At 51.5% G+C, this 138,153-nt stretch overlaps 6 protein-coding genes and 2 long non-coding RNA genes across 14 annotated transcripts; 4 read left to right on the top strand and 4 right to left on the bottom strand.

Annotated features, from left to right (window-relative positions):
- Positions 1-2,283: 2,283 nt before the first annotated feature.
- HROB (homologous recombination factor with OB-fold) lies at positions 2,284-11,843 on the bottom strand. The gene is made up of 8 exons (XM_040245186.1): positions 10,585-11,843; positions 9,255-9,338; positions 8,150-8,290; positions 7,421-7,529; positions 7,148-7,233; positions 6,683-6,808; positions 5,082-5,199; positions 2,284-2,921 (listed from the first exon to the last, which is right to left on the bottom strand). Exons 1-8 carry the CDS (start codon positions 11,332-11,334, stop codon positions 2,830-2,832), a joined length of 1,506 nt encoding a protein of 501 aa, XP_040101120.1. The 5' UTR covers positions 11,335-11,843; the 3' UTR covers positions 2,284-2,829.
- On the top strand, positions 11,830-14,683 carry LOC120867040. Its single transcript, XR_005721797.1, has 2 exons — positions 11,830-11,967; positions 14,550-14,683. It is a non-coding gene; the product is annotated as an uncharacterized LOC120867040 (long non-coding RNA).
- Positions 14,684-32,880: 18,197 nt separating this feature from the next.
- HDAC5 (histone deacetylase 5) lies at positions 32,881-71,377 on the top strand. Of its 6 annotated transcripts, none has more exons than XM_040245191.1 (27): positions 32,881-33,013; positions 38,722-38,931; positions 45,828-45,902; positions 57,583-57,839; positions 57,921-58,065; positions 58,180-58,294; positions 58,630-58,760; positions 58,891-59,037; positions 59,128-59,240; positions 59,539-59,670; positions 59,893-60,115; positions 61,347-61,558; positions 62,204-62,491; positions 63,249-63,414; positions 64,293-64,426; positions 64,977-65,097; positions 65,567-65,616; positions 65,758-65,865; positions 66,272-66,327; positions 66,462-66,549; positions 67,403-67,522; positions 67,780-67,877; positions 68,039-68,157; positions 68,842-68,975; positions 69,261-69,345; positions 69,488-69,653; positions 69,744-71,377. In XM_040245191.1, the coding sequence occupies exons 2-27, from the start codon at positions 38,736-38,738 to the stop codon at positions 69,781-69,783; spliced, it is 3,519 nt and encodes a 1,172-aa protein (XP_040101125.1). In that variant the 5' UTR covers positions 32,881-33,013; positions 38,722-38,735; the 3' UTR covers positions 69,784-71,377. The 6 variants fall into 6 exon arrangements, with proteins under 6 accessions (XP_040101125.1, XP_040101124.1, XP_040101126.1 ...); XM_040245190.1 differs by having other exon boundaries at positions 32,885-33,013; positions 57,580-57,839; XM_040245192.1 differs by having other exon boundaries at positions 32,888-33,013; positions 45,831-45,902; positions 57,580-57,839.
- On the bottom strand, positions 57,035-58,672 carry LOC120867043. The gene is made up of 2 exons (XR_005721798.1): positions 58,600-58,672; positions 57,035-58,550 (listed from the first exon to the last, which is right to left on the bottom strand). It is a non-coding gene; the product is annotated as an uncharacterized LOC120867043 (long non-coding RNA).
- A 346-nt stretch (positions 71,378-71,723) lies between the features above and the next one.
- Positions 71,724-76,622, bottom strand: G6PC3 (glucose-6-phosphatase catalytic subunit 3). Of its 2 annotated transcripts, XM_040245193.1 has the most exons (6): positions 76,167-76,622; positions 73,726-73,832; positions 73,227-73,317; positions 72,920-73,038; positions 72,599-72,740; positions 71,724-72,380 (listed from the first exon to the last, which is right to left on the bottom strand). In XM_040245193.1, exons 1-6 carry the CDS (start codon positions 76,382-76,384, stop codon positions 72,017-72,019), a joined length of 1,041 nt encoding a protein of 346 aa, XP_040101127.1. In that variant the 5' UTR covers positions 76,385-76,622; the 3' UTR covers positions 71,724-72,016. The 2 variants fall into 2 exon arrangements, with proteins under 2 accessions (XP_040101127.1, XP_040101129.1); XM_040245195.1 differs by lacking the exon at positions 72,920-73,038 and having other exon boundaries at positions 76,167-76,538.
- A 2,339-nt stretch (positions 76,623-78,961) lies between these two features.
- On the top strand, positions 78,962-101,342 carry LSM12 (LSM12 homolog). Its single transcript, XM_040245196.1, has 5 exons — positions 78,962-79,225; positions 81,043-81,176; positions 95,131-95,240; positions 96,636-96,762; positions 97,552-101,342. The coding sequence occupies exons 1-5, from the start codon at positions 79,102-79,104 to the stop codon at positions 97,642-97,644; spliced, it is 588 nt and encodes a 195-aa protein (XP_040101130.1). The 5' UTR covers positions 78,962-79,101; the 3' UTR covers positions 97,645-101,342.
- A 9,041-nt stretch (positions 101,343-110,383) lies between these two features.
- TMEM101 (transmembrane protein 101) lies at positions 110,384-113,942 on the top strand. The gene is made up of 4 exons (XM_040245197.1): positions 110,384-110,582; positions 110,907-111,087; positions 111,959-112,105; positions 112,887-113,942. Exons 1-4 carry the CDS (start codon positions 110,446-110,448, stop codon positions 113,193-113,195), a joined length of 774 nt encoding a protein of 257 aa, XP_040101131.1. The 5' UTR covers positions 110,384-110,445; the 3' UTR covers positions 113,196-113,942.
- A 942-nt stretch (positions 113,943-114,884) lies between these two features.
- NAGS (N-acetylglutamate synthase) lies at positions 114,885-120,565 on the bottom strand. Its single transcript, XM_040245198.1, has 7 exons — positions 120,100-120,565; positions 119,242-119,516; positions 118,914-119,127; positions 118,435-118,615; positions 117,432-117,603; positions 117,153-117,335; positions 114,885-115,499 (listed from the first exon to the last, which is right to left on the bottom strand). The coding sequence occupies exons 1-7, from the start codon at positions 120,523-120,525 to the stop codon at positions 115,346-115,348; spliced, it is 1,605 nt and encodes a 534-aa protein (XP_040101132.1). The 5' UTR covers positions 120,526-120,565; the 3' UTR covers positions 114,885-115,345.
- Positions 120,566-138,153: the final 17,588 nt, after the last annotated feature.

A 138,153-nucleotide genomic window follows, 5' to 3' on the forward strand; every position in this document is an offset into this window, starting at 1 on the left:
TGGCACCCATTTGGTGTTTTAATTGCCCCGCCAACAGCCCAGCTGAGCACCCACATCTGGGTTCCCAGGGTTGGGAGCTGGCAAGGTGGGTGGGGCCGTGAGGGGCCTTCTCCGAGGTTCACAGTAGTCATTGTGAGCGGGGCCTGAGGCTGCGCTGACCTCCCCAGCCTCTCTGCAGCCTTCTTGCCACAGGCCTGAAGGTGCTGACTACAGCTCAGTCCCCAGAGACACCGTATGTTCTGTGTCCTATCCTTAGCCTTAACTTCCTGAGGGCAGAAGAACTATGCACAGCATTAACTTCCTGAGGCCTTTACTTCACCCCACACAGGAACCCACAGGGAGCCCAGTTTTATCGGCAGAAACAGGGCCAGGTGACTGGATACCCAGCCTGTCTTCTGGCAGCCCAGAGCCTATGGGGTGATGGAGTACATAAGAAACCAGGACATGTCAGGATGGTTAAGAGTGAAGAACAGAGCTCCCAGGGGCCGAGGGGGGATGGGTACACAGGCCGGGTGAACGGGTGGTTTAGCTGCACAAAGACCACTGGAGTAGAAGGGCTCTGGCCCAGATCTAAGCTAGAGAGGCAGAGCTGGGGAGTTAGTGGGGGAAGAGATGGAAGTACGTGGTGTGCTCAGGTGTTGTTCAGTCACCAAGTTGTGTCTGACTCTTCTTGAACCTATGGAGTACAGCCCTCTAGGCTTCTTGGTCCCTCACCATTTCCCGGAGTCTGCCCAAATTCATGTCCATTGAATCGGTGAAGCCATCCAACCACCTCAGGTAGGTGTTCAAGCAGGAAGACTAAGTGAGAGTGTGAAAGGACAGAGCTGGTGAATTAGCTCCTGCCTGTTCCCAGGCTTGGGCCACAAAAGCCTTCTAAAAGAGTCCCACTGCCATCAGCCGCCAGGTGAAGATGGAGTTCCGAGGGCACTTGCTCCCTTCAGCTTTGAGACTGGGATCCACGGGATCTCTTTGGAAACAGGGAAAATAACACCTTCCCCAGAGCAGTGCCAAGTCTACTGGAGGCACCGACTCACAGCTGCCTGGTGAAAGCCAAGGCAGAGGCAGGCAAAACTGGCCATCAAACTGGCTCACATCCCCTCAACCGCATGTTGAGAGCATCTTCCTCTTTCCCCTTCATTCCATGAAGGAAAACAAGGTTGGCTGGTTACTTGGTATAATTAGACCTTTTATACCCCACCCATGACCCTTGTCCAATTCTTGCCTTCAAGGTGGTACAGAGAATCTACAGTGGCGAAGAGTTGCTTGGCAACAGAATAAAGTAGTAGTGGACTCTAACCCAAAGTATAAAATAAATATCCATGAGTCCATACTGATAATAAACGGGTGACTGAACAAGAAATAAGGGAAAACAGACCAATCTTCCGTGCAGAATTTCAAATCATCCATGTAGATATTCTGCCCTTCAAGAGGCAGAGAACATAACCCCTCACTCCTTAAGTGTGGGCGGCAGAGTGACTTCCTTCCAAAATCGTGTGGAAAAGGAGGAAAAGAGTAACTTGACAGCAGAGAAACCTGACCAAACCTGACGAACCCTATCTTAGCCAGGTGATCAAAGTCACCACCAGCCCTTGATATGACGCGACAAGAATGCGAGCTCACCTTTGTGCTCTTCCTCTCCCAAACACATAACCCTCGTCTAGTCACGAAAACACACCAGACAAATTCCAACAGGGGGGCATCTGACAAGAAGCGAGACCTGTGCTCCTGGAAGCTGTCATGGTCATGAAGAAACAAGGAAAGTCTGAGAAACTACCACAGCCAAGAGAAGTCTATACAGATAAGATGACTAAATGTTACATGGGATCCTGGAAGAGAAAGAGACTATTAGGGGAAAACTGGGTTAATGTCAATAAAGCATAGAGTTCAGTTAATAATGTGTCAAAACTGGCTCTTAGACTGGTTGTGAGGTATAGGAGAACTCCCTGTAACATCTCTGCAATAATCCTATAAATCTAAAACTGTCAAAAAGTTTATAGGGACTTCTCTGGTGGTCCAGTGGCTAAGACTCTGAGCTCCCAATGCAGAGGGCCTGGGATTGATCCCTGGTTGGGGAACTAGATCCCACATGCTGCAGCTAACAGTTCACATGCTGGAATTAAAGATCCCGTGTGCTACAACTAAGACCCAGTGCAGCAAAAAAAAAAAAGTCTATAAGAAAAAAGAGAAAGCAAATGAGTAGCTTTGGCTCTGTCCTAGCCAAGGCACCAGGGGCAGGGCAGACAGGACAAGGAGCTGAGAGGCTGGGAAAGAGAGGGAGGCAGGTGAAGCAGGCAGCTGCTTTTATTTCAGAATAAGACGCCCCAGCCACAACCATGCCCCCACACCTTGGAGCCCCAGACACAGGTGAGCTGGGCAGCTATAGGCCTCAAGAGACAAAGCAGAGGGAAGCCTGAGTGTGTTCCCTCCTTGTCCAGAAGGACAGGTTGCCACAAAAGCCACAGCTTCTCTTGGCTCCTCAGCTGTCCTGGGACTAGGGAGTCAAGGGACCAGGCCCAGCATCCTCTAAAGTCAAGCGGAGGTGGGAGAGTGACACACCTTCTCTGTTGGAGGAGAAGGGATATGCACCCGAGGGCTTGAAGGACAGTAGATCCAATACTGAGCAGAGTTCTGCGTGCCAAAGGAAGACCCAAAGTGACGACAGTGCAGAATCTGAGGGACAAGGGTGTTCTCAGGGAAAGTGTCCAGGGTGGGAACAACCACAGAGGTGTCAGAACTCTGTCTGCTCTCCAACTGTGCTGGTCCTCCTCTCTCCCAGGCATGTGATCAGACACAACCAGAGCTCTGGCACGGTGCTGAGAGGCTGTCGGCTCATGGCGGGTGCCCTGCCTTGGGGCAGTCCCAATTGCTGGTCCCACAGAAGAAGTCTTCAGGGAGCTCGCTCAGGAGTCCATCCAGGTCATCTGCAGGGGAGGACAGGGAGGGTGGGGAGACTCAGTGATAACCTGAGGGCCCCTTGTGACTCAGAGCTGAAGCTCCCACCCTTTAGGAGGGTCTGAACCTGGCTGCGGTTAGGGAGCGGGCTCTCTGGGCAGTGGTCCCCACATCGATGGGCCTGAGGCTGGCCTGATTTCCATCTCCTTTCTGCTCCCCACACTCAACAAAAAGCAGAGGCAAAATGCCAGGGTCCCTCTGCAAAGAAAGGGGCTCCCCCTGGGCCTCTATGGTTCTTCTCTCCATCCTGAAGCACAGCGCCTGAGCAGAAAGGCGTCAGAGGTCTCCTAGTGCAACCATCTGATTGGACAGAGGGACAAAGAAGGCTGGGAAAAGCCCTTAGATGTGCTCAGAATCACACAGCTCATTCACATGGTCTCTCACCTGCACTCTGCATGGTGGGAGAAGTCACCGTCCCCTCCCCCAAAGTGCCTCTGTGAGCCGAGAGGACAGAAGTAACTGTCCTGCCTACAGTTCTCAGATGGGTACTTCTGTCTGAGAAGCTGGAAACAGCTGACCTCAGTAACCCTCACTGCTGCTCTGACTGTGAACAAGAGCAGCTAACATGAACTGGGGGCACACCTGGTGCCAGGCACAGGCCTGTACACATTACACTCATCACTTCGGCCTCACAGGGCCCCTGCAGAGGGCATCTCATGGTGGTTCCTGTTACAATCCTTACTTTGCCCAAGAGAATAGGGTTTAAAGAGGTCAACAACTTGCCCAAGTGTGCATCTGTTTGATGCCAGAGCCACGGCTTCCAACTAGAAAGCACCCGCTGAATGGACGGAATCAGACAGCCCTAGTGTCATTCAGGCTGGAAACTATACCTGCAGAGGCCAGCTCCCAGTCTGGCACAGAGCACCGGACAAACACTGCTGCTAGAAGGGCAGAAGTCAGTCTGTGTGCATGCTCAGTCGTGTCTGCGTCTTTGTGACCTTATGGACTACAGCCCGCCAGGCTTCCCTGTCCATGGAATTTTCCAGGCAAGAATACTGGAGTGGGTTGCCATCTCCTATTCCAGGAGATCTTTCCAACCCAGGGATCAAACCCACGTCTCCTGCATTGGCAGGCAGATTCTTTACCACTGTGCCATCTGGGAAGCCCAGAAGTCGGTTTTGGGGCATTTAAATTTAACTAGGGTGACCAGCATTGTACCCAGGGAAGTAGGACTGGAATTTGATTTTAACAAAAAAGTTGCCGCTCACTAGCTACACTGTCTGGAGAAACACTAGGGTAAATGAAGGGGAGTGAGCAGCCAGTGTGAGTCAAGGAGAATGGGACTCAGAGCAGGAATCCGCATCTTGTCTCCCAGTTTGCCAGGCCACCACCACCAGCTGTCTGCCTGGCAGGTCTGTCCCTACTGTGGAGATGCGACACCAACCACAACGTTCTACAGGCAGCTTGCCTCTCTTATTCCATGACCACCAGCAACCTTCTGAGGAGGGTTTGGCTTGTCCTCAAGCTGACTTACAAGGAGATAGTGGAAGATTCTAGAGAAGATTCCAGCACATGGGGTGGATACTTTTTCATACAATATAAATAAATGGGCTCTGTGGCTTATCCATGGTCTACTGTGAATTTGGTTAACATGGAGACACCTACCCATAATCCCATGAGGGTTCCATTTATGGGGTCCAAGAGCTAAGAACCAGACCTGGACTGTGTTAGCATCACCTGGGTGAGGCTCCCTCCTGAGGAACAAGTTGGCCCTCCACGAAGAGGTCTGTATTGGGGCCTCTCAGGTCTGTATCCTGGTCCCACCCTACCCACGGGGATGCTGGACCCCTTAGCACCACCTGGAGGGCCTCAGAGCTTAGTCAGGATGGAGAAATCTGCCTCTGTGGTTTAGCCATCAGCCCACAGAAGACTCAAGGCTGGCGCCAGTCTATCTCCTCCTTGTGGCTAACAGCACATGGCCTGGAAACGCGGGAGCTGAGGATCACATTCTTTGTGTTAATTAGTTTGTGGCCTGCAGCCTTGCCAGGAAAGACACCACATCTAATTTCTATAAGAGCCAAAGATTCACAGGAGGAGGAACAAGATGCAGCCAGAACAATCTGCCTGAGCTATTCAAGAGGAAACAGAAGGAGAATCTTTTTGGCTCCTGGGTGGACTGACCGTCTTACCTGCTTCTGGGAGTTCTTTCTCGAGGGACGCCCCTGCCTCTGGGTTCTGTGCTGTTTGGAGGCCTTTCCCAGGCTTCTCGCTCTCTTGCTGGAGGCTTTCATGGAAACTTCCAAGATTCTGGGGACAGAGGATCTGGTTACCAATACCTGTACCCCTGAAATCTCTCTAGACGGTACCATCTCCACCCAGACAAGCTCAAAGGAATAGGTAGGGGCTCAGGAAAGACAGGACAGAGGAAGCGGCAGTGGCCAGTCACCCAGCCCACGCTGGGGAGGTAGCTGAAATGCCAAACACCCCAAAGAACAGATAATTTAAAAATAGAACAAAACCAAAAAACTTTTTGGCTGATTTTCTTTTCTAATTCAGTTGGTATCTGATGTTTTAAGGAATCTCGAAAACTGGAGCAGACAGTGAAGAGGCCATTCAGAAATATACTAAGGAGTTAGGCTGGAATTAAAAATGAGCTGCTAACAATCCCCCAAATAGCTAATACATGAATAGGTAATTAAAATTAGTAATTAAACCTGTTAACCATGGTTAGCCCTAGGGAATGCAAACAGGGAAGGGTCAGTTTTATGTTTCTTTATTCTGTACCATTTCAATTGTTTTTCAACAAGCATGGATGATTTGGATCTTTTTTTTTTTAAGCCTCTGGCATTTGGCTTGCAAGATCTTAGTTCCTTGAGAAGGGACTGAACCTCTGCCCCCTGCAGTGGAAGCATGGAATCCTAACCACTCGACCACCAGGGAAGTCCAGGGGTGACTTGAAATTTAAAACGAAATCAAGATGCTTTGTTAGAAAGGGGTGATACTGAGAGAATGTAGGTTAGGGAGAAAGATGAGAAGTAGCAAATTAGAGCTAAAAGCATAGCTTGACTAGACGTCACTGAGTATAACTTTATAGACTCACTTTATAGACAAAGCAACAGCAGGGGAAGGGACACGACTTGCCCAAGGTCATGTTATAAATTTCCAGCAGAGCAGGGACATGACCCAGGTCTCCTGACCTGCAGGCCAGGCCATGACAACAACCCAGGATCCCAGGAAGGTGCAGGTGGCCAGAGGGAACACTGTGTGCCAAGTCAAGGCCAGGCTCTGCACCCTCACCCTGGAGTGGAGCTGCCTGGAATTCAGTCTTCCTTGGTTCCCAGAGGCATTCTAGGCTGGTGTCCCCTCACCTAGCAGAGATGGAAAGCAGCAGGAAAGATGTCGAGCAAGGGCTGGCTCACCTGACACCACCTGTAGCTGTCTGTTCTCTGCACAGCCACCTGCAGCAAGTCCAACCCTCAGTCACTCACTGAGGGTCCCGCCCCCTTGTGGACTGTCACCTTGGTTAGTTCTCAAGTGACTCCCATGTTCTATGACGTTCAAGTCTGCCATCAAACACTCAGGGATCACTCAGAAGCCAGCTGCTCCTCTAGGTCCTGTTACCGTGCCATCTGGCAGGTGGCTGGACCAGGGACAGGAGGCGATGGCCCTGTCCCCAAAGGCATCTTTTCACCTTAGGGCAACTGCTCCCCAGGGTGGATGAAGGGAAGAAACCAGAAGGTCCAGGTGGAGAGCAGCTCTACTCATTCCTCCTCCATCCTGCTCCTCTTACCTTGGGGAAGGACTGAGATCGCTTGAGGATGTTCCCGTCTCCAGCATCTGGACTATAAACATGGACCAGGTTGTTGGGAGTCACGTTGAGGTAGTGGTTTCGGAGTGAAGGAGAAAACACTCCGATCTGGAGGAGAGAAGGGGTGAGGGTGGGGTCCAGTGTCCTAAGAGAGCACCGCTGGCCACCTGGTCCCGCCTGCCTCTCCCTTGGTGGCCTCTGCACCAGGATCACAGAAATCACTCCCGCCTCAGCCCTGGTGCCAGAATAGAACCACTTGCCCACCCCTGGCCCTTCACAGGCCACTCCCACTCCCACCCACCCCCTGGAGGATGGAGGTCAGGCCTTTACTCGGCTCCAGTAAGCCAGGGTCTAGCACCAGCGCAGCTACTCTCTGCCTGGGGCCTAGGAAGGCAGGGAATCAGAGAGACCACCAGGGCTTTTTCCATGGAAGGAGGGGGAGAGTACCTGCTTGAGCAGCAGCACCGAGCCAGGCTTCAGCTCATTCTGGCGCGTCTCCAGCAGCAACCTGTGCACTGTGCCCTGCATCTCTCCTGCAAACACCACGCCGCCCATCAGTTTCAGGGTCAAGGACAGCACAGTGCCTGGTCTGGGCCCAGTTGGGAAGTAGGTGGCTCACTGTCTCAGTTATCCTAACTGCGAATGCAGAGGGTGGCTCCTCTTCACCTGCTGACCTCAATGGGGCCACTCATCAGACACTCCCAGAACCTAACTCCTCACCCGTGGGGTCCTTGAACACCACGCTGGCATCCATTGCGCTCCGAGTCAGGGACTTGATCATCACCGCCATGTTGGGGACTTTGTTCCCAGGAAGCTGCTTCAGGGCTGCCTGGTTACAAGGAGAGGCATTTGCTGAGCCAGCCATGTCCCATCTGTAAGGTTCCCAAGTGAGCCAGGGCAACCTAGGGAGGGGTGGGGGTGGTGATGCAGCGTACCAGTGTGGTGATGATCTTCCTTGTGGAGGGCCAAGGGGCAGTGCAAAGGGCTCAGCCCATCTCCCCCTGGCAGACTTGAAGCTGGCAGGCCCTTCATTTCTTTCCCCTGCCTCCTTTCTCTTATGTATTTATGTGTATATATTTATATAGATCTCTATCATGCAGACCACAGGCAGGAGCATGTTAGCATATGTACTAACATGAGTCTGCACGTGACTTCTGACCTATGGGGAGCTCTAAGGGGAGCAGTGTGCTTATCCTACCCCATTCAGGACTCAGATGTATGGAGACCTGCCCGTAACCCACTTCTGCCTGTGCCTGATACTGTGGATGGCAGTGAAAAGGTAGGTGAGTGGAAGATACAACCCAATGGTATCTTCATGCTGCTGCTCAGAGACAGGCCTAGGGTAGGAGGGAAAAAACAGAGTGCCCCTTTCCTAAGGTGGAGCAGGGAAGACTGGGGAGAGATATAAAAACGGCCTTTCCTCTGGGTCTCAGCGTCCAGAACCCTTACCTTTCGCAGCACCATGATGATGCTGTAGATACAGAGGAAGCAAGTAGGGTCTCTCTCATCCAGACCCAGAGTAGATTTCATGGTCAGCCAGGGCCCTCGTCCAAAGTCTTCCTCCACCGCTGCCTGGGAACTAGTAACAACCTGGCACAACAGAGGAGAAGGGGAGCCCGGTGTTCACGGGTCCACTTTGCTAGAGACCCTGAGCCGGGATGGAGGGGTGGGGGAGCAAGGGTGAATTCTCGGCAGCACGGTGGCCATGCTTTCTCCCTTCGTTTATCTCAAGGTTCAGAAAAGGGTATGTGAAAACTTGCTGCATATCACATCTTTCACTGAGAAATAAGAGCAAAGGTGCTCTGTAACTTAGTTTATTTTAAATCAGGACCTGACTTTAATTATATTAAATTATTAAATTATAATGCAAAAGGCTAGCTACGCTTGTCCTTTGTAATGAACTTGAAAAGGCTTAGGGCTAGGGAGCCCCCACATACATTTATAGGCTTCCAGGCAATTTTGAAACCAATTATATTTCACTTGAGATGCCTCTGGCTTTAACTGTACACCTTGTTATATTAAAAAATGCTTTAAATTCAGATGAGTATTTACTGTTTTGGAGCTGAAATGGACTGGTGGATATACAGAGCTATAGCAGAGAAAAACTTCTAGAGAGAATTAAAAGCAAAAGTGGATCTGGGGGGCAGAGCAGGTCAACCAGAATCCCAGGGAGGAGGGAGGCTGAGTCTCACCCACCAAGAGGGAACCCACCAGAGGCAAGGTGAAGGCACAGGCTTCCCAGCTTGATTCCCAGAAACCTGAGAGGAAGGGTTCCCGAGATACAATTTCCTGATACTTATTACACTCTCCTCCGCTGAGGGCAGATGGAGTTAGCCAGGCTGTTCTTTCTTAGCTGGGAAAGAAGACTGAACCCATGACATCAGTTAACATCCCTTTGGCATCAGGACGGGCGTCCCTCAATGTGCTACGGTGTGTGACCCCAGAAAATAGGCTGAACAGCACTGATTCTGATTCTCAGCTTCTGAAACTCACAAGGATGTCCCTCTCTCTTAAATGAGTCCCAGAAAGTTGGCATTTGCATGGAGTCAGTTACCTCTGTCCGGAATTTAGCCAGAGCACCGTGAGTCGGAGTCTGGGGCGTGGAAACCATGATGTCGTCCAGATTTTTCCCACTGTGCTAGGAGGGGATAGAGGAGAAGGAGAGAGCAAGTTCAGCAGCTGTTATTTACAAGTACAGCTTCTTGTCTGGGTTACATAATGAGTTCAGGAAACTATCAGGGACAATTAACACATATTACATCTCTCCTAACGAAGTCTCAAGAGCCTTGCTGGCAGCTCAAAAAAGATGCTTTGGGGACTGTTTGGGGAAATGTGAGGAAGCTGGAGCTGGCTCAGGAACAAATCCTGGGGCTTCCTGAAGTGGGTGATGACCTGAATAGAGAGGCCTGAAGTGAGTAAGAGCGTAGCTTTCCCCAAACCCCTTCTCAGGGACCTCACCCTTCCTGACAGGGATCCAACCCAGGAGGAATGTACATGGCTTCCTTGGATTTCTCTTAAAGTGCCAGGGAAGAGCAAGTTATTGGGTAGAAATCTCTTCTGACTGAAGAAAACACCCTTCAAATGTGAGGGAAAGGGGTAACCTATCACAACCAGACCAGATTCTCAGTCCAATTATCTGGGATTGGATCTAAGACTAGTCTAAAGGACCCTGTCTCTCTACTGCTGCCAAAATCCACACTCCAGGCTCAGCCCCAACTCCCCCACAGTGACCCCACACACCAGCCACACTGAATGGTTCCGTGGACCTCCCAGAGAATCTGTGCCTTTGCGCACACTCTCTCCTGTCTTTCCACTGCTGAAATGTCCTCCAGGACACAGCCGTCCAACATGTACCTCCGTAAATCTCCTATTCATCTGTCCAAAGCCCACCCAGGAAGCACAAGGAGCTCAGTGTCTCCCCAGCACCCAGGAAATGACCTCTACTCTCTCTGTCCCTTTTACGTATCATTTAAGTCTGCTTCTTCCACTCCCCTGGAAGCTCTGAAAATTGAGAACTATTTCTATGTTAATTTCTGTATCCTCAGGTCCAAGCAAAGGGCCCAACACACACCAGTCCTTAGTAAATATAAGAGATCGAGTCTTCCTGGCCGGGGCCAGTAAACAGGAGGTGCTCAACAAATGTATGGGAACTGTGATGTTCTCAGAGCCTTAGGCATCTCCATCTATGTGGGTTTTCAGGCCTTCAGTTCTCCCCACTTCTGACTTCTCCCACAGCTCTGGAAAGCCCCCGACCCCTGCCCTTCCTTCCTCCACTTCCTCTGGGATTGGGCAGGGCTGGGACACACCCAGCTGCTCTCCAGCAGCACAGCCCGGAGAGCCACCTGGGGAGCTCTGGCTCTGGCCAGAGCAAAGCTGTCACTCACCTGGTGAGGCAGAAGCCCTGCTGGGCCAGGGAAGCGGCGCATCTTGGCCCGGGCAGAGGTGCAGGTGGGTTGCTGGGGTGTCCGGCTGGCAGCGGTGACCAGCCGCACCAGGTGGTTGGTGACGATGGGCGTCTGCAGAGCTGCTTGAGGGAGCAGGGAGGGACCGGGACCCTTTGGGGTGCAGACAGGAGACAGGACAGAAGATGCTGGAGTTCGGGGTTGGTGTGGGCCCTGAGGAAACAGTCCACAGCTGGTCTTTGGGGGAGCAGCACAGTTTGAGTTGGGAGTCCGGAGTCTAAGAAAATGGAGTTTGTCACTTGAACAGGTGTTTGGAGACTGGAATGGCTGAGCAGGGAAACGATTTTGAGGGCTGCTCTGAATGGCCCTGCCAGCAGCTTGGAAAGGCTGGGGTGTTCGAGGAGGGGGACCCACGGGAGAGACTTCCCAGTGGGGTGGCTGAGCACGAACCATTGAGGTAGCTGGGACAGGAAAGTTACCCGCAGTTCCAGGTCTCAAGTGAGGTTGTGGAGTCCTGCAGAGGACTGTGGGATCTGGGGGTGCATCCTGGGCTGATGGGATACCAGTTACGTGGGGGGCAGGAACAGGCCCCCTTTGACAAGGTCTGCTCAGATCAGCCACCCGAGCCTTTTTAGCCAATATGGAGTCCTCCTCCTGCCAGCTGGGCAGGATTTCTGTGGCCTCACTGTGAACTCCAAGTTGCACCTCCAAGCTGGGCCCCTCCAGCTCCATGCTTGCCAGGACCTTATCAAATTCATCTTGTTCAGGCCCCTCGAAGCCACCAATCACCTGCTCTTTGCTCCTGAAGGTAAGCTGGGGGCGAGAGGCTGAGGACTGGGGTCTTCCTGGCTCTTCAAGCACTTCTGTCAGTGTCACTCTTCCCTGATTGCCAGTCCAGCTGCTGGATGTCGAGAGAGGCCTTAGGGGAGCTGTTCCTGTGGGAGGTGGACCCCCAGTGGCCCTAGGCCCACCGCAGGTAGGAAGGCGGAGTCCCACGGCTGGCAGGCCTGCAGCCTCTGCTGGGGCAGTGACTCGAGGCAGCAGCTGGGCCTCCTGTGGCCGGGAGGAGACAGGTCTTAGGCACCCAGCATTTACAGGCCGTGTGCCCGCCAACTGGTTCTCTGCATCCTCCACAGCCGACAAGAAATCCTACAAAGAAGCAAAGACAATGGGTCTTGGCATCTGAAAATCAAGAAGCACTCTGCTTTTACTGTTTCAGGCATGTGGTGTGTCTGTGTGTGCAGATTCACGCAAGCAGGAAACCAAGACATGTAAGGCAGTTGTAGACTCTCTCACCACCTTTGACCTCGCCCAAGAGTCCGCCACCAGGCTTCTGCCAGATACATTCTAAGGCTAAGTCTTCAGGTAGCTTCTTTCTTTCTTCAGTCTCGAGGGGGAGGGGAGAGGAGGGGTGGTGGTGGTGGCAGTTGGAGCAGTAAGAGAGGCAAAGGAACCAGGTCACCAAGGAGTCAAACAAATTCCCCAGGGCACACACCCGTCTCAAGGAAATCAGCTTTCTGGTGTCCAGCCTGTCACTCAGGAGCTGGTCTTGCTTCGTGTCCTCAACCCACTCTTCCCCTCATCACACACACACACACACACACACACACACAGAGTCTTCAGTAAGTCAAAGAGGCCTTGGATCCAGCAAAATAGGCAGAAGTTAAATATAGCTTTTCAGGCAAGTTAAATTAAGTATGGATTCCAGTTGGGAAGCAAGGTGAGATTGACACCTTCAAGAGCAACAGACCTGTTCCGAGGGTGTTTTTTGAGTCAGAACTGCTGATTTAACTGACAGGAAGGTCCCCTCCACCCCCACCCCCTGCTGCCGCACAAGATTGTCTAGGCTAGAGAAAGGATCTTTCCTGCTTGGTGTATTATCAGGAGACTAGCATACTCCAAGGACTACTTTAGGACTTAGTAATAATAATAATATTAGAATTATAGCAGGAATAAAATCCTGATGACCCTGCGAGTTGATGGAGCCCTTTTCCCCTGAAGAGCTCCCTCTCAGACATGATGTCATCTGCCTTGGGAAGGGGGAAGGGACTGGTCATGGAACAGAAACTTGAGCTGTCAGAGTCCTTCACTCTTAATTCCATTACTAGCCTAGCAGTCCTACCTTGACCTGGTAAGACCCAGGAGGGTCACTTTTTCAGTCTGTAATTACACATCTCCAAAGCTGAAAGACAAAGACAAGGACACATATCTCCTCGACAAAGCTGGCAGTTTTGAGTTATTTTTAAAAACAAAAATCAATTCCCCAAATGATAACAAAACACCTAACATGTGAAGCATCTCACTGGGTGCCAGGTACCATGTAAACATTTTATCAGAATTCTCTCAATGAATTCTCACAATGACCCTATGAATAGGTATATTATTATCCCTGTTTTATGGATATAGAAACCGAGACTCTGAGAGGTTAAGTAACTTCACAGAAACAGGACTGGAAACTCATACATGCCTCTGTCACTGTGTCTTGGGGCCTCAGGGTATGAGACAAGCCAGAGAGGGAATTTTAAAAGGTCTGTTTTTCCCTTCAAACCTCAGGTTTCAAAAGCTTCAAAGGGAGGGATGTGCGGGGCTGTGGCTGCCACAAGGGTCCTTGGGGCACCATCTCACTAGGCATAAATTAGGCATCTGGACCAGACAAATCTACAAGTGATTTTTTTTAAAAGCAAACCACTGGGAGTCAAAAAGTAGCTCTGAATGGCTTGTCATTGATAAACCAGAGCAACTCTTCTATAAACATAGTTTAGTAGTTTCCATGTACATTAGACTGGAGTTATGTCTAACATTGGTGCTGGCTGTTAGTGCTGTATTTTTGTTTTTTTTAGCTCGCTGGGCCTTCGTTGCTGTATGGGCTTTTCTCTAGCTGTGGCGAGTAGGGGCTACACTCTAGTTGCAGTGCACACACAGGCTTTTCACCAAGGTGGCTTCTCTTGTTGCGGAGGACGGGGCTCTAGGGCGTGTGGCTTCAGTAGTTATGGCACGTGGGCTCAGTAGTTGTGGCTCCCTGGCTCTAGAGCACAGGCTCAAAAGTTGTGATGCATTGGCTTGGCTGCTCCACAGCATCTGGGATCTTTCCAGATTAGGGATCGAACCCATCTCTCCTGCACTGACAGGCAGACTCTTTACCACTGAGCCACCAAGGAAGCCCAGTGTTGTATTCTTAAGCGATTTAACTGACCTCTGGGGGCTTTATTCACTTAAATCCTGTTTCTTTCTGAAAAGGATTTGACATAACAATTTTGGGCCACCCAGATGAAACTACATCTGTTAGATCTGAGTGGGAAGACAGCATTGCAGATCACTAGTTCAGTGGCCTCTGGGTGCACCCAGAGATTAAAAATGCCCCTGCCTCGGCCCATCCCCAGAAATTCTGATTTATTTGGTACGTGGCAGGGACTCAGCAGAGGTGATTCTAAGATGCCAGCTTCAGGTCTAATCTAATCCCTCATCTTCTCCAGACAGAGCAGGGAAGGGAAGAATGTTTGAGGCAGAAGAACATCCCTCATGTCATAAGAGCAAAAATGGAAGGCCAGAGAATGAAATACTTTCCCCTGGCTCAGGTGGCCAGTTGGTGACCCTGGGTCCCCAGCTGTCTAGTAGCTGCGCTGTCTCTGCCTCTCCATTAACTTTCTCCCCACATGAAGTATGTCAGCATGAAGGTGGATCCAATCATCCACGTGACACAGCTTCCAGGCAAAGGCCCTTATAATTTAAAGGTTTGACAATTAAGCAGCTCATCTCTCTGGTTTATTTGTTTTTAAGACAGTTAAGTGGGTTGTTTATATTTCTCATCATCTCTCAGCCTCTCACAGAAAAAAAAAAGGAAAAAAAGATAACACATGTCAGGTAAAAGGAAACTTGGGTTCTAGGCCTGGGTGCCATCTCTGATCACCAACACTTCCTTACCTCATCTTCAAACTCCTCTTCCACAGCAAACAGCTTCTGCAGACTGCATGCCTGAAAGGAAAACAAAGCAATTGAGGTTGGAGGAGAAACACCATTTGCAAGTACATTTTGTCTTCACTCTGCTTTTTCCTAATTCTAACAAGACATCAGGTGTACTGTTTTCTGTCTGCTTCTTTTTTTTTTTTTTTTTTCCCTGTTGTGTTGGGGAAGGAATAAAGGATGAGGAGAGATGGGGTTTACTTAAAGACTTAGATGATGATTTAGAATCCTGTCTAGTCAAATAATTCCCTTAGGTCTATCTGCCTTAATCTTGTAATAAGAGGGAGGAAGCAAAGGGAAGGCTGCTCAAGGGAGCCTGTGTCATTCTTTAGAGCCAGTACAGGGCATATAAGTCTAAGGATTTTGTCAAACCCCCAAAGGTTTGGCCTGGGGAAACCTGACATTTGGGAAACCTGGCCTGACATTTTGTCAGATGTAAGGGATATTACCATAAATCCAAGCATGCCCAGCACAGAGGCCCGGATTCTGAAAGACAAGTCAGTGGTTTCCTTTTATCTAACACCCAGAAGCTAGGGTCCTGGGAGGGTGGGATGTACCCCATCCCACCCTCGTCCCCACAGATCCTCCTTTCTGGACAGCAGGGCTGCTGTGGCCGGCATTAAAAGTGTGCCAGCCCTAGAGCCAAGGGATGTGCCTAACTCCAGCTGCCAAAGCAGCAAGAGCTACAGTTAGGGAGACCTATCGCCCAATGTCAAGAAACAGACTAGAATGGTTGGGGGAGGGGGAGGGCCCGGGAGGCGTGACGTTTGAGCACACCCGTAAGGATGAACCGGAGTCTTCCTTGGTGAAACTGAAGGCTAGAGACTGGGAAATGAAGCCCTGAGGGAGGTGAGTGGGAGACCTTTTTTGGGGGGCCGGGCATGTCCAAGACGAGCCCTGACTAGAGCCAGGCGGCCCGACCCCACCAAGCTCTCCCTGAAACCCTAACCCGGTCCTTCAGCTCTCATGAGGGAGAGGCTGGAACCCAGAAGACAGGTCCCCGCGGCCGGGGGACCCGGCGGCCGGGTGGTCCCCGGCGCGGCATTACCATGGCGACCGCCAGTAGGCTCCGGCCGCGGCTTGGCCAGACAGACCCTGACTCCAGAGGTCGCCGGGGCTTCGGCCTTGGTCCACGTGGGAGGGTCAGAGTCCTGGCGACAGTGTCTCTGGGGCGAGGTCGGAGAGAGGCGTCTTGGAAACCCAGGTGGGGGCCGAAGGAGGGTGGTCGGGAACCAGGGGTCTGGCTCCCTAGGCCGCGTTCGAAGCCACCGCCACTCAGCGTCTCCGCCCTCTTAAAGGGGCGGACCTATTTCTTTCCCGCCGACACAAAGGCCCTTCACCGCGGTCTTCCGCCCCAGCCTTAAAGGGAAAGGCATGAGCTCTCGGTCGCCCCCCAGTTAACCTGTCATATGTCAGAATCGAGGCCAGAATGGTGATGAGAGAGGAAACCTGAACCTCCGACTCTCATCCAAGTTAGGAATTCCTTCAAGGCTTTTGTGCTTCTGAACTAGGGGACAGACCCCCAACCTTCCCATTTTCAGGCCCCCTCTCCTCCCAGGGAACCCAGGCAACCCAACTGTGGATAGTCCTAGAGACCTAGTTACAGGGCTTCCTGTGGATCTGGGCTCTGACAGCTCCAGCTAAAGGGACATCACAGAGGCCAAAAGCCCAAGAGGAATACTATCAACTCCTACCCACACCGTAGTTTCCATCTTCCAGTTTTAACCATTGGCTCATTTTGTCTTCACGAGGTTCCACAAAGAGTGAAGGGTGGGTATTACTTACACATTAGGAACCTGAGGCCCACAGGGGAAGGGACTCCCTCAGGATCACACAGTCATTCGGTGGCGGCTCTTCTGATTGGAAGTCCTATGCTTTCTCCTCCATTGCCTTTCTGAGTTCAGTAAACTTGGCAAATGCCACCCCCACCTCCTGTTAGAACTTGGATGGGCGTGGGAGTGATGGCTGAAGTAAATGGAAAATGTGGGCCAGGGACATTTTGGAGAGGGGCTGGCAGGCCACAGTGAGGAAGTTGTCTATGATTTTAAATTTGGGGAGGACAGTCATGCTGACTTGACTTGGGCTTCCCTGATAGCTCAGTTGCTAAAGAATCCGCCTGCAATGCAGGAGACCCCAGTTCAATTCCTGGGTCAGGAAGATCTGCTGGAGAAGGGATAGGCTACCCACTCCAGTATACTTGGTCTTCCCTTGTGGCTCAGCTGGTAAAGAATCTACCTGCAATACGGGAGACCTGGGTTCGATCCCTGGATTGGGAAGATCCCCTGGAGAAGGGAATGGCTACCCATTCCAGTATTCTGGCCTGGAGAATTCCAGTCCATGGTATCACAAAGAGTCAGACACAACTGAGTGACTTTCACTTTCTCATGCTAAAGGATTCTCCTCCAAATCACAGGTCTTCTTCCTGACACTTTCTTCCAAAGTAAAAGCAAAGACTAGATCCCTATGGTGATCTAGTCTGGCCCTCTTCTTCCTTCTTTTAGAAGAGGGGTTAGTGGGCTGACTACTAATAACCAGGGTTGAGGATAATGGAGACTCAGACCAAAAAGGAAGGGTAGATTCTGGGAAACAGAAAAGTGGGTTCTAGGACTCAGGTAGGAGGACCCATTACAGAAGACACCAGAACTTCAGCTGTGAAGTTGAGTACAAAGGGGAATGTCTCATTAGTACTGAGTTAATCCATAGTAATGGGCTTACCTGGTGGCTCAGTGGTAAAATATCTGCCTGCCAATGCAGGAAATGGGGGTTCAATATCTGGGTTGGGAAGATCCCCTGGAGAAGAAAATGGCAACCCACTCCAGTATTCTTTCCTGGAGAGTCCCATGGACAGAGGAGCCTAGTGGGCTACAATCCATGGGGCTGCAAAAGAGTCAGACATGACTGAGGAACTAAACAGTAACAACAGTCTATAGTAATAACCAGCAGGACTTCCCTGAGCACTTTCTGTGTTCCAGGCAAGGTTCATTAATTTACATGAATTAGCTCACTTGTTCATAGCAACAGGTCTTGATATTGGTGCTAGGATCACTTCTGCTTTACAGAGGAGGAAAGGGGCAATGTCTGGGCTAAGCCCACATTGCTAATAGGTGTTGCAGCTAAGATAATTAACCAGCCAGTTTGATATCAGCATCCACAAGCTTAACCACTACATTGTTTTGCCTTTTAGAATTCCAATGAACTGGGCTCTTAAACTGGGTATTCAGGGAATACAAATCCCCTATAATTATGCCCAAAACATCACGTGCCTATGCACATATGCCTTGCTCTGAAAGAAAATCATAGCTTTCATTACATTTTCATGGGTGGGAAAGCTGTTGCCTTGCACTGTCTCAGGGCCAGGATGCACTCTGATCCCTCATCCCCCTGTATCTCTTATCTTGTCCAGATCTTATACTGTACGTCAAGCCTTACTATCTCCTGCCTGGACAATCCCCGTAGCCTGCTGCACTGTCTCCCTAATCCAAGGTCTCCTCCCTTCTGTCCATTCTTTCCAACATCCAAGCAGGATACTATTTCTTCTATCGTAAAAAATGTTCAATCTCTTCTAGTCACCTGAGGATGATATATAAAATCCCCAGGGCTGGGACTTTTTCCTCTGGTGGCCCAGTGCTTAAGACTTCATGCTTCCACTGCAAGGGACACCAGTTCAATTCCTCCTCAGGGGGCTAAGATTCATGTCACATGGTGGGGTTAAAAAAAAAAAAATTCCCCAGCACCTACAATGCCCCGGAATCTGCTTCCCTGTCCTATTTAATCTCTCCTGCTAATTTGTGCTATGACTCCTTGTGACCCCATGGACTACAGCCTGCCAGGCTCCTCTGTCCAGGGAATTTTTCAGGCAAGAATACTGGAGTGGGTTGCTATTTCCTACTTAGAGCATCTTCCCAAGCCAGGAATTAAACCAAGGTCTCTTGTGTCTCCTGCACCTGGGAAGTGATCTCATCTCTCAACTAATGTCCCAATCAATACCAATCCCTCTTCACCTCATTCACTCTTCATGCCCTAGGTCACATGCTGCCTCCTCCAAGAAGCCTTCTTTGACTGACTCAGGTTTCCTTCTCCTTGGCTCCCTGGACTTGGGGGCTCTGATAGCTTAGGTCTCTTGCATGCCCTGCATTGTCTTCAAGTTTCCCTCATACCGCCCTGCTGGCCTTTGAACTTTTTCAGAGCAACCGACTATGACTTTTCACTTTTGTGAGCCAGCACTTGGCACAGGACCTAGCACACAGAAGACTAGCAAGTGTTTGTTGAATGACCTCATGCTATTTGTCAGAAGGGAGTACAAAGGAGTCTAGGCAACTCCATGCTCACTTCCCCAAATACCTGTACTTGTTGGATGAGGAGCCTCACCTTCTTAAGTACAGGAGAGAGCACACCTGTATTTGTGTGTGTGTTTAGAGGGAGTGTTTGGAGACAGCATGGTGCATTATCTATGCTGCTGCTAAGTCCCTTCAGTCGTGTCCAACTCTGTGCGACCCCATAGATGGCAGCCCACCAGCTTCTGCTGTCCCTGGGATTCTCCAGGCAAGAATACTGGAGTGGGTTGCCATTTCCTTTTCCAATTGTCCATGGAGTTAGATAAACGGGGGTTCATATTTGACCATACTGCTAACTGGCTGTGTGACCTTCAGTAAGTTACTTTACCTCTCTGAACTTAGCTGTCCCCTCTATGCAAATAGAATAATACAACTTCCTCACAGGATTGCTGTGGAATTAAATGAATTAACACATTGAAATGGCTAACTCCATGCCCAGCACCTTGGCAGAGGCTCAACAACATGGGTTCCCTTCCCCCATGCTGGAGTTTGCAAACGTGCTGAGATTTGTTATGGGAACCACATGGCTTGAGTTTGTATCTATTTCAGCATATTTGCAAATACATTTTGTCCTAATTTGTATTTTGATCATATTAACAGTTGTATGCAATTCACAGTGATGATGCATGTTTATGTGTTTACATTTGTCTTCCCATGGACAGTGGCATACACTGGAAGTGTGTACACATACTGAGAGTTCTGCAGGGATGTGTCGGTGGGTGGCTGTTGCATGTTGAATGAGTGTGTGGAATGTGTGTGGAGTTGTGTTTGTTATATGCTGCCTACAAAGAGGGGGGGTCCTGAGTGTACGGGGGTGGCTGAAGGTCTGGTCTGTGTGGCATTGTGTATGTGAAGGCTGTGTAGACCAGCACTGCCGCATAGAACTTTCCGCATTATCCAATAGAGTAGCTGTTGACAACAACACGTGCTACTGACAGCTTGAAGTGTGGCTGGTGACACTGAGGAACTGAAGCTCTCGTTGGTTTTAATTTTAATTAATTTAAAAGTAAACAGTCACAGGTACACTAGTGACAGAACCTCAAGCTTATTCTCCACGGACCAAGCCATGTGCTCGCCCCTCCTTCTTATCCCGGAAACCCGTCCATCGCGTCCGGACCCCAGCAGGGAGGCTGAGGCCGCCTCCCCTCCCCCAGCCCCCTACTCCGCCCCCGCCCCAGCTCCCCCCAGTGCCCCCCACCCGCCTCCCGCAAGTCCCCAGGCGAGCGGTGAATCAGCCTGACAATGAGGTGAGTCATTCATGAACTGCTCGGGCCAACCCAGCGGGCGGGAAGCAAACGTCAGCCAGCCCACCCCCCCCAACTCCCCAGTGGGATCGCTCAGCCCCACGCACTGCAGATGTTGAAGAAACTGACGCGGTGGAATCGAGGCACCAAAGCTCTTCTCCTTGGCCCCTCCCCTCTGGTTTGCAATCCATTCATTCCCCCAGCCCCTTTCTCCCTCTCCGCTGGCATGTGAGTCATCATAAGATCTACGCCTCCAGTCCGACACCCACCTCCCCAAGCCTTCCGCGTGCGGTCTTCTTCCACGGTTGCGGGGTGAAGGCAGGGAGGCTGGACCCCTGGGTGGGGGGGTGCCAAGGTCGGCCCCTAGAAGCGACGCTGACTCTCTCCGGACCGTGGGGGAGGGCAGGACTCAGGACAGACTGCAGCTGGCTAGATTCCTGCGAGCCATGTCCAGCTTGCCTGGAGCACGGAGGCAAACGGGGCAGCAGGGAAGGAGCTGCTCAAGCTTGTTGTCTGGGGCACCTGTGGCTGGTGGCGAGGAGGGGATGGAGTAACGGCAAGAGTATTCTTCTGGTTTCCAGGGAGATCCCACAGTGTCCCCCCAGTACCTAACAGTCTTCAGAACCTGGTAGCTTCTCCCCTCTGCACTTCCGGGACCTGTTCCTCCAAGGACCAATCTGAATCCCACCACCGGGTATCAGTCAACCTTTTTATCTAGGATTGAACTTAACCTGAGGCTTCTGACTTGGACAACTGGGTCCCAGGGTGGTGTCCCTTACAAGGTGGTAAATAAATCATCAAAAGCTTTAAAAGTGCGTAGACCCTTTGACAAAACGGGCTTCCCAGGTGGCTCAGTGGTAAAGAATCTACCTGCCAGTGCAGGAGACGCCAGAAATACAGGTTCGATCCCTGGGTCAGAAAGATTCCCTGGAGAAGGGAATGGCAACCCTCTCCAGTATTCTTGCCTGGAAAATCCCATGAACAGGGGTGCCTGGCGGGCCACAGTCCAAGGGGTTGCAGAGAGTCACACACGACTGAGCAGGCACGAGTGCATGCATGCAAGATATTTGACAAAACAGCTCCACCTCTACGAAAAACAATAATTGATGTGTGCAAGGATTTAGCTATAAGAAAGCAGATCACAGCATTATTTAAAATGGTGAAAAATTGAAAACAACCCAAATGTCCATCAAAAAGGGACTGAATAAAGAAACTGGTAAAACAACACCATGGGGGACCTGCCTGGTGGTCCAGAGGCTCAGACTCCATGCTCCCAAAGCAGGGCAGCTGGGTTTGATCTTTGATTAAGGAGCTAGATCCCACAAGCAGCAACTAATAGTTCTCATGTCACAACTAAAAATCCTGAGAGCCTCAAGGAGAATCGAAGTTTATGCCTACTGCAGCATAAAAGCCCCAGCTCAATCAAATAAATAAATAATATTTAAAAAAAAACAATGGAATACTGCTCAACCTTTAAAAATGAGGCTGTGGAAGAAGATTTAATGCCATGGGAATATTTTCATGATACAAAAAAATAAATAGTAAGATACTGTGTGATATAATGTGATATAATTTTTCTTGAAAAAATATAAACATGGGAAAAATTAGAAAAGCATTTACCTAATTACTAATAATTGTTCTCATTGAATTATGCACTTAGGAGTGATTTTATTTTCTTCTTTGTACTTCTCCGATCTCCCTCCCACCCCTTGTTTCTACATTAAGAGTGTATGAATTTTTACAGCAGAAAAAAATATTATTTATTTATTAAATATTTTAAAAAGCTACTTGTGGGGGAGATAATGGAAATTAACTGTAAATGGGCATTTTATTGGGTGATAAAAATGTTTTTGAAACCAGACTATGTGACGGTTGTACATGTTGGTAAATTTACTTAGAAAATGTTGAATTGTATACTTAAAATGGGTTCTTTTGTTTAAAATTTCTTAACAAAAACCACTTCCTGGGGGCTTCCCTGGTTGCTCAGTGGGAAAGAATCCGCCTGCCAATGCCAGTAGACATAGGTTCAATCTCTGATCTGGGAAGATCCCACATACTGTGGAGCAACTAAGCCCCTGAGCCACAAGCAACTTCTGAGCCTGTGCTCTAAAACAGGGGAACCGCAACTATTGAGCCCATGTGCCTCCATAACTAGAGAAAAGCCTCTGCAGCAACGAAGACCCAGCACAGCCAAAAATAAGTAAATAAATAAAATTATTAAAACAAAACAAAAAAATCATTTCATGGGCTGTCTTCCAACCTGACCTTGAGGTCTAGGAGTAGGGACTGTCAGATAAAATACAGGGCAACCATTTAAATCTGAGTTTCCGATAAGGAATACCTTTTTAAATACAAATATAAAAATAATATAAGTTTTTTTAAGGCATGATCACTCACCTAGAGCCAGACATCCTGGAATGTGAAGTCAAGTAGGCCTTAGAAAGCATCATTATGAACTAGTGGAGGTGATGGAATTCCAGTTGAGCTATTTCAAATCCTGAAAGATGATGCCGTGAAAGTGCTGCCCTCAATATGCCAGCAAATTTGGAAAACTCAGCAGTGGCCACAGGACTGGAAAAGGTCAGTTTTCATTCCAATCCCAAAGAAAGGCAATGCCAAAGAATGCTCAAACTACCACACAATTGCACTCATCTCATATACTAGTAAAGTAATACTTAAAATTCTCCAAGCCAGGCTTCAGGGATACATGAACCATGAAGTCCCAGATATTCAAGCTGGTTTTAGAAAAGGCAGAGGAACCAGAGATCAAATTGCCAACATCCGATGGATCATCGAGAAAGCAAGAGAGTTCCAGAAAAACATCTATTTCTGCTTTATTGACTATGCCAAAGCCTTTGACTGTGTGGATCACAATAAACTGTGGAAAATTCTGAAAGAAATGGGAATACGAGACCACCTGACCTGCCTCTTGAGAAACCTGTATGCAGGTCAGGAAGCAATAGTTAGAACTGGACATGGAACAACAGACAGGTTCCAAATAGGAAAAGGAGTACAAGGCTGTATATTGTCACCCTGCTTATTTAACTTATATGCAGAGTACATCATGAGAAATGCTGGGCTGGAGGAAGCACAAGCTGGAATCAAGATCGCTAAGAGAAACATCAATAACCTCAGATATGCAGATGACACCACCCTTATGGCAGAAAGTGAAGAACTAAAGAGCCGCTTGATGAAAGTGAAAGAGGAGATTAAAAAAGTTGGCTTAAAGCTCAACATTCAGAAAACTAAGATCATGGCATCCAGTCCCATCACTTCATGGGAAATAGATGGGGAAACAGTGGAAACAGTGGCTGACTTTATTTTTCTGGGTTCCAAAATCACTGCAGATGGTGATTGCAGCCATGAAATTAAAAGACTCTTACTCCTTGGAAGGAAAGTTATGACCAGCCTAGACAGCATATTGAAAAGCAGAGACATTACTTTGCCAACAAAGGTCTGTCTAGTCAAGGCTATGGTTTTTCCAGTGGTCATGTATGGATGTGAGAGTTGGACTGTGAAGAAAGCTGAGCGCCGAAGAATTGATGCTTTTGAACTGTGGTGTTGGAGAAGACTCTTGAGAGTCCCTTGGACTACAAGGAGATCCAACCAGTCCATCCTAAAGGAGATCAGTCCTGGGATTTCTTTGGAAGGATTGATGCTGAAGCTGAAACTCCAATACTTTGGCCACCTGATGCGAAGAGCTGACTCATTGGAAAAGACCCTGATGCTGGGAAAGATTGAGGGCAGGAGGAAAAGGGGATGACAGAGGATGAGATGGTTGGATGGCATCACCGACTCAATCGACATGGGTTTGGGTGGACTCCAGGAGTTGGTGATGGACAGGGAGGCCTGGCGTGCTGGGATTCATGGGGTCACAAAGAGTCAAACACAACTGAGTGACTGAACTGAACTTAAAGGCATGAACTCTTTATATAAGTATACAAAATTATTCCTTGTTTATCTGAAATGTAAATTTAACTGCGCAGTCTTTCTTTTCTTTTTTCCCTAATTCTGGCAACCCTAGTCTGGAAGCCTTGTTCCTATAGCATCTCTGGGGCATCTGGGCTTGCACCCCTACCCACCCCTAGAGCAATTCTACAATGTCTGGGACAGTGGGATGGGAACCCAGGATCTGCAAATAGCAAGGTGAAAAAGTGTGGGGCAGAGGTCATTTCTGGTGTAGAAGATGAGTTCCTTGCTCAGGGAGTGGGAGTGCCAGTAGCATTTCAGCTGGCCCAAACCAAGGGGTGATAACATCAAGGCTGGAGATGAGGGTTGGGCTTACCCTTTGCCATGTCCTGTGCTGGCTCTTCACACAAGTACCCTCATGTCCTGCTCTGGCAACCCAGAGTGGCGGAGGTTACTGTCCTTTATTATGGATGAGGAAATTCTAAGAGATAAAGTATCAAATGAATTTCCAAGTTCACATAGCTAGTTCAGTGGCAGAGCCTCAATCCAGGTCTAGATCTTTACTCTTTCAGTGGGCTTGGGTCTAGTGGTTAAACTAATCGTGTTCTCGGCTCTGATAACCTGGGGTCAGATCCCTGTATCTTAACTTACCGAATCTGTGGCTTTGGGCAAGTTCCTTAAGTCTCCTGGGCCTCGGATCCTTCATCTTTAAAGTGGGGATGATGATAACAACAATAGCAACAACACTCATCTTGAGGAGTTGGCAGGATGAAGTCAAATGGGGTGGGTAAAGTCTAGTCTGCTGCTCTGTCTGATGGACAGGATGAATTCTCAATGGATATGCCAGAGAGTCCCTATAAAGATGATGGAATGTGCCTTCCAGACATGTAACTCAAGGCCTTCCTATTGGGGTGTCTGGGTCTGTAAGGAGTTCCCAGGAGAAAGAGGACACGGATGTCTTTGCCTATACAGAGGAGACCTCTCAAACCTGGGGAGACCTCATCTGGCACTGCACCCAGATAGCATGGGTCCTACCCTGGTCATTTTTTTTTTTTTTTTAGTATTTTACTTATTTATTTGGCTGTGCTGGGTCTTAGTTGAGGCACGCAGGATCTTTGATCCTTGCAGCATTCAAGATTGTTAGTTGTGGCCTGTGGGATCTAGTTCCCTGACCAAGGATTGATCACAAGCGCCCTGTACTGGGAGCACGGAGTCTTAGCCACGGGACCACTAAGAAAGTTCCCTCTGCCCTGGTCTTGCCACTTACTGATTGCTTAACATCACGGGGCCTCTGTCTCCTTATTTATAAGATGGAATCCATAGCATCTACCTTGTAGAATTGTGGTGAGAATGGTAATATACGTGACAGAACCTTCCAAAAGGAAGTCTCTCAATACATGTTTATGCAGAAAGGGGGCAAAATGTATGTCAACTGTAGGTGACCTGCTGGAGGGAAGCCAACTGGGCCAGGGAAGCCAAGTGGCTGGGCCCAGGCCCCTCCATGTGTCTTGTTCTCTGTTGTTTCATGACCTCAGGGGCAAGAGGGTCTCCCAGCATCAAAGAGTCCAGTCGTCCCATTACAGAGGGGAAACTGAGGCTCAGAGAGGGCAAACGTTTGGCCTGAGCTTCTATAGGCTGAGTTGGCTTGTGTCTCGCAGGCTCCCTTCTTTGCCACTGCTTCATTCTGCTTCTTGGGGCTCTCTTGTCTCATATGCTCCCAGAGGGCAGGCATGTTTGTACCCTCCATCCCCTCCCTGGTGCGCATGCCCCGCCCAGAGACATACTCTAGAGGGACTGCGGACCGGACGTACAGGATATGACTGGCCAGAGCTGCCCTAGCACTGTTCAGGAGGCCTTGAATCCTGAGCAGGCAGGCAGGAACCCGGTACAGTTCAGGAAATCTGGGCCTCACTTCCAGCTCCCAGCAGGGCGGTGGAAAAGAGGGTAGGTTTCCTTTTCAGCTACAGCCTCACTGGAACAACCTCCTGCCCGTTGTCTTGCTGCTAGCAGGGTAAGAAGCCTCAGTGAGACGCCTCACTCTGGGTCCCTAGCTTGGGGAGTCGAGCTGAGAAATTTTATCGTAAGGTCTCACCTCTGTTCCAGGCCTCCTGGTCACTTGCTGTCCTTTAGCTGCTGTGGGAAGCTCTTGGTCCATATACAGGCAGCTTTTTTCAGCTTTGTCTCTAAATAACATATATATTAAAGGTACCATGACAATTGGTGATAGCTGCACCTAAAACAGTCTCTATTTTTAAACAAATTCATAGCTTCTTCTAGGAGCCACCATGCTGGCTTTCTCAAGGCTTGGTCATTGCTGACTGAAGAGACAGTCACCTGCTTCCAGTCTCTGGGCCAAGAAGGCAGGAGGTAGGAGGCCTGGGAAGGGACAGAAGGTGTCAAGCACCAGGTCAAGTGAGGAATGACTGGGGCCGGCATCTCCTTCCGGGGCCCACTTATTATTTTTTTTTATTTTTAAGTCTTTTGTTGAATATGTTACAATATTGCTTGTTTTGATGTTTTGGTTTTTGGGCCAAGAGGCATGTGGGATCCTAGCTCCCCGACCAGAGATTGAACCTGCACCCCCTGCATTGGAAGGTAAAGTCTTAACTACTGGACCACCAGGCAAGTTCCCCCACCACACATACTTGTTTTGTTTTTGCTTTTTTTAAGCTACAGCTCTAGAATTGTTAGCTCACAGAGCTGGAAAAATCCTTAGACATCATCCATTGAATCATACCATTTTACAGATGAGCAAACTGAGGCCAGAAGGGTAGCAGCTTACATAGGCCCCTATCTGTTGCTCTTCTCCCAAACATCTCAGCTAGTCAAGCATGACTATATCCTGGATGCTGGCCTGAAACTGTTTTTTTTTTTTTTTGCCCCAAGTCTGGAGGAGAGGGCCCTGGGAAGAAGGCAGGAGAGAGAGGGGAGAAAAAGTGGTTTTTCCACCTTTCCTTCTCAGCCTCACCTGTTAGAGCCTCCAGAAATGTCTCCAGCTGGAAGGAAGGAAATCTAGTCCAACACTGTCACCCTACAAGAAATAGAGGCCCACAGAGAAGAAGGGATTTGTCCAGGATCACACCGGGAGACCTGGGCCATACTTAGGCATCCTGAGGGCAGTTTACATTACAATTCTCTGTGACATGCCTTTTGCTTTGTGTCTTGGGGCACATGAATTGTTTGCCCTGAAATAAACTCATTTTTGGCTCTTGTGTGTTTGCTCAGTAACTCTGTCATATCCAAGTGTTAGCAACCCCATGGACTGTAGCCTGCCAGGCTCCTCTGTCCACAGACTTGTCCAGGTAAGAATACTGGAGTGGGTTGCCATTTCTTACTCCAGGTGATCTTTCTGACGCAGGGACTGAACCCACGTCTCTTGCATCTCCTGCATCGGTAGGTGGATTCTTTACCACTGTGCCACCTGGGAAGCCCCTTGGCTCTTGGGCATATTGTAATCACCCATGGACAGGACTGAACCTTAAAGCATCCTGAAGGAATAAAGATCCAGCCTAAACTTTGAAGCCCAGCACTACTCTGGATGCCGTCATCACATCTAATTTGGGATTTTCAGAGGGTCAGAGCTGAAAGGGACCACAGAGAACAGCAGTCCAGTCCTGTTTCCCAGATAAGGACACCAAGGCCTAGAGGGACTTACCCAATAGCACACCGGGATGGAGTGATCCTGTGCTGTGCTGTGCTTAATCACTCAGTCGTGTCTGACTCTTTTCAAACACATGGACTACTGCCCTCTGTCCCTGGGGATTTTCCAGGCAAGACTACTGGAGAGGGTTGCCCTATCCTCCTCCAGGGGATCTTTCTGACCCAGGAATTGAACCAGGATCTCCTGCCATTGCAGATGGATTCTTTACCAGCTGAGCTACCAGGAAAGCCCTGAGTGATCCTAGGACCCAGGTTTTCTTGTCTCCCGTCCTGTTTTCTTATTTTTTGTCATCCCCAAAGTAACTAGTATTGTGCTGACCTCATGATTTTTCAATGAGGTCAATATATTCTTACTGAATGAACTAGAAACAACATGTTTCTGTGAATAAGTTGCCCTTGGTAATTGACAAAAGTGTTAAAGAATGCCTATTTCCTGTGATAAATATCTAGTAAATGTGTGTTGCATGAGTTTATCAGCTTAGTTCTTCCTTGTTCTGTATTATTTTCCACTTGACGCTGTATTTAGGCACAGCTGTGGTGACTATTTCTCCACCAGGCACTCTTTGGAGGCCAGCAGGGCCACCTAAAGTGTTGCTCCACTGGAGACCAGAACTCTAGGCTGGAACACTCTACAAGGGTTGCCCCAGAGCCTCTAGAATTCTATCCATGGATCTGGGTGAGAGTTTCAGGTGAGGGCACATTGGTACTGGGTGCCTCATCTGTTTCGCCAAACAATGCTAACTTTATTTATTAATTAAAAAAATATATTTATTTGGCCGGACCAGATCTTAGTTGCGTCACTTGGAATCTTTGATCTTTAGTTGCGGCATGTGGAATTGGCAGCATTCAAACTCTTAGTTGCGGCATGTGGGATCTAGTTCCCTGACCAGGGATGGAACCTGGGTCCCCTACACTGGGAGCATAGAGTCTTAGTCATTGGACCACCAGGGAAGTCCCCAGGTAATGCTGACTTTAGATGCTGGGTGAGTGAGAGGCGGGTAGAGGAGATGGGGGTATCTGTGAGTTCCATAGCATCCACTGATTAGGGAGGAAGGCTGCCCTCTGTCTTGCTCCAAGAACTGGCCAGGACATTTCTGGTGACTTCCGACAGGAGTAGGAGCTCCCAGAGCCCCTAGCAGTGTGGCTCACCAGTCCTCATTCCTTCTCCCCAGCCCTGATGCCTCCTTCTCAAAGTCCAATGGTGCTGCCAACCCGTCAGGTTATAGGTTAAACACCTGGCTCTTCTCCAAGATTAATTTCCTTCTACCAAGAATCCAAATTCACTGCTGGGTCCCAGGGTCAGAAGTTTTCCAGTCAACTAGTTGATCTCTTCTGCCTCATCATTCTACATGGGGAATCTGAGGCACTGGTTAAGGAGACAACCTTGTAATCCCCGTTTCCATGGTGAATGGTCCTGGCCATGGCTCACCTTAGGGACTCCTAGGGCTTCCCTGGTAGCTCAGCTGGTAAAGGATCTGTCTGCAATGCAGGAGATCTGGATTCGATTTCTGGGTGGGGAAGATCTCCTGGAGGAGATTTCTTGCCTGGGAAATCTTGCCTGGGATTTCTTGCCTGGGAAATCCTATGGACAGAGGGGCCTGGCAGGCTACAGTCCATGGGGTCACAAAGAGCCGACTCGACTAACACTTTCACTTTCACTGGTGGCTCAGTAAAGAATCCACCTGCAATATGGGAGACCTGGGTTAGATTCCTGGGTTGGGAAGATCCCCTGGATGAGGGCATGGCAATCCACTCCAGTATTCTTGCCTGGAGAATCCCCATGGACAGAGGAGCCTGGTGGGCTACAATCCATGAAGTCACAAAGAGATGCACATGACTGAGCGACTAAGCACAGCACAGCACAGGGACTCATAACAAAAGATAGTTTTATTCTCTGTGAGAGACCTCTAAGATCCTTAAAGGTAGTTTCATTTCTATATCGCCAGAACTTTCTGTTTATACTCAAGAAACATACGAAGAATTCATGGGGAAATATTTAATCCCACTTACCAGATAAGAAAAAATCTGAAGACTCATCAGGGCCACATATGATGAATTTTTCTAACTTCTGGGGCATTTGGCTATGGCAGGGACAAGGTGTTCATCTCAGAAACCTCCAGAGATCAGGGCTAGAGTGTTGAACTTGGGAGTCCAGTTACCCCAGGTCCTTTCCCTAGTATCTAGGGGACAGCCAGAGAGATCTGAGTTTGAATCCGAGTTCTTGCTTGCATGAACTCTGTGACTCTGGGCAAGTTATTTAGATTCTCTGGGCTTCAGTCCCTTCATCTGTGGAATGGGAAGGGCTTGACCATAAGACATTTATTGACATCTATTGTACCTAATGGGAAGATTTTCCCACATGTTCTGAGATCCTGAGAGAAAAAACTCTAGAGTCTTCAATGTCTCTGAACCTGTATCTGCTATGTGTCAGGTGGAGTTCTAGGTGCTAGAAAGGCAAAAAAAAATATATATGACCTTACTGCTTTTTCCAGGCAACTCCTACTCTGCTTGGGGAAGCAAAACATAAGCACTGAAAAAGCAAAACTTCAACCGAACCTAACCATCCAAGAGATGTCATAAGATTGCATAAGAATCACAGCAAATGCAGGACTTCCCTAGCAGTCCAGTGGTTAAGTCTCCTTTCAACACAGGGGGCATGGTTTTGATCTCTGGTGGGAGAACTAAGATCCCACATGCCGTGTGGCCTGGCTAGGAAAAAAACAAGAATGACAGCAAATGGCACCATCATTATAGGACAGACACAAGAAGACCCCTGTCTTGGAGTGACATGGAATGACTTTTTGAGGTGGCCTTTCTGCTCAGAGTCCACAATCAAAAACTGTTTATCTTTGGGACTTCGGTGGTGGTTGTTCAGTGGTTAAGAATCTGCCTTGCAATGCAGGAGATGTTGGTTCCATCCCTGGTTGGAGACCTAAGATCCCACAAACTGCAGAGCAACTAAGCCTGCCTGATGCAAGGAAAGATCCACATGACATAACGAAGAGCTTGTGAGCAGCAACTAAGACTTGATGCAGCCAAATAAATAAATATTTCAAAAAAGAAGTTATCTTAAAAAAAAAAAAAACTACTCACCTTTGCTTAATTTAATACTCCTCAGAGGAAGAGATGGACACTAATCCAATAATGCTATAAGTAGATGTATATTTACAAATTGTTATCAGGGTCAGTGAAGGCATGCAACCTTAACATAACAAGAGGATCCAACTTAAAACGACCAAGGAAGGCTTCTTACAGGAATTTATATATATATATATATATTTTGGACCATGCCCATGCAGCTTGTGGGATCTTTGTTCCCCAACCAGGGATTGAACCCAGGCCCTTGGTAGTGAAAGCATGGGGTCTTAAGGAAGTGACATTTAACTGAGTGCTATGGATGAATAAGAGTTAGCCAGGCCGGGAAGAGGGGAGGGTAGCATTTCAGAAAGAGAAAAAACTGACCAGCCTGTACAAAGGTCCTGAGGAACAAGAGGTTAGCTTTTCAAGGCTGTGAGAGAAAGCCACAACGGCTGAAGTACAGAGAGCTAAAGGAAGAGAGGTGAGGTGGGACCAGATCATGTAGAAGTTTCTGTTTTTTTTTTTTTTCCTTTTTCAAATATGAGGAGAGGACGAGCTGCAGCAAAATTACTAAAAATGAAGATTGTAGGCCCATCCCCACTGAAAAACAAACACTATCACTGGGGTTCAGGAGTCAGCATTTTGAACATGTTCTTTAGGTAATTTGTGAGTACCCTAAAGTTTGAAAGCCAGTTTTCTGGGCCAGACACAGATTTCAGTGACAAAACTGGACAGCTTTTAAGCCCTCCCTTGATTAAATTTGTGTTCTGAAAAGGTCATTCTGGCTTTGGGAGATGGCTGGGATGATGCAGGGAGTGGACTGGCCAGGGCGGCGGCCAGAATATCTCAAATGAGAGATGATTTGACTTCAAAAAAGGGGTGGGGATGGACATGGGTGAGACTTATGCATGAGCTACTTTGTATGAAGAACCTTTTTTATTTATGATAGAAACATTTATATATTCCCTTTTTCCGATCAGATAAATGATACATGATAGTTGCAAAATTTCAGATATACAGAAAAAGATAAAGAGGAAAGCAAAGGTAAATATTTTGGCATAAATTCTTATAGGCTTATTAATGCACATTCATATTCAGACATATGGATGTAGTATGTAGTTTGTTGTTTATAATAATGGAAGGGGGAGAGACAAAAAAATAATGGAACAATTCTGTAGTACTTGTTTCCTGATTTTCAAGAAAACCACGTATCTTGAGCATCTTTTAAGGCCTATACAGATTTGTATCATTTTAAATGTCTGGATCTGGATGGGATTCCACTGAGTGGATGTGCCCTAGTTTATTAGCTAATCCTCTCCTGATGGATATTTAGGTTCTTTCCAACTTTTCACATCATTAGAAGCAATCTCTTTCCTTCCATACTCATTTTTAGGCACAGCAATGTTATTTCCTTAGGATACATTTTCGTTAGTGGAATTAGTGAGTTACTGAGTTGTAGAAGAGGATGGCACCGAAGCCAGGGACCGGAAGTCTTCCTTTTGAAGGCTTTGGACTGTTACAACCCTGTCCTGGCCTTTCCCAGTCTTTTTTTTTTTTTTTTTTGCCTTGACACAGATTTAGTGTGTGCGGTCGGAGCTGGCGGGTTCGAGGCTTGTCCCAGACATCCACCCCCAGCATGGCCCCCTAGCTGGGGCCTCCAAGGCCCTCCCAGCCCCTAGGAATCCATCCCCAGGTCCCCTCCCCCACCACGGGAGGGCGTGTTAGGGAGAAGCTTAGGCAGGCAACGATTGCACCATCCAAGGTCTGAAAAGGAAGTGGAGGAAGAGCAGGGAGGAAAATCGTGCATCCCAAGGGCCGAGCCCCCAGGAACCAAACCCGTAAGCCCGCAACGCTCCTTCCAACACTGCTCACAGGGCTCGGATCCCTTGCCTTCCTCCCCTTCCCCAGCCCAACCCTTTGCGGGTACTGGCCCTTTAAGCAGCTGTCACGGTGGCGCTGTTGGCCCCGCCCGGCAGGGAGGGCCAAGAAAGAGGGGAGGGGTTGGAGGTGGCTGAAGTTGCGGGGGGGGGGTCTGGCTCTATTTTTAGCACCGGGCAGGGTCACGTGACGGGAGTGACGTCTCCGAATGTTGTTGTTGGTGGCGGCGGCGAGCGGAGCCGGAGGAGCCGCCGCAAAGATGGAGGAGCCGTCGAGGAGGTGCTGCCGCTGCTGCCGCCGCCGCTGCTGCCGCCGCCGCCCGCGAAGCCGGAGCTCGAGCCGCAGGGGGTGAGCGCGCCGCACCAGCCCCGATCCCATCTCCCCCAGGCTCCCCGGACGCGACACAGTGCCCCCTCCTCCTGCCGTCGCTGCCCGCGGGCTCCCCGAGCGCGCGCCGAGCTCCGCGCCCCTCTTCCTTCCTCCCGGCGCCCGGGTGCCAGGCGGCGCCCCCCGGGAGCATCGCCAGCCCGGGAGCCGGGCCTCGGGGTTACTACCCGCGCCCCTCCCTGCCCCTCCCAGGCAGGGGCGCCTTTCCTACAGGTAAGGGAGGGGCCCGTCTTCCCGCTACCCACACCCCCAAATGGCCGGGAGACCGGCCGGGGCTGTCTGATTTGCCCTCTCCCGGGCTGCGCGCTGTGCGTTGCAGAGCGATTTGAGCCCTGCACCTGAATTCTTTGCAGACCCCTCTTCGCTGGACAGCCTTTCTTGGTACTCTGAGGTGAGGGGCGCCCCCACCCCACAGCGCTTCTACCCATACCTGGGAACGCATCCTTGATTTTGTGTCCTTGACTTACATGCCCGAGGAGGGGGCCGGCGGGCCCACCTTACTTCTCTCTCCCATTATTCGCACCCTTTCCCTAGTGAGGCGTTACTGCGTTTGTTCCCACCCTCTTCTCCTGTCTGACACCCTGGAGCCAGAGAGAGAGCTAGGGGATGAAAGCTACCCCCCCCCCACTTCTTGTCTGGGGTGGATGCCCCCCATTTTTCATCCTGGGTCTGTGTCTCACAGAGGGAGGGGGCGCTGCCTGTGCCTTTTAACTTGGGGGGAGCTGCTTCCCTACCCCACCCTTCTCTGGGGTCCTGGGGGAGATGAGAACTGGCTGGGTAATAAGTAATTAATCTGGGAGGCTGGTTGGTTGGGGAGAAGAGGGGAAGGTGGGAATGCCTCATTTTGGGGAGGAGGTGACCATCTGATAATCGCCGGATGGCCTTCTGAGGTGAGGTGTATCCCTAAAGAGGAAGGGTGGCAGCTGCAGCTGCTTTGGGGTGCTCAAGAGACCCACCAGTCTGACAGTGACCACTGTGCTTCCGGGGCCTGGAATTAGCTTTGGCAGTTGGGGTAAGTGGGTTTGGTGGTAACTGGGTTCAAGGTCCAACTGGGAGGGAAGGATGGAGTCAGACCATAGGAACAAAAGGAGGCAGGGGATGAGAGATCCAGGAGTCTTAGCCAGAAGGACCCCTGACCAGTCTGCTTTGGAGGACTGGAGCCTGGAGCTGGGTCCTGCCTTGGGCCTCTTCAGGTTTAGAGGATGTAGGCAGGAAGGGTCCTCCGTTTGAGTTCTAGGCACCAGAGTTCCTCAGCCTGTGCTGGCTGTTGAGACGCTGGGCTGGGCTGGGCATGGTGGGTGAGCCATGTTGGGGGCTGCCTGCATTTTCATTTCAGTCTTCCCCCCTTCTCTTCCTCTTAAACACAAAGCTTGGGGAGCTCTTGGTTTGCCTTCTGCCCCTTCTCTTGAAACCTCCCTTTGCTTTTCTCCCCTTGGACTTGATTATGGGCTGTGTCCAGACAAGGCAGGCAGGGGTCTCTGAGTTAGAGGACTGGGTCCGCCAGCATCTCCACTCTATCCTGGGAAGGTATGCATGCGGGGAGCCGGAGAGCAGATACAAGGTGCTGTTTACCTGGGGGCAAGGATGGAGGACACATTAGCTCTGTGCCAACCTCCCCTTCCCAGTGTACCCTCCTCTGTGGCTGGATGGAGTAATGGAGTGGGGGGGTGGTGGCTGGCAGTATCACATGCCCCACCCACTGTAAGTAGCTGCAGAGACAAAGGTTTGCTTTCCCTTCCCTAGGGGTGGCATGTTAGCTGTGTGTTTAGAAATGGGGCCTGGGGGGCACGGGTAGTTTGTGTTTCTGCAGGGAGGAGGGGGGCAACAGCTATAGGAGCTGGGGAGAGTGCAGTTGGTGCTGAAGTACCAGCTGCTCTTTAATAATTAATTCTTCCTACTCACATCCCTTTGAGGAGGGATGTCTGGAACACGGCATCAGGCTCAGCCAGCCTGCTAGAGGACGCACTCCTCTTGGTGGGGGGTGGGGGAGAGACGGCGAGGGGGGGCGGTTCTTGGCGTTTTTGGAGCACTGTCGCTTGCTCATGAATGAAAACCTGATGCAGCCCGTGAGGGGGCCCATTGTAGCCGACTTTGGCTAATTAAACTTTCTCTGCCTTTCTTCTCCCCCACCCCACCTCACCCCAGCCCCAGCCCCAGCCCTTTCTTGAATGGGGACCCTGTCTGGTAGTGCTGGTGAGGGGGTATCCTTCTGCCTGAGGTTTTAGGGCAAACAGACCCGGTCTTCTGCCCTCTGCCTCATCCCTCCCTCCCCTCTCACCACCCCCCCTCTTTTTTTTCTAGAAATAGCAGCCTCCCTCCATCTGGCTTGTGCAGATGCCTGGAGCTGCGTCTGAGCAGACAAACAGAAATGGGCCGATTGCAAAAATGAATTTGTCAGCCTGGTGCCTTTTTTCCTCCCCTGTCGCCCTCCCTCCTCCCTTAGTTTGGGTCCTGACATCCAAGTCAGCCACCCCGCCTGGCTCTGATCAGCCTCCAGGCTTCTGGTGGGCCAGCTTGGAGGAAGGCTCCCGGCTGGGGAAAGTGATCAGCCGGAGCCCTGGTCAGGAGGGGTCAAGATGAGAGTTTCTTTGTGCCTTGGGATGGGATGTTTGGGCTCATGGCTTTCTGATGAAGACTTTGGGGGCACATCTCAGACTGGGAGCAGTCTCACAGGATTTGGTCTGGACAGCTCACCTGGGAGGGGAGGGGTCCCCGGCCGGCCGGCCTCAGTGCTCAGGACTTGGGCTTGTCTTGAGCAGGGCTGGAGCTGGTGTGTTGGGAGAGGGAACCACTGCCTCGTGGTGGTGTTCAGGTTCCTTGAGGGATGAGATGCCTGTGGGGCCGCATTGTGAACTTGGGGCTTTTCAGGCAGTGCATCCTTGCCTGTCCCTCCCTTGTCTGCCCTTCTCCTCCCACCCTCCACCGGAGATTGTATTGCCTATGAATGGAGTGGGGCGTATCACCCTAGGGTGTTTTGCCCTCCCTCCCCCAGCTTAGCCATGAACTTGTAGGGTGAGATGCAGCTGGTTTTCTGCCGCCCTGGCTGGAGGTGGGAGGTGGGTTTGGATCCTGGAGTGGGACAGAGGTCTGACTGGAAGACAAGAGTTCTCAGGGGGTGTGGACAGGACCCTGGGTCTGCCTGCTTGTGATGTCATGGAAGCCAGAGTGCTCACTGCTCCCGTGCCAGAAGCCACGGAGCTCTTGGTCCCCAACTGCCCCCCCACCGCCCAACCTTCCTATATCAGTGGTCAGCAGTGAGTTTCTCCAGCTGAGGAGGGACCAGACAGCTCAGGTTTTCACCATTAAGCTCCCCTTTGCCCCCTTCAGCCCTTCCCCCCATCCCCAGTCAAATATCTATGCTTGTCCCCATGAACGATCAAAGTGAACGCTGCTTTGTTTCCCAGGGAGGCTTCCTGGGAGTGTTGGCAGACACTCTTTGCAGGTGGACGGGGCCCAGGGGTCCTGTTACATGTGGTAGGGTGGGCCGGAGTGCAGCCTTTCAGAGCCCCAAGCCTTCTGGGAGTTCTGGGAGCCCCTCCCTTCCTCTTTTCTCCAGGGGTTGAGGACTGATGGGGGCTCAGGGCGGATCTTAACCTAGTTTTTGGCCCGTGGAGACTCTGCCCCTCCTGAGAGCCCTGTTGTGGAGGTTCCTTTCACTGAGGAGACGGGCTGGGTCACTCGGGCTGCTGGGAATCGTGGGAAATTCTGAACCTGTGTTCCCCAGCCCACGGGAAAGGGTGTGAGCAGGACCGGGCGCCAGCCCTGGGGTGGGCATGGGCTGAGCTGTCTGCCCACGCGGGCCCTGCCAGGGCACCAACAGCCCCACCTGCTGCATTCCTGAGCTTGGCCCCAACCCTGCACAGCCTCTTCTGACTTTGCCTCACACCTGTGCCTGCTGGGAGCCATTCAGCCCCTTCTCTTGGCCTACTCCCACCTCCCCATCTGAGTGTACCTTTCCCTGGCTACCGAGTCAGGGATTGGTTGGCTTTGTGACCTTTGTTTTGGTTAAGGCTGTGCCCCCTCCTGTTGCCCTTTCCATCGTGACATCGCCTGGGCACAAGACAGAGTAGAATGCCAGCTGGGGAAGGCTGGGCTCCTGAGATTCAGCAAGTCAGCTTTGTTGATGGGCCCTCTCCTGCTGGGATTGTGGTCCCCCCTCCGAACCTCCTGCCAATGCCTGCCTTCGTTTCCCCTGCAGGGGCTGTGTCAGGCGTTAGACGTAGAGAGGTCTGTGTGACTTTGGTGCTGGAGGGTGGGCTACCCTGACTTCCTGCTTCCTCCTATGAGGCTGGGCTGGAGAAAGGGAAGGAGAGGCCTGGTGGGTTCTCAACAGTCCCTTGGCCAGTCCCAGGGGGGCAGTAGAAGACTTGAGATCTTCTTGGTATATGTGCAGTATATCTGTGTGTGTGTCAACGTTTGTGTTCTCGTGTCTCTGCCATGGCTGACTCCTGGGCTCCTCAGCCCCGTATGGACCTCATGCCTGGCCATCCTTGATGAGAATGCGAAGTTTATCAAGAATTAATCCGGACAGAAGGTAGGCTGTCCAGGGGTGGAAGTGACTGCCTCTTCCTAGTTTGGGGAGCAGAGTTAGGGTTTAAAACTTGGCCCCTGCCTATTGCTTCCTGTTCCCTCCATTTCACTAGGTGTTGGAAGGCCTGCCTTCGTTTGGAAAAAAATGAATGAGATCATGTCTAGGGTGGATCATGAACTCTTTAGGGATGGGCCCAGGTGGGTGCGTGTGTAGTGTCTGAGGCTTGAGGGCTAGCTGTGGGGCTAGAGGGGGTTGGGGAGCTGGAGGAGTGGAGACAGTTGGCAAACACATGGTTCTGTAATACTGGGACATCCTCTCTTACTCTGCTGGCCTCAGAAGGCCTGCTGCTGGGTCTCCTGGTGTCTTTGTAGAAACTGGAAAACAGCGTCCCTTATTCTGGGTGGATTCAGCCTGTGTAGCTTGGCAGGCAGAGCAGAGGCTGGATTTCAGACCTCGTTGCGCGGGGCACAACTTATACAGCACATGCAGGGCCCTGGGTGTGGGCCTTGGACCCCTAGTCCAGAGGGCACCGGATGTGGGATGAATGTGTCCATCTTTCGAAATTCTTAGAAACAGCATGGTTAATGGGTAGAGAAAGAGCAGTTGTTGCCCTCTTTCTCTGAGGGCAACCTGTTGTTGAATGGGGGAGACCAAGACAGCAGCACGTGGCGTTTCCAGGTTTGTGACACTAGGATCTGGGGAGAAGATGAGCATCCAAGCTCAGGCTGTGGGGCTGGAGGACCAGTCTCGCCCTTAAGTTCTTTGAGGGCCTCCAGATCAGCCCTGCGTCTCTCCACTGACCTGGACAGAGTTCAGAGGCCTTCCTGCACTTTTACCTTTGGCGCACACCCTATCCCGCATTGGGCACCCTTGGGAGTCTCTGAGGTCTCCCCACCTGGCAGTGGACATGGTTACCTGAAAGCAAGTTTGGATGTGGTTACCGTAGCCATTTCCCTTCCCGTGAGAGCTGGCAGCCTCACCGGTTAGAAAGAGAAGAAACTAGGTCTGGTCCAGGGCCGTGCTGCTGGGCAGGTGGCCCTCCCTCTGTTCCCTAGGTGTAACTGACAAGCTCCAAGGTCTCCCTCCACCCCCAGGTTCCTGAGTTGGGGCCCGCTAACCCTGCTCCATCTCTCCCCAGGAATGCCGTTCTGAATGCCTGACTGCCTTGCCCCGAAGGATGGCCTCGGATGGGCGTTAGAGGCACAGCGGCCCCGGGCTCCTGTCCCGTCCGTCTGTCTGTTATCGTCTGTCTCTTTTGACATCACCGCAGCTCCACCCCCTCCGTCCCAGCCCCCAACGCCAGCTTCCTGCAGGCCCAGAGCCGGCATGAACTCTCCCACCGAGTCGGGTAAGAGTTGGGAGGCTGGAGAAGGCACCTGGGGTGGCTTTGGATGTAATGGGCTGTCTGGGTATATCCACCCCAGGCCAGCTGATCTTCAGGGTCTGAGCCATAAGGGAATAAGGGGTCAGAAGTGGAGAAGCATAGTGAGAAGAGGACAGAGGCAAGCCTGAAGTGACTGACTAAGGGGTAGACCTGAAGTTGATGGGTTGATGGTCCAGCCTAGCCCTGGGAGGGCATGGGTCCAACTGTGATCCCAGGCTGGCCCTCTTGACTCAGGGGCTTTCAATTCCATGCCACCCTGCTCCTGTTCACCAAGACAGGCAGGGGTGAAGGGGCTATGTGCCCCTGAACCCCTTCGGGAGGTCTGGGGATGATGTTGGAAGAAGTTCCCTGTGATAGCTGACTGCCCAGCTTCCTTGTCATGGCGGTGTCCTTTCTTCTTGCTGAAGTTCCATACTCTTTTCCATACTCTTTTTCTTGATGGAGGTTTGCAAGGCCTCCAGCCTTAGCCTGTGCTGGGATGAGTGGTATTTGGGTGAGGAGTGGGCAGTGACACGTTGCAGAGGAGACTTGGCTCTCTTCTTTGAGTCCAGGTAGACATGCCCTGGACAGGGGAGATTCTTAATTTGGGGTCTCCAACTCTGAGATTTCTTATTCCCCTCTGCTCCTAGGAGCCTGCCTAGTGCTGCCAGAAATAGTCTGTGGGTGGGACTCCAGGCAGCTTTGTGCACGGGTGAGTCTGGATGTCTGCCCATGTGGATGTGTCCAACTGGCCTGAGCTGGACCCTCAGGGGTTTCACAGGGGGGTCATGGGTCAGTGTGGTCAGAGTAATAACTGCTTTCCCTCCTTGGCTGTCTCCTTCTGCACAGACTTAAAAGGGTCAGAGTCCATCTTGCTCAACTTTAACCACCAACCCCCGCGCCCCCGCCCCCAGCCCTTCCTATTACTTACATCTTTTTTTGCAGGGGTGGGAGATACCTTTCATTCTTTTAGAGACAGGGAAACTAGGGCCTGGAGACTGAAACCAGTTAGCAGGATGGTGCAAAGCAGGATCAGGGAGGAGTCGAGGCCCATCTCATTCCCCGTCATCATCACTGTGTTCCATCTGGTGGCTTCCTGTCGTGAGGACCGCGTGCTGGTGACGTGTGGCCCTGACCACAGTCCCAGGGCTTCCAATAGATTCAGGGAAGCCAGAAGCTGGTGGGATTGGTTGGCTTTGTGACCTTTGTTTTGGTTAAGGCTGTGCCCCCTCCTGTTGCCCTTTCCATCGTGACATCGTCCGGGCACAAGACAGAGTAGAATGCCAGCTGGGGAAGGCTGGGCTCCTGAGATTCAGCAAGTCAGCTTTGTTGATGGGCCCCCTCCTGCTGGGATTGTGGTCCCCCCTCCGAACCTCCTGCCAATGCCTGCCTTCGTTTCCCCTGCAGGGGCTGTGTCAGGCGTTAGACGTAGAGAGGTCCGTGTGACTCTGGTCCTGGAGGGTGGGCTACCCTGACTTCCTGCTTCCTCCTATGAGGCTGGGCTGGAGAAGGGGAAGGAGAGGCCTGGTGGGTTCTCAACAGTCCCTTGGCCATCTCAGCTGGATGCTGCCCCTCGCAGGGTTGGTTGTGCCTAACAAGAGTGCCAGCTGCTTCTTTCCTCTGAGCTACAACACTGACCTGTTTGGGAGCCATATCTAGGCACACCAGGCTTGGGGTCTAACCCTTGGCCGGGGGAATGGGAGCTGGCCAGAGGCATCTGTTGGTGGCTCCGAAAGGACATTTTCCGGCTTTGGGATTTTAGTGCCTTACAGTGAAAGGCTAAGATGATCAACCTCAGCTGGATCAGGTCAGTGGGTTGTCTTTCTAGATGCAGGTGGGCTGAATCCTCCTTGTAGCCCTTTGTCCCAGAGCTGGCAGGGGCTGGAGGTGTCCATCAACCCTGAGCCCGGCCAGGAGGGGCCCATCGAATTGGCCACGACTCCTGGCTGGCTTTCTCGCTCCCCCCAGCAGGGGGAGATGCCGTCCTCTTGTGTTCAGCAAGGAGGAAGAAGGACAGGGGGCCAGAGATTGGAAAGCTGGTTTTAGGACTGTTGCCAGGCTCAGACTGGGATCATTGTTCAGGGGCAGCGTCCTGAGGCCCTTCCTACCTAGTTTTTCCGGGGCTCCAGGCCTCCTCTCCCCAATGTGGAGTTCCAGCTGCTCTGACGGGGGAGTGGGCCAACTTCTGCACAGCCTCCCCCATCAAGGGGCCCGGCATCTGCCATTCCCAGAGTGCAGGGTGGTATCTGGGCTGAGGCTGCGGGTGCTGGGCGCCTGGCAAAAGCCTGGAAACTGCTTTCCTGAACTCCACGGAAGTCCACTGAAACCACGAATTGTAGCTGGTGTCCCTCGCAGGGAGCTTAGGAAGAGCATGAGGCTGCAGGCCTGGGGCTAAGGGTGGGGATGAGGAGAGTGGTTAGTCTCCCGGGTCTCTGAGCACCCCCTCCACCCTCTCCCAAGTCCCTGAAGACTCAGCCCTCTCTCCCTCAGGACTCAGAAGGGCAGGCCTGGGTGAGGGGCAGTTTCCTTCCTTTTGTCTCAGGGCAGGAGCTTTCCTATTTGGAAGAGAAAAGTAGGAGATGATCCATCCCTGCCCTCACAGTGGACAAGTTAGGGAAAAAACGTCTTCCGGGTGAGGGGTGGCAGGTGGAGATCTCGAGAGATTTACTTCTGGGGCTCCCCAGTCCTCCCTGGGGAGTGGGAGCTGATCCACTTCCCTCTGGGCTGGGCCAGATGCCAGCATCTGACCTGATTTGTCTCTTTTGCAGTCCTGGGAGGACAAGCAGAGGCTGCTGATGGGGCTGCCCGCTTCCCTGAGGAGGCTGCTGCCTGGTATCTGGCTTCTCTTTAGGCACTGGGAGGCTTGAGGATTGAGGCTTCATTTTCATTCCTGCTCCCATGGTGGGTGTGAAGGACTGACAGGTGTGCCCCTTGCCAGCCTGGAGGAGCTATCCTGGGGCCTGGGCCCACTCTGGTCCCTCACTGCCCTGTCCTCTGTGCTGTAGCCAAGAGGCGTGGGCACGGGGAAGGCCCACCTCTTGAGCCAGTGTAGATGGCTACAGGGCCCCAGGAGGAGGTGGCCGGGTTCCTTAGCCCCAGCGTGGGAGGGAGACAAGCTTCATGACAACACCTGCCTGCCCAGCACCTCCCAGCTTGCTGCACACTTTCTCTCCTTCCCTTTCCCGGCTGCCCCCTCCTTTCTGGGTGACCAGAGAAACTGGGGCATAGGCGTGGGGTGGAGCCAGGAACCTCGGCGTCCTGCCTCCCAGCCTCAGGCTCAGCCTCTGCCTCTGTGCCCCCGGGGAAGGAGGAGAAAGTGGGTCAGATGCGTCATGGGGCAGGGGTCTGGGAAGTGGACTCTGGTGTCCCTTCTCCACTTTGATGCCCCCTGGCATGCCTCTGAACTCACTGTGGATTGAGATCGGTGCCATCCTCCCCTGTCCCACCATTCCAAGAGGATTGAAGGCTTAGCATGGAGTAGTCGGAGGAGGCAGAGTCAACCCCGAGGGGATGTGGAAGATGCCACAGTAGGTGTTCACATTTTCCCTGGGCTGAGTCTCAAATGAGAGGGTTTAGCCAGCACCCAGCATGGGACCTGGGACATGGCGGCTCCCAGGCCATGCTGACAAGCTCCAGCATGACTGACTCCGAGGGCAGGAGAGAACTGGAGGGCAGGCAGGCCTGCCTCCAGGGCCCCATGGCAGCTTGCACCCTGCACTCCATCCAGGGTACCGCCCTCCCTCCCCCCTGCCCCGGCCCCGCACCAGCCCTCGGCTTTTATACTCTGTACAGAGCAGATTTCACTTTCTTCCTTACAGTCAGGGCCCCACCCTGGCCTTTTGGGACCAGAAGATGGGAGCCTTTGTGAGCTCAAGGAACCACTTTAGGTTCTCCTTCTCCACATTTAAAGGGTTAGGAGGCCTGAGCCCAGCCTCTGAGGGAGGGAGGGAGCAAACGAGGTCATGGTGGCTCTGGAGGGGATGGTGCCTGCTTTTCATGAGGCTACTGTGACCCGTTTTTGGTGGGTGCTCTGTAAGATCGGTGGGGTGACACATGCATGAGAGAGCTGGGGAGGGGGCATGGAGAAGAGACATGAACCCCGAGCAGAGGAGCTATAAAGCAGGAAGGATTGAGGTTAGACGTTAGGAAGATGTTGCATCACTTGAACCTCAGAAGAAAAGAAACGAAACTTGTCCCCATCCCAGGCCTCCTCTCTTATTGCCCTGAAGGATTCTGGGAACTATGCTGAGGATCGTCTGGCTGTGTCTGACACTTTACTTCCCACTTCAAGCTGTTGCTAAAAGGCGTAGCAGTGCTGGGAACTGCCCTGAACCCCTGGCTCTGGCCACCTCTGGGTGCCCAGCCTCCCGGGGGCTCCCAGCTTCTCTAAACAGGGACCTGTGTTTCCTTAGGGTTCTGACTGGTCCACGTTCTGGGGGCCCTGCCTTTTGAGTCATTGTAACTGATGATTTCCTCTCTTCCAGAACAGGGTTCCCCTACCATACTCTCCTGTGCCTGGGGCAGGCAGAGAGAGAACCAGGACAGGGCTAGCCAGCCCTTCTGGTTGCTTTCAGCGTGGGTGGGTGGAGTCTTGGTTGGGACGGGCTGCTGCCCCCAGCTTTCTGGGCTCCCTCGAGACTGCTGCCTGTCACCCTGCTTAGGAGACCTTGACCTTCCCTCCCCTTGCTCTCTGGAGAGCCTGGTTGGCCAGGATGAGTTTGGGGTGCATTGTGCTGAATGGAGTCCCCAGACCTACTCTGAAGTGTCCACCAACTCCAGACCCCTGTGGGAAACACTGTTCCATCACGTTTTCTGGAGTCTGTCCTGACTAAGAAGCTGAGGCTCAGAACTTTCTTTAGCTCCTGTTAACCTCCAGCTTCCCTCATACCCATCTTAGCACCTGGGACAGCCCACCTCTGCCCCTTCCTCATCCATGTGATCTCTCCACCTGAGGGCAGGAGGCCCCTTTGCTGTCCCCAGCTGGCAGGAGCCACATCTCTCGTGTCCTTGGTTGGCCAGCTCCTCCTGGGCTCCCGACCGGAGGGTGAGGTCATCCAGTCCAGGGAGAGGACAGGTGTCCCTGGCTCCATGCCTAGAGTTGGGGGCAAGGAGGGGCCAGGAGGGGGCTCCAAAATAGCAGCTGTGACATCAGGAAGGGGGAGGGGGACACAGACCCAGGAATAACTGGGCTATTAAAAGGCTTCAGTGAGGTCAGGGGGCCAAGTGGGATCTCTGTATCAGTGGGAGGCACAACCTCAGGAGAAGGGATGGGCCAGCAGTGGGAAGCGTAGGTGGGGGTATCACCGGTCCTTATGGCACACCAGTCTCAGGACCCAGCAGGGCCTCAGGAGCGGGCCCTGCTCTGCCAGGCCTGAGGCCGATGGGGAAGGGCTGGATGCTGGCAGCCCCTCAACTCTTCTTACAGGGGCTGCAACCCCAGGTCTCCTCCTGCCTTGGTCCCGGGGGGGTGGTCATTGTACCTGTTACTGGAAACCCTGGGGCAGTTTTGTGTGCCCCCCATGCAGGAAGCAGGGGCTGTGGTGGTTAGAGCTCAGACATGAACTTCAGATGTCCCAGCCCTACCATTCAAGCAGCTGTATGACCTGAGTGACTTCATCTCTCTGTGCCTCTGTTTCCCCGTCTGCACCTCTCTCCCGAGGTCATCGTGCAGAATAAACGAGGTGACCTATGTGCTACTTAGCATTGCACTCACCGCAGGAAGAGCTACCTGTGGCCTGAGCACAGGCAGGTGCTCCCAGATTCCCTTCTGTGGGTGGGGTGAGGCCTGAACTGGAAGGGTCTCTCTGACCCCCTGGAAGGAAGCTGAGCAGCCTCTGGAAGTGACACCCCAATAGGTAGGAGGGAGCCACCATTTAGCTGCTGCTCAGGGATCTCCCTGCTGGTTGAGGGGGCGGGGAGGCACCTCCCAGGTCTGAAAGAGGGCAGAAGGTAAATCAGCTCCCCTTGGCTGTTAGGACTCCCGGGAAGATGCACAGTTTGGCCTGGTGGCCCTGTCTGCCCACCTCTCCCTGACCCTTTCAGTTGCTTTATCTGTTCCGGATGGTGCCAGGAACGTACAGGACAGAGTCAGGCTTTTGGGGCTCTAGCCCCTTGCCTGCCAAAAGCAATCCCAGAGCTGCTCCCAGATGTGTGGCTATTCCAGCCCGAGCCCTGCCCCAGCGCAGCCTCTGGCCACCCGGCTCTGTGGCCTTGGCCCTGAATGCAGGCTCTTCCCGGTTCCCATCCCCCTCCCTGGCGCTTCCTCCTGGGGTGGAACGCGCCTCCCCCTCCCCCCCCCCCCCATGGGGCCTCCGCCAGGCCCGGGCTCCTGGCAGCCGGCCGGCGGCTCCCTGAGCATGCTCCACCTATTTATAGACAGGGCCCTCCCCCAACTGCTATTTCAGTCTCCTGCCAGCTGCCGGCGGCTCATTCGGGAAGGAGGAGCAGGGAGCCAGGAGGAGCAGGGAGCCGGGCCCAGAGCTGTCACCCAGGGCTGGGAGGGAACACAGAGAGCCCGCCTGCCTGCCCAGCTCCCCTTCCTGTCCCCTGAGTGCTCAGCCAGACCCTGCTCCTGGGAGCTCTGGAGAGGCTGGTGGTCGGATGCCCCTCTAGAGGGGTGCTGGGCTCGTAGCTCTGGGGCTCCTGGCTCCTCTTGCCGCCAGGAGTGCCCGGGCCGGATGAAGCACCTCCCCGTCGCACTGGTCCCAGCAGCCGTGGCCTGAGGGAGCCCCCGAGCAGCCGCAAGGGCCCCGCCTGACCACCTTCCCTGTGGCTGACTCCCCGCCTCAGGCGGCCCCTCCCGGGCATGCTGCTAGTGCCCAAGGCTCAGGGGCTGGTGGAGATGCTGCAGACCATCTATGAAACGGAATCCTGTTTCTCAGCAGATGGGATGCCAGGCCGGGAACCAGCCTTGGAAATCCTGCCCCGGACTCCTCTGCACGGCATCCCCGTGACAGGTAAGTGCCTCCGTGTCCCCGCCTGCCCTCTGACATTGGGCATCCTCGTCTCTGCAGCTGAGCATCTGGCTCCAGGTCTCACCCAGGTGGGGTCCTGCCTAAATCTTTCTGGAGGTCTTTGTTGAGAATATGTGCAGTCAGGAGAGGTGTGCTCTCTGAGGTGGGCTTCCCTGCTCTCTCCCAGACCTGCCCTCCCACCACGCCCTCAGCTGCACTGCGCAGCATCTCTTTGGCCGCTGGCAGGGTCGGCATCCATTGCTGGGGGCTGTGGATTACTAGACGGTCCTGGCCTAGTTGGCACTGTGGTCAAGAGGGGAGAAAGTGGGTCAGTGACCTGCCTCCAGGCTGTCCGCTTCCCAGGTTTGGACAAGAGAAGAAACTAGAGCTGGAGTGTCCATAAGAATAAAGGCTTCCCCCCCCCCGCCCGCCACCCTGCCAGCTCCTCTGGTGCTTTCTTGGGGTCAAGAGGGTCCATTGCAGTGATTTCTGCCGGTCCACAGGTGAGAGTGTCCTGGGAATCGGACACCTAGGGAGGAGGCTTGTCCAGTTCTGGTCGAGTTAGGCAGAGGCTGGCAACTGGGATGTTGGGGGCCTTGGCTCCCTTGACTACCCCCACCCTCCATATCGCTCCTTCCCACAGGCCTTGGTTTATTGTCAACACATGAGGATGAAGGAATGTTACTCAGGCTCACAGGGCTTGAGGACTCCCTAACCCTGCCCCCTTCTCAGCAGGGACTCTTGGCTGGGGGTGGGATCCCCCAGGGCTGAGCCACTCCCTCTCTCCCTCCCAGGAACCTGTTGGCAGCATCTGGCCTTCCTGGCACAGCCTCCCCACCAGGCCGGCACCACCAGATGCTTCCTCTAGGGAGGGGCCTGCTGGACCCATGCCTGCTTGGCCCCTCCTGGCAGTGGCTTGGCACTTGGGTGTGGGTGTCTGTGTGTGTGTGTGTGTACGGGGAGTCTTTGCCTCTGGGTAGGTGGATGTGGGTCCCACGCTTTGGATTGGAAGGTGGGAGCCATGTGCCTGCACAGGCACCCGTGATTTGGCTCTAAGCTGTCCAGGGATAGGGTTGCAACTGGACTGGGATGTGTCAGAGGATGAAGGTTTGGGGAAGATTGGAAAACCCTTCAAACAGGGCCAGCCATCTGCCTGGGCAGGGATGCCCATGCGGTCTCCTAAGGTCGTGGCGTAACCCTGGGGACCAGCCCTGAGGATGCCCGCTGCGCAGGCCTCTGGGACGGGACTAGAACCCTAGGGCCAGCGGTGCAGTCTGTGCCTAGTCCCCTGGGAGGGGTGTAGACACGGGGCCAGTCTAGCCCTGCTCCAGTCGAGCCCACAGCTCTAGCTAAAGAACCTATCTGCTGACTTCTACCTTGAAGGCCCTGGGAGTCAAGGTGGTCTCTTGGAGAGCAAAAGGCTGGCTGTGCAGAGCATCTCTGCTTGGGGGAGCAGCTCTACTCCATTTGGCAAATGCCATATCAGTCCACCCATCCTGCCCCGTCCCCCCTGTTCTTTGCCTTCCAGAAGCAGTTGGCTGTTGGCCTGAAGTTTCCTCCTTGGCATGTCTTCTCTTCTTCTTTCAAGTTGGACCCTAGAATCCTTGCAGGCTGGATCCCTGCTGGCCCCATCCCTTTCCTAAAGGCTCCCCATCTCTACATCCCACTGGCCCCTGCAGCCAGTCTGGCTCTCTAGATCCCTCTGGGCACCGCCCCCCCTCCACCAAAACCGACACATGCACACTGCCTAGCCTTCTGAGCGGTGGCGTGGTCCATGCTGTCAGGAGGGAGGCGTGAGTCACCTCAGCGGCTCGGGGAGAGGGCTAAGAATGTTCCCCCTGTGCAGCTCTGATGCTGTGTCTGTGACGCGGCTGGGGACAGATATAGGCCTGGATCTCGGCTGCCTTGTTTTTTTTTTGGACTCTGGAATGTAAATAGATGTTTCAAATAGAAACGCTTTAACCTTTGGGTTAAAAAAAAAATCCACCCCGGATAAACACAGCCATGAGGGCCAGGCAGCCTGGTGTTCCCCCCTACTATCCCCTCCTCCAGCCCCACCCCCCTCCCCACCCCACCCCCTCTTTCCATCTCTTGATCAGTCTCCAGACAGGATGCAAAAGCCTGTGGCTAAAAAAGCAGGTGTCCAGGAGCACTTCGTGGGCAGTGTGCGTCGCCAGGCCTCCCCAGCCCTAGGGTTTGAGGAAAGGGAGCTTTCCAGGGTGGGTGTCTGCCCTGAGCTCTTTGCCCACGCCAGCAGCAAGTCTTTGGAACCCTGTGTGAGGGGTATCCTTGGCTCTCTGGACGGTCTTGTGCACTCTTAGCACGGTGCCTGGCACATGGATGAATGAATATTGCTTGAGGGGGCTGGCATCTGGGGTTGGTTGACAGCAAGATCCTTGGGCTCTATTCTCAGGCTTGGCCCTCTGGGTGAATAGACAGATATGGTAAGTTGTCCCAGTGGGTGAGCCAGAGTCCTGGCGGGCGAGCCCACAAAGGATGCCGGGGGCTCCCCACTATTCCTGTTGAAGGAGGGGGACAAACCACAGCTTCTGCTAGTGCTGTCAGGGCTTCCCTGATGGATGGGGTCTCTGCCTGGCCCCCCCCCAGCAGCCCACAATGGGCACCCTTCTCATCCAGGCTTGGTCTCAGCTTAGGAAACCCAGGAGATTCAACTCTGGGACACAGTGCTGGGGGTTCCCCTGCCTCCATTCTGTTGGGCCTTGGATTTCCCTCTGGCCTGGATTGGGCAGAGCTGCTGCTTGGGCAATGTGCAGGATGTTAAAAGCAGGCATGGAGGAGGAGTTCTCTTTCCCTAGTGAGGGAGGGTGTGAATTCCGCTCATGCCCGGGAAGGGATGCTGTGGATGTTGGGAAGTACCGTGGGGTTTGTGTTTGGTATTGGGGTTTCCCCTGGATATTCCTTTTTTTTTTTTTTTTAATTTATTTATCTATTTGACTGTACCAGGTCTTAGGGCATCTGAACTCTTAGTTGTAGCATGTAGGGTCTTTTTTCCTAACCAGGGATGGAACCCAGGCCCCCTGCATTGGGAGCTCGGATGCTTAGCTATGGGACCACCCCCTGGATAGTCCTCTCCCCTGGACATTCTTGTTCACATTCTTCATACCATTCCAAGTTTGGCTCTGTAGGTGGGTGTGTAGGTGTCGGGGTGTGGGAAGATCGAAAGGGCGAAACTAGGTGGGAAGGAAATTAATATTATAATGTACTAAATGATGGGTATCGGTGCTTTCCTTACCTGTTTCCTTTGGAAAGGTATTAATAGTTATGTTTTACAGTTGAGAAAGATCTGAGAGGTTATGGAACTTGCCGAAGGTCACAGAGTAAATGACTTTGGGCTTTGGACTTGGGTTTTTGTGTAGGGCCACTGCTGACCTACACAAGAGCTTGCCTGTGCAGATTTTTAAAAGGCAGCCTTTTTTCCAGGTGGCTATATACTCATACCAGAGTGGATGGCTTAGCATGCTTGGAGCATGTGCTAGATCTCAGCTCCCAACTTGGCCATTCAGTTGGGGGCCCTTGTACAGTCACAGCCTGAACCACCGGACGTGGTGTGCCTGTCTTTGTGCTCCCAAAGTTTGTGCTCCTCGACAAGAGAGACCAGTCTGGGGACTCCTGAGGTTTCTGAGAGGAGACTCTTTTCTCTAAATCTTGGGGGCCACTGGATCAGCTGTTTTCCTCCGTGTAAGGATTGCGACCCAAGGGGGAGAAGCGGGCTCAGGAACAAAGTTGAACGCCCTGTCGTCCCATTCAGACAGTCTCCCCTGCCCCCATCCCCTCCTACCTCATCCTCTCCTCTTGTTTTTGAGACCCTCAGCTGTCCCTTCCCTGCTGCACAGCTGCCAGACAGGAAATCAAATTAACTGTGTCCACGTACACAGCTGTAACAGCTGTCAGCTTGGCAGCAGAAATGAGTGTCGCCAGCCGGGGGACCCTGTGAGAAAGTACTTCTCAAACTTCCAGTTGCCACAGAATTACCAAGTGGACATGTTAAGATGCAGATTTCCAAACCGTACTGCTCCCCCCAACCCTAAGTTTCAGATTCCACAGGGTGGCCCAGGAACCAGCATTTTTAACACATCTTAGATGATTCCGATGTGAGTAGGTAGACTCAGACCATGCTTGGTGTAAGGGCTTTGTGGATGGGTCCCATGGACAGGGGTTGTGGGGCCTAGCAGCCTGCCAGTGGGTGTTGCCTATCTCCCTAGAAGCCCTCAATGAGCTTTGGGACTCTTGGGAGAAGGGCTTACAACAGAGGGATGGAGGCCTTTGCCCCAGTCAGAGTCAAATCCAGCCCCCGAGCAGCCTGGCAATCTTGAGACGGAGGGCGTCTTGAGACCCTGGGGAGCAGGTGTCTAAAGGCTAGCGGGGTTTGGGGATTATGACAAGTGGCCAGGGACACGGGGCACAAGGCTCAGGGCTGTACTTGCAGAGGAGAGACAGAGCTCCTGCCCTGGAGCCCCTGCTGTCCATCTCAGGTGTGGAGCAAGCAGTCCCAGCAACAGCTGCAGACTCTGAATGTCTTTAGTGTGCCTTTTAATTGCCTCTAGCATAGTGCCCGAGTGGTTCCTGAAAATGGCTGGGCTGAGAGAAGTGAATCTACTTCTTTTCCAGAGAGCAGCCCCAAACCAGTGACTCCTTCCGTCTTCACTAGTGAGAGATGATTTGTGCCTTCCACCAGGGCTCTAGTCAATCCTAAAGGAAATCAACCCTGAATATTCATTGGAAGGACTGATACTGAAGCTCCGATACTTTGGCCACCTGATGCAAAGAGCCGACTCATTGGAAAAGTCCCTGATGCTGGGAAAGATGGAGGGCAGGAGGAGAAGAGGGTGACAGAGGATGAGATGATTGGATGGCATCATGGACTCAATGGACATGAGTTCGAGCAAACTCTGGGAGATAGTGAAGGACAAGAAAGCCTAACATCCTGCAGTCCGTGGGGTTGCAAAGTCGGCCACAACTGAGCGACTGAACAATAACAACATGCAGGGCTCTGCATCCCTTATGATTAAGACTTTGCTGCCCTTGAGAGGCACAGTCTACCCCAAGGCTTCTGGGATTCTTTTCACTTGACCCCTTTTCCCGTGCACTCCTGGCTCTGGTGTTCTGGGGGCCAGCCAGGTGCCCCGTCTAGATTCCTGGACCCTCATACAGAGTCTAGCTCTCTGCTCCATCTCTCATTAAATTTAGGAACAACTTTCTAGATTTCTCTTGGTTTTTGGTGGAAGGCAAGAGAGAGCCGGGCTTCTCTGATGGCTCAGTGGTAAAGAATCCGCCTGCCAATGCAGGAGAAGTGAATTTGATCCCTTTGTCAGGAAGATCCCCTGGAGAAGGAAATGGCAACTCACTCTAGTATTCTCTACTGGGAAATTGCAGGGACAGAGGAGCCTGGCGGCTATAGTCTATGTGATCACAAAAGAGTCAGACACGACTCAGCGACTAAACAGCAACAAGAGAGAACCAGAAGACCCAGGATTAAGCCTTGCCGCCTCCTTTCCGGGTGACCTTGGATGAATTTCTTCCATCTCTGGCTTTGCTTTTCTCCTCTGTCAGCTGGGGGAGTTGAGTTGCTGATCCTGCTGGCCCTTCCTTCAGTGACATTCTAAGAGTCTTTGAAATCAGTTTCATGTTGCTTTTTTAAAAATTTACTTATTTTTAATTGGAGGATAATTGCTTTACAACGTTGTGTCGTTTTCTTCAGTACCTCAACATGAGTCAGCCATAGATATACATATATTCCCTCCGTTTTGAACCTCCCTCCCACCTCCTACCACATCCCACCCCTCTAGGTTTCATGTTGCTTCTGACTAGAAGGGGCTTAGGGTCCCCTGAGTCCTGGCCTCAGGAGGATGTAGAATGGTACTGGGGAGAGGAGTGTTGTCTGCAGCAGGCACAGAAAAGTTAGATGCCTTTATAGGCTTTCCCACCACTGGAAGCTGGCTCTCCAAGAGCACAGACCAAAACTTGTGTTCATCTGAGTTAAGAAATGCTTTGAAGGGATGGAGGGACCCCACTGCTGGGGGGTGAGCCTCAGAGGACAGTGTGATCCTTCTTAGAGGTAGCAAGGCAAGGGAGGCGGGAGAGACATGCTGCCATTGGGAGAAGGCTCCTCCCAAGGGGTGCCTCCTCCAGCTCTGGGATCCAGTTTCCAGCCACGCCAGCTTGTGTTGTGCGGGGCCCACTGGAAGGGATTTGACTGGGACAGGACCACAGAGTGACCTTGGGACAGTCTGACATGAGAGAGCTAAGGCTTCATCCTGGCAGAGGTCTGAGCCTGACTTCCTTAGAATTCAGGCCGTCTATGAACTTGTCCCCCTGGAATCCTGAGTATTTTATTTCATGCACTTTAGAAACATTCTGAGAAGTGGTCCATAGGCTTCGCTGAAGTGGTCCAGGACACACAAAAAATGTCAGGAGCCATTAATAGCCTCCACCAGTACCTCCTGAGATTTTCCCAGGCTCTGTGCCAAACTCCACTGCACGTCTTATCTCTCTGGAGCCCCGGCAGCTCTGGGAGGTGGGTGCTTCCTCCCATTTCACAGATGCCCGCCTTGAGCGCAGGGAGGGGGCTCAGTGTCTTGCCCCAGAAAGAGCCTGGATTGAACCCTGGCATCTCTTACCCCAGAGCCCTCGCTCCTCACCATTACGTGATGTGTGTTGGCTTGCATTGCAGGAGGAGTTGGGAAAATTGCTAGGTGAGAGTCATCCCCAGCTCGCACATGTGGAAATACTGTCTGCATTGTGGTAGAACCTGTCGAACCTAAATTGGCCTCGCTAGTCACGTAAGAGCACAGAAATAGATCATGGGAAACCGTCCTCGGTGGGGAGGGGTCATCGGCGTCATGGGGAGGAGTATGAAATGCTGTTCCCTGCCTTCTTCCAAAATCCCTCCAGGCCAGGAAAGGGATGAGAGCCTTTCCCCATTCTCCAGAGGGACAGAACGAGGTCACTGGACGTTTAAGGAAGTTGCTGACTCCCCGGCCTGCTGAGGGAACTCCTGGGGGCCTGGGTGCTGGTGGAAGGCACTGCCCTCCAGGGTGGGCTGCCAACCCGTTACTCTCCAGAGGGGTCAGTTCTCCAGGGCCCAGGATGCCCAGCATTGGGGTTCGTGAACCCGCTTGAGCCGGGAATCAGGACACCTGGGTTTGAGGCCCTGCTGCTTCCTTGGAGGGATCTCCTGCAGAGCTGCCTCAGAGGCTTGGTCTCCTCGTCCATGTTAGGAGCTGGCTGAAACAGAATTCCTTTTCTCCCTCTCCCCTCTTTTTTGGAGATTTAATTTATTTATATGGCCACGACACACAGCCTGTGGTATTTTAGGTCCCCCGACCAGGGATCGAACCCATTCCCCCTGCGTCGGAAGGACCGAGTCTTAACCACCAGACCATCAGGGAAGTCCCTTCCCTCTTATTGTTGGGGGTGTGTAGACATTCCAAACTGCTTAATGTGCACTTCCCTCATATTCTTTGGGCCCTGGCTCCCCTCCTTCCCCTAGCCTTCTGTGGCTGGGGGCTTCCAGGAGCAGGGTCTTTTTAGAGTCAAGTGTTATGCTGCTTAGGTCTGCTGGGTGGGTCCACACACTGGGGTGTGCCCGAGGACTTTTCTCCAGGGGGAACTCAGGGTACCGTTTCCCTGCTGCTAGAGTTTGGGTCACAGGCACGCTGGAGTTGGTGACTTCTCCAAGAGAAGGCTGGGAGCTGGGGCATAGCTTGTGGTCTGTTCAGAGCAGGAGGCAGGCTTGACCTTGCCCTTGGGAAGCTCCATCTGTTTTTTATTTTGAACCCTTTTCCCAAAGGTGCTGCTGAAACCTGCTCCTTGTGTCCTAGAATCCCTTGTCTGCCTGGGGGCAGTGTCCCTTTGCCTGGGCACTCTCTTCTTAGTCTAAGCCTGTGCTGGCAGTCATCCCAGAGGTTACCCTGTCAGCACCTGCGTCATCTCCCCCGCCCCCCCCCGCTGTCCCCCCACCCCTCTGGCGCTCCAGGAGCCAGGCTATCCCTGGTTGTACCACCCAGAGAATCTGCTGTGGGAGCCCCCACTGGGCTGATGGGGTGATGGGGTTCGTGGAGAGACCGGAAGTCCAGCGAGATGGGAAGGAAGTGTCCACTAGAGTGTCACTGGTGCTGCTTAGTTGTTCCCATGAGCAGGGCAGAGTGGTTCCCTCAGCCAGAGCCTGCTGTGTGCGGGGCCACGCTCTGACGGCTGCCCACCTAGCTGCCTGGGCTGGGACTTCTCCAGGGAGACAGTGTTGGTTAGTCCTGCCGAAAGCTGGGGGACAGGATGCTGTTACTGCTTGTTCCTACGGCCGCGGCTCCCGGGAGGCAAGGTCAGAGCTCCCGGAAGGGGTGGGGTATGGAGCAGGGCAGACCTGGTCCCTTCTGTCTCCCTTTGCAGGAGGTCCCTGCGCCAGCTGCTGGCTTCCTTTCGACTTCCTGCAACTCTGTCAGGCGGAGGCATGGCATAGGGGACTGTGCCCTCCCACGTGATCCCTTCCCTGGCCTTGGCTAGCCAGGGTCCCCAGCCTGCCCTCTCAGGGTCCAGCAGTCCTTGCATCTCCTTGCTTCCCTTTCCCGAAGTCCGCCCATCTCCTCCGTCCACCAGGAGGCGGTCGAGAGCTCCCTATCGTGACACACCCATTTCCCCTCCAGGTGCTCGGTTCTCATGGCCACCGCTGCCACCTGCTCTGCTCATGCCACACTGGCCGAGGGCACAGACCCTCGAGGGGTGGCAGGCTCTAGGTTTTGTGCCCAGAAAACTACATCTGGGGGGCTCTGTGTCCCCCCACCCCACCCCACCGCCGACCCTTTCCCCGACCCCAGCTGTCCAGTCTCGGCACTGTCCATCTTGGATGGAGCTGGGTTACTACCTGGCAGACCCAGGGGGTGCCGCATCCTGTTTAGGCCCCTCAGGGCCTGCAGATTAATACTCCCCAGTCGCCTGTGCTTCCTGCTTGTGTGGGAACAAGACTGTGCAGTGGAGCCCACTGGCCGCCCCACCACCTGCATACCAACGGGGGTGCGGCCACGACGGCAGCGCAGGACCCAGCATCTCCACTGCTGCTGTGGCGGCGGCGGCCGCACAGGGACCCTGGTGGGAAGAGTCCCCACGGCTGAGCCCGTGGCTTCTTTGCAGGGCTCCGACAGGGGAAGCCAGCAATGCTGGCGGCAGTTCCAGCCCAAGCAGGGTTATCTGCTGGGAGCCAGGAGCGCTTGGACCCTTGCCCTTCCCTGGACGGGCGGGCTGGCATCCGGCTCCCACAGCCCTGGAACTGCCGGGAGCAGCAGGTTGAAGCCTGTCCACCTCTTGGCCGAGTGATCAGAGCGCCACAGGCCAAGCCAGCCTTGCCGAGGAACAGATAAGTCTCCAGCCAGCCTGGGGCCCTGCTGGGTATTTCCAGGGCTGGGGACACCTGAGGCTGGCTGCTGGCTCCTTGTCGCCACCCTGCTTTTGCACACCGGACAGGGCTGTCCACCTCCAGAAAGGGCCTCTGTAGTTTCCCAGGGTCTTTCCTCCTGGTGCTGGAGCAGGACATGGGTTGGGAGGGAAAGTGAGTGAGCGTGTGTGTGTGTGTGTGTGTGTGTGTTTAACCCCACCCTCCTGGCCACATCTGGCCACTCCTGCAGATGTGGCTCTGGCCTTGTGGCCGCAGAGTCGTCAGTGTGGCTGGCAGGCAAACCACAGAGGAATGTGCCCGGCTGTGCTGGGGGAAGAAGGGCTGCTGGGGAGTGAGGGAGATCCTGTGTTCAGGCTACCTTCCCTCTCCCACCTCCAGTGGGTCTGGGGGCCAGGTTCAGCCATGAGGATAGCATGACCTTGGCCTTCAGCGGGCCTTGCCCCTGCCTTGATGACATCCATTCAGGCTCCCTGGAGAGAGCCAGGCTCATAGACTGCAGAGGGTGTGGGAGTCTTTTTAGCTCAGCCTTTCATCCCCCTCTCCACTCTTGATAAGGGATGGTGGTAGAGGCCTGGGCCTGTTTCCGAGGGCAGGGGACTCTGGCTGCCATCAGAATGGTAGGGTCTTTCCATCTCCAGGCCTGGGTTGGCGTGGGCCTCCTTGCCACTGGAAAGTCTTCCCAGCTCCCCGTGACCTCCCTGGACCGGAGTGGGGAAAGAAAGTGAGGGCTGTCTTTGGAGAAAGAAATGGAAAAGAACAAGACGGCTTGGCTCTGCCTCTCTCACTTCCTCCTTCCCAGGCAGTGGGTAGCCTGCCTTCCCTTTCCTGCAGGCGTCAGGAGGCTTTGTGGGGTGTGGGCTGGGCTTGGAGCTCCCTGCTGGCGTGGTGTTTGCCCAGTTGCCCTGGCAACCACAGGGCAGTGGTGGGGAGTGATGACATTAAGCGGCCAGAGGACAGTGTACAGGGATCAAGAGGTCGGGACCCATCTTTTCCCATAAGTCCACTGGGATCTGTTGCCATTCCCTGGGGCCCCTTGGCCCATTGTCCACGTGGGGGCCTGGACCCAAGGTCTGGGGGCCCAGCAGATTCCTCCACTCCTTTTCTCTTCCCAGCGGGTTCTCCCTGGGACTCGAGTTCTGAGATCTCTGCCTAGGCTCCAGCCACCCCCCCTGCACCCCTGCCATTACCCTTCTTCCTGTCTGATTCCCTTTCCTTTCCTGTCTCCTCCTCCCACCTCCTCCCTGCGCCTGCCCTCCCATTCTCTCTCTCTCCTCCCCCCTCCCCCCAGGCACAGCTGCTGTTTGGCTCACTCTATATATAGCGGCATTTTCAGGGTAATTACAATAAAACTGTTGAAAGGAGATAATCCAGCAAAGGAAGCGAGTCTGACTCCCAGCCCCCTCCAGTCCCTGGTTTGGTGCCGCCCTGCACCCCCTTCCCTTGCAGCCTCCTGCTCCCACCCCACCCTGTTCCCATAGCCTCACCCTCCCACCCCATCTGCCCTAGCTGAGTGTGAGGCAGGGAACAGGAGAATGGATAGACTGTCCATTGTCCATGGGTGTGTCCACAGACCTTTCCTAGGCTTGCTTAGGGCCCTGGCTGCCAGCCCCATCAGTTCTAGAACCAATGTCGATGCCTTGGCTTCTTGTGTACTGTAGGCTTCTTGGCAGGGACACTGTGGTGTTGAGAGGTGGGGGGGGAAGCACAGGAAGGATGGTGGTTAAAAGCATAGGATTTGGATTCACGTCTTGGTTTATTGATCACCTGGGCTGTCTGTCTTTGATCATGTTACTTAAACCTCTCTAAAATCTCAGTTTCCTTATCACGAAAGTAATTCAGGAAGATCCCCTGAAGGAGGACATGAAAACCCACTCTAGTATTCTTGTCTGGAGAATCCCATGGGCAGAGGAGCCTGGCAGTCTCTACAGTCGATGGGGTCGCAAAGAGTTGGACACGACTGAAGTGACTTAGCACACGCCCACGCCAAATAATTCACATAAAATGTCCAGTGGTCGTCTTTGTTAAATAATCATGATCTTCCAGGTACCCTGCTTTAGTTATGCACATTTTTGTAATGAAGTTCATGGCTTCAGCCTCATTTAATGAAGGCAGAAGGCTGTATTCACAGAGCAGAGGGATTTGACTCCACCCAACCCGTCCCCCATTCTCTTGGGGTCTAGTAATCCTGCCTGGTAGCTTTCTGGGCCCCAGGCATGGTGACCAGGGCCCAGTGCGGATGGCCTGCTAACCCCTTCCTGGTTCTTCTCTCCGCAGTAGAAGTGAAACCGGTGCTGCCAGGAGCCATGCCCAGCTCCATGGGGGGCGGGGGAGGAGGCAGCCCCAGCCCCGTGGAGCTGCGGGGGGCTCTGGCAGGCCCCGTGGACCCCGCGCTGCGGGAGCAGCAACTGCAGCAGGAGCTCCTGGCGCTCAAGCAGCAGCAGCAATTGCAGAAGCAGCTTCTGTTCGCTGAGTTCCAGAAACAGCATGACCACCTGACCCGGCAGCATGAAGTCCAGCTGCAGAAGCACCTCAAGGTGAGCGTGGGGGCCAGGGCACCCAGACCTCCGAGCCCCGCCCTGGACTCGGCTCACCTTGCCTCCCCACTGCCCCTGCAGCAGCAGCAGGAGATGCTGGCAGCCAAGAGGCAGCAGGAGCTGGAGCAGCAGCGGCAGCGGGAGCAGCAGCGGCAGGAGGAGCTGGAGAAGCAGCGGCTCGAGCAGCAGCTGCTCATCCTTCGAAACAAGGAGAAGAGCAAAGAGAGTGAGGCTGGGGTGCCTCTGGGTTGGGCGGGGGTTGCAGCTGGGATTCCTGCCCCTCCCCCAGCCATGGGGTCCTGGCCCCCAGTTCCTGGGTCAGCCGTGCCCTGTCCCACAGGTGCCATCGCCAGCACTGAGGTGAAGCTACGGCTCCAGGAATTTCTCCTGTCGAAGTCAAAGGAGCCCACACCAGGCGGCCTCAACCATTCCCTCCCACAGCATCCCAAATGCTGGTACGACCCTTGACAGGCATGGGTTGCAGAGGTGCCCAGCTCAAGGGCTGCCTGGCTGCAGGCAGACATGGGGCTTCGGGACTGAAGTCGTGTAGGGGCCCTGCAATCTCTCCTAGGAGATGGGACTCCCCCCGACTCCTGGTTTCTCTCCTCGCTGCCCTCCCCAAGATCCATTTCGTATCACCATAGGCAGTGGGTGTTTCATAAATGTAGATTGCTCGGTTGCGGGTCCAGTTGGCTGGGTGATCCTCTAGACCTGTCTCCATCTCCTCCCTCTACCCCAAAGGCTGAGTGATCCCCTAGACATGTCTCCATTCCTTCCCTCCACCCCATAGGGGAACCCACCATGCTTCTTTGGACCAGAGTTCCCCTCCCCAGAGCGGCCCCCCTGGGACGCCTCCCTCCTACAAACTGCCTTTGCTTGGGCCCTATGACAGCCGCGATGACTTCCCCCTCCGCAAAACAGGTGAGTATAGCCTGGCCGCCCAGGTTATGGGGGGGGGCAGGGTTAGGCAGAGGTGAGAATGTGGAAGGGCCAGGCTGCAGGTGTGTCTGCTTGTGTGGACGTGTCTGAGCCCCGGCTGCCTTCTCCCCAGCCTCCGAACCCAACTTAAAAGTACGTTCGAGGCTAAAGCAGAAGGTGGCCGAGCGGAGAAGCAGTCCTCTCTTGCGTCGCAAGGATGGGACTGTCATTAGCACCTTTAAGAAGAGAGCTGTTGAGATCACAGGTGCCGGACCTGGGGGTAAGGGCTCATCTCTTATCCCTTTTCTGAGGGCCGGGGAGTGGGGGGGCTGCTCCGAGCAGGCCCAGGTGACAGCCGCTTCTCCCGTAGTGTCCGCCGTGTGTAATAGCGCGCCAGGCTCTGGCCCCAGCTCTCCCAACAGCTCCCACAGCACCATCGCGGAGAATGGCTTTACGGGCTCGGTTCCCAACATCCCCACCGAGGTACAGGCCCACCAGGGACTGGGCGGGTGGGCCAGAGCTGCTTCCTGTCCCGTGCATTCTATCTGGCTGAGAGTGCCCAGCAGGGGCCTTTCTGCCCCGCATGGACAGACTGGAGGGACCTGTTGCCCTGAAGTGGGATGTGTCCTGTGGGCCTCTGCATGGCTCTGACCTCTCAGTTCCCCCAGGTGGGGCTTGGTGTGGGAAGTGGGGTGCCATTCGGAGCCCTCCGCCTTGGCCCTGGCCCCAGGTGGCTGTCCTTTGCCTGCTCTCACACCTGTCTCTCCCAACTGCTCCCCAGATGCTCCCCCAGCACCGGGCCCTCCCTCCGGACACCTCCCCCAACCAGTTCAGCCTCTACACGTCTCCCTCTCTGCCCAACATCTCCCTAGGGCTGCAGGCCACGGTCACAGTCACCAACTCGCACCTCACCGTGAGTACGGGGCACGTCCCCTCTGGTGTTGAGGTCTTTGGTCCTGGATGCCCCCAGCTGGCGCGTTTATCCTCCCAACGTTCTGAGGGAGATCAGAAGGTCCTCCCCAAAGCTGGGGGTAGGGGTAGGCAGAGGGTAGATTCAGGATACTGGTTCAACATTGGCAGACCTTGGGGGGCAGTATAAACCCTTCTCTCATCGCCATCTCCCGTCCCATCCCAGGCCTCCCCGAAGCTGTCGACGCAGCAGGAGGCCGAGAGGCAGGCCCTCCAGTCCCTGCGGCAGGGCGGTGCACTGACCGGCAAGTTCATGAGCACATCTTCCATCCCTGGCTGCCTGCTGGGCGTGGCACTGGAGGGCGACTCGAGCTCCCACGGGCATGCCTCACTGCTGCAGCACGTGCTGCTGCTGGAACAAGCCCGGCAGCAGAGCACCCTCATTGCTGGTGAGAGGCAGGCAGCTGTGTGAGGAGGGGGCGTGGCCGGGCCCCATCCTGAGGGCTCAGCTGGAGGGACCACTGGTCAGGGAGAAGTAGCCAGGGATACTCACCAGGCGTGTCACAGCTCCCCTTAATGGCATCATGGATTTTTTCCGCATTCTACAGATGCCAGCCAGGCACTATACCTCTACCATCCTAATGGAGCTCCTATTCCAGGGCAGTGCCATCCAGTAGAAATATAATACAAGCGGCACATGTACTTTAAAGTGTTTGTTCTAGTAGCCCCATTAAAAAAATGCAAAAAAAAAAATTGCTGAAATTAATAACTTATACCTAATTCAGTCTATCTAGGATGCTATTATCGGAACATATAATGAATGTAAAGAATTAGCAGTGAAATATTTTGTTTCTCATACTGTCTTTTAAACCTGGTGGGTATTTCATACTTAGAGCACGTCTTAGTTTAGACAGGGCAGTGGTCATGTGTGACTGGCAGCTATGGGATTGGACAGAAGCTTTAGACAGACAGCCCGTAAGGACCTGGCAGCAGCAGAAGAGGTTCTGCTTAAAAGTCTCAGGATCTTGGCCCCTAGGCTTCTCAGCCGGGTGGGATCTATGTCCATGATCAGGGAGCTCTTACATCTGGGGAGAACTAGTCATTGTTCAGGCACAAGGAGGGCCCCAAACTGTGTATCTGCAAGTGAATTAAAGGGAGTATGTAGTGTGTGTGTGTCAGTCACTCAGTCATTTCCAACTCTGCAGCCCCATGGACCGTAGCCTGCCAGGCTCCTCTGTCCATGGGATTCTCCCTGCAAGAATACTGGAGTGGGTTGCCATTCCCTTCTCCTAACCTAGGGATCAAACCTGGGTCCCTGCACTGCAGGCAGATTCTTTACCATCTGAGCCACCAGAGAAGCCCAGGAACTCTGATACATTGGTAAAAATGTTCCTGGGCCTACCATAAAAGCTTGACTAAATGAATTAAAGGGAGGGAACAGTGAATCTAGGAAGGCTTGCTGGAGGTGGTGGCTCTGAGCAGCGAGACTGTTCAGTTGTAGGGAGGAGGAAGAATAGGACTCAGGTCTGGGGGCAGAGGTGCTCCAGGCCCCTCCCAGGTTCCACCACCTGCCCCACCCCAGCCAGTAGAGTGCTGTTCCAGAAGGAAGAGAGTCTGGGGTGGGAGTAGGGAGCCTGGTATCCTAACAGTAATGCTTGCTCCTCTTCCCCCACCTCACAGTGCCGCTCCACGGGCAGTCCCCGCTGGTGACGGGTGAGCGCGTGGCCACCAGCATGCGGACAGTGGGCAAGCTCCCGCGGCACCGGCCCCTGAGCCGCACCCAGTCCTCGCCGCTGCCCCAGAGCCCCCAGGCCCTGCAGCAGTTGGTAATGCAGCAGCAGCACCAGCAATTCCTGGAGAAGCAGAAGCAGCAGCAGCTGCAGCTGGGCAAGGTGAGCCAGGAGAATCCGACATCCGGGGCTGTGCTGGGGGCAGGACACGAGGGTGCTGGGCTGGCTGGGCAAGGTGAGCTGGGAGAAGCTGACATCTGGGGCTCTGCTAGGGGCAAGACACAGAGGGTGCTAGGCTGGCAGAGAGGGAGGCGCATCTGACCTTGGCCACTCCCTGCTGCATCAGAGGAGTCACCTTGCCCTTTTTTTTAGAGAATGTATTGTATTTTTTTAAGGCGGGAATATTTATTTTTAAAGCTCATTATTTTATTATTTATTTTTAGCTGCAGGCTTTCTCTAGTTGCAGTGCACAGGCTTATCACTGCGGTGGTTTCTCTTGTTGTGGGGCATGGACTCTAGAGTGAGGGCTCCGTAGTTATGGTGTGAGGACTTAGTTTGCCTCTGAAACGTGGGATTTTAGTTCCAGGACCAGGGATCGAACCTGTGGTCCCCTATATTAACAGGTGGCTTCTTAACCACTGGAGCACCAGGGAAGTCCCCACCTTGCCTTTTTCTGTCCACATCAAAGCCCTGTATGAGCTGGGTGACCGCTGGGGAAGGAGGAGGGCAGGAATAGACTCTCCGGGGCCTCGGGCTGCATGGCTGTGCCCCCCTCCCAGCTGATGGGCCTCCTGGCTCTGCTTCCAGATCCTTACCAAGACAGGGGAGCTGCCACGGCAGCCCACCACCCACCCCGAGGAGACAGAGGAGGAGCTGACGGAGCAGCAGGACGCCTTGCTGGGGGAGGGAGCCCTCACCATACCCCGAGAAGGCTCCACGGAGAGTGAGAGCACCCAGGACGACCTGGAGGAAGAGGAAGAGGAGGAGGAGGAAGAGGAGGAGGAGGAGGACTGCATCCAGGTCAAGGATGAGGAGCGCGAGAGCGGTGCTGAAGAGGGGCCCGACTTGGAGGAGTCCAGTGCTGGTTACAAAAAGGTGGCCCCCTGCGCCCTGGCCCTTGATCACCATCCGTCTGTTCTCCCGCTTCTTTGCGCCTTTGCCCTTCCCTTTGCTCTTCCCTCTCCGCAGTCTGCAGTTTCCAGGCTGTGCCCAGGGGAGCAGGAAAGAGACAAGGGGCTGTGGAAGGGAGAGAGCTGGTGTCAGTCTTAGAGCTCTCTCTGCCCCGTCTGCCAGCCCCTCCCTCTGACTGTGACTGCCCCCGCTTGTCTGCTTCTGTGCGTGTGTGTGCGCGTGCGCACATGCACACTTGGATGCACGTGGTCTGTGTATATCTGCGTCTCTGCCTACGTAGGGCCGGTTGTGCGTCGGTCTCTGCGTGCGTGCGTGTGTACACACCCGCCCCCGCTGTACTACAGTCTGCCCTGGCGCCGAGCGAGCGCACACTCGGCACACTCCGGCACACTCCATTCATGGCGGACACAGCTGAGCCCTCAGGGCCTGACTCATCCCACCCCCTCCCACACCCCCGTCCCTCCCAGCAGCTTACCTCAATGTTACTCTGGTAGCATGACTCATCTCGTCCCCCCATCCCTCCCCATCTCCTGGGGATGGAGATGAAGATGGAGATGGCTAAGACTGGAGTGTCTCCTGTCCCTGGAGGGAGGAGCTGGAGGAAGGAGATCTGGAAGAGAGGGCTGGATTCAGGCCCCCCTGGGAGGCCCCAGGGCACCTGACCTCACTTCCATCTCAGCCTCAGCCTCACCCAGGCTCCCTCCTGCTCTCTCCTTCCCAGGCATTTGCAGACACCCAGCAGCTGCAGCCGCTGCAGGTATACCAGTCACCCCTCAGCCTGGCCACTGTGCCCCACCAGGCCCTGGGCCGCACCCAGTCCTCACCTGCTGCCCCTGGGGGCATGAAGAGCCCCCCAGACCAGCCCACTAAGCACCTCTTCACCACAGGTGAGCCCTTCCCCCATGAGCCGTCTTCCATTGTGTGTGTTGTGGGGTCAGGGGAGGGGGCGGTGGGTGGCATGCTGTGCGTGACATGGCATCCGGTCTTGGGTGTTGTGAAGGGATGAGATATAGCCTCTTCCCTGGAGGGATGGCCAGGGACCCTCAGAGCACCCTGAAGGGAGGGAAACAGGCCTTGGCTGTCTCCCTGTGTGCACAGCCACCTGTGGTCGTGGTGGCAGCCTTTGCTTCACTAGGCAGGTGGGGGTGAATGTCCATGTACTCTGGGAGCAGCATCTTTTTCAGGGCCCCCCTGCCCCACACCAAGGGACCACTGATTTTGCTTCCTCAATGCCTCTGCCCTGGAGGCCTGGGTGGAGGGAGCCCGCTATCTCAGTGGGGCCGTGCTCATCTAGCTCTTTCTCCTCCCTTTGAGGTTAAGATTGAGGCTTTAGTCCATTCCAGAAGGCTCTTCCATGTGAAAGCGCCCAGAGCTGGGCTCTGTAGGGGCACGGATGGTCCCTTTGAGGGACCCCACTTGAGGATGGTCCCCATTCACCAATGGGGTGTAGGGATGGGGGGCGGCACACAGGCTCTGATGGGGGACAAAGGGAAGGAGGAGGTGCTGTGAGGTTAAAGCGGATGGCGGTGTTGGCAGCCTGGTGGAGGCTTGAGGAGCAGGGAGACTGCTGACAGGCGGTGATGGGGGAAAGGAATTTCAGGAAGAGAAGAGGAGCAGGCATGTAGGAGGGCAGCTGGAGTGGCCACGAGGAGGGGCTGGGACCAGGGTGGGCCAGGGAGAGCTCAGTGAGCTCCGCTGAGGGTGGCGGGCCGGGCGGTGACACAGCCCGGAGCTGTGCTGGCTGACAGGTGTGTCTCTGGCCCAGGTGTGGTCTACGACACGTTCATGCTGAAGCACCAGTGCATGTGCGGGAACACACATGTGCACCCTGAGCACGCTGGCCGGATCCAGAGCATCTGGTCCCGGCTGCAGGAGACAGGCCTGCTCAGCAAGTGTGAGGTAAGGGGGTCCCCCCTCCTTCCAGCTTCTACCTCAAACCCAGCGAAAGTCCTGTGTTTCTTGTGTCGAGGATGCCTCTGTCTGTGTCTCTTCCTCATTCTCTTTTTCAACCCCTGACTTCAGGGTCAGGCCCCCATGTGCTTCTCAGTTCCATCCTTTGTGGCCTGGTGCCCCCATGGTCCCCAGCTGAATGGGGGAGGGTCCTGGGCTGGGGTCCCTGGGGGACCGAGGCATACTTTCTCAAAAAACTTTGCATCTCCTGGGACTTCCCCAGAGGGCCATTGATTAGGATTCGGCGCTTCCACTGCAGGGGACCCGGGATCCATCCCTGCTGGGCAAACTAAGATCCTGTGTGTTGCATGGCATGGCCAAAAATGAAGAGAATGGCAATGTCCCATCGATTAAAAAAAAAAACAACCACAGCCACCTTTGGATCTCCTGAGGCTAGAAGGTGGCTTCATGTGCCCAGACTGTGGGGCGGAGAGAGGTGCTGGGCCTGCAGCGCCAGCCTAATCACCAGCTCCCCCTCTTGCTGCCCCCCTCCCAACAGCGAATCCGGGGTCGTAAAGCCACGCTGGATGAGATCCAGACGGTGCACTCCGAGTACCACACCCTGCTCTACGGTACCAGCCCCCTCAACCGGCAGAAGCTGGACAGCAAGAAGCTGCTTGGTGAGTTGAGCGGCCAGCAGGGAGGGGTGGTGGGCCAGGCTGGGTCTGCTGCCCGGATGGGACCGGGGCTGTCAGGAAGACCATCATCTGGTAGGCCGGTGGGTCTCCAGGGACGTGGCTGCCACATCACACGCCTCCAGAGGGCGCCATTCACACAGACTACAGCATGTGGGTGGGGTGCGTGCAGGAGGGCAGGAGACCAGTCAGGCCTGGCAATGAGCTGTGATGGGCTGTGCCCTTCTGCCTCACCTGTCAGGCCCCTTTCTCCCCGCCACCTGCCCTGGGGAAGGATCACCCCTCAGGATGGGGGACAGTCATCTCCCACCTGGCATGGGTGGCAGTGACCTGTTCTCTGCTGGGGTCTGCCCTTCTTTGCCTGTGACTGAGCTCCCTGCCCACTGCACATGCCCACCTGCGGCCCTGGCAGTGGAGGCGCCTTCTAGCGTAGCTCTGCACCTCTCCCCTGCAGGCCCCATCAGCCAGAAGATGTACGCCATGCTGCCTTGCGGGGGCATTGGGGTGAGTAGGGCACCCGCCCATGGTGCTGGGTGAGCGGTGCTCCCAGCTCCAGCCCCTCCCTCCCCCCCGCCATGGTTGCACCCCCCTTCTTGCCCTCCCCATTCAAGGGGCACACTGAAGCCCACTTTCCTGCCCCTGCAGGTGGACAGCGACACTGTGTGGAACGAGATGCACTCCTCCAGCGCCGTGCGCATGGCGGTGGGCTGCCTGGTGGAGCTGGCATTCAAGGTGGCCGCAGGGGAGCTCAAGGTGAGTGGGCGGGGGTTGGGGGGAAACGACTTGGTCCTGCTGCCTGAGCAGCAGGGGATGGGGCAGCCTCAGCCTTCCCACCGGTAGGACACCATGCTCTGTAATCTCACCTCTCAGGTGCAGGTGTGAGGAGGAGGTGACAGCTCCAGGTGGACTAGCGGGTGAGGGGTAAAGAGACGACCACGAGGCACTGACGTCTGGTGCTCTTGTGGGTCTTGAGGCTACAGAAGGTCGATTCTGACCCATGCCGCCCTCGGCTGGCCACACTCCTAAAGGTTGTGTGATTGATGTTTCTCACATGTGTTCTTTTCCTGGCTTTTCTCTTCTTCTGTGTCTACTCCAATCTGTGGCCACCTTGCCCGCCTGTCTGCCTCTCGTCTCTGTCCCTCTGTCCATACCTCTTCAGAATGGATTTGCCATCATCCGGCCCCCAGGACACCACGCGGAAGAATCCACAGCCATGTGAGTGCCAGCTCAGCCCTGCCCTGGACCTGCCACCCTCACCACCTCTCCCTCTCAGCAGAGCCGACACTGAGGCTCCCAGAGTGAGCATCCAGTAAGGCTGACGCCCTGCCCTCTTCTTCCCCACCCCACAGGGGATTCTGCTTCTTCAACTCAGTAGCTATCACAACCAAGCTCCTGCAGCAGAAGTTGAACGTGGGCAAGGTTCTCATCGTGGACTGGGTAGGCAGTGCCTGGTGGGACCAGGGTCAGCCTTCAGGAAGCCCCCACCCCAATCCCGTCCCCTCATCCTCAGGGGCTAGAATGGGCTGGGGTGCTGACTCTGGGGTGTTAGCCCAGCCCTCCCAGTCCCCTGGGGCTCCCTCTTCACTGGGGGAGACTCGAAAGTGGTTTTAGCCACTCCTCTCCCATCCCCCTCAGCCTTGAACAGCCGAGGAGGTTTTTTTGCCTTGAGTGACAGAGATATCCCTTGCCGTTGCTAGATCCCTTCTTGACTGGGGGCTGACATATGGTACTGCTTCATGGACACCTCGCTTCCTAAGAAGTGGGATGTCTATTTGATAAATGGAGACACGGGGCTGTTGGCGGACTCACCCAACTAAGGTCACTTAGCTTCTCCACCCCTGTGTCTCTCAGCAGAGGGAGAGGCCTCTACTGCTCCCTGTGAGCTGGGGAGTAGCCAGGAGCAAGCCTTGGCAAGAAGGGATCTGATTTCTCTAAAGCCTAGCTTGGGCTTCAGGGTTCATCACACTGGATTCTTCTTCAGAATGTTTTAATTCCTGCCTAACCTTACTGTCCCCCTCTGTGCTGAGCAGAGGGGCCTTGCAGGGGGAGCCGCCACCATTCATCCCCTGGCTTTGTGTCTCCTCTGTGCAGTGCCACATCCCGGCCCACGGACCCTGGTTAAAGAAGCGTGGGGGGATTTCATTGTGAATGGAACATGGATGCCCTGTATCTAGGGGCAAGCTTCACCCCCAGAGTTCACCATAGGGTGAGGGTTGGGGGCAAGCTGAGTTTTGACCTTTGGGTCAGAGCCTGGGCCATTTTTCCTGATGCTTCCGCCCCTCCCCACTAGGACATTCACCATGGCAATGGCACCCAGCAAGCATTCTACAACGATCCCTCCGTGCTCTACATCTCCCTGCATCGCTATGACAATGGGAACTTCTTTCCGGGCTCCGGGGCTCCTGAAGAGGTACAGCTCCTGGGCTCAAACTCGGGGCCCGCGGGGAGGTGGCAGAATGGGACCTGGCAGGGAGCCGTGGAGGCCCGTGGTGGTGCTGGTAACCTGGGGAGTCTGGGCTCCTAGTGGGAGGCCCACGCCGGCCAGCTGCCCCTCCATGCAGAACAGAGGTCAGTGGAGTAAGGACTGGAGGCAGGGCTGAGGGCGGGGCAACGTCTGGGCTCCCCAGGCAGTGAGAGTAACCCTCTACCCCTTCACCGTGCTGCCAGGTTGGCGGAGGGCCGGGCGTGGGGTACAATGTGAATGTGGCATGGACAGGAGGTGTGGACCCCCCCATCGGAGACGTGGAGTACCTAACAGCCTTCAGGTGGGGACTGAGAAGAGCCCCGGGAGGGGTGGGAGCCCCTGGGCCCTGCCGTGGGAGGGGCAGAAAGCACGCAGTTTGGTTTGGGTGGAGGGGTAGGCTCTGTGGGGAGACAGGCCTGGCCAAGTCACCTGCCAGGGTCAGCTCGGGCCCTCCCTTTGCAGGACAGTGGTGATGCCCATTGCCCACGAGTTCTCACCTGATGTGGTCCTGGTCTCCGCTGGCTTTGATGCTGTTGAGGGACACCTGTCTCCGCTGGGTGGCTACTCTGTCACCGCCAGATGTGAGCCTGCTGGGGGATTGAGGGAGGCTATGGAGCAGTGAAGATGGTGGGGACGAGTGGGAAGCCGGGAGGAGTGCTGTGCGTGCTTGCATGCCAAGTCGCTTCAGTCGTGTCCAGCCCTTTGGCAACCCTGTGGACTGCAGTCCACTAGGCTCCTCTGTCCATAGGATTCTCCAGGCAAGAGTACTTTCCTGGAGTGGTTTGCCATTTCCTTCTCCAGGGGAGCTTCCCAACCCACGGATTGAACCCACTTTTCTTATGTCTCCTGCAGTGGTGGGTGGGTTCTTTACCACTGGCGCCACCTGGGAAGCCCTGGGAGGAACTCTGGGGCAGGTCTAAGACTTGGAGTCCTCCTGGCAGCATCCTCCATTCTCCCTCTGCAGTGGGGGAGTGTACCTCCTCATGAAGCTGTAGAGTGATGACCCTGCATGTTTCAGTGGTGGTTTCTCATGATACTCCTTAGGAGATGTGTAACTGGATTAGTCTCTTCATTTTGTCTTCAATGGAACATTCAATCCACGACATTGAGTATTATGGATATCTGTTTAGGTTTAAAGCCACCATCATATTTTGTGCTGTTTGTCTCATCTCTTGTGTTTCTTTTTCTCTCCTTTCTTACTTTTTTTTTGAGTTGACTTTCTTTCATTAACCATTTCATCCTCCTCCTTTCATCCATCCCTGAAGGTTTTGGCCACTTGACCAGGCAGCTGATGACGCTGGCAGGGGGCCGGGTGGTGCTGGCCCTGGAGGGAGGCCACGACCTGACCGCCATCTGTGATGCCTCTGAGGCCTGTGTCTCGGCGCTGCTCAGCGTGGAGGTAAGGGGCACACAGAAGGGCTGGGGGAGTTGGGCCGGTAGGCCAGGGACCAAGGGGCCAGCGGGGTGGGGGAGGGACCCTTTCCCGGGTCAAGCAGCACCCAGGGTCCTTGGGGAGGTTTTTCTCTTTTTTGGTTCCCAAGGATAGTTGGTAGCGAGAGAAGGCTTTCTGAATAGAGGTTTCTCAAAAGGCTATGCTTGCCCCTGTCATGGGGCTGACTGGGGTGGTTAGCGGGGCAGCCATGGCCACTCCCAACCCTAAGCTTGTTCTTCTTTCCCCTGCCAGCTACAGCCCTTGGACGAGGCAGTCTTGCAGCAAAAGCCCAACGTCAATGCAGTGGCCACGCTGGAGAAAGTCATCGAGATCCAGAGTACGTGGGGACAGGCAGAGGGGCTCAGGCCCCAACTTGCTGAGTAGAGGCAAAAAACCTGAGTGCACGCCAGGGCTGGGGAAGTCCATACGGTTGGCGGTTTCTGCCCCTCCTTGAGCCCCTGCCCACCCCTCATCCACAGGCAAACACTGGAGCTGTGTGCAGAGGTTCGCTGCTGGCCTAGGCCGTTCCCTGCGGGAGGCCCAGGCAGGTGAGACAGAGGAGGCTGAGACTGTGAGCGCCATGGCCTTGCTGTCGGTGGGGGCCGAGCAGGCCCAGGCGGCTGCAGCCCGGGAGCACAGCCCCAGGTGAGGCGCGCCCCCATCTCCCGGCCCTCGCCCAAGCCACCCCACCCCCGACCATTGCCTCAACACCTCTCCTTGTGCTTGTCCCCACAGGCCGGCAGAGGAGCCTATGGAACAGGAGCCTGCCCTGTGACGCCCTGGCCCCCATCTCTCTGGGCTTCATCATTGTGATTTTGTTTATTTTTTCTATTAAAAACAAAAAGTCACACATTCAACAACGTGTGCTGTGTGGGTCTCTCAGCCTCGCCCCTGCTGCTCCCCTAAGCTGCCTCAGGCCCCCCTTCTGCCTCCGTGGCCCAGGTCTCAGCTTAGAAGTTTGTTCTTTCTGAGGGGTGAGGGATACCCCATCTAGGCCTTCTCCCATGTGCTTTCCCACACCCACTTCCTGCGTCCTGTCCTTGTTCCCCCTGGAGCCTGGGCCAACTCAAGGTGGGCACGGGGCCCAGAAAGCACCTTCTGGCTCTGGGGGCTCCCTAAGTGAGGAGGGAACAGCAAGTTTGGTGCCTTGGCTTCAGCTGACTTAGGGAGAAATGCCTTAATTTCACCTTCCTCCCCTCTCCAGCCCCAGGGGAGGATCCCGAGGGTCTCTCTACAGTCTTAAGATGTGGAGGGGAGGGGAGGTGGGCTCCTGCCCTGCGAGTCTCACCATTTTTCCTGGTGTCCTCACCATCTCCACAGAGCCCCCCTCTCCTCCATCTTTCTCCTGGCCTCAGCTCTGTGCTCTAGGATGTGGGCCTGAGGTCTGTGAGCAGGACAGCCCTGCCTTGCACTCCTCAGGGCCTGTTTCCCCTTCTGAGGGGCTGGAGAGAGGGAAAGTGTGTGGGGAGGGAGGGGGCTGGACTCTCAGGTTCTGCAGGACCAAGAGGAGCTGCGGAACCAGGCCTGCTCCCCCCTCGTAATCTGTCGGCCTCCCTGCCCCTCCGCTGGCACGGCCTGAGGAGGGGGAGAAGGTGGTCCCTGCAGGGGGACTCCAGGCTGGTGAGAGCCCCCCTGCTGTTCAGGACCAGATTTCCCCAGCCACCCAGCATACTGCAAGCAGAAGGGTCAGGGCCCAACTCCCTCCTAGGACCTTTGGCTTTGAAGCCTGGGGAGGGTGAGAGTGGGTGGGGGGGTCCAGAAGGAGCAGGGACAGAACCCAGGAGCCTGCCCTCAGCTTTAGCTTCCCTTCCTCTGGGCTTCCTTAGTGGGCCACGCCCAGGGAAACTAAGAGCTGGATGAGGCTGGGAGCTGTACTTTTCTCTCCCAGGAGCCCGACCTAGCCTTGTTTTCCAGGGCTAGGAGCCCACAAGACTTTTAGGGAATGATGTCCAGCCTGTGGGAAACCAAAGATGGGAAGAAGCTCCTGGGGGGCTAAGTCTTCCTCCCTCCTCCCCAACCCTGCATATTCTTTCCTTCTTCCCTTCCCCAGGGCCCCACCAATCTGTTTACATATTTATTATCCTAATGGGGGCCTGAGCAGGGTTGAGGGAGCCAGGGGTGGGGCAGGAGTCCGACCACCACAGGTTTATCATGCACCGTGTCTTGCGTGTTGTGTGTTCGAGATCTTCCTGGGGGGTGGGGCTGAGCCCCAGCTCTGGGCCCCTTCCCCTCCCTCTTCCCATGGCCTGTCTGGTTCTCATGTAAACCCACTCACTGCTTTGTCTCCCTGGACATAGATTTCAGTTAAGTATCCTGTAACCTGTTACACTGTGTGTCCTTGTGGAAATAAACTTGTTTCTGGCAATGCCTTCTGGGGCCACTGCCTCTGTTCTCTGGGCTTCCTACTCTTTTCTCCAGTCCCTGGACTAAACAATTTAGGAAACAGGCTGGAGTGGGAGGGAGTGGGATCTCTGTCCTGTAGGTTAAACAACAAGGTTTCCCTGAACGTAGCCACAGCATCTCCTGGGACCTCTGTGTGGCTGAGGTGGTGGTGGTAGGAAGGGGGCCCAGGGCTAAAGGGCTTGCTTTTCCATCTGACTCTCAGCCTCTGTGGGCACAAGGTTGGAGTGGGTGCAGAACAAGCGGTCTGGCAAGGGTTGCCCTGCATGTGCGTAGCGAAGTCCGGTGGAGCTGTTCACGGAGGCAAGAGAGGAGTCCAGAGGTGTGGAAGGGCTTTATTGGGGCTGCTCCGAGCCCCTCACAGTGTTACAGTAACCCACTGTTCTCACTGTTGCCTTTTCTCTTTGGGGACTTGGGAGGGAAGGCAGGAGGACCTTCTGGGAGAGAAAAGGCCCCTCTTTGGGGCTGTGACCAGGTGGTGGGAGAACTAGAAAATTCAACATGAGCAGGGCTCGCTGGGGGCTGGAAGTGGACGGAGCTGCCTCCCAAGGGTGGAGGTCACAGAGCACAGGCTTTGTGAGGGGAGTGGGTGCAGGAGGCACCTAGAGTCAGGAAGAGCGGATGGGTGGTGCTTCCTGGGCACTGAACGTGTGCACCAGCCAGGGTACGAGAGCCAGGACCAGGCATGGCCAGAGGGTGTACTTGAGGAAATTGAAGATGTAGAAAAGGCTGATCTGAGGTGGGTAGCCCAGCCAGTTCAGAGGGCCCAGCAGCCCCATGGCCAGCACAAGGCAGGCTAGTTTCTGGCCATATCCCAGGTGTGCCCGCCGTACCTGGGCATAGCAGGGAGAGTGCAGAGCGATGCCCAGACCCAGGGCGGCCCCTGAGTCACGGCTCAGGGAGGCAAAAGGTCGGCTGTCCAAATGCACCCACTCGGGCCGCTCACACCACTTAGAGGCTAGGTTGATGGACCTGTGGAGAGCAAGAGTCTTTGCCAGGAGAGGTATTCCCCTGGGACCCAGAGGGCTGATGGCTTTCTATCCCTTTGGGGTCTACCGCCATGTTCAGGAGACTGTATGTGAACTGGTAATGTGTCCCTATTGAACAACAGCGAACCAGAGAGCCACCAGGCCAGATACAGGGGAGGCAGGACAGGCCCCTACTTCCCCAAGCTTCAAAGCAGAACTTACCACGAAAGATCCAGGCCCAGTGTAAAGAGGGTCCAGTAGATGAGGCTGGCACCCAGCAAGAGGGCCAGCGAGGTCAATCCATAGAAACTTAGCTCCCGCTCCATGGGCACCTGGGGGGTCATCAGCCAGCCCAGGACAGCACCTAGGGGAGCAGGGTGACAGCAGCTTCAAGGAGTTTGGGGATATGACCCTCACCCCGAACAGCAGGGTAGTTTGTCAGAAGGGGGACTTGGGGTTGGTCGTACAATGGGAAGATCGTACACTGGTCCTCCCACTGTCAATGGCACCCTTTGGGTCCACCCCGTTGCCCCAGTTGCTCACCAGTTATTAAGCCAGCCAACACCTGGTGAGGGAAATGTGCTAAGAGGAAGACCCGAGATAAGCCGACCGCCAGCAGGAAGGTGCAATAAGCCAAGCTAGGAATCACCCTCACCCAGCGGCTAAAAAGAAGAGAAGCAGATGGTTCACGAGATGTCCATGCACTGGGGGGCTTCCCTGAGCACCCAGGCACTTGGACCAAATAACCTGGGGTCCCCAGAACTCCAGCTCTCAGGCCACCCTGCTGCAGGGCTCTTGGGTCCAGGGTACCATCACCCCACCCCCACTGGTGGGCGATGCCAAGGTGTACCTGTGGGCCCGAGTGGCCATCTGGGAAGAGATGGCCGTCATTACGGGCCAGAGGGCTGCTCCTGTGATCATACAGTGTCCAGAAGGGCTGCCTGCCGGGGGATTCAGAAACTCAGTTCGTGGTGGGAGCTGAGTTTGCTGGGAGCCCAGGTGCACCTGGTGATAGCCCAACACAGCTGCCTCCCTGTGGCCACGAGAGAGCCTTCCTCCAGCACTGCCCATAGCTCCCTCTGCCCTGAAGCCTTCCCTCCCACCCCCCAAGCCTGCAGTCACTGCTATCAGACTTCTGCCTTGACAACTTGGCTCTAGTCAATACAAGGTGAGCAACTGGCACACTGGCATGGGCGTTTTTCTCCTACATTTCTTCCCTGGGTTTCTTTCTCTGGTCCAGTAACTGGGAGACTAGGCCTCTGATGATTAGGTGGTCCCAGCTGAAAAGTACTATTGAACCCTCACCAAACGCTAACCACATTGGGCGAGGGAGGTTTGGGGCTTCTCACCTGGGCCAGTTTCACAAGAAGAGGGGAACTGGTGAACCTGGGCTGGAGCCTGGCTATAGTACCCAGACTCATGGACCCACCAAAAGGGCCTGTCTCCAAACAGAAACCTAGAAGAGAGCAGATGCCATTATACATACACACACACACACACACACACACACACAAAGGCCAGGGGAATAAGGGTGAGGCAGATGGACACCTGGAATACTCTGAAGGGCTTATAGGGTGGAGTTAGAGAGGACATCTGATTCTGGGTCACTGCCTTGCCACGGTGTGCAGAAAGTGTGCATTTTTCAAAAAAGTGATAAGGAGGCAAGAGGTTGTGGTGTGTGTGGGTGTGCTCTGAGATGCTGAAAAGTCCCATTCTTATCCCTCCCACTGCAAGGCCAGCTCTGCTCTTGTCATTTACAGAGAGCCTGGGACCTGACTCTCCCTCTCCTTCCCAGACCCTCACTCTGCTGCTTCTCTTTCCTCCATTTCCCAAATTCCAGCCTCAGTTACTTAGGAAAGTCTCTCATGTTTGAAAATGGTAGGCTTCCCTGGTGGTCCAGGGGCTAAGACTCTACATACCCAATGCAGGGGGTCCAGGTATGATCCCTGGTTAGGGAACTAGAATCCCCTTGCTGCAACTAACAATGTGCATGCTGCAACTAAAGATACTATGTGCTACAACTAGGACCTGACACAGCCAACTAATAAATAAAACAAATATAAGAAAAGGGGGAGGGACTTCCCTGGTGGTCCGCCTTCCAACACGGGGGATATGGGTCTGATCCCTGGTTGGGGAATTAAGATCCCACATGCTGCAGGGCAACTAAGCCCATGTGCTGCAATGACTGAACCCATGCGCTGCAGCAAGAGAAGCCTGAGCATCCCCCAAGGAGAAGCCCATGTGCCTTAGCTAGAGAAAGCCCATGCACCACAATTAAGAGCCCCCACGCCACAGTGAAGACCCAGTGCGGCCAAAATAATAAATAAATAAAGTCCTTCTATTAAAAACAAAACAAAACAAAACAAAACGGAGGCAGGGAATGCACAGGGAAGCTGAGGGAGAATAAAGAAGACAAAACAGTTTAAAATCCCCTGGCTTAGCTAGGTGCTTCGCTAGACCCTGGAAAGCACACAGCAGACTAAGAGGCTGCTGTGGCCAGAAAGAGAAAAGGTTGGGAGAACAGCAGAGATGCTGACCAGGAAGCCAAGGGCTGGGACAGGGACCTGCCTCTCCCTGCCAAAAACTGAGCCTGGTTCACACACCAGATACTCAACACATACTTAGGAAATGAATAGGGGCTTTGCCATGTGGGAATCAATGGTCTTAGGGGAACAGGACGAGATGGGAAGGCTGATACAGACTCCAAGGGAGAACAGCACAAAGCAAAGGGCAACTCAGTAGGAAGGAAATGATTAGACAACTGCTTTACCGTTTATAGTAGGGATGAAGCCCTGGTAGAGAGAAGTGGAAGGGAAGGTATTTGGTTTTTCAGCAAGTCATTCTAGCCCATTCAAGTGTCTCCTATGAAACCCCCTTCCCTCCCCCAGGCTGGCAATATGGCAATAGATGGTGAGGTGAGGAGAGGTGCAGTTGCACACCCAGCGGGAAGTATAGCTCCCTTCTGCACCCAAGAGAACAAGTGGCGCAAAGAGATAAGCCCCAAGGGCCCTACCCACTTGCCTGAGTCTGTGTCAGAGCCTACTAGTGAATGAAGGTGAAAAGAGAGAAGAGAAAGTGTTCCCTAAAAGGCAAAGCTTTAGCCCCAGTGCTTTTTGAAATTTACTGTGCACACGAACCACTTGGGGTCCTTGCTAAAATGTAGATAATGATTCAGGAGCTCCCACCTGGAGCCTGAGATTCTGCATTTCTGGCAAGTTTTCAAATGCTCCTTATGTTGATGGCCATGGCCCGGTGACCACACCTTTACTTGGAAGCCTTTTCTGTCCTGAAAAGCCAGTGTTGAAGCCTGGCACAAAGCAAGCTTCTTAAAAACTCTATCAAATAAATGAATGAAGAAATGAATCAAAGAGTGAGTTGAGAAGCAGGACTTTCTGCTACTGAAGTCATCATTGATGTTTTTAAAAAATACAGATTCCCAGGCTCTCCCCTGGAGTTTCAAAATCAGTATGTCGGGGGTGGGATGGGATATTTGCATTTTAAACACGCCCCCTTAAGTGATTTATCTGATCATGCCCGTTAAACACTAGTCTAATGATTAGGATGGGGACTCTGAGGTCTGAGTCCAAGATGGACAAAGATGCTCAAAGAGGAAAAGTCAGTGGCCATGGGGTAGGGGTAGGGAGGTCTTAAGGTTTCCTGGGGGTAGGGGTAGGGGTGGAGGTGGGGAGCCAGGCCTTTGAGGCAGTTTCTGAGAGGAATCGGGGTCTGCACAAGGCTCAGGGCCCTTGGGGGTGGGGGGCCAGGCCGCCGGAGGGCTTCGCTGTCTCACCACTTGAAGACGAGGTTGAGCCACTCGGTGATGAGGCTGATCCAGAGCACCGCAATGCCCACCCGGCGAGACGCATAGTAGGCCGCGGGGAAGTAGAACAGAAAGAGGCTCTTGGGGTCGCCCAGAAAGGTGACCCAGAGCCACACATTCTCCAACCAGGGAAGCTGGTTCTGCAGCGCCTCGGCCATCGCGATGCCCGCGCCCAGCGTGGACTCCATGGCGACTCCCGGGCTGGTCCGGCCAGGGTTTGATGCAGGGTGGAAGCCGAGGAGTCCAGGCGACGAGTAAACTGCTACTCACTGCCCTCCAGAGCCCACCCTTCGGAACCGAGGCCCCGCCCCCTGGCGGTGACCAGTGAAAACCCCGCCCTCGACCCCGCCCCTCGCAGCCCTAGGTTCGCGCGAGCCGGGCCTCCAGCCGGTACCGTTTCCTCCGGCGCTGTTCCCAGCCCTTCCTCTCTACCGGGCAGCGTAGGGGACAAATTTTTGCGAAGGCGTTTCCGCAGAGCCCCACGTGGCTGCTATTGCCGGCACGTGGACGTAGGGCGTAGAGGCGGCTCTTGCTGCTCTTCCGGGTCATGGGACAGACTAACCTGAGGATCGGCGGCGTGTCCAGGTCCTTACTTTGCTGCTGTGAAGACGGACATGTAATATCCAGAGCTAGGGTTCCTTCCGGACCAGACTTTTCTCCTCCAGTACCGCTACCCTCCAAAGACATTTGGCGATGTCTTGGAGAGAAGGGTAGAGACAACCCCTGCTCCGGGAAGCCAAGCATCCCCGGTCAGCGCTGAAGTGGGACCCTAAATTTGCACACAGGTGGCTAAGCCGGCCCGCCAGTCCAAGACTTTCCTGCTTGAATTCATCCGCTGTTGCTTTGGTGGCCGACAGATCAGCCTCTTGATTTTGAGGGGTCGGTCGTTCCTAAAGGCTTGAGAGTTCTTACATGTAGCATAGACTTATGTCACACTTCCTCCCAGTTCTAAGCTCGCCTTGCCCCTCTCCTTTCGTCATCCTGTCATCTTGCCTTCCAAAACCCCTCTGGGGAGGTAAACCTTGAGATAGCTAGGTTGGTGAGGGAGGAGAAGGAGCACACACCTACGATAAAAATTAGAATAATCCTCTGGAGGAACACACACAGAAAACGGAAATCTCAGCTAGTCTAGGTGAGAGGTCTTACCTAGAGGCAGAGTTGAGGTGGGGGAGATTGTTGAAGTGGTTGCTTCCCTACCTCAAGCAACTTTATTCTTCATGAGTTCTTTGAGAGGTGAAAATAAGGATGTAAATCTGGGTTCTAATTGGAAAGAGATTAATTTCACTAATTAAAAACTTATGGGGAAGGGAATCTGGATTCATATTTCATTCCCTTGCTAAATGTTTTTCAATTGCCCCAAGGAAAAAATTCACATATTCTAAGTCTTTTGAAAGTTTGCTTGTGCTCAAGCTAAGACAGCCTTTATCAGTCCAGTCCCACACTCAGTTTAATGATATATTTCTAAGCTACTTTATGCTCCCTGAAATCACCAAGCTCTTTCCTTTTATGGGTCCTGGCATCTGCAGTTCCCTCTTGCTGGTACCTGGCCACTCTCCCTGCTTGTCCATCAGGTCTCAGATTTTTCACTTCTTCCAGAAAGCTTTTCCTAATAGTGCCTGCCTCTGTGCCTGAGAACCTATAATCACAATGTTACACGAAAAGTTGAGTGGCAGTTACCTATGACTTGTTATGGGGGAGACATGAAAGTTCGCTGAAATAAGCCCAAATATACTTATTTCTGTTACAATGATTGTAGTAATATGAAGTTGATGTCCCTTGCAAGGAATGAAAACAGTTTTGAAATTTGTTCATGTTAAATAGTGCCAGGACTGGTCCTTTGCCATCTTCTCTGCCTGTTGTTACATGAGGCTCTAGAATTTCTATAGTGGAGGGGTAGTTGGGTTAGGGATGGCGACTGGTGATATTAGGGTTGAAAATACATCTGCATCATACTTACATGTTAAGAAAACTGTTTTGTATATTAGTCATTAATGGGGAGTGGGGGGCAAAACTCTTGCCCCAAGGCTTCCTTTGACACTACCACTGCTCCTCCTTCTGGCTCTGGAGAGGGCAAGAGGGGTGATGGGGAAGCATCTTGAGTTTCAAGGGTAATGGGTGATCCTGGAGAAACTACCACGTAGTAACTACATGTCATGCATTTGTACATATTATTTCATTATCTTCCACTCCTCCTAACTACTATGTGAAGTGTTACCTAATACAGCATAAAAATTAATAGCACCATTTTTGGAAACAGACTGAATCTTTGCTAGTTGTACAACCCTGGCAAAGTTTAGTCTAAGACTTAGTTTCTTCATCTGTAAAATGAGGATATTGACTCCTACACCGAAGGGTTGTTGGATGCTCAATAGATAGTACAGAAGGAATAAACAGAATCAGGCTTAGTAATTTGCTCAAGGTCATGTAACTCAGTGGAATTCCGATTCTGGTTTAGCTAATTCTGTAGCCAGTGTCCTTTCCACTACCACTTTGTAATTAGGTGTAATCGTTTTGGGCAAGTTTCGTTTAGTCTTCTGAACCTCGGATTCCTCATATGTAAAAGAGTTCATTCATTAAACTCGTGTCAAGGTGTGTACATAACGGAGACTGCAGTTCTCTCCTGTCTCCCCTTTTCATTCCACACAGGTCATTTATCTTTAACTTCTAAAATGGACCTTGCAAGCACTTTACTAAGCGGGCTCAGTTGCACAAACGTAATTATTCAGATCCCTCTTTTATTTCCTCTCCTTTCCTCTTCCACCTAGGCTCCCGCCCCACCCAGTCCAGGCCACGCCCTGGCGTATGACGTCAGCACGCCCCGTGCGTCGCGGCGCGGCGCTCACTGGGGGCCCGGCTTTCGCCCGCTGCTGCCGCCGCCGCCGCCGGCCGCGGCTGCTCTCCCAAGATGGCGGCTCCTCCGGGCGAGTACTTCAGCGTTGGGAGCCAGGTGTCGTGCCGGACGTGCCAGGAGCAGCGGCTGCAGGGCGAGGTGGTAGCCTTCGACTACCAGTCCAAAATGCTGGCTTTAAGTATCCTTCCCTGCGTGGAGCCCGAGGCCGGGCCGGCGTGTGTGTGCGGTGGTGGGGGGGCGGGGGACGACGGCGGTGGCTGGGGCCCTCTCCGGGCCTAGGGGCGACCGGCTACCGCGGCGTCCGGAGCGCATGCGCACGACCCTGAGCTCCCCTCCCCCTCTCCCTGGTCCCTTCGTCCGCCTTGGGGACCCTTGTCGCCCTCCCGTTGTGGGAGCTGGGCCGCGAACGAGGGTGGGTGGAGGGGGACTTGACACGCGGATGGCTTTTCGGGGGGAACGCTAGGAGAGGGCACCCAGTGATCAGGAGAGGGGTGGTCGTGGGAGAGGGCTGGTGATTGGAGCCCGGATGGAAGAGGGGCGGGTGGAATCAAGTAGGGAGGGGGTGTGTTGAGTAAGGAACTGCTAGTGAGTGGGACATGGGTATGGAGTTCAGGAGGGGTTGTCTACTGATAGGATGTGGTCCACGGAAGGGCGGTGGTCTTTGACCAAATGGGCCTAGCTTGTTTGGGGGAGAGTAATTGCAGGACAGAGTTTGTAGCAGAACTGGGGATAGGGGCTTGTTTTGCTGGTGCTTGTGTGTGCGTGGTGCCACTGGGGACGGGGTGCTGAATTGTAGGCTTCTCAGTCATTTGGAAGTTGCTCTTTTGGAGATGTTTGTACTGGAAACCTGGTCCAGAGAGAGGACCACGTTTTTCAGGGGCTTGTGTATGGACGTGTGGGTTACAGGTGAAAGAGTAAGGTATCTTTTGCTCAGGCCAGCACATGGAATCCTGACTTCTCCACAGTAGTAGCCTTGCCTTTTAAATGTGGCAGTGTTAAACAGAATGGAAAAGGTGGCCTCTTTCTTTGGTGTGGAAATGATTTCTGAATTACTCCAGGAAGCTCAGTCTTGGAAACAAAATACTTCCTGGTTGTAATACCACCTCCTCCTTATATTTGAGCCACAGGTGGATTTATTTGGATTTTTTTCTTTTTTTTAAGAGATCTTTTTGGCACCTTTCAAAAGGAAGTTTCTTACTGGGTCTGCTGCCTTTGACTGGCAAGTATTTTAACCAACTTCATTTAAACTTAACCACTTCATTTAAACACTAGTTGTAGATTTCTAGCTTAGGAAAATATCCTTTGAAACTAATTACAGCTCGAATAGTTGCGTTTTCTCGGTTTTGTTAAACACAAGAATTCGTACTTGGACCATATAAGATCTTTTGCAGTAGTGGTTTAGTTGGAAGGGTTTTGGAATGAGGAATTACTCTTTCAATTGACATGCAATATGCTTTTGAGAAATGGCTGGAGAATGAATGGATGGATGCATGAGTGGGTTAACTAGCTGGGTCACCATGAATGAGCTTCCTTTCCAGTGCTGTAGTTTTTGCCTCTGCAAAATGGAAAGTCTCAAATCAGAAAAAGTGAAAAGAGCTGTTCAGATATAGGAAGTATACCAAGAACAGAGGGTACTTGCTCTCCTGTGTGGTTCGTTAGGTTCAAGACAGACAGTATATATACAGCATTAAAACTACATTAAGCCTCTTCGTAAAACCAGTAGAGAGAAGGTGATGGAAACCCTGTTGAGGCTTTAAATTTTGAGTTGTGTTTGGCTTTGTAAAGCTTGAGATCTTTTGGTTATGGGGTTGAGTGGGAGGAAGGTGATAGGCAAAGATTTGCTGAGAAGAGCTGTGATTCTTGTGGGACTCCCCCCTCTTGCTTGTGGCACACCTTTTACACAAGACTTACGAGAACTGTGTTTTCCATGCCCCTTTGGGATGTGTCAGTGCTCTGCTTGCCCCTGTTTTCCTTAACTTTATTTTTTTTCACCAGAATGTCCCTCTTCCAGTGGAAAGCCCAACCACGCAGACATCTTGCTTATAAACTTACAGTATGTTTCAGAAGTGGAAATAATTAATGACCGAACAGAAACCCCTCCTCCCCTAGCTTCACTCAACGTTAGTAAGGTAAGGACTTGAGGGCAGTTCTGGGTCTCCAAAATGATGGGAGATTTGAGTCTCATTGACTCTTGATGGTACATATATTGTCCGTTTTTTTTTTTTCTTTTTTTTCAGTGATTTACAATTGGCTTGTTTTGACATATTTAAATATATATGTATGTATCACTGTAGTTTTTATCTCTTTGTTCCCTGATATCTGCCCAAGATTTTAAGAAATGTCTTAACGCCTGCTGATAGAGAAATAGAGTTGAGAGCTGGCTTTTGTCCTTTGTGAAAGAGAGCTCCCCCCTCACCCTTAACCTGTAGTCCATGTGTGAACTTCCAGTGTTGGTGGGGTTGGCTATGGGCTTTCCTTCTGAACCTCTTGAAATTGTGTATGTGTGCACACAAGAATATACATGTATTTCCTGGGTGAAGATCTGGAGTATTTTTCAGATTCTCAGAGGAATTCATGACCTACAAAAATTTGAAAACTACTGCCATAGAGCTTCATTTTTGTCTTTATGCTTGAATTTCGAGGTCTAACAAATTTAGAGGCTTAGGATATTTTAATCTCGGCTATATAAATTGGTCTCTGGGAACTTTCAGATAACTTTTTTGATTCTTCAGTTCCGTCAGCTGAAGTTCATGTTGATCAATATTGTACCGAAACCCTGTTTAAGTTTTGCTGTTCTGTCTACTTGGAACACCTCAGAATGACTAGAACCGTATCCATCAGGACTGTTTAATGGCACCTCTTTCAAGAAGTCTTCTCTGATCACCCAGGCTAAAGTGGTGCCTCCATTATTTTCTCTTATAGTACTCTAGTCTTCAGAGATAAGGTGATGTATCATTTCCAGTCCAGTATGGGACATTTTTGAGAGTAGAAGAGGGCAGTGCTTTTGTTTTACACTGAGACAAGTTTAGATTGGTGTATCCAGGGCAAATTGGGACTTGTTACCTATTCATAGCTTTTTTGTGATTATAATTGTGTATACTTTTCTATCTCACCAAACTTTGTTTTGTGGGAATGGTAACTATACCTGTTTTGTTCCTCACTGAATATATAGAACCTTGCACAGAGTAGGTGCTTCATAAATATTTGTTGAATGAATAAGTTAGGCCTTCAGTTTTTGTAGCAGCTGTCTTTCATTAAGTCTGTTGAATTAGTGTGATGAAATTTTTCCCTCTATAAAAATTATAATAATGTATATTCTTTTGCCCCACTTGGGAATGTAGTGTGTTTGCTACAATTCAGCAAAGCAAGGGAACACTCAGGCAGCTGAAACAACACAGGGTAACTAAGGCTGGCAGAGTATAGTTACCTCAAATCTGGAGCTCCCTTTTTTCTAAATTCCAGGGAAATACCCCATGTGGTTTTTTTTTTTTTTTTCCTTTTCTTTTTTTTTTAGTGATGTCTGAGGACAGATTCAGAAAGGTCTTGGGTTTCATATTAAAGACTGTTGCATACAGACTATCTCATTCTTATACCTGTGGATTTTTGAAACCCTGGTTTACTCCTCCTAAGAGATCTTCGGATGATCTATTAGCAGAAGAGATCTTAAAAGGTTCAAATAAAATAGCTTATGCCTGGTGTGTTGAAGGGATAGAAGGCTCTGTGTTATTCTTTAATGTTTGTAGAGTACGAGAAGTCTGTCACTAAGTAACAGCCTTTAGTAAGTAGTTGAGGAAAGATTATCTGAAAGAAGATAGATTTTTCTTCAAATTTAAGAGATAACTAGGATTCTGCTCTTGTACCACAAAGTGCCACCATTTGTGTGAGAGAGGCTGGGGTGGTGTGGATGGGACTGTTCAACGTGGGAGCTGTTAAGAAGTAGTTCTTTGCTTACATTTGACCTCAGGTATAAATAGTTCTTGGTTATTAACTTGCGGATTATCTTTGCCTTTAAGGTTTTGCTTTCTGCTGATCAGTTGTCTTCTAGCATTATTGTAAACTAGTTGTTTACCCACTCTTTCAGAAAACAGCAGGAGGTAATAGATTAGGGAATACCGGAAATCTTTACTTTTCTTACTCTCAGACCTTACCACAAGGTCTGATTGCCAAGTCTTGAAAAAGGAGTCCGAAACTAAGACTAAAATTAGGTTGAAGAGCTGTCTTTGGGTCTCATTTATTCATTCTTCATTCGTTGAGATGTTTATGAGTAAGCTATATTGGTTTTCCCTTGAAACGAACCTTTGAGGAACGAACCTTGTGATTCTTGCTGAGATTAGAAGAACCTGTTGGGCTCTTTATGTTACTGAAAACAGCTAATCTGGGTAGCTACATGTTGTTGGAAGGACATGAAAAGTTCAACTCACTTAAGAGCATGAGCCTGGGTTTTGTTTTGTTTTTAAGATGGTGGATTGTTTAAGCATTTTAGAAGGGAACTAAAAGTGCCCTGAAATCCCTGGAAGAAAACTGTGGTCTTGGGGAATACTACCTGTGCAGTGGGAGATCTATCACATGATGGCTCATCTTGCTGAAATAGTAAGTGCTGTGTTCAATTAAACCTGTTGATACAAACTGGATGTTTACTCTGACCCAGCAGGAAATGGAAGAGCAGGCCTTTAAAGGAAATACTTAATTCCAGCTCAACTTGAGGACGGTGTGAACTAGCAGTTCTTGGAGATGAGCTTGTTTTGCTTTCGATTGGCACTTTCACTGTAGCTAAGATGTCCTATGTCTGTCCACAGCAGTGGGATGTAAGAGGAAGCTTGAAAGAGGACAGTGGGGTTGCAGAAGGTGGAAGCTTTGAATATTGTTTTATCTACTTCACAGTAACATTGTACTCTGTAAAAATTGTTTCGAATTTCCTGACTTTAAAAAGTACAAAAGCACACCAAAGCCAATCAAAGTGAGGTTCAAGTTATTTACCACGTGGCTTATTAGTTTACTTTTTAAAATATAATTTTGTTTGGTTGTGTCAGGTCTTAGTTGTGGTGCACAGGTTTCTCTCTTGTGTGGCGCGTGGGCTCCGGAGTTGTGGTATGGGCTTAGTTGCCCCCATTGCATGTGGAATCTTAGTTCTTTGACCAGGGATTGAACCCATGGATTGGAACCTGCCTCCAGCATTGAAAGGCGGATTCTTAACCACTGGACCACCAGGGAAATCTCCTTATTAGTTTCCTTTCATGAGGAAAGTTTAAATATTGCATGAGGATGAGAGTCCAGGGTCCGTGTGGTAGAGTGAAGTAAAATGTTTCTTAACAAGTTTTTTTGAATTGACTCTATATCTTGTTCTCTGGGCAGAAAGATTGACCATGAGTTATTAGTGCTCTCAGATAATTTGGTTCATGTCAACATTAAGAAAGTTTTATGTTGGTAGCATTTATCAAACATTTACTGAAAATTATTTTATGTGCAGCATTGTGGTAAGCTCTGTTGGGGACCATTCCTTACATTTTCCTAGTGCTTTACAGTTTACAGAGAGCTTTGACACATCTTGTCTCATCCTCACAACCATGCTTAATGTCAGTCCACTCCAGTACTATTGCCTGGAAGATCCCATGGACAGAGGAGCCTGGTAGGCTACAGTCCATGGGGTTGCAAAGAGTTGGACACGACTGAGCGACTTCACTTTCACTTTTTTCCTTTTAGTTTAAGAGATGAATAAACAGGCTTAGCAGTTTAAGTGACTTGCTCTAGGTTATATGGCAAGTAGCGTGGGAACCAATATTTTTACATGCCACCCTCTGAAATAGCAATCAGCAAGCATCTCATTTACTTCTAACGATAGTTCTTAGAGGGTACCATCACCATCTTCCCTGATAGCTCAGTTGGTAAAGAATCCACCTGCAATGCAGGAGACCCTGCTTCGATTCCGCTGGAGAAGGGATAGGGTACCCACTCCAGTATTCTTGGGCTTCCCTTGTGGCTCAGCCGGTAAGGAATCTGCCTGCAATGTGGGAGACCTGGGATTGATCCCTGGGTTGGGAAGATCCCCTGGAGAAGGGAAAGGCTCCCCACTCCAGTATTCTGGCCTAGAGAATTCCATGGACTGTATAGTCTATGGGGTCGAAAAGAGTCGGACACGACTGAGTGACTTTCACTTTGACTCACCATCACCATCTTACAGAAGAGTAAACTGAATCTCAGGATGAGTCACTAGCTTAAGGTCATTCAGTTAGTAAGTAATTGAACTGAGATTTGAACTCAAATCTGATGTTTTGATGGCCAAGTCCCATGTATATTCTGCTTCTGTGTGCTTACCCAAAGAACTTACAGAGTAGGTTGGTGAAATGAAATGAGTATGTAAGTGTTTATAATCCTAAGTAATATTTCTGAGTAAAGAGAAACGTCTGTGTTGTATGGTCAGAAAAAACATTAAAAGCAAGTGGGTATGTCTCTTATGTCACTTCTCTGCCTGTTAACTTTACTAAGCATCAGTTTTCTCACCATAGAAATGGAATAATGTTAGTTCTGATCTCATAGAGTTGTTTCAAGGATTGGTTCTGGTTGACCAGCATTGACACGTTAGTCCTATTCTCCCACATTAGCTGTGTGCAGCCAGTGGGTGGATCTTCCTTGAATTATGGTTTAGGAGCAGGATGGGGGGAGGAGGGCATCATGACAAAGGAAAGCAGCCAAGAACATGGGCAGTGTTAGTTACTGTGTCAGGCTTTCCTGATACTGGATCTGACATTCATTCATGTATTGGAACTTGCCATCCCAAGACTGGGGAAAATCAAAATAGTATATGGATTCCTCTTGTTGGTGACCAGAATTAACTTGAATTCCTAGGGCACTGTTATCAAGTGGCGTAATGAAGTGAACGTCTTGTCTGAGTACAGAAGGTTAGAGTGAGCAGTCACAGAACCTAGGAGGTTGTGCTTTCAACTTCTGAGACTGAGGTAAAAAACTCATTGAGACAGCCAAGGCAAGTGTATGTATTCATCTGTTCAGATAAATGCCTCCAGTACATCAAATGAGGTATAAGTTGTCTTATACCTCCATTTGCTGACTTGGAGAAGACTTTCTGGAGGAGGTATTTGTATGTTGTGAGGGCAGGCAGGAAAAGAGACAAAGCATGGAAAATTGAACTTCACAGATAAAGCATCTACCTCCCTTACCAAACCACTGACTGATTTATCAGCCTGGGGTGAGTATTTATTACCCATTTATACCTTACTAAACAGTGGTGATGAAATAGAGAAGAACCAGGAAGAAGAGATTTAAAGAATTTTTCCTCAGCAAGTGGTAATGAAGAATAAGTTGGCTGCCTTTCAATAAAAATGACACTTAGAGATTGGTCTGTGGAAGGGCCTGGAAAGGCGGAGAAAATGGGAAAGTCACAATGTTCACTTTTAAAAGTAACTGACCTTGCTTACATTTAGGGATGGTGTCACACAGGGAAGACCTCACTTGGCTTTTGTTTTGAGTTCTGAGAAGTTTGACAGCTAAGGTTTAGCATACCCTTATGGCTTTTCTTGATGTGAGAGATAACCCTCAAGTATGAGCAGATCCCTGAGGCAGTTGGTAGCTGCCGCATTGTGGCCTGTATTCATGGGTGTGGTCTGTTAACTGGGCCCTTGACCATATCTTGACCCTAGTGTACTGAGGTATGGATTTGTCAGCAAGTAGGATCAGATGACGGAGAAGGCAATGGCACCCCACTCCAGTACTCTTGCCTGGAAAATCCCATGGACAGAGGAGCCTAGTAGGCTGCAGTCCATGGGGTCGCAAAGAGTCAGACACGACTGAGCGACTTCACTTTCACTTTTCACTTTCATGCATTGGAGAAGGAAATGGCAACCCACTCCAGTGTTCTTGCCTGGAGAATCCCAGGGACAAGAGAGACCGCTGGGCTGCCGTCTCTGGGGTCCCACAGAGTCGGACACGACTGAAGCGACTTAGCAGCAGAAGCAGAAGGATCAGATGACTTAGCCACCCTATGCGTAGGTATAGATATATTAGTAAAAGGTAGAATGTGTTCATATTATGTATAAAAATAGGAAGGGAAGGAACTTCCCTGGTGGTTCAGTGGCTAAAGACTGTGCTCCCAATGCAGGTTCGATCCCTGCTCAGGGAACTAGATCCCACAGGCTGCAACTAAGTTTGCATGCCACAACTAAAGAGCCCTCATGCCACAGCTAAGACCCAGTGCAGCCAAATAAATATTTTTTTAAAAAATAGGAAGAGGAGTAACTCCTTGTCTAGGAGAAGCAAGACTCTTCTATCAGGTGAAAATTTCTGGCTCCTGGAAGCTACATATTACCTACTGGCTCACTTGATTAGAATATGTTGTCAAGGCCACAGTCCCAGGTTAGAGCCCACCAGTAAGTTTTGCATCTGGCTTTGAGCAGACAGCTGCTTCCTCACAGAAGTGTCATGAAGATAAAAGTGTAGGGTGAAGAGGAAGACCCTATCATTGCTAAGTTAATGGGGCCCAATAAGTAGTGAGTGGTGTGAGATGAAATCAGAGGTAGAGTGGTTGATGCCACTTTAAAAATCACTGGCCTTTGAAGGAGGTCACGTTCAGTAGCCTTCAAACTTCGGGGTCATAGCCATAGGAGGGGATGCAGCATTCCAGGCTAGGGCTCCTGACTCAGTTCAGGCTGTAGTGCACAGCAGCTTGCTGACTTGGTGGGGCCTCCTTAGGCCAAGAGTTTGGTTCTGAAGGGGGCTCTCTCGACATCACTGGGTGGGGAGATGGAGAGGAGGAGATTCGCCCACCTGAGGACACAAACTGCCGGGCCCAAGCGACTGGCAGAGATGTGCCGTGTGTGGTGTTGCAGCCCCCTCTACATCCGATCTCTCTGACACAGGGATGATTCACACTAAGCACTTCACTGATGTCAGCGCTAGTATCTCTTACAGTGTTAAGAAAGGGGCATTCTAACCGACCGTTTCCTGGCAGAGATCAGGCTTTGGGGGGAAGAAAAAACAAGTAGTGCAGTCAGGTTATAGCATTGGAATTTCAGACTAGCTTAGGTAAATACCAAAAACTACCCTGGAGAGGGAAGCAAATTGTACATGAACTAGAAACTTAGTGGGGCTATATACCGTGCTAAAAGCTAACAGTCTGGTGTGGTAGCATGTGGGGAGTTTGAAGAACTAGATTCTTTCACAGCTGGACTGCTAATGAATTGTGTGACCGTGTGTTAGTCACTTAACGATTGGGAACTGTTAGTTCTGTGAATCTCTGATAGGTGAGGTTTCTTTTCCTTTTATCCCACTTCCCTCTCCCTACCCCTCCCTTCCTGGTGCTGCATATGTCAGGATGACTCAGCCCCTGCTTTTGCCCTCAAGAATCTCATGTTTGGGAATGGTGAGGGGCAGTAGGGCTTAACTTTCGCAGGGAGCAGCAGACTTTTTCTGTTAAGGGCCCAATAATAAATATTTTAGGCTTTGTGCACTAGACATCTCTGTCACAACTCTCAGCTTTGCCTTTGTAGCAGAAGCAGCAGTGGGTGATACCATTCCAGTAGAACTTAACTAAAACAGGTGGTTGGATGAATTTGGCCCACAGGTATTGTTTGCCAGTGCTTGGCATAGAGTAGTGAACATTTAGGAAAGGGTTCTCAGATGTGACAGTGGAGTAGGGTCTTGAAGAATAAATGCCAGTTAGATAAAGGGAGGGAAGTTACATGGAATCAAGCTGATTTGGATTGTGATCAGTTTGTCCATCTCTGCAGTTTAAAAAGTTTTGCTATTTTGTCAGTTAAACCAGTGGCAGTTCTCAGAAGGAAGGGAGAGGACTAATGGCACTGTACTGGCACTGTTAGTGTTAGATATATATCTTAATGAACTCCAGTAACAACCTTTAGGATGGGCCGCCATGAAGGGACTAAGGCTCAGGAGAAGTTAGTTATACATCTTGGTCAGGTTCATGTAGCTAGGGAGTGGTAGGTGGGGCTTTGAGCTGGAATCTCTTCTCTTTAGGGGTAAGAAACAAGGGGGTGGCTTTTCTTTTCTATGTTGCTTTTTCTGCCCTCTTTAGAGCCCAGGAAATGACAGTACCTGGTCCTTTCACTGTCTGAATAAAACCAGCTCTTTATTCTGTAAGTGAAGCGCCCATTTTGGCACATAAAGTGCATTTTCCAGCTAACTATTCCAGTTGTATTTTGGAAGAGATTCTGTTAAGGATTTATAGCCTCTCTAGCAGCTCTTACAGAAAGCAGAAGAGAGCAGGCCCTGAGCTCGTTGGCTAAAGGAAGGTTGGATTATATGAATTTTTTTGAAATAACCTACAAGCCACCTTCTCTGTGCTAGTAATAATGATGTTAATAATAATAATGTTAACAGTGCTATTTGTACAGTGCTTTAAACTCACCTAGTGCTTTCACCCATGTTATTCTTCATGGCCATGTGTGAGATGTTTAATATGAGTGTACACTCTCACAGATAGGTGGTTGAGGTCAAATTTCAGCTTACATCCCAGCCAGTTGTTTTTTTCCTGGCAGAGTCCTGTGGAGGTTCCACGGTAGTGCTGGTGTCAGGGTCTCAGGACTAGAAAATTACTCTGTTGGTGTCTAGGAAGTTTGGTTGTCTGTTGTAACTGTGAACAGCTTTTGGTGACATAATTACAAATAATCAAAAACTATTGACTTTGCCAACGGCTAGTTTTTGTTCGAAGCCAGGTGAGCCATAAACTTTGCTTATGGCTTATGCTGACTTGACTTGAGGCTGACCTCTATTATATGACAACAGTATGATGGCCAGAGCCTGGAGAGTGAGGTGGTGCTGTGGCCTCTGGATTTGTAGGGTGTTTTTCATCACAGCTCAAAGCACTTAAGGTACCTTAACTTCCTAGTGCAGGAGGCCTGCTTGACTTAGCTTCTCTAGTTTTGGCTCATCAGGAGATGGTGGGTACCTATCGTTATTGGCCCGAAATGCTTTCTCACACAGGATCTGTTTTCTTAAAAGCATTCCTATGAATTACCTTTAACAAAACAAATAAAGGATGCTCTTGAGATTTAGGGCAAGACTGTCCGCCTTTAATTGTGTTGTGGACAGGGGACCTTGATGGAAATGTCAGAATTCACTGGTAAGAGAAGATGACAGCTGAGTCTTTTAAAATATTTTCTCCTTTAAAAAACATTTCTTTTACATTCAAGTTTATAACTGTGTTTTCAACAATTTAGACTTACTTTTCTTAGGTGGACCTGTTTGGGTATAGTGCAGAGTTCAGAACACATGCTCTGGAGTCGGTCTGTCTGGGTTCAAATCTAGACTCTCCCACTTGTGACTTGGTAAACTTAGGCAGGTGTCTTACCAGTTGTGCCTTAGTTTCTCCATCTGTTCAGTAGGCATAATTTTAGTTCGTTTCACAGAACTGTTGGGCAGATGAAATGTTTAATACACGTAAAGTGTCGCTTAGTGCGTTGCTTGGAGTAAGTTCTCACTGAGCAAGTTAGCTCTTAAGGGTTTTAGTGCTAACTTCCAGGCCTCTTTGGCTCTACTGTTCCCCCGTTTGATTCAGTGTTTTGGTTCACTGTTAGGTATCCCAGGACATGATTTCAAGCAGGGTTCTCTGTTTTTTAGTTCTTAGCTATCTGAGGTTGTAAAGAACAGTATTTTATTAGAAATTTTCAAACAGGACCTTTCAGCTAGGGAGCAGGGAGACTTGGGAATACTGATAGTTGGAAGACTTAGTTTTGAGCCTGCCTATTGGTGACTAAGAAGGAGGGCTTTCCAAGAGTACTCCCCAGAATGAAAACAGGAGGAGGAAGCGGGGCCCTTCAGATGACAGTTGTTCTGGCCTGCCGCCCTTCACCCTTCATCAGGCTTTGCAGGCAGCACTGGCAGTTGAGGGCAGCTGCTGCCGTGCTTCCTAACCCCTCTGTGAGGACAGCTGGTTGTCTACACAGGGAAGACAAACCCAGTGTGACTTAGTGGAGTCAGCAGGTCATATCCAGCAGGTTCTTCTCTGGACTTTGCTTCCCTTGTTGGATCAGCTGTCACAGCCTGTTAAATACTTGCAGTAGGAGTCCCTCTGGATTCCCCACAGCACCTGTGCCTTCCTGGTGTGCGTATGTGGAAATAAGATGGCCCAGCTGGTGACCAAGGAACAGATGAGGCAAGATGCCTGGATTATGTTGTTGTTGGGGCTGCTTCCTCTTGTCACAGTGCAGGAAGAGAGGTAACGTTAGTGTTCATTGATTCACTCACTGGAGGTTACCCAGCAGCAGGCGTGACTAGAAGCCTTTTGATATTGATGTGCCTTGGTGTCAAGTTCATGCACTTTTTTCTGTTGCCCACATCAAGGTCCTGTATATAAAATGGCCAAGTGAGGAAGCACTGGTTTGTAGACAAGGAGTGAATGTTTTCATTGGGAATCATACAAAATAAAAGGAAAAGAAGGTAAATGCAGGTTGTCTTGTGCAGTTATTTCAGTTAGGCCACATGCACATTAGTAACATGTATTTGTAGATTTAGGCAAACTGAGGTTTGCCTAAACCCAGTGTATTTTTAAAGTTGGTGCCTTTAACATTCTTTAAGATTCTAACCAATTAGTGTTTCAGTTTTAGTTGGAAGAGGCTTGCATTGAAAATAGGGGAAGTATGGTGATAGTTACTGAATGTAAAAATTGCAATCCTGATGACCCTCCCAAGCTTAAAAGGCATATCCGACACCTTCTCTGTTGGGAGCCACTTTTATTGGTTCTCTGGCGATTTGATAGTAACCATAAACTTACTAATTGGAGTAACTGGACCATTTATAGATATGCATTATTTTACAGAAATACAGTGTAAGGAAATGTAGAGCCACAGCTGACTTGAGCGTAGAGAGAGTCATTTGCTTTGCAAAAGGAGGCTTATCCACATTTTTCACAGGTTTTCAATAACCTGTCTGAAAAGAGCAAGGTATTCTCCCTTCCCTTCTCATCCTAGTTTTGAGAAAAAACGTTTCCAGTTTCTTTTTGTAAAGGTAATCTTCCTCATGCCCACTTTATGCAGTCCTCTCTGGGAGAAATTTACCCCGTTTGTACAACTTCTTAGTGAAGCAGATCTCTGTAGTTGAATATTAGATTTAAGCATTTTCAGATTGCCATGAAAGTATAGTTCATAAACCAACAACTGGAGGCTTCAGGGTTTGCTGTGAATCTTAAGTTCTCAAACCACATTTGCAGGTACAGGTGGAATATTGAGGTAAATTGAAATACAGTCAGTTTACACTGATTTCTCCTGACTTTTTCAAGGCTCTCCTTTGTATCATTTAGTATTTGGGATCAGTCTGCACCGTGGATTGACATGAAGAATCATCTGGTCCATTCTCCTTTGCCTTAAGTCTTTAGAAGAGATTGTGCAGTGTATTTGGGGAGGGGGTAGTGTGTACTTTCAAATCATTGTTCTATAACAATTGTGTTGCTTTTAACTCAGGCCATCCAAACAGATCACTTCCAGCTGAGATTTATATTTGCTTTATTTTGCCTCTGGCAGAAATTCAAAAGTGGTTCTTCTTCCAGGGATTCCCGTCACCCTCAGCTTAATTTGTCAGTTTCACTCTTAAATATTCTGCATAGAGCCTGGTTTTCCAGAACCAACTCTTGTCTTCCTGAATGGGTGATGTTACTGTCTAGTTAACACAAGCTTTATAGAAGCAGCTCTGTCTGACCACATTGGGAGGTGTTTTTGGTCTTCAGGGACAAATATTTTTAAAAAGACCTCAGAGTGAGACCCTTCTGCCTGTTCATGGGGTAAACATCTGCCTGACCATGAGCCATTTCCCAGGAGGTCTGCAGGAGCTTGGTGAATCCAAAGGCCTGCTGCTTCCCTCCAGTTTTCCCTTCTTTCAAACTTGGAGACTTCAGCTTTCCTACAGGGTTGTTTGGAAAGTGAGACTCAAGGAAACTCATTGTTACCAGGGTTTTTTTGTGACCGAGTAAGGTTTGCTTGTTGTTGTTTAAAAATGCACCCCTAGCTGCTCTTGTACTGTGGAGGCTGACTGCTTTCCAGCCACAGGTTTCCTTGCTGCAGTTGGGATTGCCAGTGCTCACTGAAAGCTGTCAGCCCTGTGCTTTTCCTTCTCTGTAAAGTTATTGCCTGGTGGGTCCAGAGTGGCAGGCCCTGGTTTGAAAGATTATTTACTGTCGTTGTCGTCGTATCTGTCTCCATGTCCTGGGGACCAAGTGAAAAGGCTTTAAATCCCTACAGAGTCTTAGTTTTTCTTCCCCCTTTTACCTAAGGAGACTGAAATGACAGCATGTATGAGCTGTGCTCACACCCCCTCCTCTCAGACAGTCTTTGAAACGCAGAGGCAGTTGAGACTCCTCAGTTCCCCATAACCTGATTGAAGGGTACTTTCTCTCTTCTTCATAGTCAGACTCTTGCTTATTAAAGTGCTTCATTTTGCCAAAAACTAGACACTTTGCTTATTTCCCCCCTGGTGGATCTATATTTGGTTTTGGTGTCAAGGGTTAGTCTTAAGGCAGAATATGAATGTTTAAGAACTCCAAGCATCTAGGTACTTTGGGAATGTGCTGGAGGTATGATCTCTCTTTGCATTAAGGAGCTGGTGTTGGGGCCAGGTTGTCTGTGCTCATGTGTATGTTTGTGCATATGTCTTTAGTAGCTGCAGCGTCAGCCTACTAAGTATGTGTTCTTGTTCATGGATCTGAAAAATCTCCAAGTCATTTGTTTGACTTTCAGATGCATTATCTGTCTTTTGTTTTGACTATCAGTATATTTCTTTTGTCTTACTCTCAAACACATTTGTTCTTTTGTAATCCAGCAACCAGTAGTGTGTGGTGGGACCAGAAATGTATTAGAGGGGCAGTAGGGATTGACATGATACCCACCCCTACTGGGAGTGATTTACTGGATTTGAGTAGACTGTTAGATTTTACTGCAACTCTTGATCAGCTTATGATTGTTTCACTAATGGGCAGTTAAGGAACAGACATGAGATAGAATGTAGATCATTCTTTTTTTTGAAGAGCCTGGTAGCTGTAGCCCAAGTCAACGATGGCTGGTTAGGTTTCCTTTAGTCCTGGCTCCCCATGTGAGCACAGATAATGGTACTAGAATGGTTGAGTTTTTAAAACCTCAAATCCTGGTCTTTGAAGGTGTGGTAGACATTGATTTCTAATCCTGAGACTCCAGCACAGTAGCTGATAAATATCCTTAGTTCTCTCCTTTCATAGAAATGTAAGTGTTAAAAAAAAAAAGAAGAAAGAAATGTAAGTGTTGCCTTTTGTCTTTGACCATCACTTTCTATCAGGTATACCCCACCCCCAGTCATGCTCTAAAACCTTGCTCTGCTCTGTTTTCTTCCTGGCACTTAGCTCTGTCTGAAGTTATCTTGTTTATGTTTTTGTTTATTGTCTGTCTCCCTGCCCCTTTCAGTGCTGTATCTTTGGCTTAGTGTAGTGAATGTATCAGAGAAGGCGATGGCACCCCACTCCAGTACTCTTGCGTGGAAAATCCCATGGTCGGAGGAACCTGGTGGGCTGCAGTCCATGGGGTCGCAAAGAGTCGGACATGACTGAGCAACTTCACTTTCACTTTTCATGCATTGGAGAAGGAAATGGCAACCCACTCCAGTGTTCTTGCCTGGAGAATCCCAGGGACGGGGGAGCCTGGTGGGCTGCCGTCTATGGGGTCGCACAGAGTCAGACACGACTGAAGCGACTTAGCAGCAGCAGTGAATGTATGGCACATGGTAGGCATTCAGTAAGTATCGAAAGGAATAGGTGTTTGCCAGGAATAGCAGTAATTATTCAGGTGTATTGTGTATGTGTGTATTTGTTTCACTTTTTAAAATTAAAAAAAAAATTTTGGCCATGCTGTGAGGCATGTGGGATCTTAGTTCCCTGACCAAACTAAGGAATTGAACATGTGCCCCTTGCAGTGGAAGTGTGGAGTCTTAATGACTGAACTGTCAGAGAAAAATCCCTTGTTTGTTTCACTTTTGATCTCTGAGAAAACTGACTCTACCCAAACCAGTCTTTTCCAGCATCTTTTCTTCAACTTACGTCCTGATGTTGGGAAGGATGAAGGTGAACGTTTTTCTGAGTCTCTTTCCTCTCGCCCACCCTAGCTTGCCAGCAAAGCACGGACAGAGAAGGAGGAGAAGCTGAGCCAGGCCTATGCAATCAGCGCTGGTGTCTCCCTAGAGGGCCAGCAGCTCTTCCAGACCATACACAAGACGTGAGTTGGGGGAGCATAGGGGTCCCTTGCCTTGGGGATGCTGCCTGGCTGAGCTGTCTGGTGGCTGATTTGTGGGTAGTTGTGTTTCTGAATGTCACCAGGGAAGTTGGGTAGTATGTTGGCAGTATCTTGCATCCAGGGATGTGGTGCTTGTTGCTTTTCCATTTGGAAGATCACTAACAGGTTATCTGTTCTGGGCTTTTGTGTCTTCATCTGTAGAACTTAGTTTTGGATTAGATTATCCCTGAGGGTCCCTTCACACCTCGTATGCCGTAATTTAGAACTAGTGATTTCTTTCTCTTTTACTGTTTTGATCTTGTACCTTTCTCTAAAAGCTGATGCAGTTTTAGTAAGGGAAAGTTATATCTATCTCACTCTTCCTAATTATACGTTGGGGTGAACATAGGGAATTAGGGAGAGCAGAAGGCCACCTTATTACCACCTCATAAAAGACATTTTGTCACAGCAGAAGTCATTTGACTCTCCACTAGCTTCCCTAGCTGCTGAAAAACTGAAACATTTGACACCCCCTCCCCCCTGCTGCCTTCTGTTACCCTATTTAACCACCTGGGTCTGGTGCACAGATGGCAGCTGGCATCAGAGCCGTTTGAGGCCATGGTGTGAGTATCTGAACATTTACAGGTATGTGAAGGAACTCTCTTAGTAATACCAGCTGCCCTGGGTTCCCCCAAGTGTGAAATGGGATGGGTTTTCCCAGCTGGCAAGTACCCAGCTGTCTGATAATTGAGAGGGGCCTCTTTGAGGAGCGGCATTATGGAGTAGGGAGCAGAGTATAAAGATTGCAGTAAGATGCAGGAGTTTGTTCTCCTACCTTTTAAAAGGTGCCATTTCACCCTAGGCCAAAGGTTGGCAAACTGTAGCCAGTGGGCCAGATCTGATGTGTTTATGTATCATCTGTGGCTGCTTTTGAGGTACAGCATGCAGAAGAATAGTTGTGACAGAGAGTGTATGGCCTGCACAGCATGAAATACTTGCTACCTGAGGCTCGATAGAAAGAATTTGCCAACTCTTGCCCTAGGCTGCTGTTAAATTGGATCTAGTGGCCTGAGCCTAGCTGTTTATTTGTAACTCAGATTAGTTTGGACTTCTGAGGCCACCACCAAGTTTTCTGTTTTTTCAGGCCCCTAAAACTTCAGGGTAACGCTCTGGACCATCCTTGGAATAAATGTGCATCAGTTCCATTGCTCTTCCTAGCCAGTGGTACCCGGGAAGTGTTTCTTGGCTACTTCTCTCTGTGGGCTGCTGGCATCTAGTTATTGACTGAGTAGTAAGCTAGGAACTTGGGGTTTGCTTTCTGGAGTTATTTATTCATCAGGCAGGAAGTGTGGGATGCCTTGCAAGAGGTAACTGTCACCTGCTCTCTTTTCCTTCCAGCATTAAAGACTGTAAATGGCAAGAAAAAAACATCGTAGTCATGGAAGAAGTTGTTATTACACCCCCATATCAAGTGGAAAACTGTAAAGGCAAAGAGGGGAGTGCACTGAGCCATGTACGCAAAATAGTAAGTAAAGGAGCTGAGAAACCTTAGGGAGAGAATGACTGCTCGGCCTTCTCCTCCAGCATCAGGGCAGGACGTTAGCCACAGTCCCTGCCTTCTGATGGCCAGCCTGTGAGCAGCCTTGACCACCTTGCCTCCCTGCACGCTGGTGCTCTGCAGCCATGGTGTGGATACTCTTGTGGGGATGCAACCACCAGACAGTGCAGAATAAAGCAAGTGGTCAACCCTGTGTCCTCTGCACTGTGGCTTTTTGGAATTATTCAGAGCATTCCATGGTTTTGGGCCTGAGCATTTCCTCTCCTCCCAGGCTGGATTCTTCACAGGAAGGGCTGGTTGGTATACATCAGTGGCTGTTGGAATCCATGACCCTGCATATGTCATCTGACTTTCTAGATTGAGTTGAAGCATTTGTAAAAACAAACCGAGTATTGGGAGACCAACATGGTGGATGTAAAAAGTTTTAAGACTGTAATTCCCTACCTGTTTTCATTTTGCACTTGTGTAAGGAGGGGAGAGGGAGTTTGGCTTATAATAGTCTCCCTTCGTGTTTTACTTTATAGATTTACCTTCTTTTAGATAGTCTTATCTGAAGCTGCAAAAAAATGTGGCTGATACAAGAGGACCTCTGCCTCCCTTGTTGAGAAGGCTAATAGACAGCAAGGAAGGGGAACAGTGCTGAATGATCCATGAGCTGGACAGCCAGCGCAAGGCTGGTGAAGTCTAGAGTGAACTGTGTGGGAGGCCTTGTGTGCCCATCTGTTTTTCTGATCTAGGTTGACTGATGTTTTTCAGGTTGAAAAACATTTTAGAGACGTGGAAAGCCAAAAGATACTGCAGCGTTCACAAGCCCAGCAACCACAGAAGGAGGCTGCCCTGTCATCCTGAGTCCACACATACGGAGGACTCTTCCAGCATCCAGCCAAGGAGGCGATGGTGGTGGCTTCAGCGGAGGCAGGCCGGGGGAGGGAAGGGATCCTATATTTCCGGTTGGCTCTTGTTAACAGAGGGTCAGCATTTCCAAATCTTAGACTTGAACAAACAAAACACCCAACAAAAAAGAACAAGAGAATAATTTAAAAGTTGAATCATTACTTGACTAACAGACTTCGGTCCACCATGTCCTTTTCACAGCCCCCTTCTGGAACAGTCACCTTGTTAATTTTATTTTTGAAAATTCCTTTCCTGCTCTGCCCTTTCACCTCTGACTTTCCTTTCCCAGTCTGTCTCTGCCATTCTGTTTTTATAAGTGGCTACACTTCCCTTCCGAGTGATTGAAAGAAACTTTTACATCTTCTCTTCCAAAATAAAAGTAACAAGCTGACTGTGATACTTAAGTTGAGACTAGAGCAGCAGACAAAGGTCTCACTTTAAATTTTTCTTTTTTTTTTTCTTTTTTTCTTTTTTTGCACAGGGCATGGCTTGAATTAGTTTTATTTTTCTTAACTTTAAATATATATATGAAAATATATATTAAAATGTTCTCTAAATATTTTCTGCTTCTTGCAGGTCTCTTTTTACTAGATCATGGCCACTCTTCCCACCTCATCCCTCTGAGAATAAAAATGTATCGTCCTCCCCACCACCCATAGCCAGGCACCTAACTTAGTGCACAGCGAGGATCTCCCGCAGCACTTTGTAGAGCCAGTGTTTGCAGACGGGATCTGGCTTTGAGGGTTCCTGGTGGCTTTTTAGTCTTCTAACTATACGTGTACCAGTCTCACATTTGGCAAAAACCTCAGGATTCTCCTTTTGCCTTTTTCTTACTTCATGGTACTAGAAGAACTTTCTCACCACCCTCCTATCTCCTCGATGGGAACGTCAGCTGCCCCGTCTCTTGTGCCCTCTGTAGGAAGAACTATTTTGCATGGCACATCTCAGCTCCTCCTTGAAGGATGGTTTTCTTTCATAAGAAACCCAGAGTCCACCTATCCTGACCTCTTTAAGTCTGTATCCAGAGCCACTAGCCCAGGAGAAAGTTTGGGTGACCTGCCGTTTCTCTTCTGCCAACCTACTGCTCTTATGACCTTCCCTACCACCCCTGAAATTTTACAAGCTTACGACAGTTTGTATGTGCTCAGCCAGTGGGCAGAAAACCTGGGAAGAATTTCTGGACTTTAGCCCACCAGTTTGTCTGGTTTGACTAACCTGCTGAGAGCTACCTGGCACCCTTGCCCCTGTGCCTAGGCAGTCCAGAGGGGCAGAGTGTATCAGGTACTGTGGCGTGGGACATGGGTGATGCTCATGTGACTGGCTAGAGCTTTGGGGGTGGGGTGGGGGTTAATGAATATTTTTTTGGCCATGATCTCTTTCCCCTTCCTTTTTTTTTTAATTAAATAAATGGATCAAAATTAAATAATTCAAGCCCTGCCTTCAAAATGAAATTTTTTTTTTTTAGTATTGTTTAGCAAAAACAATAAAACCCAAATTTTTTTAACCATCAGTCATGTCTCGGGTTTGTGCGTGCTTTAGAGGCCCCAGGGGGAGATGTCTGAGGATGTGTGTGTGTGGTTAAACTTTCCCTTTAAAATCTCTGCTTCTCTCTTACCCTCTTTCCTTCTACCCCTGAGACCTCATCCAGAAGTACAGTGCCGCGTGTATAAGAAGGGGATCCAGGGTTGGGAGTTGTGTGTAAGTGGAGAAGAGGAATGAATTGGGTGGGTACATAGGTAAGACCTTTGTTCAAAAGTGAGAGAAGACAGAAGTATACTTTCATATCACCTGCCATTGGCCAGAACTTGATTTAAAGTACCAAGCCTTTGATTTAGTCTGCATGGAAGTGTGGACTTCTGGAGAAGGTAAAAGAGGGAGCAGAGGAGACCTACCGTGCAAGATCTAGAAAACCTGAGAGATGGATTTAAAGAAGTGAATGTGATACACGGGAAATGGCAGTCCTGGAAAGAAGCTCTCTGTCACGTGTCCCATGGCGTTACTTCCTCCCCATTAGTCTCTAGGTCTGTGAATGGGAGGCATCAGGTACCAACTGTTTCTGGTAGGAAGCACTTTTGACTCTGGTTTCAGTTTACCAAATGATGTGGGGGAACTTAGAGCAATTCAAGAGGTGGATCAGTATGGTGGGAAAGACAAGCAGTGTAGAAGGAAGAACAAGGGCTTTGGAGACAAAAACAGTTGGCTTCAAATTGCCACCCTTCCATCTCCTCACTTCCTGACTCTGGATAAGTCATTTTACCTGTCCATGCTTTGGTTTCTCCAGTTGTGAACATGAAACTAATACTCATCTCCTGGAGTTGCTTGTAAAGGTTCAACTAGGATGGTTTTAAATGGTTACTACTTAGAAGGTCCTGTATAAATGTTGGTATGCATTTCAGCTTGTTCCTAGGATGGTTAAATCTGGAGATGAGACTGGATTAACTGGTTTTCAGAAGCTCCAACTTTGTTTTAGAAGTCTTTGTCTAGATGTCATTTTAAGTGAGACTGATAGGTAAAATATTTGGGGTCCTAAGAACCCTGCCCTCTCTGCCTCTCAGATCTCATCTCTACCTCTTCACTGAAGCTTCTGAGGAATTTGATTATATGAAAACCACTCATTTTACAGAAAGTGAGTTGGTTCCACCAGGGCTTAAGTGATTTGCTGAGAGTACCGCCGCTGCCCACAGTGGCAGAGCTGGAATGAACCCTAGGCTTTATGCACTCATGGGCTCTTTAATGTTGCCCTGGGACTTGGCGAACTGATGGCATTTTCGTACTGCTCATTTCTATTAGCCAGGTTTGGGGTGGAGTACAGAGAAGACTGGTGAGTGTGGTAAGAATTACCACCTAGATTTGAAGAAATGACGCAGTGTTGAGGGCTTGCATCTCTGATAGAACACGAACTGGTGGTGGTGCAGTGTCTCCTTGGTTTTGAGGCATTCTCTTTTCTCCTCAAACACACACACAAACCCTTATATCCCAGTGCTTGGTCACCACCCCACAGCCACATCTGTGCCTTTGGGTTTTCTTCTATTTAGAACATCTGGTCAGTACGGCATAAACAGCCTTCCCACAATGAGTTGATACTGAATCTGTACTGTGTAAGTCTGAACAGCTCATTGCTGATTTTTGTTTGGTGTTTTGAAAGTTGCTCAAGCACTTCAATATTAGTTAAAGGGCTGCAGCTTGGGAACCACTGATTCAAGGTAAAGGCTCCTTGACGTTTTTGAAGCTACAAATTGTGTCAAAATCTGTTTTCCCATAAGACATAAAGGAAGATCAAGGACACTTTAAGTCATACATAGAGACGCCTGTCCTGCCAGTATGGCAGATGCTGAGAATGTATAATGAGAATGTTTGCTACTAGAAGCTGCACTGTATAGGTTGAGTGGTGGGGACCAGAGTTTGGGAACTGGGATTGGTCATGTGGGTTGGAGGATGGTCATTGTTTACATAGCAAATTTGCTTTCCCATCACTGCTAGAGGCCACTGGTGCCAGAGCATTCCCCTTTAAGAAACTTGAATTCAGCATGTACTGCCTCAACTTCAGGGGTTTAATGTAACAGCATGAAGTACCTTACAGATGAGAAAGAGGTGCTATGGGGCTGCCATCCACTGGTGGTAGATTGCTGCTGGATAATAAAGTTTCAAAATGAGTTTCTTTTTTTAATATAAAAGCCTTACATGGCTCATTACAGGCACATAAGAAAGCAAGACAAACACGTTCCATCCAGGATCACCCAGAACATTATTGATGTCTTTCATATCCCTTTGATGTTAACACCCTTCTCCCTGCCCCTTACATTGCTGAAAACACAGCATGCTTTGCTGCGTCAGAAGAAACCTGCCAGCCAATTCCCTCATCCCCAGTCCACAGGTACACTCTAATCTGTGGGCATCTTAGAATTAACATAGATGAAAGGCATGGAGGCTGCGTGACCTCTAAGATGACTTACAGCCTCAGTAATCTTCAGTTTTATCTTCTCTGTCTTTTCCAACAATGCCTTGCTTCAGTGCCACCTGGGAAGCCATCCTTGACAGTGGAAATGGAAAGTGATCCCTAAAACTTGTATCACTCACGTGGCACTTATGACTTGCACTGTAATTATTTTGGTTTATGGTCTGATGGGGAATTTTGAGGCCCTAAGATAAGGATAATGTAGTATTCCCTAGCTTTCAGCCATTGATGTAACTGAAGTCATTTTGAGTGTCGTCATTTTAATAACTGGATGAGTTGCCTGAGCCAAGATGAAAAGTGGTCCAGGCTGACTGAGTTTTGAGGAAAGCTTGGAGTCAAGTTTAGAAAACTGATGAGGGACCAGTAAAGAACACGGGAGGAACTGGGAAGGTGGGTATACCTAGTTTCAGCTTTAAAAGCAGCAGGTTTTTCAAGAGGAGACTGGTAGCTAGGACCAAGGCAGGTTGGACTGTGGCCTCCCATCTTTCTAGTTTTGTTGAAAAGAATAGAGTAAGGTGTGGGTAAGGCAGTTCTCTACTGACTTTTCAGCCAGCCTCTCTTTCCCTAAACTAATCCTCATGCTGACTCCAGCAGTTAGTCTTTAGCATAGGGACTAAAAAGTGGTGGCTGCTTTTTCTGATCTGGCCGCCTTTCTGTTCTGTCTCCTAGCTTAAAGTAGTTGCTTATGCTTACTGAAGGGAGGTCTGTGTACTACTCTAAAGAAAATATTCTGGAATGGCCTCTGAGGTGTGATTTAAACTGAAATATGAAGAACAAGGAGCCAGCCAAGGGTGCTTGAACAGAGGGACCAGCAGGAACTAAAGTTGAGGTTGATAGGAATTTGGGATGTGTGTGTGTGTGTGCTCAGTTGCATCCTATTTTTTGCAATCCTATGGACTGTGGCCCTCCAGGCTCTTCTGTCTGTGGAATTTTCCAGACAAGAATACTGGAGCAGCTTGCCATTTCCTCCACCAGGGAATCTTCCTGATCCAGGGATGGAAACTGTGTCTCTTGCATTGGCAGGTGGATTCTTAACCACTATGCCACCTGGGAAGCCCTTGGAATGTTTAGGAACTGCTAGACTATAGGCAGCTGAAGCCTAGTGAGTAAGACAGAGAAATTGGCAGGAGCCAGATTATGCAGGGCCTTGAAACCATTGTCTTAGGGAGCAGAATTTGTTCTTGACACAGTGGGAGCTGTTAAAGGGTTTCAAGCTGTCAAGGAATTTAGGCTAATGTTAAGTGGCAACAGTGGAAGTAGAAAGACTTCTTTCAACTATATTGCAAGATAAGAATTAAGAAAAAAAGACTTGGCACTATGAGGCTATTGCAGTGGTTCAGGCAAGAGCGGTGGCAAACATGAGTGCAAGACTGGACTGGCTGACGGACTGGATGTGAGGACAAGGTGGTCAGGGAAGGAGGAACTAAGGATGACTTCTCGGTGAATGGTCAACAGTGGAGAGGAAGAGGCTTGTGGGAAAATGGGGTTCTGTTTTGTTGTCTCACCCATGAAACTGAAGAACAGATGGCGAATGGGTAACGAGCTTTGAGTTCAGAGGATAGGACCAGATGAGCTAGACATTTAGGAGTTGTGCCCTTGTCCTGAACGCTGAGAAATGGGTGAGATCCATGGCCACAGTAGGGGTTTTGGCCTCTGATTGAATGGGGCCCTTCCTCCATAATAAAGAGGAAAGAAGGAGAAGACAGTACCATTGCAGGTGTGTTTGTAGATTTGGCAGGGAGACAAGGGTGAAAGAGTATGTAGCTGGTGTAAAGAGTATGTAGCAGTAAACACACGAGGGAACTCCCATAAATTGATGAGTGCCCTTTAGCGGTGCATGCTCGTGCGTTATGCTGTAACCACGTGGCCACTGGGTGAGTGGTACTGAGTGTGACTTGGTGTGGACAAGTGGATTCTTTGGTATGAGTAGAATAGGTTTATCAGGGAGTTCAACTGAAGATGTTTGCAAGAGAGGGTGATTATAGCAGTGGCCCCTTGACCCCTCCAGGTGCATAAGTGAAAGTGAAGTCGTTCAGTCATGTCCAACTCTGAGACCCCATGGACTGTAGCCTGCCAGGCTCCTCCATCCATGGGATTTTCCAGGCAGGAGTACTGGAGTGGGTTGCCATTTTCTTCTCCAGGGCATCTTCCCGACCTGGGGATCGAACCTGGTCTCCCGCATTGCAGGCAGACTCTTTACCGTCTGGGCCACAAGGGAAGCCATGTGCATGGCTGATGTCAAACACAGTTCAGTTCTAGTTCAGATTAGCCTTTATGAAAGTGTCTTGCCATCAGTCGCATGCGCTGGCTATGGGAAGGGTATGCAGCCACATAACTCCAGAAGGCACTATGTGAACAGTGTGCAGACAGCATGCTTCTAGTTCTCAGAGTGGCCCGTGTGTGGTATGTGAAGCTCAGCACAGGTATCCTAGCACTTAGAAATGACCACGATCTTGGAGCTTCTATGGATATTTAAACTGCCTCCCAGTTTACAGCCTCCCTCGCTTACAGCATCCTTGCCTGGCTGCCCCTACTTGAACACCTTCATTGGTGGGGAGCTCATTACTTTGAGAAGCAACATGTACTAGCTGTACCACACCCTTTTGTCCTCCCTGCAGCGGCTCTAGCACTGAGGCAAGAGCTCCTGTCTCCTGTGCTCTGGTCCTTGCTCTTCATTCCCGTGAGTGAGGGGCACTGAAGCAGCCAAGCAGGCAGATATGACTGGGAGCTGTCTTGTTTTCTCCAGTGAAGTAGTCTTTTTAAGCCAGCTATTCCAGCCTCTTCTAAGAACTTTTAAAAAATCTTGGTGCTACAATCTGGTGTACAACTTATCTATCCCAGTGTTGTGTTCTAGTTTTTATAAACTGTGTTTTCATATTATTTAAAGGGATAGTATAGGAGAAGGCAATGGCACCCCACTCCAGTACTCTTGCCTGGAAAATCCCATGGAGGAGCCTGGTAGGCTGCAGTCCATGGAGTTGCTAAGAGTCAGACACGACTGAGCGACTTCACTTTCACTTTTCACTTTCATGCATTGGAGAAGGAAGTGGCAACCCACTCCAGTGTTCCTGCCTGGAGAATCCCAGGGACGGGGGAGCCTGGTGGGCTGCCGTCTATGGGGTCGCATAGAGTCGGACATGACTGAAGTGACTTAGCAGCAGCAGCAGCAAAGGGATAGTATAAGAGACTTTAATAGGATCCAGATGTTTGCGATAGCCATCTAGCAACTCTATCAAAAAGAGAAATAAAGTTGTCTGGGTATAACTTGTTTTTAGTGGACTCATGTGGGCACCTAGTGGCCATCATGTTAGGTAACTGGTGAGACTTTCATGAGCCCTCTGAATTTTGTTAACAGTTGTTACACTCGACTGACTTTTAAAAATTGATACTTGTGTTCCATTCTAGTCTCTGGGAACCTTCTGTTTGTAATGTTTTCTCAAAGATTATTGATAATGCAGTTTTTCTGGTATAATTTGCTCGAACTAGATCACTTGAATTAAATCAAAGGGGCACAAGTCTGATGAACCACAAGCTGAGAGTAATATCCTAGGTTGGTGGTGGCTCAGCTGCCCTTACCATTCTGGGCATCATATGTACTATTCACCTCTTATGACCTTGACATCTTAGAGGGGGTGTTTGGATGGCATGAGGGATGATGGCCCACTCTTTGGGTCACTGTAGCTAAGTGGTTAGGTGCTTGCCTAGATTCAGACAGGCCTGAGTCATGTCAGATTTCACCTCTGCCACTAATGAGCAGTATGACTTGGCAACTTACCTAACCTTGCCAAGCATCAGTTCCCTCATCTGTGAAATGAGTGTCTCAGTTGAGGATTAAATGAAGCCTCTAATGAAGCTTGGCTCTTGGTAACCATTTCTTCCATATGGCCATTATTATTCTCTTAAAGAGTTTGCTGGGTGGAGCTCCTGAGCACACAGGAACCTAGAGAGAAAGTAAATGTTTGGCCTCCCAGGGCAAGGCAGGAACACTGGGTACCCTGGACCCGTCCCCTGTTTCAGAAGGAAAGGCTGGGCACTCCTTGAGGGCCAGAGAGGAGTACTTTGACCTTTGGCCTAGTGAGAACAAGAGAGAACATTCCCCTCCTTTGTGTCCAGTTGTCTTAGGCAGGAAGTAGGAATGAAAAAAAGAGACACCTGTCTGCTTTATGACTTGAGAGAAGGCTCCAAGGCTTATCCTAGTTATCATGGTTGACAAGAAATAGAGGAGGGCTGGGGCTTCAGAAGAGAGAAGGAGGTGGAAGGGGGAACACCTGCTCTTAGAAAAGCAGGGCAGGGTCCTCCCCTGGATAGAAGGCAAAAGGGCTTGGAGACTTCCTCAACCTGTCCCTATCCCCACCCTCACTATGATGGCTTCCTGAGAGCTGACTGCTCCTGCTTTGGGTGGTGGGGCTTAGCAGGAGGCAGGTAGGCAGGTAACTAGAGCTGAGATTCCTCTTCCATTCCTGAGCTGCTGCTGCTGCTGCTGCTGCTGCTGCACTCAGCAAGTATAGTTTCAGGAATAGAGGAGTACACAGGGGTTGAGTACACAGGGGTTCTGCTGGAGGTCTTGACCTCGGTGGTCAGATTAGGCCAAGATCTAGTTGAAGCTCTTTGCAGGAGGAGGGGGAGTTTCTGTGATCGTGTGGGAAATAAGTGAGGTGGAGTGTGGAGTGGGAGTAAAAAAGGTCTAGAGAATTAAAAAGGGTGATCTTCCCTGACTGCCTTTCATCCTAGTAGGAATAATAGGATGAGGGGTGGCTGGGGATGGGAGGGTCAGGAGGCTGGGATGTCAGGCTGAAATAGCTTTTGTATGTACCTAGCTGTTACCTGTTAGGTAAGCAGGTAAGATCTTGAGAGATGGAGGGAAGGTGTCCTTAAGACCACATTGGGGACCTGGCATACAGTGAGGTCCTGAGTCATGTCTGCATTTATTTTTCTCTCGTAGCATCACCACGCTTCCCAGTATCTTGGATGGAGGAGAGTAACACAAGCTCTCAGCATCCATGACTGCCTGGTGCCATCCTCACTCCATCCCGTCATGGGGCAAGGGTGGAGCAGGTGTGGCCACGGGCACAGTGGGCCATCAGTTTTGCTTGCGGTCTGCCGGCAGGTGGCCAGCACCATGAAAGTGCCCAGCCTTGGGCACTGTGTGGGCTGTGGAGGCCTCCACCTGCTTAGCCCCTTTCCAGGTTCCCTGATAGTTTGGCGACTAAGGTCCGTCTAGTCAAGGCTATGGTTTTTCCTGTGGTCATGTATGGATGTGAGAGTTGGACAGTGAAGAAGGCTGAGCGCCGAAGAATTGATGCTTTTGAACTGTGGTCTTGGAGAAGACTCTTGAGGGTCCCTTGGACTGCAAGAAGATCCAACCAGTCCATTCTGAAGGAGATCAACCCTGGGATTTCTTTGGAAGGAATGATGCTGAAGCTCCAGTACTTTGGCCACCTCATGCGAAGAGTTGACTCATTGGAAGAGACTCTGATGCTGGGAGGGATTGGGGGCAGGAGGAGAAGGGGACGACTGAGGATGAGATGGCTGGATGGCATCATGGACTTGATGGACGTGAGTCTAAGTGAACTCCAGGAGATGGTGATGGACAGGGAGGCCTGGCGTGCTGCAATTCATGGGGTCGCAAAGAGTTGGACATGACTGAGTGACTGAACTGAACTGACTGACTGATAGTTTGGCTGTCAGAGCTGAGCCACAGTGGTCTTGGCCACTTGGCAGGTGGCTCCTTCCAGGGCTTGTGTGGACTGTGGCTGCTGCTGTGTCCCAGTGTCCTGTGGGACTTGGCTAGTGGAGCCCTAGGGGGCCTACGTGTTCTGGAGCAGCTGTATCTCAGCCACACCAGCTGGCCCCCCCTGCGCCCAGACTTTTCCTTCACCCCGTGCTCTCTACTCTGTCTAGACCTCTCACAACCTGCTTGCCAGCCTGGACCCCTGCAGCCTGTGGAGCCTGGAAACCTGGGGCAGCCAGACCTGAGCCACAACCCAGCTGAGCTGGGCACCGCTGGGGTCGGGAGCCTCTTCCACCTGTGCTGGCAGAGCTGGCTGGGAACCAGCTCAGCAAGTCAGGGGTGCAGCCCTGGCCCCCATGCCAGCCTGGAAGTGCTCCCTGGCTGGGACTGACATTAGTCAGCTGGAGGCCGAGGCCTTTGTAGCCCCGTGAGCACTGGGTCTCTATTGTAGGCAACCGACTGCAGCATCTCAAGTTCAAGATGTGATGGGCATTTGGACAGCAGGAGCCTCAAACTCCTGAGTATGGGAGTGCGGCCTGCAACAGGCCGTTGGGAACCTGGATGACCTGTGGCACTTGTGTGTAGCCAGCCTGGGTTACTTGACTTGTAGCCCTGGGCAGCTGATGGGGTGGTGCTGAGCAGTGTGGATTCCCACCTGGGCTGGTCACTGGCTGTGACCGTGGTTATGGTTGAGTGCAAGTGCAGGCGAGGCCCTGGGGGAACCAGAGAGCAGGGGAGCCCTCGAGAGGCAGCTGGGGAAGGGAGAGAAGATGGAGCTGTGATAAAGGAAAAGGGATGGTCCTTCGAGGTCTTTGGGGCTCAGTTCTCTGCCCAGGCAGGTTGGAGGAGCTGTGGGAGAGGAGAGAAAAATGGCTGTGTTCAACTCTCAGGGCCTAGGACCAACCACCCCTCCCTATTTACCCCTGATCTAGCATAATGCTCTCATCTTTCCCAGCCCTGGGAAGAGCAGTCTGGCCCCTAGTCCTCAACACCTCTTTGGGGAAGAGGGAACTAAAAGGTAGAAAGACCAGAGGGAACTGGGGTGGGATGGGTACAGTCAAAGTTGCTCAGTCATGTCCAACTCTTTGCGACCCCATGGACTGTAGCCCACTAGGCTCTTCTACCCATGGAATGCTCCAGGCAAGAATACTGGAGTGGGTTGCCATTCCCTTCTCCAGGGGATCTTCCTGACCCAGGGATCAAACCCAGGCCTCCTGCATTGCAGGCAGATTCTTAACCATCTGAGCCACCAGGGAAGCCCTATAAGGAAAGCATTCATCTTTGTCTCCTTTCTCTTGCTCACACATGTTCCTGGCCTCTGCTGCTGGGGACTTGATCAGAAGCTGGTTGCAAAAGTTATGATGGAGGTTAGGTGGGTAAGGGTATTGTTCCCATGGGCACAAGCCAGGCAGGCTTCTAGAACTATTTTGTGGACACACACTGATCCCAGTTCTCAGCACTTTGCTCCTTCCTGATGGCTGTGCATTTTGACTCATTTGAATCGGGGATAGCTGAGGAGATTGGAAAAAGAAAAACGGTCGGAAAGTTGATGCTGTAGTATGTGCCTGTATTTGTGTGTGTGTATGTGTGCCTGTATTTTGGTAAAAACTTGCCTCATGTTGTGGGAGTGGGTAGGAAGGGTAGGCAAAATAACCTTTAACCCATTCTTTTTCTCATTCCCTTTGACTGGAGTTTTCCCACCCTCACCCTCAACTCCCCACCCCAGCAATCACACGATCTCATTCTCTAGTTTTTTCCCTGGATATATCCCTTTCTCACATTCTTTCTGATACACCCAGACTTTAATCATAGTGACTTTGTAAAAAAAAAAAAAAAATTAGATGTGAAAAGTGTTTTGTTGTCCAGCTTTCACTGGCTGATTCAGAAATGCTCCTTCTCCCTTCCCCAGGGAAGAAACACACCTTACAAAAGGACCTTACAAAAGTGCTTACAGAGTCTTCAATATTAGAAGATGAATTTGTATGTTGCAGGGTGGTAGAGGGGGTGCAGGAAGATTAGGTGGGGATGGCTGTGTGGTGACAATCCCAGAGTGCCTCGAACTTTTGCTCATTTGTTCAACGAAGTTACCGAGACATGACATAGTGGTAACACGTTTTGTTCATTTACTTATCTATTTGGCACACATCTGAATGCATCTCGTCTACCTGGCCCTGTCGATATAACAGTAGGCAGAAACCAGACATTGTCCGTGCCATCATGGAGCTCACAATCTAGTGTTAATCTAGTCATCAAATAGACAAGTCACAAATATACAATCGCTAATGTACTGAGTCAAGGGAGAGGTGCCTGATGGTTATGAGAACAAAATAGAGGATCTGAGAACAAACAAGTCCAAAGAAAAAGTGGGGGAGACCAGTCGGAAGCCTGATGCAGCTAAACTGAAAAAAATAGCTTGGGCTAGAGTCGGAGCACTAGACCTGGAGGAATGGACTGCTTGAGATGACCCATATTTCCTCGTCAGGTCTCTCTCCTCTCAGGGGACAGAAGAAAGGCAAATTAAGACCAAAGTTCTCTACAAGTGGCTCTCAGGAGACCCTCTTACTCTAAACTTAAAACAGAAGCAGAGGGATTTCGTGTGTGTGATTTCCTCTGTGTGTGTGTGTGTGTGTGTGTGTGTGTTGTGTACACCATTCACTGAACCCCTACTGTGTGCTGGGACCAACCCTGTGACGTCGATGTCATTCCAGTTTCCCAGATGAATCTTGGGAAGTATAGGAGATATGTTGAAAGTCACAGAGTTGCATTAGAGTTGGAGCCCAGGTTTAGCTGTATTCAAAGGCTAGTTCGCTTACTATTCCTTCCTCTACTCTAGTTTTCAGTTTTGCAGCTATAAGAAAGGACCCTGAGCCTCTCTCGGCAGAAAGAATAACGGAATCCTGCAGCTACAATACTTTCTTCAGTCCAGAACTAGAGAGTGAGAGCTTTGTTTCCCGACGGAAGCCGGGGAGGGAGGGGAAAACCCGCGAGACCCGGAAGTTGCGCGTCGCATCCCCGCGCCGGCCTTTCCCTGGCGGCCGGGTGAGGCTGCGGCGGACTGCCCTTCCTCAAGATGGCGTCGAAGATGGGTTCGCGACGGTGGATGTTGCAGCTGATCATGCAGTTGGGTTCTGTGTTGCTCACACGCTGCCCCTTCTGGGGCTGCTTCAGCCAGCTCATGCTGTATGCTGAGAGGGCCGAGGCGCGCCGGTGAGCGGGTCCGTGCGGTCGCCGAATGTGGTGGGGGCGGTCCGGCCAGTCATAAGAATGGGGGTGCGGTGAGGTGGGGAAGAAGTTGTGGCCTAGAGGTAGGGACCCTTGGACTGGAAGGAACTGGGACCTCGGACTTGTTAGGGACTGTGGTCTGGAGCATGGTGGGCATCGAGCTTAGTGCCGGGGTCCTAGCCATGAGACGGGGCTCAGGTTTGGAGAAGCAGTGGAGCTTGCGGGAACCCGAGGAGTCTCAAGACTCTTCTTCCCCCTTCATCCTTTGCTTCACTCTGTCCTCGTTCCTTCCCCCTTCTCTACTCGCAGGAAGCCCGACATCCCAGTACCCTACCTGTACTTCGACATGGGGGCAGCCGTGCTGTGCGCTAGCTTCATGTCCTTTGGAGTGAAGCGGCGCTGGTTCGCGCTGGGGGCCGCACTCCAGCTTGCCATTAGCACCTATGCCGCCTACGTCGGGGGCTACGTCCACTACGGGGACTGGCTGAAGGTGAGCACCTCGCCCCTAGGTGGGACTTGGCTGTAGTGCCGGGGAAGCCGATGCCTGGGACAGCTGGCCATTGCCTGGTACTAGCCAGGAGCACAGTGCGAAGCCTGGGAAGGTTGAAGCCCTTGATTTGTAGCGGTTATTACAGACCACAAGAATGGAAGGACCTTAGAGACCAGCAAACCTCCCCCTCAGAGTGCAGAAATTGAGGTCCAGAGATGGGAAACAGACTTTCCCCAAATTACACTGCAGTTAGCATTACAGGTGGGACCAGAACCCAGGTCACCTGGTTCCCAGAACTCTACACCATTAGTTTAGTTATCAGAACCAGGGAGAAAGGAACCTTAGAGAGTACCTAGTCCACCCATCAAATTTTATGAAATTTATCTAATCCGAGGGCAGCATTCAATCCTGTAGATTCCAGGACTTGTGCCAGGCACTACAGGCTTGGAGATGGGCCTGGACCAAGGCATTACCCACAAGGAATGGACTGGCAGTCAATTAGGGGAGGCAGGTGTGAGAATAGCTACTGGACAGTGAGATCATTGGTTAGTTTGGGGAACAAAGTATACCCTATGGCAGAAAGAATATTGAACTTTGAATGTGCAGACCTGGGGATGGGGAGAGGGGCAACACTTGGTATCTGGGTTCTGCCACTTTCTGTAGGACCTTGGACAAGTTTATTAACCCCTCTGGGCCTCAATTTCCACTTCTGATAAAAAGAATTATCTTTCTCTGCTCTACCTGCTCATGGTAATGGTAAGAGGGTTCATCAGATGAATCGGGATGTGTAGAGATGGGCAGTTCTGTGCTCCGAGCAGCCAGAAGTGCAATGGCTTCAGTTTCTGATCGGGGTCCCCTCGCCTTGGCCTAGGTCCGTATGTACTCACGCACAGTTGCCATCATCGGTGGCTTTCTTGTGCTGGCCAGCGGTGCTGGGGAGCTGTACCGTCGGAAACCCCGCAGCCGTTCCCTCCAGTCCACCGGCCAGGTCTTCCTGGGCATCTACCTCGTCTGTGTGGTAGGTTGGGGGATTGTCGACTGGAGGTGCTTTACTGGGAGTGAGCTGTGAACCGATGCCTGGTACCTGGCAGAACCCAGGGAGGTGGACAGAACGAGGCTTGCATGTAGTTCCTGAAGGCTTGACTCCCAGCAGTTGCCCCCTCCAGCTTCTGGGCCTTGGGAGCCTTTCAAGTGCCTGAGACCTGGCTGAGAGTCCCTTCTTCCAACATTATTGCCACCAGGGAGAGAAGAGGGTGAATTGACCATTCAGTCCCAAGCCTGAAAGCCAGGAGGACGAGAGGGACTGGGCCTCTCATGGCTTCACCCCCCAGAGGGCTGAGGGAGGGGACAAAGGAGAGGTTTGGTAGAGTTCAGGTCCCACCTGGGGCTTTGCCACTTAGAGCTGATGGGGCTGCCTGGCAGAGCCAGTTACATTCTCCCTGGTGCTGGGAGTGGGGCCAGTGTGGAAGGGAATATCAGTGGGCCTCAGGTCACTTAGCTTCATCTTAGATACAGAGCACCATCTCCCATGTGCAGAGCTCTGTATTCAGAGGTGAGAGCCCCAGCCTGACTGCAGACCCTCTTTCCTTCTGAGCCCCCAGGGTCAGGAGAGACAGAGACCCTGGCCTCACGGAGCTCCCTCGTCCGAGGGGAGACACAGGTCTTACTTTCAGAAAGCCCCAAGTCTGAGAGGGGAGTCCAAAGCCCACCTGGTAGGGGCTGGCTTGCGTCTCAGGGGTGGCCTTCCCAGAATAGGCTTCTCAGCCTATTCGGAGCCTCAGAAGACGGTGTGTCTCTAGGCCTACTCACTGCAGCACAGCAAGGAGGACCGGCTGGCGTATCTGAACCAGCTCCCGGGCGGGGAGCTGATGATCCAGCTCTTCTTCGTGCTCTATGGCGTCCTGGCCCTGGCCTTCCTGTCGGGCTACTACGTGACCCTGGCTGCCCAGGTTTTGGCTGTCCTGCTGCCCCCGGTCATGCTGCTCATTGACGGCAATGTGGCCTACTGGCACAACACGCGACGCGTTGAATTCTGGAACCAGATGAAGCTCCTTGGAGAGAGTGTGGGCATCTTCGGGGCCGCTGTCATCCTGGCCACTGACGGCTGAGTTGCGCAGCGCGAGTCTGAGAATGGGTGCAGGGAGCCACTGAAGGCCACCCTCCATTCCTTCTTGCTGGCCCAGTTATGTTTATTTATGCTTTTTGGTCTGTTTGATCGTTTGCGTTATGTGCGTGTGTGTGTGTGTATGTTGGCAAGAGGCAGGTCTCTTCCCCAGTTCCTGGACTCAGGCCTTGGTGGGGTGGGAGCCCTGATGACTCTGCCCTACGGGTTTCCTTTTCCTGTTTGTTCTGAGGAGAGCTGAGGCCAGCTGTTCTCCTGGGTCTCCTGTCCCAGGAAACGGAGTAAGGCAGGGCTGTGGGGGGCAGGGGTTGAGGGCAGGGGACACTGAGAGTGGGAGACAAAGGGAGGAAGACCAAGAACTGGAAGTGAGCCAGTGTGAAAGATCCCTCTTTGAGCCTGGCAGATGCAGCTAGGCTCTGCAGTGCTTTTCTGAGACTGACACCGAGTATGCGTATTGACACGTGGATCAGGCCCAGGTGGAGTAGAGGGGCTGGGCACTACGGAAGTCGTGGGCTCTCAGGGTATGCCAGGAGCAGACACAGCACTAGCTGTCACCCACCTCGAGGGCAGAGCAGGCCCCAGTCTACTCTGGAGTGTGCAGGGGTGGGGCAGGCAGGGGCCAACTTCCTGCCTCTGGCCTTCTGTTTCCAGCTCCGTGGTTGGCCTGCTGTGGGTGAGTGCCCTCCCAAACACCAGACCACACAGTCCTCCAAAATTAAACATTTTATATAGACGTTTGGCTTTGCTTCTCTGTTCTCCCCACGGGGCACTTTGCCATTGGCTGGGATTGCTCTTGGGTTTCTTGAAAGCCCATACCCGGGTAAGCCCCACCTTGACCTGCCCACGACCTTGCTCCTGTCCTGAGAGACCCCACTGTCCTTGGGCTCTCTTTTCAAGTCTGCAAATGCTCCCTGCAGTACACACTTTGACCTTTCACTCAGTCCCTCTCGTGGCTTGTCTTTTCCTCCCCATTTGATGCCAGCTCTTTTGAGAGAAATCTTTGGCGAAGGCAGCTAGAGGCAGAGGACTGATTAAGGGTCCACTCTGAGGCCGAGGAATTTTCATTTCACAGATGAGGAAATGGAGGCTCAGAGAAGATTGAGCTGCTAGCCTGAAGCCACAGATCTGGATTCCAGGCCAGGTCTGTTTAAAGTCTACACCCAGCTGTGTGCTCAACACCACCCCTTTCCTCAGGGAAGACAGGCTGCTCTAGGGGGGTTGGTCTCAACAGCCCCTGGTCCCTCCCTACACATCCACACACCTCGTGACAGAAAGTAGCCTCAGCAGCCAGTATGGAGCCTGGCACATCATAGGAGTCAGAAATGTCGAATGCAACCTCAGGCTTTGGACTTTCGCCTGTCTGAAATGTCCCGCTCCTGCAAAGATGGAGACACAACCTCCAGGGGGGCTGAGGGGAAGACCTCCGAGTCTGGGTTTGGCTCTGAGCCCTGCCTGGTAAGGGAGATGGGGCTGCTGTCAGTCCAGTTTGTGGAATGGAAGATGTTTCCTAACTGAGGGATAGGGGAGCCCCTCTGGGGGCTGCTGACAGTTGGCTGAGGGAGGTCTCGGGGCCTTGGCCTCATTTAGCTCCTCTCTTCCTCTAGGAGTCCCCTGGGTCCCCATCCCTCAAGATGTTGCTCCCAGAGGGTCAATGCTAATTCAAGTGTGAGCTGACTTTCAGACAAGTACTTGCATTTTAATCAAGGCCTCCTGAGATGTTTCAAGACCCGAAGAAATTAGAATGAATGGTGGACTATAAGGCAGATATGGGTGATATTTTGGGCAAGGAAGCCTCAAAACAGCACAGTGGTGAAAGACACTGGCCCACCCTCAGCCTTGAGTAGAGCCCTTAAAGGCAAGCCCTCCTCCCTCCAAATTCCTAGACTGAAAATTCAAGGCCATCTGGTTGTGGCTTTGGAGCAAGTAGGGGGTCTTGGGCAGGCCCTTTTCCTTCCTGTGCTTGTCCTCCCTTGGGTGCCCTTCTCTGGGCAGGGTAGAGTAACGGCTGCTGCTTCCTCTGCAGTTCACTCAGCCAGCATGTCTGGTCCAGCCTGTGGCTGCCTTGGGTCTCCTCCAGCAGGCATGGCCTTTAGTCCACACTGGCTGTCCCAGGGCCTGAAGGGCTGCTAGAGAGGGTCAGCTGCCTGGGTCAGAAGCTGGCTTGCAGAAGGAGTCCGGTATCCCCTTGGCATGGTTGACCAGCTCATAAGAGTCCCGAATATCGGCCAGGCCAAACCAGAAGAAGATCCACTGCTTGTTGGAGAAGCTGCCATCGCTGTGTTTGAAGTACCTGGTGGAGGTGGGAGATAGGTTTTAGGCAAGGCCAGGGCTCACTACCGGAGAAGGCAATGGCACCCCACTCCAGTACTCTTGCCTGGAAAATCCCATGGACAGAGGAGCCTGGAAAGCTGCAGTCCATGGGGTTGCTGAGGGTCGGACACTACTGAGAGACTTCACTTTGACTTTTCACTTTCATGCATTGGAGAAGGAAATGGCAACCCACTCCAGTGTTCTTGCCTGGAGAATCCCAGAGATGGGAGCCTGGTGGGCTGCCATCTGTGGGGTAGCACAGAGTCGGACACGACTGAAGCGACTTAGCAGCAGCAGCAGGGGTCACTACTCACTGGTTCATTTATTGAGAACCTACTATTGGCATACCACATTTTGTGTTTCACTAAGGTGGCGCTAGTGGTAAAGAACCCGCCTGCGAGTGCAGGGGACATAAGAGACCTGGGTTCAATCCCTGGGTCTGGAGGATCCCCTGGAGGAGGGTATGGCAGCCCACTCCAGTACTCTTGCTTGGAGAAACCTAAGGACAGAGGAGCCTGGCAGGCTACCATCCATAGGGTTGCAAACAGACATGACTGAAGCAACTTAGCACATTGCGCTTTGCAGATACTGTGTTTTTTACAAATCGAAGGTTTGCAGAAACCCTGTGTGGAGCAAGTCTATCAGTGTCATTTTTCCAACAGACGTTTGCTCACTTCATGTCTCTGTTGCATTTTGGTAATTTTTGAAATATTTCAAACCCTCCACCAGCAAAAAGATGACTGTTCACTGAAGGCTCATTAGCAGTTTTTAGCAATAAAACTATTTTAAATTTGAGGTATGTACATTGTTTTTTTAGACATAACTATTTCACACTTAACAGGCTGCAATATAGTGTAAACATTCATATATACCCCAGGAAACCAAAAAATTCATGTGATTTGCTTCATTGCAATATTCACTTTATAGTGGAGGTCTGGAACCAAACTGGTAATATCCCTGGGGTATGCTCGTATGTGCTGAACACTCTGCTAGAACCTGAGGTTTGTAATCTGATTTTATTCTCATAGCACCGGCCAATAGCCTGGTGTTATGCTATTTTCACAGAGGAGCAGCTAAGGCTCAGAGAAGTTAGCTAACTAGCCAGAGTTACACAGCTAGGAGGGTTAGAGTGAGGCCGCCTTTTCCTCTCCACACTGCCTTGGCTGTGCAGCCCGAGGAGGGGTTCTTGTTCTGTTCTTGGTGCCCACAGAGCAGAGTAGTAGGGGAATGGGGATAACTGCAGAAGGAAAGAGAGGAGGGGGTGTCTCACTGGAGATGCAGTGGGGTCAGAGCTCTAGGGTCAGAGCTTGGCAACAGGGCCTGGACTAAAACGGTAAGGGGCTGAATTTCTCCAGACCCTGGGAGAGGCAGGCTGTGTCCCCGGTGCAGACTGTCTTCAAGGCATCTACCTTAACAGGACAAAGCAGAGTTAAGTGTGCTCTGCCTTTAGGGAAATCTCAGGCTCCATGTGTGGTCTGCTCCCTGGGGAATGTGGGGCCACACTGATGTGCCAGCCATCTCTCATGGGGGAAGGGTGGCTAATGAAAGAAGGGGAAGCCCATTCTTCCAGGCTGGTGGATTCCCGGCATGGCTGGTGAGAGCTGGAGAGGGAGCCAGGAAGGGCAGAACCTACCAGGGATTGATGGGGTTGGTGACCCGGGAGCGCCAGAAAAGCGTCTTCAGGTCCCGCCGCAGGCACTCCCACAGCATCTGGCCGGAGCCTTGGCCCTGGCGGCTGGAGCTCACCACAAACTTGTCTAGATACGGGGTTCCCCCCAGTACTGGCTCCGTGGTCAGAATGGCGGCCGCGTTGTACCTGGCGCATCGGGGGAGAGGCAGGCTGGGACCTCTTCTCGACCCAAAGCTCTCCGGCTTGTCCCGTGGCCCCTGCCCTCTGGGGCCTCAGGCTCACCCCTCAGAGAAGTAGACAGAGTGCAGCCTCGGGCGCAACGAGGCCAAGTAGTCGTCTCGGAGCTTTTTGCCGAAGCTGGCGTTTACCAGGTTCACGAGGCGGCGCTGGTCCAGGCTGTCCAGGCAGCGCACTCGCAGCATCCGCTCGCCAGTCTTGAACAGCGTCCCCGAACCTGGGGGTGGGATGAAGGAGGAGCGGTTCGTTCAGCCCGAGATCCAGGTCCCCTCCACTCCTAAGTTTGCACAGCCTGGTGGAGGTTCCAGATAGGAAGGTGGCTGGTGGGACAGTTACCTTCTTTGGGAGCTCTCCACAATGAGATGCTTCCTATGCTCTGTATAGAGTTGTCTGTGCTTTTCACTCAGGGAGATGCTTTTCCTAGACCGTTCGTCCCTGGAGTTTCCCCGCCCTCCCACTCACCTGTGGTTCCACCTACTTCCTCTAGTCCCGCCCATCCTGCCCACCCGGCTCCTGGCCCCGCCCACCTCTCCTGTGCTGTGTGTGTACGTAGTGGCTTAGTCCTGTCGGACTCTGCGACCCCTTGGAGGTAGCCCGCCAGGCTCCTCTGTTCATTGGGATTCTCCAGGCAAGAATACTGGAATGGGTTACTAGCCCTCTCCAGGGGATCTTCCGAACACAGATCTCCCGCATAGCAGACGGATTTTTTACCGTCTGAGCCACTAGGGAAGCCCGAGAATATTGGAGTAGGTAGCCTATCCCTTGTGCAGAGTATCTTCCCCATCCAGGAATCGAACCGGGGTCTCCTGCCTTGCAGGCGGATTCTTTACCAGCTGAGCTACTCATTCCACTTGGGTCCGTGGGGTCTGTGGTTCCTCCCACCCAGCCAAGTCCCGCCCACCTGCCTAGTTCCACCCAAGTTCCAGCCCAGGCCTGTCCACCTCCTTGCAAACCTCCCCCAGGTTTGGCAAGGGCAGGAAGGCTTTACTGTGGCTTCTCCTGCCCCCCGCTCCCCCAAACCCCGGCGCACCCCTGCCCTCGCCCTCACCCTTGTTGCTGAAGAGCTCCGTGAGGAACATGCTGGCAGCGGTGATGACGGCGGAGGAGTGATGGGGCAGGCGACTGAGTACGTCCACGATGAGCCGAATCTGCTGACGTTCTTTAGTGCTCACCCAGTCGGCATTGGTCACCAGGTCCAGGTCGGCGGGCAGGTTCACGTTACTCAGGACCTGTGTCCCGGACTAGGGTGAGCCTCCGACCTGCAGCCGCAGCAGGACTGCGTCCCGCCCTACGGACCTCTACTCACTTAACTCCCTTTCCCTTACTTCCTCCCGGAGTCCTCCACCAGGGAGGGCTCAGATCTGAACACCGTAGGCTGAATTCCTCCCTGACACTCCATTCCCAACCCATGCAGCTTCGAAGAGACTGACTCTGGGGCCCATAAGGGAGGCGTGCAGGGGCCGCAAGAGAGACACTCAGCGGAGGTGCGGAGGCGCGGGGACTGGAGCCCGAAAGGAAGAGACACACCTTGTGCCTGCCGTCGTGCAGGCCGCCTGTGGTGTTGAGGAAGATGATTTTGGTGGGCCGAAGCGCCTTAGCCAGAGACGCGGTCACCTCCAGCGAGTCCAGGAGCACCGAGCGGCGCGCGGAGGTCTCCCCAATGGGACACAGGATGGGGATGCTTCCGGACTCCAGGCACCACTGGAGCAGATCGGTCTCCACAGAGACGATGCCACCGTAGCTGTGGGCCAGACGCGGGGCTCAAGGAGATCGCCTCCGGGCCCCGCGGGGCTGGGGCTGCGCAGGCCGAGCGGCGTGATCCGAGGACGCCGGGACAGGCAGGGTCGGCACTCACCTGGCGTGAGGGGCTGGCTCAGCAGCGCTCAGCACAGACCCGCCGCCAAAAAAAGGCACGGCGGCTGCCGCATTGTGCCGCAGGGCGTCCACCAGCACCGTGCATCTCTGGGCGAGCTGTGCCTTGGCCTCCCAGAAGGAAAGACAGCCCGAGGGCGCCGTGGGAGCAGGCAGCCCCAAGACCACCAATGGCTTCATGTCCATGCGCTGCAGAAAGGCCAGGGCGAAGGCCAGGCTGGATACGGCCTTCGGGCACTTGACCACCTCCTCCTCCACCTGCGGAGGCGTGGGCGTTCAGGGGGCACGACGCCCACCCTGACTCCTTTCTCACCTGCTCGTTCCTCCAGCCTGGTCCTCAGGGTCCCCTCTTGGTGGGGGGGGGCGGTCCCCATCCTGCCCAGGAGTTATCAGACCCCATTTCTGGTCACCTGCGCCCACCTGCTCTGCCCTTTGCCCCGTTGGGTCTTGCCATCATCCTCTTATCTCACACTAGCGTTCCTCGCTCGGCTCCTCCCTGCGACCTTGGACTCTAGGACACCTTAGGGGGAGGGGTGACACAGGCAGCTTCTCTCCAGGTTCCCCAATGGCCAACTGAACCCCTAACTGTGCCCAGGGTGGGAGGACTACTCTGGCGCATCTTATTCCACCGGCTGGAGACCCCAGATTCCTCACCTGGCTAGGAGCCAGGCTTTTCGAGGGCCGTGGCCTCTCCCAGTCCTGGGCGCTCGTTAGGGCTCCGTTGATCCCCTTCCTGGTTCCCGTCCCCGATCGACAGCCCGTCCTGCCAGGCCCGGCGACACATCGGCACACAGCCCCCACCCACGGTCTGTGACCCAGCCCGACGCCGGGCTCGGCTCACCTCGATGACGGCGAAGGGCCTGTCGGCGGAGTGATGGCAGGCCTGGAACTGCGTGAGCCAGTGGCGCGCCTCCCCGGGACTGGCCCCGCACTGGTTCAGGAAGGTCTGGATGTCTCGCTGCACCAGCGAGCGGCCGGGTGGGGGGCCCGGGGAATCGGGGGGCACCGGAGGCGCGGGAGGCGGCGTCCACAACGGCTCCTCCGCTGCAGACGGATGGACGTCGTCCTTGGCTCCCTCGGCCTCCTCTTGGGCTAGCTGGGCCGGCCCCCAAGCCGTGCTGAGCCGGCGTCCCGGGCTGGTACCCCTGGTCGCCTGCCGCCGCGCGCCGCAGCTCAGCCTCCGGGTGCTCCCCGTGCCTCGGGGACCCCGGAGCCTCCCGCCCGCAGGCGCTGCCCACAGGGCCCAGGCCATCCGCACCGTCGCCATGACAACCAGACCGGATCGCCCCCCCACAAGTGACCGTCTGTCAGGAGCTCCTGCCTTCAGGGGCCTCTTAACCTGCAGCGGGGCGGGGCTGGGCCGTTCGGGGCGGGGCGACGACGCGGTAGGGGGCCGCGGGTCGGGCCATGGGTCAGAGGGTGGTGTCGACAGGATCCCCCGCCCCTGGAGGAGGGTGACGGAACCCACTAGCGAGAGTCACGAGGCCGAGATAAAGGGTGGCTGCGTGTCTAATCGACTGCCAAGGCCGGTTTCCGAAGGGCTCAGGGGCCCCAAAGGTGGCTCTGGCGCTCGGCAGGGTCTTGAACAACCAAGGAGGAGTCTGACTAGGGCAAGAGGGCAAAGCAGCCACCTGACCTAGGAAGGAGGCTTATGAGGCAAGAGTGAAAGCCCGGAGGTCGGGGAAGCCTCTGCCCCGTTTGAGCTCAAAGAAGAGGGAATCACGTGGAGGTTACCACGGTTTGCCAAACCCCAGCCACTGGGTGCCACCTTGAAGAATTTTGTCTTTGTGGATAAATTATCCACATCAGGACTGTAACTAGAAGGCTGATGTCACTTGCAAGAAAGCCTTACAAATAAACAGGTTAAAAAATGTTATAAATTCCAGCTGGATAGTGTTGACTGCTTCTGTTGGAAACAAAGATGGTTAGGAAGGTGGTAGAGATTCCATAGCAAGCTTGAGGCTTCTTCCTTGGTAGAATAGCTGCTGACACACGCAGAACACCAGGCCCTGTGCAAAGCACTTCACAAATAATAACTCACTGAAGCCTTACAATGACTCCAGAATGGACACTTTTATTATACCCATTTTATAGATGAGGAGACTGAGGCACAGAAATATGTGAGGGCCAAGGTCATTCAGTTCATGAGCAGTGGAGGTGGTCTTTGAGGCAAAGCAGTTTTGTTCCTGATTCATGTTATTAAGCAAGATGTGCAAAGGACTTGAAAACTTTCATAGGATGTGATTCATTATTGCTTAATACTGTATACGTGTGCTGCTTAAAAACACCCAGTGCGCAGTCTGGTACACATCCTGCCCTCGGGGACACTATCCTCTGATGGGGTCCCACCCTCTGTCCTTATGGAGGGTGAAACCGACTGCAGAGGGGTGACGAATTGGCTGAGGTCACACAGCTTGTTAGTGTCACAGCCAGACCCTTGGCACCCTTGGGCCTCCCCGCCCCACCCCCACACAGCTCTCTGTTCCCTGTGCTGGAAGTCAGGACTCCTGGGGCTTTGCTTGCGTGGGGAGCATAGTCTGGGTTCTTCTTTCCTGAGTACTGCAGAAGATGCCGGGTGAATGCACCCATCCTTCCTGGGCCTCCCCCATTAAAAGACACATTCCCATGAACAGGTGCACGTTACACAAGCAGGCACACACACACACAGCACAGTACATGCACGTACTGTCCTGGGCAGGAGACTCCTGTCAGCAGGAGACAGGAGCTGACCTCTGTGATTTCCGCGCACTTTTCCATTTCCCTACTTCGAAATTCTGAGTTCCAACAGAGAGTGAAGCAATGAGAGGGAGGGTTTGTACACCTTGCCCTGTGGGGCCACCTCCAGGGCTGCCTTTCTCTTCTCTCTTTACTGCTGCCCCCCCCCCCCACTTCCCAGAATCCACTGGGGCATCTTGATTTTCCTTCTTTCTGCTCTCAGAAAGCCCCACCCTCAAATGTGCTTTCCCTTCCTGGTCTCTTCATCCAAGCCCCTCCTCAGAGTGCCCACCCTCCTCAACACCTCCCTACTCAGTTTCCCGCTTCTGGATCTCTCCTGCCTTTGCTGCTCTGGATCCCTGCCTCTGTCCTGGCCCCTCGCCGATTCTTCCAGGTTTCCCCCCGCCCAGCTGCAGTTGAGTCCTGCCTCTTGCCAACTCGGGGCCCTTGTGACAGCAAGGATGACCTCTCTTTTCAGACTGGGCTCCCTGAGGCCAGGGTTGGTGTCTCTCTCCTCAGCCGGAGGGCTTCCCGAGGGCCCACCAGGCCCAGTAGCCAAGAGCATCCACCCCATTTCCCCAGGCCGGTGGGGCTGACGCTGGCTGGGGATCTCCTTCCCTCTCCTTGGGCTTCAGCCCAGAGGGCTGTGTCCGCAGACAGCCAATGGGACCCAGGGATACCCGAAGTAGATGATTAACTCCAGGCCAGGTGACCCTGGGGTCACTATCCCTGGGGCAGGCCAGCCTATGGCTGGGAACTGACCCTGCCTTCTGGAGGAGACGTCTGTGGGTGTGTGGGGTCAGCATCCTCGCCTAACCCGCCCTCTGACCTGAAGGCCTGCAGGATCACTGTTGGTCTATGGTTCCAGCTTGAATTTTGTTTTTCCCTCATTTTTCAGAGCAAGACCTGTTGTCGATGGGCTCAGAACTGGGCTCCTATCTTTTTTTTTTTTTAAATAAATATTTATTTATTTGACTGTGTCAGGTCTTACTTGCAGCACATAGGATCTCTGTTGATTCATGTGGGAGCCTTTGTTGTGGTGTTGTGGCATGGGGACTCAGTAGTTGCAGCAAGTTACACTTAGTTGCTACAAGGCATGTGGGATCTTAGTTCCCTGTCCAGGGATCCAACCTGCATCCCCTGCAATGCAAGGCGGATTCTTAACTACTAGACAATCAGGGAAGTCCCAGGGCACTTATCAGGTCTTGGGTCCTCAAGATGCTGGGAGCAGACATAACCTTCCAACTCCTCCAGACACCTTCCCTCAGCAGGGGCCTCAGTCCTGGGCACAGGGGCAGGTTTGAAGGGTCAAGGTTTTCCCTCCCATTAGAGTCCTCCTTGGCTGCCACTTAGTATAAGTGGACATGGAGGTAACAGGAATCTGGGCAGGTGAGGGGCCAGGGTTGATAGCTGACAGTCTCAATCATAGCACAGGAAGAAACACACACACAGATACACAGATCAGACAAAAGCAGAGACCCACATCATCCGTTAAGATGCACACAGGTATGCAGACACAGAGTACATAACCTGGAGACTGTCAGCATCTACAGTCTCACAGACACACATGTGCACATGGATACACAGTGTAGACACACAGATGTAGAGAGAGAGAGAGTTCTGCTCAGACACACATTTGCATATTTGCAGAGACTTTCTCAGCAACTGTCATACATAGAAACACATGCAGATATATGCGCAAAGGTACTGAGAGCATGTAGGTATACACCCAGCTGTAGTCATGGACAATTTCAGGGACATGTAGATCTGGAGATTCAAATGTACACAGACTTGTGCACACACACATGCACGCACACACGTACAACATCCAGAGTTAGAAGCCCAACCCACTCCTCCTTGAGACCACACCCATCTACCCATGTGCAGAGGCACGCAGCCGCACTCATTCACATGCTGTGATGGTATCTGGCATGTGAGAAGTGTCCAGCAACTATTTATTGGATGAATTATTGAAGAGAGAACAGAGAGGAAGAAGCAGAGGCTGTGTGAGACTTCACTGGCGGTCCAGTGGTTAAGGACTCTGTGCTTCCAAAGCAAGGGGTGCAGATCTCATCCTGGTCAGAGGACTAAGATCCCACAGGCCTTGTAGTGTGGCAAAAAATAAAAATAAAAAGCAGAGCCCATGGCAAGGAAAGGTTGGCTTCATGGTTTGCCAGGTCTGTGGAATCTGTGTTCACAGGCTGCCCTGAGGCAGCCCTCTTCACTGTTGAGTATTTACATGCCAGGTACTGAAACTAGAGGCTCTGAGGATGAGGTTCCTTTTTTTTTTTTTTTTTTTCTTTTCTGGATGGAAGACAGGAGGCCTGGGCTCTGCAGCTTCTTTGGTTATAGAAGTTTGGGCAAGGCATGTATTCTCTGAGCCTGTTTTCTCACCTGTAAAATGGGGGAAAGATCATAAAACTTGATCTCACTGAATCATGGTGAAGATGTAAAGCTCTCAGTGGGCATGCAGTCAGCCAATTCCTGGTAAATTTTGTAGGACAAACAACATGATTTGTTCAACAAATTTCAAGGAAAAGAGGAGGAGGGGAAAGGATGAACATGTAAGTCAAAAGATGTATTTTGAAAGTCCCTTTTCATCCTTATTTGGATTCCTTTTTTTTAAAAAATTGAAGTATAGTTGATTTACAATGTTGTGTTAATTTCTGCTATACAGGAAAGTGATTCAGTTATATGTGTGTGTGTGTGTGTGTGTGTGTGTGTGTGTGTTAGTCGCTCAATCATGTCCAACTCTTTGTGACCCCATGGACTGTAGCCCGCCAGTCTTCTCTGTCCATGGGATTCTCCAGGCAAGAATACTGGAGTGGGGAGCCATGTATATATTCTTTTTCATATTCTTTTCTATTTTGGTTTATCATAAGGTATTGAATATAGTTCCTTGTGCTATGCAATAGGACCTTGTTGTTTCTTATTTGGATTCTGATTCAAACAGTAAGCATTTTGACAATCAGGGAAATTGGAGCACAAAAGATATTTTGTATATTAATTTTTAGGTGTGATATGATTGTGCATTAATGTTTTTAAAATGATTCCATGTTTTTTAGTGTACATATGGATATTTATAAATGAAATGATAAGATGCCTTGAATTTGCTTCAAAAAAGCCAAGAGAATGGAAAGTGGGGTGGAGGAACAAAACCACAAGATAGGAGCTGATACTTGTTGAAGCTCGGTGATGGCTCCAGGGGATTCACTATACAATCTCAACTTTTATGAATGCTTGCTGCTGCTGCTAAGTCACTTCAGTCGTGTCCGACTCTTAGCGACCCCATGGACTGCAGCCTACCAGGCTCCTCCATCCATGGGATTTTCCAGGCAAGAGTACTGGAGTGGGTGGCCATTGCCTTCTCTATGAATGCTTGGACATTTGCAAAATACAAGATTTAATGAATTCCCACATGTGTATGTTCCCACTCTGACATAATGTCAACACTTAATAAAAACTAGTTTTTTCCTTCCAGGCAGTTTTCCTCCAAGGCATAAATATATGAAATAATAAATACACCACAAATACATAGTACAAGGTGGAGGAGGAAACCCACAGATTTATGGATTTAAGATTTTCAGTTCTAAGTGTGTCATGAGCCTCTTGTCCAGCAGGGGGCTCTCTACTCTCTGCCTCGCTCAGCCTGCTGTCCTGGGGATCTGTTAAAAGGAATAAACTATCCGCAGTTTAAGAAAGATGAGGCTGGCATGCAGACATGTTAACATCTGACAGAGCCTCTCTATCTGAGATGACAGAAGGAAACAGAGGGAGAAAGAAGGCTTTGTCCATAACCTTATGATAAGAAGGGTCTTTCTTGAGTTTATAATCTCTAGGTATCGAGGATATTTATTTCAGGAAGGGCTACTATAATAATGGACTTCCTAGGCAGCACTAGTGGTAAAGACCCCCACCTCAGAGAGGCAGGTTCATTCCCTGGGTCGGGAAGATTCCCTGGAGGAGGGCATGACAACCCACTCCAGTATTCTTGCCTGGAGAATCCCATGGACAGAGGAGCCCTATAGATTCTCACTTGGACAAAGGAGGGCTATTAGTCCATAGGATTGCCAAGAGTCAGACACGGCTGAGCGACTGAGCACGCACTATAATAATAGCAAATTCTGGGAATGCTCAGGTAGCCTAGGGGTTAGGACTTGGTGCTTTCATTGCTGTGGCCTGGAACTAAGATCCCACAAGCTGTGCAGCACAGCAAAACAAATAAGGCAAACTCTTCCTGATCTAGGCATGTGATATGTATTAACTTGATTCTCACACAAGGCCATGAAGTTAGGCATTACTTTTTTTGGCCATGCCACCCAGCTTAGGGGAACTTATTTCCTTGACCAGTGACTAAACCCATGCCCTTGGCAGTGAAAGCACAGAGTCCTAACCACTAGACCACCAGGGAATTCCCACCATTATTACAGAGATCCTAGGAGGCTAGTTTCAGACAAGTGGACGTAAGGTGCTTTCAGGGCATAGGCAGAGCTTCCTAGTAGACAATTGGAAAAGGAGTCTGGAAGTCAGGAGAGAGGTCAGGGCTGGAGAGGCACAGAGAGGCTTATATATGAGCCCCTGGGCCTGGGCATGAGCTGCCAAGGAGGGCTGTAGGAAGAGGAGAGGTTAGAGGGGGTGCAGGGCAGGAGGCCCACCAGGAGTCACCCTGAATCCATGTTTCAAGAAGGAAGGGGCAGCCCTCTGTGTAGATGTCCCAAAGCCTGAGAAAGGGCCATTGGCTTCACTCATCTGTAACTGTTCAGAGGGGTGGTGGAGAGGTAGCGGGGGGCAGTCAGGTGGCAGGGAGTTGGGAAGGGGCATGGGATAAGACCATAGCATGGAAGTCCTGGGGAAAATGACGGCCATGGAATTCAAAGTGTGGTCCGTGTCATCACCTAGGAGATGGTTAGAGATGCCCAGTCTGGGGTCCACTTTAGGCCTACCAAGTGAGAATCTGCAGTTTAACGAGACCCCTAGGGGATTCTATGGACATTAAAGTGTGAAAAATAGCACTGTAGAGACATGGGCTGGTCCCTGGAGGTCAGGAGTGGTGGTTTTCGATATGGGGAGGTCCCTAGTGAGTTTGAGGAGGAGGAGAGGGAGAGGTGAAGAGGCTGGGGTTGGGGAGCTGGACCGAGGTGTGTTGTACGTGTGCCTATGGGCGTCCGGGGACTGAGGTATTGTGTGGCACTCAGAGCTAAGATATTGTGGTGCTACTTGGTATTCTTGTGTCATTTGGCTGAAAGCTCCTGTGTTCTCCAGAGGAGACAGGAATGTGTGTGTGTGTGTGTGTGTTGCATGTATGAAGATGAGATGTGGGACAGAGTTCATACGTGTCATTTGTACTGAGATGTTTTTGTGTGTTCTTTATATGTTAAAAAGGTCAACTAATGGAAATTTCATGGGGTTAGTCCTGAGATGTGCCTGTCTAGATGTGAGGTTAACGTGTAGGTAGCGGGTTAAGGGGCAGCAAGGTTCAGGAAACTGTCCTAAGGGTGAATAGTCAGCCTTCCGGACTCAGCGAACTCAGGGCACAGCTCCACACCCCAAACTTCGCGTCTGGTCCTCAGGGGCCGGTGGACGCGGATTTCCGTGTGCGCCCGCAGGCTGTAATTACACACTGTTGCCACGAGGGGGTGACGCCGGCCCGGCCACGCGGTACGAGACCCTGGTGAGCCTCCGACAGGCCGCGTCCCATCCGCCTGTGCAGCGATCTCCTTAGTAAAGCGATCTGCGTGAGGGGCCAGTGGGAGCACATCCTTGAACGGTGGGTCTGGGAGTGCACCCCGGGGTCCTTCGTGGCCCGACTTATGCCCCCTCTCTCCGAGTTCTGGCCACCAAGCTGGCCACCGAGCCAGCACCTTCCCAGAGCCACCCCATCTTAGCGCGCTTCTCTCGGATCCAGTTACTCCAGCCCTCTTCCCTAAAAACTCAGCCCGGGTCGACTGAGACGCCCTGGGGAAAGTACCAGTGTTGCCGCCTGGCCTGTTAGTGTGGTGGGGCCGGCTAAGGGGAGGGAAGGGCTCAGCTCGAGGATGGGTTGAGGCCGGTGCTGTGGGTGCAGATTAAACAGCCTGAGTAGCCAGTGAAGGACTTTTGAGGAAGAAAGTGGCTAGATCCTAGCCAGGCTCTTGGAAGAAGTCAAGATGTGAGAATTGGACCATAAAAGAAGGCTGAGTGCTGAAGAATTGATGCTTTCAAACTGTGGTGTTGGAGAAGACTCTTGAGTCCCTTGGACTGCAAGGAGATCAAACTAGTTAATCCTAAAGGAAATCAATCCTGAATATTCACTGGAAGGGCTGATGCTGAAGCTAAGGCTGAGGCTCCAATACTTTGGCCACCTGATGGGAAGAGCCGACTCATTGGAAAAGACCCTGATACTGACAAAGATTGAAGGCAGGAGACAACAGAGGATGAGATGGTTGAGTGGCATCACCGACCCAATAGACATGAGTTTGAGCAAACTCTGGGAGATAGTGAAGGACAGGGAGGCCTGGTGTGCTGCAGTCCATGGGGTTGCAAAGAGTGATACACAACTGAGGGTCTGAACAGCAACAACAAATTCATTTGCTAGGATCGCCCTAAAAAGTACCACAAACTAGGTGATTTAAAACAGCAGAAACTTCTTGTCTCACAGTATTGATGTCTGGAAGTCCAAGATCAGGACTGTGCTCTCTCTGGAGCTTGTAGGGAAGAAGGCGTCCTTGCTTCTTCTGGCTTTTGCTGTTTGCTGGCAATCCTTGACATTCTTTGCCTTGTTGACGCGTCCCTCCGATCTCTGCTTCCACGGCCACATGGCTGCTTTCTCCTTGTGTTTCTCCTCTTCTTATAAGGACACCAATCATATTGGATTAAGTGCCACCCTACCCAGTATGACCTTGTCTTAATTAATTACTTCAATAACAACCTAGACAGCATATTAAAAAGCAGAGACATTACTTTGTCAACAAAGGTCCATCTAGTCAAAGCTATGGTTTTTCCAGTAGTCATGTATGGATGTGAGAGTTGAACTATAAAGAAAGCTGAGTGCCAGAGAATTGATGCTTTTGAACTGTGGTGTTGGAAAAGATGCTTGAGAGTCCCTTGGACTGCAAGGAGATCCAACCAGTCCATCCTAAAGGAGATCAGTCCTGGGTGTTCATTGGAAGGACTGATGTTGAAGCTGAAACTCCAATACTTTCGCCACCTGATGCAAAGAGCTGAGTCATTTGAAGAGACCCTGATGCTGGGAAAGATTGAGGGCAGGAGGAGAAGGGGACAACAGAGGATGAGATGGTTGGATGGCATCACCGACTCAATGGACATGGGTTTGGGTGGGCTCCGGGAGTTGGTGATGGACAGGGAGGCCTGGCGTGCTGTGGTTCACAGAGTCACAAAGAGTTGGACACGACTGAGCGAATGAACTGAACTGAACTGAACTGATAACCATCCTATAATGTGATCCAATAAGGCCACATTCTGAGGTATTGGGGTTAGAATTTCAACATCTTTTTGGGACACAGTTCAACCCATAGCACTTCTTAATGGTGCCTTGTAGTGACTGCTTAAGACTTCAACAAGGGTAAAATTCTCTCATTTATGACTTAATCAGCTTTCTATTATTAAATGCCTAATTTGCATCCAATTTACATACAATTATAAATAATGTCCTAGGACTTCCCTGAAGAATCCTATGGACAGGGAAGCCTGGCATGCTGCAGTCCACGGGGTTGCAAAGAGTCAAACCTGACTTAGCAACTGAACAGCAACATCAAAAATAAAAATAAACACAAGAAGACATCAAGGTGCCCATGGACCATGAAGATCAAAGTAGAAACCACTGTTCTCAGCACAGCTTCATCTCTGCTTTAACAGAGGGTCGAGTAGCTGGGGTGCAGGGAGCAGTCAGGGGTGACAGCTGATCCAGAGGGACCCAGAATGGGTGAGCGGTAGGGTGGGGGTCAGGGAAGGTTCCTTGCGGGGCTGAATCTAGAACACATTAGGAGTTAGCCTGGCAGGGGGAGGTGATCTGAGCCGTAATATTGGCTATGCTTTTATGACAGGCACACACGCTTAATGCTTCTGTGGGCACGGCTGCTGTTGACCTTTCTCTCTGTGATTTCTTCCAGTGCTTTTACGCTCGCTCGTAAAGAGCTCTTTCCTCAAGAGGTCTGATCATCCTGTTTCTTCCTGGTTTCCTAGGGTTCAGTCTATTTTTGCACTTAACTCTCTGATCCACCTGGAAATTATTTTGGTGGTTGATGCAGGGATCAGGGACCCCAGTGGAAGGACAAAGGGACCGACAGGGGAGGTTGGGTGGCTGCAGGGAACCCTGCCTTCATTCCTGACATGGTGGCTCCCGGGCTCCCGCAGGTCACCCTCTACTCCCTGTGGTTCTTTTAGGTGGTAGCTGGGGTTGGGTGTGTGACTGAAGCATTGGGTCATCGGAGGTGACGATCCAGTAAGACCACATTGGCCTAACAGGATGAGAGATGCAGAGCAGACTGCTGTTAAGAACTTCAGGATAAGGATCAAGCAAGATGGGGAGGAGGTGTCTGTGTCATCTGTCCTTATCCATTCCCTGCCACCCACGCTATCGTTCTCTCTCTGCTCCCACTCTCCACCTCCTCAGAAATAAATATATTTATCTGTTTGTTTGCTGCTTTGGGGCTGTGTTCCTGCTAGACTGTGAGTTCCTAGAGGACACACACAGCTTGTCTCCCTTGCTCCTTGTCGTGTTCCCAGTGGTGGGAACAGGGATCGGCACCGAACAGGTGCTCAGGGAATATTGGGTGAATGAAGGAAGGTTGGCCTCTTCGGGCTGGTCCTATGGGGGGTGTGGGCAGGTAGGGGGCCAGGAGGACCTGCCATTCAGAGCATCTGCTCCAAAGCCAGAGGGCAGATTGTTTGGGGGCACATTGAGGATCCAACCTCCCCCCGACCTGGGGAAGATCTATTGTGTCTGGTTTTCGGGTCTGCATTTGATCGGGGGCAGGGGTCTCCCTCCCACAGATGCTCTCTGTAGCTAAAGCAGGTCAGGCAGAGGCTGGGCCTGTGTCTGGGTCTGAAGGGATGAGGCTGGGGGGCGGGGCTGAGTCATGGAGGCCGCCACTCCTGATGAAGTTTCCTGTCTGGGGGCTCCGAGACATTCATTACAGCCAGGAGGAGAAGTAATTAAGCCAGAGAACAGCAGGGGTGGGGGGAGAAGGGCCTGATTTTCTCAGGAGGCTCTCGGTATAATTAATCAGGGCACAGGAAGGCAGAGCTCTGCCCAGTTTGGGAATATAGGTAATAGAGACACGGCTTCACGGACTCAGTCACCCATGATTGTGCTGACACCAGAGGGGCAGGGGCCCAGGAGTGCGCTGGCACCCGGCTCCATGAGGCGGCCTGAAGCAGAGGAATGAGCTCTGGCCCTACTAGACTGGCATGGCCACCTGCTTGGAGTGGGACCTGGGCAAGTTGCTTCACCTCTCTGAGCCTGTCTCCTCATCAGTAGAATGGAGCTAATAACTCGGACCTCACAGGACTGCTCTGCAGAATAAAGGTAAAACAATGAGCAGAGTGTTTAGCAAGCAGCACACACACGTAGAGCTGGGATCCAAAAAGCAGTTTGTGACAGCTGGGTGTGAGAGTCCCCTGAGGAGCAGATGACCGGGCGGGGAGTAGGGAACTCGCAGGCTGCCCTGACGGTGGTCTGTGGTTGTGAGTCCTGGGGCAGGCACAACAGCCTCGGGGGCTGCTAACAGATACTTACTCTGTGCTTTTTTATTTGTTTGTTTTCCCATTATGTGAAAAATATAATGGCAAATATAATGGGACCACATCCATTATGTGTGGTCCCAGTAATGATCCTTGTAAGGGTGTTCTCATGCCTATTTACAGACGAGGAAACGGAGGCTCAGAGAGGCAAAATGGCTTACTGAAAACCAGAGGGTTGTGAGCTGGGATTCTAGCTTAGACCTGTCTGGTACCATATTCCTCAAATAACCCTTTCCTTTAGGCTGAAAGGCTATAGAAACTTGGGGTCCACAAGGGCCCATCACTTCCATGGGGAGTGATGGGGCACCCAGCCTCCTCCTCAGTCACCCAAAAGGCCTTCTTCCTGGACATACACTTGGGCATGTGTCTTCAGGAGAAAAAGAGCTGAATACTCACTTCTCTATGGGCCTTGGGGTTGTACCTACCCTGTTACCTAATCCTGGAGAATCATGGGTCTCTCCTCCTCCCTGGTCTGGAGTCTGGTCGCTACTGTTTCCCAGCTGAGACCACAGCCCCTCTGGGGTCTGGTCCTAACTCAGGCTCCTCATTCCTGACCAGAGATTGGAGGAGGTGGGAGGGGGGCTGGACTTTGATGCTGGGCCAGGAAGGCGACGGTCAGTTCCACATTTTTTGTTCTCATTTCTTTTGTTTGTTTTTAATTTTTTCAATTAGCACTTTTCTGATTCTAAATACACATTCATTGTAAGCTAGAAAAAGTAGAGAAATGTAAAGAAAAAAATCTATAATTCCATCCCAAGAGATATTTACTCTTCATATTTGTTTTAATTTTAATTTTTAAAAAAGTTCTATTGGAATATAGTTGATTTATAATATTGTGTTAGTTTCAGGTGTTAGCAAAGTGAATCATTTATACATATATGAACATTTTAATGTATAGTATATCCCTGCAGGATTTCTTCCTAGAAATAGATATATAGAAACATTTCTTTCTATAAATATATATGTATGTGTTAGTCGCTCAGTTGTGTCCAACTCTTTTCGACCCCATGGACTGTAGCCTGACAGGGGTCCTCTGTCCACATGTCCTCTTCCAGGGGATCTTCCCAACCCAGGTCCTGAACCTGGGTTATGTATATATAAGTACATATATATACATAACATAGTTACAAACTCAGAATCATTCTATATGAATGATTTTTGTACTCTGCTTTTCCCCCATTTAAGCACATGTTATAAGCATTTCCATATCACTTAACATTTTTCTAAAACGTCATTTTTAATGGCCCCATTAAAATGGTACATATTTCCTACATACTATAACTTGCCTGTTGCTGGACATTTTCGGGGATTTGTGTTTCCCTCATTGTGTGTGTGCTGTTGTTAATTGCAGCTGTGATGTTTATCCAGGTGCTTATCCCTGGATGTATCCATTGGTTACATTCATAGAAATGGAAACTCTGGATGAAAGATTATACACATGTTACCAGCCTTCTGAAAGTTCTCTTGTAGTCTTATCTCTAGTGTTTGCAAAAGGGCCTGGGCAGCACTGGGCATTATCATAAAAAAAAAAAAAAAAAACCTTTGCCAAAAATTCTTAATAGGAAAAAAAGCACCTATTTATTTTAATTTGCATTTTTTGATTAATAGTGGAATAGAATAAATTCCCATTTGTAAGTTATTTGTGCATTACCCTTTCTCACAGTTTAAAACAGGGGTCTCTGACTTTTTTCATGGATTTATTTAACTGGACTGGATTTAATTAAGAGCAAAACCGAGATGTAACAATGTCGCAGGTCCAGATCTAGACTTAGATGATCAATATCAGCAAACCCAGAGCCAACCTGCTGCCTGAGGCCTGAATGCAGTGAGCAGGGCACAGACATGGCACACCGTGGGCTGTCTGGGAGTTGCCTTCCTGATCGTGCCTCAGTTTCTCCATCAGTAGACTCAGGAGGCTGGATGAACCTGCTGGTTTCTTGTGAGGAGGTGGGTGCAGGCTCTGGATTCAGGCAGCATCAGGTTCAAGTGCTGTGTGCTAAGCTTTTCAACTTCTCTAAGTCAGCAGTTTCCACTTCTGTGAAGTGAAAGTCACTCAGTTGTGTCCCAGTTGTGTCTCTTTGCGAATTCTCCAGGCCAGAATACTGGAGTGGGTTCCCTTCTCCAGGGGATCTTCCCAACCCAGGGATAAAACCCAGGTCTCCCACATCGTGGGCAGATTCTTCATCAGCTGAGCCACCAGAGAAGCTGGAGAATACTGGAGTGAGTAGTCTATCCCTTCTCCAGCAGATCTTCCCAACCCAGGAATCGAATCAGGATCTCCTGCATTGCAGGCAGATTCTTTACCAGCTGAACTACAAGGGACACGCTTCCACCTCTGTAAACAGGGTCGAATAACAGTGGCTTCCTCACTCGACTGTTGGACAATGGCTGGGAAGATGAAATCAGATGATAGTGATGCTTCTCAGGCAGCCCTGTGCTCCAGTTAAGCTCTGGTCACGTTAGATATTATTTTGATGATGATATTATTTAGTGGTAGTAGTAGTTGGAACAGCAGCAGTTGGGGGTGGGGTGGGGTGGGGTAATATTTAGGGATTCCTGTTAAGTCTCCTGCTCCCATTCATCGAGAATCCAGGTCAAGATGTGGGTACCACAGGGGGAAGGAGGCCAGCACAGCCAGGCATCTGAGGAGCAGCCAGGCTGATATCAGGCCACAGTCCCGGCTGTCTGGAGAGGAAGGGATCAGGGCTGACCAAGAACGTATGGGGCAGCTGCGGGGGAGGCACTGGAGGGGCTCGGGCCTCCCGGGGGTTGGAGCTCCACTGATAGGGATCCGGTCACTTTTCCTGGCCCCACAGGGCGATTGGAGGCCGTGGGGTGCCGGGGAGGGGTGGTGCCCTCCACTCGACCCGCTCTTTATCAGCGATGGCCGGATGAGCGCACAGAACTAAGGGTTCCGGGCCCGGGCCTAATGCAGGCAGGCAGTGGGCGCCGTGTTTGCGAGAGATAAGCGCGAAGCTTTGTACACAGACGCCGCTTAGTTGCACAAACAGGCGCCGCTCGCCTGGCTGCTCAGGACCCTGGGCAGGCGCGACTGTGGCTTCCTGGCCAGAGTTGAGCAGTGTGGGGGATGGGAGAGCGTGGAGGGGCATGGGGCAAACTGCGGGGCGTTGTCAGTTTCCGGAGTGTGTCCCCCTGAGCCCAGGGTTGGGGGGGGTGGGGGGGGGTGGGTCAGAGTGGAAGCGTGTGTGCTCTGTCCATGTCCCTGATGGTGAGAGCTGGGTGCCCAAGCTTGCGGGGGAGTTGGCAGTGGGCGCTAGTAGGCCTCCTGTGGAGTGTGAGCCCCCAGGGCACAGGCTCACATCCAGCACGGCCCCTCCAGCCAGGCTGCGGGGACCTACTTGTCCACTGCCCCTTGACAAGCCTCACCTTCCTGCCCTTGGGGACAGGCACCCACACCCCTGGGTTTCCAGGAGTGGGAGGCTCAGGCTGCCTGTGTTCCAGCAGGGCTGGGACTGGGGGACACTGAGCAGACCCCAGAGTTGGGGGTGTCACCAGGCAGGGGTCAGGGCCAGAGAGCCCCGGGAAGGCCACACCCATGTTTCACTTCCTCCTTTGTCCCAGGGCTGTCAGCTCTGTCCCCACATCCCTCCTTTGGCCCCCATCTTCCACTCCAAGCTGCCTTCAGAATCTCAACATACTGCTGGGGACCTCAGACTTGGGGCCACAACCCTCCTCTTCCTCCTCAGGGCACCCCCTGCCCAGGGTTGTCTGCAGAAGAAACCATCTTATCTAGAACAAAATGAGCAGCTGCCCCAGACCAGGGAAACCTGCCAAGCATAGATGGGTCATAGGCATACGGCCCATATTCCCAGTTGAGTACAGAATCCAGTTTGGCCCAAGCTGGCCAGAAGAGTTGGACACAGCTTGGCGACTAAACAACAGCAATAGAGCCTTACTGACCTCTGATTAGGTTGAAAGATGGTCCAATTCTGTCCAGTCATGTCTGAGCAGACACAGGAGCCTGCCACATACTTAGGTCTGTTTTTGTATTTCCTTACTTTGGCTTGAGCCATGGCTCAAACTTTCTCTGATTTTGCTCTATTTCTGCTTGAAAGCAAGACCGCCAAGTACTAGGATCCAGGTTGTGCACTGCACAAGAGCATTGACTCTCAGGGGCACCGTTCACATTGTAGACATAGAGTAGTATATATGAGCATGCGGCAGCCTCCCCATGAAGTCCTTGATCAGAAGGGGAGGCCACACAGGTACCCAGGGCCATGTATAGGCATGGGAGAACACACTAATGGCTCACACATGCACAAGTGGTTTGACTCCATCCAATCTGTGCTCCAGAGTCTTCTGGTCTTTTCTGACAGCCTGCCACTCTGAGATGTAATTCTCAGCCCATTCACTCTGAAGTGGGGATGCTTGCCAATTAGTGTTGACCTGCCATTCAACTTCAGGGTTGGGGAAAGGTGTGTGGGTGAGAAAGTGGGTTCAAGTGTGCATGTGGCTAGAGCTTCCATCCTCTGGGGTTCTGGAGACCCCGTCCCTGCCCAGGATAGAGCTGGAGGTGTGTCTATGCAGTGATAATTTCATCCAGTTCCTTAAAGAATGCATATGTTTTTTGACTGCCGACTTAAAATGTTTATGGAAATTGATAACATTGGACTGTAATGATCATACCACCAAGAGAGTGGAAAAGCAAGCAACAGAGTGGAAGAAGAGATTTGTACAGGACTCATATCCAAATATATATAAAGAACTTGTACAAATCCATAAGAAAAAGACAATTTGTTTTAAAAATTTGGATAGAAGGCGTGAGCAGGAATTTCACAAAAGAAGTCAATAAACATATGAATAGATGTTCAGCTTTATTAGTGATTGTTGTCATGGTGCTAAGTAGTGCCCCACTGTTTGTGGCCCCATGGATTGTAGCCTGCCAGGCTCCTCTGTCCATGGGATTTCCCAGGCAAGAATACTGGAGTGGGTTGTTGTTTCATTTTCCAGGGGAATCTTCCTGACTCAGGCATCGAACTGGAGTCTTCTGCATTGGCAGGCTGATTCTTTACCACTGAGCCACAGGGGAAGACCTTATTAGTCATTCAGTTCAGTCGCTCAATCGTGTCCGACTCTTTGCGACCCCACGAATCGCAGCACGCCAGTCCTCCCTGTCCATCACCAACTCCCGGAGTTCACTCAGACTCACATCCATCGAGTCGGTGATGCCATCCGGCCATCTTATCCTCTGTCGTCCCCTTCTCCTCCTGCCCCCAATCCCTCCCAGCATCAGAGTCTTTTCCAGTGAGTCAGCTCTTTGCATGAGGCGGCTAAAGTACTGGAGTTTCAGCTTTAGCATCATTCCTTCCAAAGAACACCCAGGGCTGATCTCCTTTAGAATGGACTGGTTGGATCTCCTTGCAGTCCAAGGGACTCTCAGGAGTCTTCTCCAACACCACAGTTCAAAAGCATCAATTCTTCGGCGCTCAGCTTTCTTCACAGTCCAACTCTCACATCCATACATGACCACTGGAAAAACCATAGCTCTGACTAGATGGACCTTTGTTGGCAAAGTAATGTCTCTGCTTTTCAATATGCTGTCTAGGCTGGTCATAACTTTCCTTCCAAGGAGTAAGCGTCTTTTAATTTCATGGCTGCAATCACCATCTGCAGTTATTTTGGAGTCCCCAAAAATAAAGTCTGACACTGTTTCCCCATCTATTTGCCATGAAGTGATGGGACCAGATGCCATGATCTTAGTTTTCTGAATGTTGAGCTTTAATCCAACTTTTTCACTCTCCTCTTTCATTTGCATCAAGAGGCTTTTTAGTTCCTCTTCGCTTTCTGCCATAAGGTGGTGTCATCTGCATATCTGAGGTTATTGATATTTCTCCCAGCAATCTTGATTCCAGCTTATGCTTCTACCAGCCCAGCGTTTCTCATGATGTACTCTGCATAGAAGTTAAATAAGCAGGGTGACAATATACAGCCTTGAAGTACTCCTTTCCCTATTTGGAACCAGTCTGTTATTCCATGTCCAGTTCTAACTGTTGCTTCCTGACCTGCATATAGGTTTCTCAGGAGGCAGGTCAGGTGGTCTGGTATTCCCATCTCTTGAAGAATTTTCCACAGTTTATTGTGATCCACACAGTCAAAGGCAAATGCAAATTAAGACCACAATGAGCTACTACTACACATCCATCAGAATGGCCAAAATGCTATGTACTGACAGGGATGTGGAGCAACCAGGACTCTTATCCTGCTGGTGGGAGCATAAACTGGTACAGCCATTTTGGCAAAACTGTTTGTCTTCCCTATCTACTAAAGCTTAACATATGCACCCTATAATCAAGCAGTTCTACTCTTAAGGATATACACTCAACAGAAATGTGTACACATAGGACTTGTCTGGTGGTCCAGTGGTTAAGAATCTGCCTGCCAATGCAGAGGACACAGGTTTGATCCCTGGTCTGGGGAG

This window comes from Oryx dammah, unplaced genomic scaffold, assembly GCF_014754425.2.
Source record: "Oryx dammah isolate SB20612 unplaced genomic scaffold, SCBI_Odam_1.1 HiC_scaffold_8, whole genome shotgun sequence".
In the NCBI taxonomy this organism is placed as follows: domain Eukaryota; kingdom Metazoa; phylum Chordata; class Mammalia; order Artiodactyla; family Bovidae; genus Oryx; species Oryx dammah.

Coding starts and splice junctions, on each gene's coding strand:
- HROB (XM_040245186.1), bottom strand. CDS start 11,334: ATGGAGCTGGAGGGGCCCAGCTTGGAGGTGCAACTTGGAGTTCACAGT. Junction 9,339..10,584: donor CAGGGCTTCTGCCTCACCAG/GTGAGTGACAGC, acceptor ATCCCCTCCTAG/CACAGTGGGAAAAATCTGGA. Junction 8,291..9,254: donor TGGCTAAATTCCGGACAGAG/GTAACTGACTCC, acceptor CTGTTGTGCCAG/GTTGTTACTAGTTCCCAGGC.
- HDAC5 (XM_040245187.1), top strand. CDS start 38,736: ATGCCTGACTGCCTTGCCCCGAAGGATGGCCTCGGATGGGCGTTAGAG. Junction 65,098..65,566: donor GGACAGCAAGAAGCTGCTTG/GTGAGTTGAGCG, acceptor TCTCCCCTGCAG/GCCCCATCAGCCAGAAGATG. Junction 66,550..67,402: donor AGGTTCTCATCGTGGACTGG/GTAGGCAGTGCC, acceptor CCTCCCCACTAG/GACATTCACCATGGCAATGG.
- G6PC3 (XM_040245193.1), bottom strand. CDS start 76,384: ATGGAGTCCACGCTGGGCGCGGGCATCGCGATGGCCGAGGCGCTGCAG. Junction 73,833..76,166: donor CTCAACCTCGTCTTCAAGTG/GTGAGACAGCGA, acceptor GCTCTCTTCTAG/GTTTCTGTTTGGAGACAGGC. Junction 73,318..73,725: donor TTCTTGTGAAACTGGCCCAG/GTGAGAAGCCCC, acceptor ATCCCCCGGCAG/GCAGCCCTTCTGGACACTGT.
- LSM12 (XM_040245196.1), top strand. CDS start 79,102: ATGGCGGCTCCTCCGGGCGAGTACTTCAGCGTTGGGAGCCAGGTGTCG. Junction 81,177..95,130: donor CTTCACTCAACGTTAGTAAG/GTAAGGACTTGA, acceptor CGCCCACCCTAG/CTTGCCAGCAAAGCACGGAC. Junction 95,241..96,635: donor TTCCAGACCATACACAAGAC/GTGAGTTGGGGG, acceptor TTTTCCTTCCAG/CATTAAAGACTGTAAATGGC.
- TMEM101 (XM_040245197.1), top strand. CDS start 110,446: ATGGCGTCGAAGATGGGTTCGCGACGGTGGATGTTGCAGCTGATCATG. Junction 111,088..111,958: donor ACTACGGGGACTGGCTGAAG/GTGAGCACCTCG, acceptor GCCTTGGCCTAG/GTCCGTATGTACTCACGCAC. Junction 112,106..112,886: donor GCATCTACCTCGTCTGTGTG/GTAGGTTGGGGG, acceptor GTGTGTCTCTAG/GCCTACTCACTGCAGCACAG.
- NAGS (XM_040245198.1), bottom strand. CDS start 120,525: ATGGCGACGGTGCGGATGGCCTGGGCCCTGTGGGCAGCGCCTGCGGGC. Junction 119,128..119,241: donor GAGCCAGCCCCTCACGCCAG/GTGAGTGCCGAC, acceptor TCTGGCCCACAG/CTACGGTGGCATCGTCTCTG. Junction 117,604..118,434: donor GGAGCTCTTCAGCAACAAGG/GTGAGGGCGAGG, acceptor TCCCACCCCCAG/GTTCGGGGACGCTGTTCAAG.